The sequence below is a fragment of the Caretta caretta genome, chromosome 8 (genome assembly GCF_965140235.1).
Source record: "Caretta caretta isolate rCarCar2 chromosome 8, rCarCar1.hap1, whole genome shotgun sequence".
Taxonomy (NCBI): Eukaryota; Metazoa; Chordata; order Testudines; family Cheloniidae; genus Caretta; species Caretta caretta.
The window spans coordinates 44,244,363-44,366,258 of NC_134213.1; the positions used below are offsets into that span (position 1 = coordinate 44,244,363).

Genomic DNA, 121,896 nt, shown 5'->3' on the forward strand with positions numbered 1-121,896 from the left:
CCAGGGAAATAACTGAGCCAATGCCAGAATGCCAGCGGGGGTCAGCCTCAGCAACCTGCAGCCTTATCTTGTCTAGAGACCTTGGTTTAGCTAACATAGACATTATCAGGATAAAATGTCTATCTAGGCAGCCCTTAATCCAAATCAGAGGGTGGAGCTGGGTATAGGAGCATCAAGTCCAAACTCTCCCAGAGGTACTAGGAGAAGGTGACTCAGTTCCATGCAGCCCTTTGAAAATACAGGCTGGGCTGTTTGTTTTTGTTTAAGGAATGTTGTTAAGGAGGTGACGCAAAAACCAGGGAGGGCGGAGGCTTCAAACGATCCCCTCTGGGCTCATCCCATCCTGCAGAGGGACTGTGGAGCAATAATAATAATATAGTTGGCCTCTTTATAGCGCCTCTTATCCAAGCATGTTACAGCACTTCTCTAATAACTCCCCCTCCTCGCTCCCCTGAGGGCTGGAGGAATTGGAAGGTCTTCTGCCCTCTCTTCCCCCAAAACGTTTTCCCCATCTCTGCTCCTCTAACCTCTCGGAGTAGGGTTACAAAGGAGAGAGGTGCCTTTTCCTTGCCCCTAGGTTAGGAGCCCTCAAAGGAGGCTGCTAGATTTTGGTAAGCTATAATGGTGTGAGGTTGTGGAATTGCATCTGTTTACACTAGGGCTCAGCGTTTTGAAGCAGAGCCAGAGGACAAAGGGCAGGGGCTCATATACAGAATGCAGATTATTCTAATCTCCCTCTTAACCAGGTTAGTATCACTGCTGCAATTCAGGGTTATCGACAGAGCCATGCGTTTTCATGGGGCAGTGCAAAAATCAGCATGGATGGAGAGCCAGGAGCAGAAGGACACACCACAGGATGAGAATACCATTTCCCTGGACACAAGCCCTTCTCCCAAGGTTTCCATTGAAACAGACCCTACAGAGTGACACTGGTCAAGAGACAGCAGAGCTCCAAGATTCTCCAAATACTCAGACAGCTGCAGATTCTGCAGAATTCCTCTCCTCTTAGCCATAGTTCAGAAAAAGTTCAGTTTAAAAAAAACCCAACTGCGTTTACAGTTTGGCACATGATTTTAATTTGACAAGAAAGTTACAAAACAGCTCAGAAAAAGGAGCAGGGGAAGCCACCAGAGGTGTGATCTGATGGAAAGGCTGTCAATGAGACAGGCCATTCTTCTGACTACAAGACAGAACACCAGTGCCCTGGGATGTGGAACAGGGTAGTTCTAAGAGCAGACACAGGCAACTATTCATGTCAATCACAGAGATTTATACTCTGCTAATCCTATTCTAATCTGTACATGGAAACCACAGAATTAAGTAGACTGTAAAACCAAATCATCCCCTAAGGAAAAAGTCTGGGAAATGTCTTAAGAAAGATAAATGGGCAGCTAATGTTTTTGGGCAATGGGAAACAGAAAGTGATGATAAAGCTATTTTAGTAGGACTGCAAACCCACCTGTTCAGGCCATAAACCAGCTTCTATCTGACAGATGAGGAGGCAGGGGGTTGGTTAGCCAATAACTGTCCACTGCAGGGTTTTTTGCACTTTCCTCTGAAGCATCTGGTGACAGCTACTGGCAATAGCAGGATACTGGCATGGCTGGACAATTGATCTGAGGAGTATGGCCAGTCCCATGTTCTCTACGGAGCGTGATGAGTAGGACTGGGGACAGAGGGCCAGGTTTCACAAGGGACCTATCTCCATCTGATGCCAGAGTGCTCAACGATGCAAGCTGGGTCAGGCAACCAGCTTTCAAATCCGACAGCCTGAGCATGGACCACAGGCCTCTCGGCATGCATAATAAAGATCTTTTCCCTACAACTCTGCCCTCCTGTAGCATCACTTATTGCTAACAAAACATCCCACAGGACCCTGGGCTCCAGGTGCTGGGGGCAGCAGGACCCTCTCCAAGGCACTGCTGTTGCAAGGGTTGGCCACCTTTGCTGTGAACAGGAAGGAGGCTGACAAGACCGGGGGTGCCCCTACCCTGGCTGCCCAGAGAGGAGCAGCAGCAGCGGTGGCACCTGGGGAGGAGGGGTATGTCTGGCCACCCGAGGTGAAGTGGTGGTAGCCATGGCAGTGATTCCCAGGGCCACATACCTCCCTGCTGGCTCAAGTGGTCAAGCAAAGCTTTCCCAGCTGTGCTGCTCTGTCCAGCCAAGTCTCCTCATGTAACTAGCCCAGCTGGGGTGGGGCTTGGAGGATCAGTCCAGTGGGTTGGTGTGGGGGTGGGGAGAGCTGAGATGGGCCAGACAGTCCAATCTCCTCAGGACTGGGGAGAGCAGCAGCTCTTCCTCTCCCCGTTGTGGTTTCAGGTGGGGCCTGCTCCTTGTACCTTCCAGGCTGTGCCTGACGATGTTACACTAGTGATATCATGTCATGGGATCCCCAGTCTCCATAGATTCATAGATATTAAGGTCAGAAGGGACCATTATGATCATCTGGTCTGACCCCCTGCACAATGCAGGCCACAGAATCCTACGCACCCACCCACTCCTGCGATAAACCTCTCACCTATGTCTGAGCTATTGAAGTCCTCAAATCATGGTTTAAAGACGTCAAGGACTGAGGCTTATTGTCAGTGCTCCTTAACATGGCCCTACTCCTGGATGGCACCACTCCTGACTCTCCAAGGTAATCCAGCTCTCTTCAGTGGGCCTGCTTGGGTCAGTAAGAGCTACAGGATTGGGCTCTTATCTGGTATCACACTTCCTGCTATAGGATGAGCTAAGTGGTCCACCTAGTGTCATTCCATAAGGGGTAGGAAATGGATACTGGTGCAGTGGTCGCTCCCATACCATGGTGGAAACATTGAGGCAGGATTGATTAGGTAGAATAGGAGGATCAGGTAGGACAGTGAGGGGTGGGGCCTGTTAGAGAAGGATCAAAACCAGACAAGGGAGTAAACAGCAGTGAGCTGGCCTGGGAAAAAACGTGGCTGGCTGGCTGGCTCTAATTACAAAGGAAGCTGAGCTCCAGAAGAACAATCAAGTCTCATGATACACAAGGTTAAAGGGAGAGGTTTGTAACAATAACACATCCTAGGAGGGCTGTGGCAAGCATGTGGCATTGGCTGGCAGTGACTGATGTAGACGCAAGGCATGAGGAGGCCCATGGATCAGTACAGAAGTCAGATTAACTCCTGGCAGAAAGTCAGGTACAGGGGCCTGAGGGTGGAAAGTCTGCCCAGGCAGGTAGAGGGGATGTAGCAACTCCGGCACACATAACCCCTCTCTACTAGAGGGCTCAGCGCTGATCAGTGCTGTTCCAGAAGTGGACATCAGTGTCTGGATTGGGGGTATGACCAGGGCACCTGGACATATGTTGATTCAGTACTGCTCCCAGGCAGCCTCCTCCAGCAGGTCTCCTGTGAAGCCCCAGCTAAAGTCATTCTCCCTGGGGTCAGAGCAAACATCACTGCCTTCCTGTGGGCCACAGCTGCCCCTGCTAGGTTAGGGCTGTACTAACTTCACCCCTTGTGCAATGGGTGAAGGGTTGGTTTAGAGAAGTCTTGTAGCCCAGAACACTCCAGCGTCCAGGGCAGCTGGGAATCTCCCCTGGGGGTTCACATTGTGAAAAGCGAGTCAGATGAGTAAAAGCCACTGCAGAGTCCAGCAGTTTCACATTGTGCAAGGGAAATTTCCACTCAGACTGAGCATCTTCTAGTTGCCAGTAACAGAACCACACAAACTGGGGGCCAACGCTAGCTACTAGCTCATAGTCCCCAGCTACCTACCAATGCAGGGATGTGCTCCTGGGACACTTGGGGATTCAACCCAGACCAGCGTGGGCCTGTGTCACCACCTGCAACTCTAGATGCCTTAAATGCTATGCTGCTGCGGCTCACAGCCCTGACACCAACAGTCAGTGGGTCACACCTGCCTTCAACCACCTAGTCACTGTTTGCAGAGTGACCCCCCCACCTCTAATTCCTCCCCTCCAGTCCCAAACTTCCCCCAAATGGTCTCCCTGCAGAGCCCAGCCCTCTCCTGGGACACTCACTGAAGTAGTTACAGCTGCTGCCCCTTTAAGAGACAGAAAATGCAGCTTGGTATCTTGAATAGAGCAAACAATCACTTCAATCCAATCAAAGCCCTGGGCTGGTTTAGATACAAAGTCAAACAAGTTTACTTGATTAAAAAGTCATAGGCTTAAGTGATACCACATACAAGGAGTAAGGACAGAAAGGGTTACAAGCAAACCAAAGTAAGACTAAAACCATCTAAGACTAAAAGTTTACTTCAGCAAGTTACAATCTTTGCCTCAGCAGGTTTCTCACCTATATTCAGATACCAGAGACTTCACCCCCCTTGGCTGAAGGATCCTCTTTTCCTCTAGCCTCTTAGATCTCCCCAATAACGGATGCCAAAATGGCTTTCTGTCCTCATTGATATCTTCAGCAGGCAAGAAGCCCTCCTGAGGCCCGGCTTCATGGGCCCATGAGGGAGATTCATTTTGGCAATCTCACACACACACACACACTAGGTTGATGGCTTCGTTTATCCTTTACGTAACTGTGCCTTCATTGTCTCTGCCAGGCTGGTCAGACAAGCAACTGCACATTTCTTTGTCTAAGGCAGCCTAGGCTGTAAGAAGGTAACTCTAGCACATACTGATACCCACGCCATACAGTGGTTTTCAGGACCAGAATGTTAGTGTAACCCACACACCTCCTGGATGTGGTGTTTTGTCCCGTCTAGTGGCACCGAGACCATTTAAGAGAGAGATTAAGAAGTCTGCTCTACAGCCTTAGCTAACAGGCACATGGCTTTTAGCTCATGCAGTAGAGGCTCATGCACTAAGCTCCAGAGGCCCCAGGTTTGATCCTGCCCACCATGTTACATTAGCAGTTAATATATGATCCATGTCTAGTTGGCAGCCGGTATCAAGTGGAGTGCCCCAAGGGTCGGTCCTGGGGCCGGTTTTGTTCAATATCTTCATAAATGATCTGGAGGATGGTGTGGATTGCACTCTCAGCAAATTTGCGGATGATACTAAACTGGGAGGAGTGGTAGATACGCTGGAGGGGAGGGATAGGATACAGAAGGACCTAGACAAATTGGAGGATTGGGCCAAAAGAAATCTGATGAGGTTCAATAAGGATAAGTGCAGGGTCCTGCACTTAGGATGGAAGAACCCAATGCACCGCTACAGACTAGGGACCGAATGGCTAGGCAGCAGTTCTGCGGAAAAGGACCTAGGGGTGACAGTGGACGAGAAGCTGGATATGAGTCAGCAGTGTGCCCTTGTTGCCAAGAAGGCCAATGGCATTTTGGGATGTATAAGTAGGGGCATAGCGAGCAGATCGAGGGACGTGATCGTTCCCCTCTATTCGACATTGGTGAGGCCTCATCTGGAGTACTGTGTCCAGTTTTGGGCCCCACACTTCAAGAAGGATGTGGATAAATTGGAGAGAGTCCAGCGAAGGGCAACAAAAATGATTAGGGGTCTAGAACACATGACTTATGAGGAGAGGCTGAGGGAGCTGGGATTGTTTAGCCTGAAGAAGAGAAGAATGAGGGGGGATTTGATAGCTGCTTTCAACTACCTGAAAGGGGGTTCCAAAGAGGATGGCTCTAGACTGTTCTCAATGGTAGCAGATGACAGAACGAGGAGTAATGGTCTCAAGTTGCAGTGGGGGAGGTTTAGATTGGATATTAGGAAAAACTTTTTCACTAAGAGGGTGGTGAAACACTGGAATGCGTTACCTAGGGAGGTGGTAGAATCTCCTTCCTTAGAGGTTTTTAAGGTCAGGCTTGACAAAGCCCTGGCTGGGATGATTTAACTGGGAATTGGTCCTGCTTCGAGCAGGGGGTTGGACTAGATGACCTTCAGGGGTCCCTTCCAACCCTGATATTCTATGATTCTATGATCCCTTACAGAACCCTTTGAGACATGGATCATGACAACGGTGTCAGGTGCAGGGGGCACACCAGGCCTGACAAGAGGAGAGAGGAACAGAGGAAGACAAGAGTTGCCAACACAGAGAAGGGAACCTCTTTGTGACAGTTCCCCAAAAAGTGTTTTCTGGTCCTGTTAATGACATAAGCAATACAGCTTACCCAATGCCCACGGGGGAACAGGGGCATGACACAGTCTCATGTTTTCTTTTGCTGCCCTGTATGTGCTCCTAAACTAACCCTGTAACAGGGCATTGCTCTCAAACGCACCCCCTTGCGGCACAACGTGGCCCTGCAAGTTGCACTGATTTTCTCCCAGCCCAGAGGGCTGAGACCAGGATTCCCCCTTTGTGGGGCTGGTTTATTAACTCTGGTAGAAGTACAAATGCAGTAGCCCTTCAACTCCACCCTTCTTCTGGGAGCTGATCAAGGGAATCCTACATTCCAGAGTCCCACAGCCTCCCCCTGGGCCAGGGTAGTAATTCAGGTAGGCTTATGCTCCTTGCATTCCTGAGTAGCACAGCTCTCCTCCTAGGGCGGGCTGGTGAACAGCCAGGCTCTTCCTTGGACCAGGAGTCCCCAGCTCTCCTCCTCGAGCCGGTCTGTAGCTCAGGCCAGCTGCAGGCTTCAGCTAGCTTCTTCCCAGCTGGCTCCTTTTCCCTAGGCAATCCTCCCCCCTGCCATGCTTGGAGAGATTATCAGAGCCAGGTGCTTATTACTGACTTAGTTGCTCACCAGTCACCTAATTACTCACTTACACGGAGCTGAGATGGGCTCCTTCTCCTTACCCAAGTCTGTCTTGGAATAAACAGGACCCTGACTCCTCTTAAAGGGCCCCCTGACAAACCCACTCCCGCTTTGGTATTTACACCCCTTATCTTATCTTAGGGCCTGAGCCAAAGATCAATGAAGTCAAGGTGAGTCTTTCCATTGATTTCAGGGGATTTTGGATCCGGTTCTTAAGCCATCCCTGTGCCAAACTATATCTATTTCACTTTTTGAATAGTTTATCCTAAATCAAATCCTCCAACCCTTGAGTCATTTTGGCTCCTATTGACTGACTTTCCAGCACTGGGTCTGTATCTTTCTTGTACAGGTGCCCAGAACTGGATGCAGCATTTCAGCAGAGGTAGCACCAGAGCTGAACTGCAGGAATAATGGCCACACTGTTCTGTGCTTTGTCTAACAGGGCCAATATCAGCTTGGCAGTCTGCCATCACCCCTCTCCCGCGCTCCACATTACTGCTTCCAGCAAATGCCTTCCCATTGGGCAGATGTGATTAGATTATCTTTTCCACACACAAATTAGCTCATATTTGTCCAGGAGGAATCTCCTTTTGGTGTTTTCTGTCCACATGTCTAACCACTCCAAGTCCACGCAAGGTTTTCTGTCCTCTGAACAGGTGCTCCCCAGTCCAGTAGCATCTGTGAATGTCATTAATATGCTGTTTGCTCTCTGCTCCTGGTCATTAATGAAGATGTTAAGTGAAACCAGACCAAATCCCACTGCATATGCTATCTAGGCTTCCATTTGAACTTCTGCCCCCCTCCACTTCAGTTCCACCCCCTTGAGGCAGGCCAGAGCAGTCAGCTGTACCCAGGGCTCCATCAATCAATAGCCATGCCCCAGCCCTTTGAAGGGGGCTGCTATCCCCCAGGTGTATTGATTAACAGCCTGAGGTGAAGCAGAGTGTGGGAAATGTGCCACGGCACTGGTTATTTACATGGGCTGGGATGGCTCTGGGCCGGCTCTGGGCCACACCTTGCAGCAACGTTGCTCATGCATCATCCTCTGCAGTTCCCAGCAGAAACGCTGGCCAAGGCAGCACTGTTCATAGAATGATACAGTACCAGGCTTATGTTTCTCGTGGCATCTCCGTGTGTTGGCAGGGAGGGCCTTGGGGGTTGTGTGCACACACGCCCCATTCCCTCATCCACTGGAGCTATGAGTCCAGCAACAGAGAAAGGCAGAAACCAAGCGAGTCTGTGATTGAAGGGGCCTGAGGAGCTCAATGCTTCAGGGGAGGTAGAATACAAATCACCCCCACAAAACCCCAGGAGCTTAATACTCTGCAAGCCAGCGCATTTGGAGCAGGGGGTAGTTAGGAGACCCAGTGAAGAGGGCCCACCACAGGCAGGAAGAGAAGAGGCATGCTGCATGTACAATGATTACCTGGGAGACCCAGTGGGGGCGTGTATACGTATAGACAGGCCGTAGGGGAAGTGACTCAAGCCCTCAGGTGCATGCCTAGATCCCTAAGATTTAAAAGTCTGCTGTCAGGTCATGTCAGCTGGCTCTGTCTGATGCTTTCTAACACTACAGTCTGGACAAGGCAAGTTAGCCAGTTTAGCAGATGCTAAAGTACGAGTGAGCTCACACTTCACTTGGCCAGTTTAGCAGGGGTCAAGGTGTAATCTGCTGTGTCTACACAGAGTCCTATGTGTAGTCTAGGCAAAGCAAAGGAGCAGGGGTCAGGACAGGGTCAGATACCAACGACCTGCTAACCCTGCTCTCTTTCCTAGTGCAGACAAAGCCTTAGAAGGTGTTAGTTCAGCTGAGCCCTTAAATCCTGGTCAAGACAAGGGCAGCTTCACTGTGCTAGGGTCTGACTCGGGGACAGAGCAATTCAGGAATTAAACAGGCATCAGAGAGGCACAAGAAAGCAGCACAGCTCTCTTCAGCTCCTGGCACGGCACTCATGGAGCGCTGTCACGAGGGCACAGCCGCTCCCAGCACTGGAAGGAAAGAGCCAGTTTGTCCCTTTCTAGGGAATAATTAGGTTCCCGAGTGAAATGCTCCCCCAGCTCCCCCTGTTCTGGCCATGTGTGGGATAATACAGCCTCTTCCCTAGCCAAGCCCAGCTGCATGTTAGCTGGAGCTGGCAGGTCAATGAGCCCCAGCTGTATCTGCTCCCTGAGTCCCTTCCTGCCTGGTTCCAAGTCTCTGCCCAGGGCCACCCTTGCTCTAAGACAATGATCCTTGTGATGGGGCGTGCTACCCTCCAAACAGAGGACGAGGAGAGTGGTCATGCCTCCTGCCAAGGGCCCGGCAGGGAGCAGGCCACTGTCTGTAGCTATACATTGTGGAAACTGCATGTGTGTGTTGCTGTCTTGTATTCTCACGTGGATTCTAGCGGGGTGTGTGAACTGGAGTCTGGGTTGGAGGGTGCCCTAGGGCTGCACACATGGCTACACAAAAGACGTGGCTAGTTGTGCTCTCTCAGCATACTCCTTCGCTCCGATACAAGGTCAGGCAGCTTGTGCAGGGGACAAACCTGAACTGGGACTTATTAAGTGTTAGGGTTATTTAGATAGCTGGAGGCTGTTGTTTTGGCAAAGGCTAGGGCAGATTAGGATGACATGTAACAGAACTGCCACTTTGGGAGAAATACTGACATTGCAGCTGGGGTCCCAAGTATGAGAGACAGCTGCTACTGGATAATAATGACAATTATTTGGGGCTGTTTGCTTTAGATCACTGGTCATGGTGCATTTCCCTAGGCAATGTCAAATTCAAAACCTCTGCAGCTGGCACAGCGCATGAAGTGGTGCCTCACTTGTGAAACAGGCACTGAATAGGAGGGATTTCTGCCCTTCTCACTGCACCTTTGGACGACACTGGGACTTACTCCACTGAAAACCTTATACCCTTGGAAGTATTTAGGTGCCTAACTCCCATTGACTTCATTGGAAGCTCAGAGTCAAAATACCTCTGAGGATCTGGGTCTTAGTATCGTTCCCTCTTACCCAAATCCCTGTAGATGAGGTCCCCTGTCCCTCTGCAGCCCTCCCACCCCCCCCCCCCGCCCCGACCCACATGGCAACACTCAGGTTTTTCTAACTTAATAGGTTGCTAAAGCTTCCAGCTTCTCTTTGGCCTTTGGCACTGACCTGAAGGGTAACTGGTATTAGAGAGCCCTCGGGCAATGCAGTGTTCATGGGAAGCCCAATACAGCCCAGCCACCATTCATCCCAGTCTCACAGTATCACATTGATCCACTGACCTTTGGGTATCACTTGCTTTGCCTTTGTGGCCCATGTCACTACGTAAAGAGGCCATGACTCTCCTCGGCTTGAACCCTCCTTAAAAGGTACCCATATCTCAGAGCCAGGGCAATACAAATCGGTGATGTTTTTGAAGATAAATAAATTAATAAATCAGATTTTTTTTTTTTTTTAAGAAAATAATCATAAGTTTTTCTTCTTAAAAATAGCCCTGTTCAAATGCAAGCTGAATTTAATACAAAATATGTTAAGGCCTACTCTTATTATAAACTCTTACAACATTTAAATAAAAAATAAATACACTCAATCCATAAGCCTCATAAAAAACTTTAGTTAAAGGCTGCTTTTTATGTAAAGGAAATCGGGGGGGGGGGGGGGGAACATCTAACTTTGGAAGTCAAGCATTACAAATATGGCATGACAGGTCATGCACTGTATTAAGGACTTGATTCTGTGGGGACCCAGGAGCTGCGCTACTGGGTGCAAGAGACTGGCAATGTTGTCATGGGTATTGGGACCTGGCCTCTGACTCCAGGAGATACCATCATCCACTGAGCCCACCTGGGTGGTCTCATATTCCTATTTTAGAGCTTCTCCCTACCGGAGCTCTGATTGGCTCGGTTCTCAAATTATGAATATCTATAAATCCACCCATCATTCACCATTTTCTAACATACTAAAAATATACAATTAAAAGAAATCTGAAAATACTAAGCTATATAATTGCTTAAATATCATTATGCCATGCCCTCCTAGGAAGCAAAAACATGTACCAAATTGAGTGTCCAAGCTCCATTTAGTTCTAAATCAACATGGTTTCGTGTTTAGATCTACCACTGGGAATGCACCATTCTTTAGAAACTAATTGAAGTACAACTGGAAAAGTTGATTAAAATCCATGATTTAAATCGAGGCTTTCTACTTGGCATTTTAAATAATGATGTAAATCACTGCTTTAAATTGCTTTGATTTAACTCAATCTGCCTGCTCAGAACAACCCTGGCTACCGGAAGAAAACCTCCCCAGCCCTTTGAAATGTTGGCTGCAGTCCCTAGTGAGCATTGCACAGCCTCACCCCAGATGTGACTGTGGATGTGCACACACAGTCTAGCATCTTCCACCCTCGACCCTGCTCTTGGGAGGTGGCTGCCTCCATCTTGCTAACTCTGGACCCCTTCAGTCTTCAGGCAGGCACTGCTGCCCGGCTTCGGTTGAAGATTCCCAGTTTGAGCACATGGTGGTTTTCCAGGCCGGGCTGAAGGTGACTGTAGCATGGGGGGGGAAGGTGGCTCACTACTGAGAGACAGAGCCAGCTCCCGTCCTGGCCATGTCTCTGTTACAGAAACAGGATGGCAGCTGATTCCTGGCACCATCTGAGCATTGCACTAATTTGATCTAATTTTTGTTTTATAGTTTCCCCCTAATAAAACTGTCAAGGGAAGAAGTAAAAAAACCCAGTAACTGAAAGTCTCCACATGTGAGTAATCAGCCAGCCCAAGCCCAGGGAGGCTCCTTTTTCCATTTTCTTAAGTGCTGTTTAACTTTAACCAGAGCTGGCGTGGATATGTGCCAACTGGCTGCCGGGGCCACCGCCCAGCATGGCAAATAAACATTGACAGGAGCAGGGTTGAGTATGTTTTCGCTTCCCGGTCACCACGGCAACATAACACAAGAGTGCGGGCAAGGCGTGGCACTGCAGATGGCAGGAACAGAGCCTGCACTCCCAGGGCAGACCAAGAGGCCCAGCATGGGACCAATAGGGAGCCCACAGAAATTGGCTGAAGAGAGCACAAGATGCTTTCTGTGGAGCTTTGATCCTCGCTACAGAATGGCTCAGAACCCCAATGGACAGGCGACCATGCTCTGGTAGAAGCCTATAGGGCAGCCCTGCCAAGACTCCCACCTCGGGATGGGCTGTTTCAGGATTTGGGACTTTTCCTCTGCTCCCTGTAGCCACCTTAATCTCCTGCCACAAAGTGAACTCCCCCGGCTCCAGCGCTGCTCAAGCTCGCTCCACAGCCACAGCAAAGAGCCAGGCCCCGATGCAGGGCACGTGCCTTGCTCTGTGGAACAGCTGGGTGCCTGGCTCCCAGCTCCGAGAAGTCACGTCTGGGCTGCCTGAGGAAAGGGCTCTGTAGCTCTCCCCACTCTACCATCAGGCCTGGAGAGGTGGGGGAGGCTGGGAAGAGGGGGTGACAGGCTTAGAGATCAGAGAGGACCGAGAAGTAAAGGAGCCAAGGCCCCATAGCAATCCCCCTTAGGCATCTGACTGACCGCTTTGTATTTCATCTGGACTCCATCTTCCTCCTGCAGTGCCACTGGCCACGGTCCCTCTACACTGGGCCCCCTCCTCCTGCTGACTCTGAACTGGCCAGCTGTCCCTGCAGCCTGCCCCGACAGCGGACAACAGCAGGGATATCAGAGGAAGGTGAACATCACACACACACACAATACACCTAACTGCGCACTATTTGCCATGCAGAGGCACGTACTGTTGACCCCACCTGTGATCAGCTGAAGTCCTAAATGGTGGAGCTGGGAGCCCTTGTTATTTCACCCTAGCCTTGCAGGGCTCACCACTTGTGCAATAACAGAGAGCTGTTACCAGCACCATCTATTGGTGGAAAGGAAAATTGCAGCAACCACTGTACATTTCTGGGATTTTCATCCGATTTATTTGGGAGCTCAGTTTTGCACACATGGACACCCCCAGAGCAGCAGATGGGGGAAGGTTCACTCCTCATGCCTGCTTCCTCACACCAAGTATAGTGAATCCTGCCCCATTGAGTGCATGACTGCACCCTGGTCTCCTCCCACTGCCACTGGCCACGCCCCCATACTCCCTCCCTAGGTCCGGTCATGATGCACCTCTCTTCTGTTCTTTCCAGTATGGGGGTACAGGCTGGGAACAAGTAGCTATGAAGAAAAGCAAGTCACATCTCCCTTGCCCCACCCTTCCCTATCACCCCCAAATCCACTCTTCTCCCTGAGGAATTCTGGTGGATGAGCATTCTCCCGCACCCACAGTGCTGTTACAGTCCCTTGAAATGGCTGGCCAGGTCTTTCTTTTCAGAGGCTCCCAAATCCTCTCTAACTCCATTGACAAAGCCCTTTGCCCACACCCAGGTTGTCTCTTGCCCTGGCTGCAGTAGTGTTCTTTGCTCTCCCCACCAACTCTGTCCAGAACTCCCCTGAGAGAGTATCTGTTTCCCACCCCAAGGACTACTCCACTCGCACTGCGTCAAATCCAGCCATCAAATCCTCATTCACAAGGCCCTCCATAGCCTTGCCCTCACCTGCATCTCTCCTTACCCCACCTCCAGTCCCTCTGCTCTTCCTATTCCTTTCACTTCCCTCCTCTTCCCACGCTCAGCTTCATGGCTCCTCTACCATGGTTCCTCTACCCTGGGACTGGAACCCTCTCTTCTTCTCCTTCACCAACCTCCTTTTCCTCCTCTTTCAAATCATGCCTCAAAACTGTTACCATCACAGTGCACACACAGAGAAGCTGGAGTATTTTATGGCTTTATCCTTCGGGAAGGTTGCAATGTAACACGATTGTACTGCTTAGAATCCAGAACCCGAACACACAAGACCCAAAACCAGAACAGGACACAAAGCCAGCTGCTCCCTATGGCAGAGAGGCAGACCTCACCCCCACCCTGCGCTAGGCTAGCTCTTTGCAGAGTGACTGCTGAAGATGCAGATTGCACACTGCCCCACAGAGCCCCCAGCCTGCAAGCAGGACCAGGAAAACCCCTAAGAATTTACAATGGTGGCATAGCATTTTAACACAGTTTACAATAAACCCCAAAGCCTGTCTCGCCAAGCAGGACCTTCTCCCTCCTTCTCATCAGCTATACCCTGTCTGAAGTACCACCCTATGCCTCATGTTTGATTTGTAAGTTCTTATGGGCAGGGAACATACCTGATTTGGGTTTTGTGAAGCAGCGGCTCACAACCTTTCCAGACAACTGTATCCCTTTCAGGAATCTGATTTGTCTTGTGTACCCCCAAGTATCACCTCACTTAAAACTACTTGTTTACAAAATCAGACACAAAAATACAAAAGTGACACAGCACATTGTGACTGAAAAATTGCTTATGTTCTCATTTTACCATATAATTAAAAAATAAATCAATTAGAATATAAATATTGTACTTACATTTCTGTGTATAGTATATAAAGCAGCATAAACACATCATTGTCTGTATGAAATTTTAGTTTGTACTGACCTTGCTAGTGCTTTTTATGTAACCTGTTGTAAAACTGGGCAAATATCTAGATGAGTTGATGTACCCCCTGGAAGAGCTACGCATGCACCCTTTGTTGAAAACCACTACAGTAAAGCACAGGGTGACTTTACAGTGCTATGCAAATGTTAATAACCATTATACTTAATGACTAATTAGTATGGGATGTAGGTCACTTAACACTAGCCAATTGGCCAGTGCCCTGGCCCCCCTCACCTGGGAATTAGACCTAGCCTCATGTGTGTCTCTCAGGGCTGGTCTATGAATACTTCATTCACTGCAAGCTTGAGTGTAAATCTACTCCACCCTAGTGTGCCGGGGACCCTGCTGCTGCACTCTTAAAGCTCCATAGTGCACTTTGATCAACGCTGCTTTGAAAGGGGAGCAGATTAAAGCGCACTACAGAGATTATAGTGTGCAGTAGATGTATACCCCAGCATGCCAAGAACGTGTTCAGACAGACAAGCCCTCAGTCATTAACTTTTAGCTAAAGAATCAGTACAAGCAGGGTGCTGGGACACGACTGGGAATCTGAATGCAAGGAGAGATTCACTACAGGGGACCCTCCTGCGGACAGGTGCCTAATCCCCTTCCCTGACCCTGAGCAGTAGTCGGGACCCTGGCGCCTACTGGCTGCACAGATCAGCCACACACTGCACACCTGTGTGTCTTCACTCCACTCAAGCACGTGTAAAATACTTTGGTAAAACGATGTGCTTGGGCTAGGCCCACATTGTATTGTGCTGTGGCAGAAAACACACTGCTTTTCTGATGCAGTTCTCCTGTAGTACAGTGCTGTTCACACATATCATAAGTGCCACTCATAATAGTTACCCCTGCTCCCTTCAGTCATCAGAGCTGATCGGGGCCAATTTAGTTCTTTGCCTTTCTCATCTCAAGTTGTCCCTGCAGCCCCTTCATAATTTGTGTTGCTTTTCCCTGGCCCATCTTTGCGCTATGGGGCTGCCCAGGGCTGAGCTACATGGTCTCCCCAGAGCCATACAGAGAGAGGCTGTGACCACACATGCATGCACCCAGAAATGTGTGGTATACAGGAGCTCAGACAAGCTGATCTAATGGTTCCTTCTGGCTTTAACTTCTGAAGAATCACATCGGCTTCTTTAGAATCATAGAATCATAGAATATCAGGGTTGGAAGGGACCCCAGAAGGTCATCTAGTCCAACCCCCTGCTCGAAGCAGGACCAATTCCCAGTTAAATCATCCCAGCCAGGGCTTTGTCAAGCCTGACCTTAAAAACCTCTAAGGAAGGAGATTCTACCACCTCCCTAGGTAACGCATTCCAGTGTTTTACCACCCTCTTAGTGAAAAAGTTTTTCCTAATATCCAATCTAAACCTCCCCCACTGCAGCTTGAGACCATTACTCCTCGTTCTGTCATCTGATACCATTGAGAACAGTCTAGAGCCATCCTCTTTGGAACCCCCTTTCAGGTAGTTGAAAGCAGCTATCAAATCCCCCCTCATTCTTCTCTTCTGCAGGCTAAACAATCCCAGCTCCCTCAGCCTCTCCTCATAACTCATGTGTTCCAGACCCCTAATCATTTTTGTTGCCCTTCGCTGGACTCTCTCCAATTTATCCACATCCTTCTTGAAGTGTGGGGCCCAAAACTGGACACAGTACTCCAGATGAGGCCTCACCAATGTCGAATAGAGGGGAACGATCACGTCCCTCGATCTGCTCGCTATGCCCCTACTTATACATCCCAAAATGCCATTGGCCTTCTTGGCAACAAGGGCACACTGCTGACTCATATCCAGCTTCTCGTCCACTGTCACCCCTAGGTCCTTTTCCGCAGAACTGCTGCCTAGCCATTCGGTCCCTAGTCTGTAGCTGTGCATTGGGTTCTTCCGTCCTAAGTGCAGGACCCTGCACTTATCCTTATTGAACCTCATCAGATTTCTTTTGGCCCAATCCTCCAATTTGTCTAGGTCCTTCTGTATCCTATCCCTCCCCTCCAGCGTATCTACCACTCCTCCCAGTTTAGTATCATCCGCAAATTTGCTGAGAGTGCAATCCACACCATCCTCCAGATCATTTATGAAGATATTGAACAAAACCGGCCCCAGGACCGACCCTTGGGGCACTCCACTTGATACCGGCTGCCAACTAGACATGGAGCCATTGATAACTACCCGTTGAGCCCGACAATCTAGCCAGCTTTCTACCCATCTTATAGTGCATTCTTCCAGCCCATACTTCCTTAACTTGCTGACAAGAATACTGTGGGAGACCGTGTCAAAAGCTTTGCTAAAGTCAAGAAACAATACATCCACTGCTTTCCCTTCATCCACAGAACCAGTAATCTCATCATAAAAGGCGATTAGATTAGTCAGGCATGACCTTCCCTTGGTGAATCCATGCTGGCTGTTCCTGATCACTTTCCTCTCATGCAAGTGCTTCAGGATTGATTCTTTGAGGACCTGCTCCATGATTTTTCCAGGGACTGAGGTGAGGCTGACTGGCCTGTAGTTCCCAGGATCCTCCTTCTTCCCTTTTTTAAAGATTGGCACTACATTAGCCTTTTTCCAGTCATCCGGGACTTCCCCCGTTCGCCACGAGTTTTCAAAGATAATGGCCAATGGCTCTGCAATCACAGCCGCCAATTCCTTCAGCACTCTCGGATGCAACTCGTCCGGCCCCATGGACTTGTGCACGTCCAGCTTTTCTAAATAGTCCCTAACCACCTCTATCTCCACAGAGGGCTGGCCATCTCTTCCCCATTTTGCGATGCCCAGCGCAGCAGTCTGGGAGCTGACCTTGTTAGTGAAAACAGAGGCAAAAAAAGCATTGAGTACATTAGCTTTTTCCACATCCTCTGTCACTAGGTTGCCTCCCTCATTCAGTAAGGGGCCCACACTTTCCTTGGCTTTCTTCTTGTTGCCAACATACCTGAAGAAACCCTTCTTGTTACTCTTGACATCTCTGGCTAGCTGCAGCTCCAGGTGCGATTTGGCCCTCCTGATATCATTCCTACATGCCCGAGCAATATTTTTATACTCTTCCCTGGTCATATGTCCAACCTTCCACTTCTTGTAAGCTTCTTTTTTATGTTTAAGATCCGCTAGGATTTCACCATTAAGCCAAGCTGGTCGCCTGCCATATTTACTATTCTTTCGACTCATCGGGATGGTTTGTCCCTGTAACCTCAACAGGGATTCCTTGAAATACAGCCAGCTCTCCTGGACTCCTTTCCCCTTCAAGTTAGTCCCCCAGGGGATCCTGGCCATCCGTTCCCTGAGGGAGTCGAAGTCTGCTTTCCTGAAGTCCAGGGTTCGTATCCTGCTGCTTACCTTTCTTCCCTGCGTCAGGATCCTGAACTCATCCAACTCATGGTCACTGCCTCCCAGATTCCCATCCACTTTTGCTTCCCCCACTAATTCTACCCAGTTTGTGAGCAGCAGGTCAAGAAAAGCGCCTGTCTTACAGGCCAACCTGGGTCAGATAACGCACTCAGTGTCTGACTGAGCCTTGGATGAGAGATGGTTGAGGCTCACCCTGCATAAGATGGAATGGATGGAGGAAAGCAAACAGAAGGCATAGCAGAGAGTAGATTAGCCTCTTTGCTGACGCAGTGCCCATGCCTCGCTATTTAGCGCCAAGGAGCACAGTTCAGAGAGTGCCATAGGGGTTTGGCCACACATGTCACAGCTGTAGCCAAGACTGATCCTTTCGCTTTCCCTTGGCATGAGAAGGGAGCAATCTTTTCTGGTAGGTGCTGACCTCACCCCAATTAGCCACACCTCTGTCACCTCAAGACTTCGCAGCTGAGTGTGCTTCAGGTATTTCCCCACACACCCCTGCATTTCCCCAACACACCCCCCCGCAGTGGTCAACCAGTTACATGTAGTGTTGCCAATTTAGTTGTTGGTTGGAAATTAGAATTGAAATTGAAACGTTACTACACTTGTTAAAAGCATATACAGTATATAAGAAAATACTTGTACCTGAGAAAGCATAGTGGGTTTGAAAAGTATGAACAAAGACTAGCTTCCTCATACAGCTGTTATTTATGACAATGTCAGCACATCTGTTTTGGCTATATGTTTTGGCTATATTGGCCCAACTAACCATTTCAAATTATGATTTGAAAGCAAGGTCTGAATGAGCTCTCCCCGACAGCTAGTGATGAGCCAGGGGTGGGTGAAAAGGCTTCAGGACCAGACTGTATTTACATGAACACACCTAGTCTGCCAGCAGACAGAGCTGTGCTGCCCAAGTGATCAATTTTGGCTGGTGTTGGGTTACAAATCATTTTAGTACTGAATGTGGGGGTCATGAAATGTTGTTATCCTTATCGTGTAAGTAAAGGGCTGCAGAACTGTGCTTAGTCTGTCTGAATGAGAGGGTCTCCCTCAGTGCTTAATTTGTGCTAGGGCTTGCCAGGGCTGAGCCCCGGCACCTCTAGGTTTGGCTGTTCATAGCCCTGGGACCTCTGGGCTTGTCATGTCAGTTATGAAAGTAACAAACTTGCTTAAGCCCCAGCACCTCTTTCAGTACAAATTGAGTACTGGTTATCCTTACCTGAACTGCACTCGCTAAGCAGGAGGTTTGGATGCCAGATCCGAGCGAAGCGAGAGCAAGTGGGGCACAGGTGTTTTGCTTGGTGGTGTGGTCTCTGCCTAAGAGTCACAGGCACTATTTGACCTGCCCCTCTCTCCTATTTAGAGATAGAGGTGATTACGCACCATAGAGAGTCTTTTGGTTTGTTAAGTGACTACTAGAGCTGAAATCACTGATTATCAGGTCTAAGTGCTTAAACCTGCTATGGGACAGTGTTTCTGTGGAAGAGACAGCCCAGCCAGCACTAGCAGCAAGATTCCCCCACGGAGAGCTGAAATCACAGAGAGCTGAGTGGAACCTCAAGAGACCGACTTGCAAAGGTCACGCTGGCAGGTGGCAGCAGAAGGTGATTGTGCAGGGCCATTGGGGATGGAGCAGTGGAGTGACGGTGGCATGACGAACAGCGGCCAGAGAATTTGTTTGGTGGACTATGTTTTAGTGACTTCACTCCAGAATGCTAGATTTGTGACTGGGAAACTTATATAAATATACATTTCCTAGTAGGCCAAGATTTTTAAAATGCATTATTTGACAAGGTTGTTATCTCACATGATTGCTATCTCGAGATGTTTCTGTACTAAACTTTTTTATTATTTTAATTCATTTTTATGTAAGAATGGCCATATTGGGTCAGACCAATGGTCCATCTAGCCCAGTATGCTGTCTTCTGACAGTAGCCAATGCCAGGTGCTTCAAAGGGAATGAGCAGAACAGGGAATCATCAAATGATCCATCCCCTGTCGTCCACTCCCAGCTTCTGGCGAACAGAGGCTAGGACACTCGAGCATGGCGATGCATCCCTGCAAATCCTGGCTAAAAGCTGTTGATGGACCTAACCTTTATGAACTTATCTAGTGCTTTTTTGAATCCTGTTATAATTTTGGCCTTCACAACATCCCTGGCAAAAGGCTCCATAGGTGACTGTGCATTGTGTGAAAAGTACTTCCTTTTGTTTGTTTTAAACTTGCTGCCTATTAATTTCATTGGGTGACCCTTGGTCCTTGTGTTAAGCAAAGAGGTAAATAACACTTCCTTATTCATTTTCTCCACACCTGTCAAGATTTTATAGGCCGCTATCATATCCCCTCTCAGTTGTCTCTTTTCCAAGCTAAAAAGTCCCAGTCTTTTTAATGACAGGTTTCAGAGTAGCAGCCGTGTTAGTCTGTATCTGCAAAAAGAACAGAAGTACTTGTGGCACCTTAGAGACTAACAAATTTATTAGAGCATAAGCTTTCATGGGCTACAGCCCACTTCATCAGATGCATAGAAAGGAACATATAGTAAGAAGATATCGATATACATACAGAGAAGGTGGAAGTCGCCACACCAATTAATCTTAATTAATTAGCCTCTTACAGTTTATATGGCAACTTCCACCTTCTCTGTATGTATATAGATAGCTTCTTACTATATGTTCCATTCTATGCATCCGATGAAGTGGGCTGTAGCCCACGAAAGCTTATGCTCTAATAAATTTGTTAATCTCTAAGGTGCCACAAGTACTCCTAGTCTTTTTAATATCTTCTCATATGGAATCTGTTCCATACCCCCAATCATTTTTGTTGCCCTTCTCTGTACCTTTAACAAGTCCAATCTATCTTTTTTTTGAGATGGGGTGACCGGAACTGCACGCAGTATTCAAGCTGTGGGCATATAATGGATTTATATAGTAAGAGAGGAAGAGCTTGGTTTGCCAGACTGATCACATGGCTAATGAGTGCTCCAATGCAAAGAGGCATCAAGTATTAAGTCACTGTGTACGTTATCGTGATGTCCGTGGTAGGCCAGTAGATGCATTCTGGATGTTCAGGTTATAGAAGACACATCAGCTGCATCTGTGACTTCTTTGAAGAGTTAAATGCTTGTAAAGTGAACCCCAAACAGATGGCTGTTTGTGCATTTGATGGAGCTATAAACTTCTCTGGAAGACATAGCGGAGTACAAGCTTTGCTCAGAGAAAAGTGTCACCCTAATCTCTCCTATACACACTGCAGAGGCCATCTACTTCAGCTGGTGCTAGTACGAGCTGCAGAATCTTCAAAAGACATTTAAAAGCCATAAATTTAATGGCTTTGTTATACTCTTTTTAAAAACTCTGTGAGCACAAAAAAAAAAAACAGGTTTCAGAGTAACAGCCGTGTTAGTCTGTATTCGCAAAAAGAAAAGGAGTACTTGTGGCACCTTAGAGACTAACCAATTTATTTGAGCATGAGCTTTCGTGAGCTACAGCTCACTTCATCGGATGCATGCATCCGATGAAGTGAGCTGTAGCTCACGAAAGCTCATGCTCAAATAAATTGGTTAGTCTCTAAGGTGCCACAAGTACTCCTTTTCTTTTTGAGAAAAAAAAACAGTTACACCTGATGTAAAAATTGATAAGGCTAATGTTATAAAAGTTAAACTATGGAAGGAATGTGCATTTTCTCCAGAACATGTGCAATGTATAATATTGTAGAAGGGATAAAAGAAATGTGAAAACATTACAGACTTGGTCTGCTGTATAAAAAGGGGAAACTGAGACACAAACTCAAATATTAACAGAAAAAGTTTTGGCACTAATTCAAAAAATTGGGTTCAAAGTAGCCTTAGACAAGGCTCAGTTGGTGCTACCTCAGGTTACATACCTGGGCATAGTCGTTGAACAAGAAGGAAGACGGGTAAATCAGAGAAAGGTAAGGGCACTAGTAGAAAAGCCGGCCCCATACCGACGCCCGCTTAAGAGTACTGCTAGGAGAATTCAATTTTCTTAGACAATGCATTTATAAATATGCTAAAATAACTCACCCATTCTGGAAACTGCTAAAGAAAAAGACAAAATGGGGATGGGGAAAAGAGCAGGACTCTGCTTTAACCCTGCTAAAACAGAAGGCTCTCACAGCCCCCAGCCCTGCATTTCCCTGATGAGTCACAGCCTTTTGTTATTCGCTTGGCCGCTAATAACATGGCCTTGCTGCCACACTATTACAAAATATTTAAAAAGGGAACCGACATGAATGTCCAGAAGTCACTCTGGAGCAAAGAATTGCCTTGGTAGAGGCACTGGAATTCCCCCCCACTGGAAGAATTAGATACCGTGGGCCAAGAAAAGCACATCTGATTTACTGATGGGAGTGCAATGGTAGTAAAAGGAAAAAGATGTGCAAAATACGCTGCCATTAACTTAGAAGAGGAAGTCATTCAGGGACATTTAGACCATGGATCAGCTCAGCATGCCAAGCTCCATGCAATTATCGGGTTTTAAGGCAATATGAAAATTTCCCACGGCCCGTGTATATTTATGCTGACAGTAATTTTTGTGTGATGGGAATTCAGTTTTGGATATATGATTGGTATAGGAATGGGTAAAAAGTGGCAGATGGAAAGGATATTGCATATTCAGAGAAATGGAAATAAATTTACCAGTGGGTAACAAAGAACCCTGAACAGTTAAAGGTGTGACATGTAAGAGCACACAGTAAAGGAACGTGTATAAAAACCACCTAAAATAATCAGGTAGATGCAATAGCCTGACAGCATAACATAGCAGTTGTAACCAGAAGTCAGAAAAAGAATGTCTGTGCTGACACATCTGAGCTAACAGATGGCACTACAAATCGCCCTAACCAAGTTCCAAAAAAAATAGAAAAACAAAAGTTACTTAATGTAGCCCATCAGTTTATGCATAAAGGAGTGGAAGCGACTTTAAAAAGGCTAAAGCAAGTAGCAGAATGGGAGTGTATTAAAGATAATGTTAAAACTTGGGTGTGAAATTGTGTGCGGTACGCTCAGGACAAGGCTCGTCCTCCACACTGGCAACCCATGATGCACCAACGAAGCCTTGGGCCATGGCACAGGGTTCAAATTGATTTTATTAATACATTGCCAAGGAGTAAAGAAGGATTCCAGTATTTACTGGTAATAATTGATTCCTTTTCAGAATGGGTGGAGGCATTATTACCTACTAAAAATAATAGCATCAGGGTAGTGGCCAAAAAGTTTTTTAATGAGGTGGTATGTAAATATGGCACCCCTGAAATAAAAGGTTCTGACAATGGGGGAGTATTGTAAAAGAAATCTTTACAACAATCATACAAGCCTTGGAAATTAAACAAAAGCTCCATGTACCACACTGGCCTCAGTCCTCAGGCCAAATAGAGCGCACGAATCGCACTATTAAGGAAGCGCTCCAGAATGTAGTAAATCACACAGGAAAAGATTGGCCGGATAAATTGCCTCTGATTTTGGCTGCCATCCACAGCAGTAATAAACTAAGAACAAAAATTCAACCCTTCCAAATTTTGTTTGGACATCCAATGCACCTATTAATTGATCCTAGTTACTTGGTACAGGGTCAAGAAGAAAGAGCTCTAATATAACCCAGTATGATTATTTTCAATGGCTCAAACAGTTACAAAAAAATAAAACCATCCTCCAGTATAGGGTTAATCAGGCCATCAAACGCATGAGCAACAAAATTCAGAAACAAAGGCCCACAAAGGCAGCCTTGTAGGAAACGTGACTAAGTCATGTACCTTAAAATGGGAAAAAGGGTCACTCACTGAAATCAAAATGAATAGGCCCTTACTCCATAGTGGACCGCCTTAGCCCATTGGTATACCGCATTGAAAAAAATGGAAAACTAAAATGGGTACATGTTTCACAAATTAAACTGTTTACATAAATAATGATGTTTGAATTCTTTGCAGAAAAGGGCATCCTGGAACCTGAGCACGAAGCACTGCTTAACCACCACAATTTTAATCCACAAAAAATGAGACTCCAGTGTAAGGTCTGGTTTTACCTGTTTCTGGGAACTTTTAGTGCCCAGATAATTAGAGCAATCATGGAAAAAAATGCCGCCCTCCTTATAAGCCAATATTTAAGGAATAATTCACTTCCCGCCAACCAATCATAGAATCATAGAATATCAGGGTTGGAAGGGACCTCAGGAGGTCATCTAGTCCAACCCCCTGCTCAAAGCAGGACCAATCCCCAACTAAATCATCCCAGCCAGGGCTTTGTCAAGCCTGACTTAAAAACTTCTAAGGAAGGAGATTCTACCACCTCCCTGGGTAGCGCATTCCAGTGAATATTTATTCATTCTGCAAATAACTATTAATATTAAGCATTGTTCCAGGCCAAGATCCTGGCACAGTCTGCTCCGGCTTTGTTAGTTTTGAGCTGGAATTTAAGCTGTTGGTTTTGACTTACAAAGGCCTAAACAGTTTGGCATTTGGCTACCCATGGACCAGCTCTCTCCTTGGGATATGGCTGCAGCTGTGGTCAGTGGAGGCAAGCAAACAGCCCCTTGGTTTAAAAGGGAGGGGGCTGATGGCTGAGCATCACCATTCTAAGTGGGAAGGAAGTTCCTTCCTAAACCCAGCCAGTTACTAGTTGGCATAACCAGCATGGAAGCAAGCAGGTTTATCCCCTTTCTTAATAGTTACTCCAACTAATGTAACTGCAGAAAATACTAGACTGCCAAATCCTTTTGTGAATCTGTAGCAAGGCTTAGCACATGGGTGGGCAAACTACGGCCCACGGGCTAAATCCTGCCCTCCAGACATTTTAATCCAGCCCTTTAGCTCCCATTAGGAGGGCAAGCCCCTTTCCGGTACTTCAGCCGGGGAGCAGGATTGGGGGCTGCTCCACATGGCTCCCGGAAGCGGCAGCATGGCCCCCCTCCTATGCATAGGGGCAATCAAGGGGCTCTGCTTTGCATGCTGCCCCTGTCCCAAGTGCCACCCTTGCAGCTCCCATTGGCTGGGAACCACAGCCAATGGGAGCTGCAGGGGCACTGCCTGCGGTCAGGGCAGCATGCAGCAGAGCTGCCTGGCTGCGCCTCCATGTAGGAGCTGGAGAGGGGACATGCTGCTGCTTCCGGGAGCCATTTGAGGTAAGCGCCGCCCAGAGCCTGCACCCTGACCTTCCCTCTGTGCCCCCACCCCCTGTTCCAGCCTGAATCCCATCCTCCAAACCTCTTGATCCCAGCTTGGAGCACCCTCCCACACCCCAAACCTCTCATCCCCAGCCCCACCCCAGAGCCTGCACTCCCAGCTGGAGCCCTCACCCCCCTGGTGCCCCGACTCTCTGCCCCAGCCCTGATCTCCCTCCCCCTTCCGCTAGCCTGTGAAATTCACTGCCGTCCTGGGTCCTCAAAGACTCCTGCTGAAATATGGGCAGGGTTTTCTAAGTTAACTGTTGTAAATAAAGTTTGTAGTAAGGGTAGTCACAGCTTACATCTCAGGGCATCAGCTAATCAGTACAGGCAAGATCAGGAAGAAATTCAGCCCCCTCTCTCCTCCTCTCCATGCACAGCACTGCACAACAGGCCAGCTGCACCAATGCGAGTTCTCGACTCCCCCAAGCTTTTGCAGAATCAGGGCTTTGCAACTAGAACTGCTGCTAAATGGAGCATTGATCTGACCCAGTTCATCCTCCTCTCTGTATCCCTCTTCCCCCTCAGAGCACAGTTCCGGATCATTCACTACAGTACATTCTCCATGTCTGTGTCCACGCAGTGTGGATGACACATACACACTAGGATGTCCCCACTTCCCTGGGAGCCCATGACATGTATAGCGTAGCTCTTGATGTGGGGATATTTGCCTCAGTTTCATTTCATCCCCTTGCTCCTACAGTCATTACTGGTGCTACACCCTGGGGGTTTGCACCCTTCAGCTACTCACAGCCCTTGCTCAAGTCCCCTCCTAGCCATCATGCACACTAGCTGTGCACATTCAGAACCTTCAATCATACCGCCACCACCTGCTCATTCTAGCTGCTTGTCCTCCACGGGCCCAATCCCATTCCCATTGCTGTCAACGGCAAATCTCCCACTGCTTTCCGTTACAGCAGTGGGAGATTGCAGTGATCATTGCAGTGAGCATCTGAAGCCTGGCCCTGGGCTGTTGTCTTCACCACGTCAGTCACAGAGCAGGATTCCACTGCATATAGCAAGGGGAAGCCACTCAAGGCTGCTACAGACTAAGATACACTAATACCATGCTGAGCTGTTTGGGAGGTGATCATTATCATGCTATCAGAGCCAGGAGTAAGTTAAGAGCCTTGAGCTGCTGGCTTCTGGCACCATAAGGGCTCAAACAACAGCCAGGGATCAGCGCACCATAGGGGCACCCCTGCCATTTCTTGCAGCCTGCCCCTGCAGTGAACCTCCCATGGCACAGGGGTCCTTGGGGACCTCTTTGCACTGGGACACTGAGTGATCATCCCAGTACCAGTTCTTCTGGGTTTATGGCCAGGATCCACCAGTAGCGTGGCACAGCACAAACAAGGACCGGCACGCGGGAGCAACTGGCTCATCATTTTCTGGCACCACTGGGTGATCTATGCAGCAGCTGGGCTGTTCTGACCCACTTTCAAAATACCCGCAGTCTGGCTGACCCCAGGCAGCTTTGCACTGTTAGAGAGCTTATTCTTTCACTCTCCCACTTCCCCGGTCCTTCTCGCGTGAACAAACAGCAACAATACCCAAAGTCCGAAGGTGCAAACAATTCCATGTTTATTGGGGTGAACTTCCAGCAAGCTTAAATCCAAGTTCCTTATTTTCGAATCCCAACTTACTTCCTGTTTGCCCCTAATTTATATAGTAATATTCTTAACTATACCTTAACCAATCATTCTACTGAAATTTACCTGACCAATCCTAACATATTGTAACATGATTAGCTAACCAATTATGTCCCACCACCTTAATTAGTTTACACCCAGCAAAATTAATTATACAACAGACAGAAACAATCACAGAACCAGACAGAGACCATGCAAATAAACAATAGTAAAGGGGGAACTATAATGATAAAACAATACAGAAGTGAGGATTTCACAACTACATCTATAAAGACATAAGGGTTTCCCAGCTGTGTCTATTGAAAAGTGAGTTCTTATCAAACAGAAAACTATCAAACTAAATTTTCTTTTACAACTTCTAGGCCAGTGGTCTCCAAAGTGGGGTGCGTGCATCCCAGGGGGTGGGCAAGATTATGCCTGGGGGTGCATGGCAGGAGGAACGCTGCCAGCATGCCTGCGGCAGCTCCTCTGCATAGCAGCTCTTCCCTTTTTTTTTCTTCTTTGGCGGCACGCCTGTCGCAGCTCTTCCCTTTTTTTCTTCAGTGGCACGCCTGCGGCAAAAAAATTTTTTTCCCTGGGGGTGCGCGATCAAAAAAGTTTGGAGACCACCGTTCTAGGCTCTTCCCTTTATCTAGAGGTGATAGATCAGATCCCCTTTCTAACAGCCCCAGATTGCCTTATTTCAATATGACTAGTTTGGGATGTGAGGATGTGACCGGTCGCTTCCCAGCTTATGGCTGCCTCTGCTGCTTGGCCAAAGGCACTGGCCTAAGAACAGAGCCTCAGACTGTCACAGGGAGAGAAGGCACTTACACAAATTCTTTCTTTTATACTTCTATAACTAGCTAAAAGATAAACATATACCTACATTCTTAAAGTATAGGCCTTTACAGACAGGCCTGAATATCTATATCCTAACACTCCCCCCCTTTTTTTCTTTTGGGATCCTCCTGCCCAGGTATCCCTGGAAAAGCATAGGACATATGGCAACACGCTTCCTAATAGGGCCAGGCATCATGGTGGAAGGAGTTGATGCTCCATCTGTCCCACTGCCCCTTGTGTAGTACAATGCCCTGCACCTTCTCTCGTACGGGCATACCACACCTATTCCAATTAGTGTTCCAGATTTCCCATTATAGTGGTCCCGAGAAGGTTGGGTCCAGGTTGTCTAGTACACTGGGGGGAGGGCTTACTACATTACTTATAGGTTATAATTAGTGGCTGTTTGCTAGGGGGTTGTGCCCCCGTTGATCGTTTCCATATGCAACATAACACAAATACAGTTAACAATACACCAGCTGCTATGATAATCCACAGCAACACTGAGAGTCCTGACCACTGCAGTATGGTCCAACATCCTGGCCACCATCAAAAACACTGCTTCTCCTCCTTTGATAGGGTTAAAATTTTGTCAGCGCCATCCTGTAGTGTGTATTGTAAGTGTGTCCAACTGTTGGCGCTTGCAGCAAGTTGCTCTTGTAATCTTTGTGTACTTTTGTCCATATTGTGTGTCCATTGAATATCCACAGTAAAATTTGGTATTGTCCAAACCAATTCAGCTGCTTGGTACAGCATGGAGTACTAGGTGCTGGTTCGATTGTTTACAATGATTAAGTCCACTGATCCATTGGTGCTCCATAGTCCAAGTGGCAGTGCATAGAAGTTCATAATTTGGTCATATACTGGAAGGATTTTGCCTTCAAGTGTTATATTGCTGGATTGCATACATTCCCAACAGAATACATCGTACCCCATATACATTACCCCTAAATGCCCCCCCTTTGCAATAGGCCATTGATCCCGCTCCTCCATAGTCATAGGAGAGGGGCATATCCATATTCCTCCTCTGGATATACAACTGCTTAACACGTACAGCCACATGCACACAGCTTTAGGGCATCCAATACGTGTGCACAAGAGACAATGACCAAAACATTGCATCGTCACAAAGACTAGGCACGTGACAGGAGAGGCCTGCTGCTGCAAATTCAGCCCAGGGTGAGCCAGCTGGTAGAGGAGGATAATTTAATAGGGAGGATGACCCTAGAGCCCCAGTCTTGAGCTCTGAAGCATTGGTAACAGAGTGGCTAGTGGCTGTGACATGAGTATGGAAGGGGCGTGCAGAGAAAGCTTGTATGCCTGCTGCTGTGGGTAGCAAAGGTCTACAAAGGTCTACAAAGCAATTAGCCACCCACTGCTGGCCCATGCCAGCCAACTTGGGCACACAGGGCTGGGGCTGCGGGGCTGTTTCTTTGCTGTGAAGGCTTCCAGGTTTGGACCTGAGCCCAGGTTCTGGGACCTTGTGTGGTGGGAGGGTCCCAGAGCTCAGGCTGCAGCCAAAGACTCAACCACAAATAAACAGCCCCACAGCCCAAACTTTGTGAGCCCAAGTCTGCAATGGGTGTCTACTTGCTGTGCAGACATACCCCAAATAGGAAACACAGGATGGAACCCAGAACTTGTTTGATTTCCCCTCTCATTCTCACAGTACGTACAAGAAGGGAGCGTGTCTGGGCTGCGTTTGTGCAGTGATGGGATTTTGTCTCAGCATCATGGTAATGCTTTCCTCTTTGGTCCATCACAGCATCGGCCCAGGTGTGGCTCTGATTAGCTTTAGAAGAAAGACCCTCCAGCTCTCCTCATTCCATACTCCAGCTATCATTCACTCTGACCAGCTCCCCGTTGCCCTGGGAAGAATGAAAGTGCCTGGGCCAGGCTCAAGGCATTGCAGTCAGGAGACAAGTAGCGGGGTTGGGGTGTGCTGGGTCAGGATACCAGCAAAGCAGAGGCAGGCAGGCAGGAGGCAAGTAGCAGAGTCGGGGACAAACCAGGGTCAGAAGCCAGACTCGAGGGTCCCCAGCAGGGCAAGTTCTGAAGCAGCAGCAGGCAGGCTACATCAGTGTGCAGACAGCTCCCTAGAATGGCTTCCTGGTTTACACACTGGCATGAGCCAATCACACGGCTGCAGGGAGCCACCACTCAGGATCTGCTGGGCAGTATTTTTTGCAGCATCTAGTTTCACAGGGCCCTCCAGCCTAAGCTTCCGGGGTGATGCAGAAGCATCAGTAGCCCCAAACTGCCCATTGTCCCAAGTTCCAGTCCTGCAGTCTCTTACAGAAACAGAGGCAGGGTGTGAGAAGCCGCAGCATGACAGCCAGTGTGTCTAAATCCCAGAGGATTAGATTGGAGTCCAGGGTCAATGACTCACTAGACTGGGCATGAAAGATCCTGACTGACAGCATCCCATTGTCTGACTCTTCGCTGGGGAAAACAATTATCTCACTCAGCTCTGCGCTCAGTGAGAGCCTTTGCCGGGATGTTGTGTGGCCAGCACTGAGGCGTCTCACAAGCTTTACAGGAAAATACTGGTATCCCAGCATGCAGCCACTCAGCTTGCTTTGCTCCTTTGCAGAGTCCCATGAAAGGAGAGCTCAGAAGAATCACACGAGAGAGACAATCTCACGGGGGATGCTGCCACGATTTTCAAAAGTGACTGGTGAGGTTAAGTGCCCAACTTGACATACCTTCGCAGGTCTGGATAGCCAGCACAGGGGGTGCCTGGTGCTGTCTGGCAAATTGTAAGTTGAGCACCCAAAAACGAAGGTGCCCGAGTCACTAGTCACTTCTGAAACTCCTGGCCATGGGACTTCAAAGGGTGTCATTTGATAACGAGGTGTGCAGGGGGGAGGGAGGTCTATGCACTGGAGCAATGTCAGCCATTTTGTTAAATTAACATGTTCACCCATAATGCACTGCCCTTTTTAGCACTAGTATCCCAGAATCCACCTCTCTGAGCACTGGATGCTGCTGGCCATGTCCCTGACAATTCTCGTTCAAGCAAGCTGCACTGGAAAAACTGCTCTCTTTTCTGGGTTTTCCATAGCAGTGGTGCCCACAGACCCATTGTGCCAGTGGGGATCATTGCCCGTGTGCCATGCTAAGCATGACAGGGCCACAGCTTTGCAGGAACTCATGAGGAAACTTGCACAGCTCCTTGCTCTTGGGAACCCACCAGCCTCACCTAAGTGATGCTTTTAGAAGCAATTCCAGTAACCTGCTGAATCAGCATGTCAGAGATTAATGCAAAGCAGCGCATTGTTCTGCTAATGCCTGGAGCTGCTAGTTCTGGCAGGCCATTAATTCAGAGAACCCTCAGATGACTCATAATGTCAACGATGTCTACACGACTTCACTGACTCTGGCTGTGGGGCTCTGACCACCCGCAGGAAATGTCTATACAGTCCCCTGTACAGCTTTGCAACTGACTTGGACTTGTTGAGTGAGACGTTAGGGGAAAATTTCCTGAGAGCGAAGCAAAATTGGTGCTGCTGTAAGAGTCCAACAAAAAGCAGGATTCAAGTAGAGATTAGAGCCAGCCTTCAGAAGGCCACTAGTCACCCAAAGTCCTTGCTAACCATCAGCTTAGATTTCGCATGTGCTTTCACCACGTTGTGGCAAGTCATCATTACACGTGCCTAGCCCAGTCACGGGCTGGAGCCACAGCCCTGTCATCTGTGCTCACCCTTCTTTCTAAAGGGCGTTCCCGGGGCTAGACCAGGGGTGGGCAAACATTTTGGCCCGAGGGCCACATCGAGGTTGTGAAACTGTATGGAGGGCCAGATAGGGAAGGCTGTGCCTCCCCAAACAGCCTGGCGCCCGCCCCCTATCTGCCCCCTCCCACTTCCTGCCCCCGACTGTCCCCCTCAGAACCCCCAACCCATCCAACCCCCCCCTCCTCCTTGTCCCCTGACTGCCCCCTCCCAGGACCCCCCCATCCCTAACTGCTCCCCAGGACCCCACCCCCTATCCAACCCCCTCTGCTCCCTGCCCCCTGACTGCCCCGACCCCTATCCACTACCCCCCCACCCTCCAACAGGCCCCCCCCAGACTGCCACGCCTATCCAACCCCCCGTTTCCCATCCCATGACCACACCCCCCAGAGCCTCCACCCCATCCAACCCCCCCTGCTCCTTGTCCCCTGACTGCCCCCTCTTGAGACCCCCCCCACCGCTAACTGCCCCCCATCACCCCACCCCCCTATCCAAACCCCCCTGCTTCCTATCCCCTGACTGCCCTGACCCCTATCCAGTCCGCTGCCCCCCGACAGGCTCCCAGGACTCCCATGCCTATCCAACCCCATCCTGCTCCCTGTCCCCTGACTGCCTCCCAGGACCCCCTGCCCCTTATCCAGCCCCCCCTCCTTACCATGCCGCTCAGAGCAGCAGGAGCTCGCAGCCCAGCTGGAGCCAGCCACACCGCTGCGCAGAGCACTGGCAGCACGGCGAGCTGAGGCTGCGGGGGAGGGGGGACAGCGGGGGAGGGGCCGGGGGGCCGAGCCTCCCCGGCTGGGAGCTCAAGGGCCAGGCCGGACAGTCCCGCAGGCCAGATATGGCCCTTGGGCCATAATTTGCCTGCCTCTGGGCTAGACTGAGGCCTAGCGAAGAGCAAGTCTGTTAAAAGAGGTGAATATTATATGCCTGGTCATAAATTAACAACAGGATATTACGGCTACAGACCCAGCTTCTCCATAAAGCCAGAGCGCCTCGTGCCACTGAAGTCACTCTGGATTAACCGTTGTGGTGGCACTGAGTGCAGACTTGGGGTGGAGAAATGAAGAAAGACGTAACAACTGTGTCTCCAAACTGCAGCGGGCATTACTACTCAGGGGGATGTTCTTAATACACAGCAGTGGCTTTATTGAAAGCAAACACAATGTGCCCTGGGGAGCTGTATGTGACAGCATGGCATTTCGGTTTCTCCCGGTCTATTATAGCCCGCAACCTGCCACAGTTTATGCTCCCTGCAGGTGGTTTAGCAAGGTCACACCTCCTCCTCCCAGGATGGAGACTGCCATGTTGGCTCCTCCAACATCAATCTCTGCTGAGACAGCCTGAGAGTCAGGAAAGGTCCCGGAGACTGTGCTTGCTGAAGCAGTTGTGTTTGCGACACATACAAACGAACACCCCCATCACTGGGTGCTAGTCTCCATGGAGACGCCTTTGAAACATAAACACACCCATCAGCTTTCCCCTGGCAAAAGAAATGGCTTTTTGATGAGATTTCATAGGGTCTGGGAAGTTGGCCCTGACTCAGGAAATCTGTTTGTTATTTCAATCCCTCCAACTAGCTGCTGGGAAAAAACAGCTTTTGTGACTTGTTTTGTCACTGAATTCCTCCTAGTTCCCTTTATGTCCATTACATATCGCTTGAACCCTGCAGATTTAGATTTCACGGCTGTGGACTTCGTTGCAAATGCAACAGCTTGAGCTCCGCACTCCAGCATGTTCTTTCCATTAAGAAATGACTTCTGAATGTCCTCTTTGAGAAAAAAAAAAGCCTTAGAAAGGAGAGGCAAGTGGAAGCAGGGCAGAGCTGATCAAGAAAGGAAACGCCACTTTCACAACAAGTTTCAAAATTGTTTCCAGTGTGCAGGTTGGAAAATGGATAATTGGAGCAGATTGCAAAATGGCGCTTCCCCCCTGTGGAAAATGTTGTGGTGGCAGCAATAAAATAAATAAATAAATAGATTAAATAAAAGAAAGTATTTTGGCCAATAGCAGAAAATATATTGATCTGGAAATTCTGCTTCAGTGCCTCACGATCCCATTTTCTTTATGGGAGAGACTTGCTGGTTTGACTACATCTCCCATGATGCATCATGATCAGCCTTCTTGCAGGGTGTATTGTGGCAGTCGCTGTGTTGCAGTGCATCATGGGAGGTGTAGTCTAGGAAGCACAAACCATACAGGAGAGGGGGAGCACACCCCAGTCCAGTCCAAATGCAACAAGGAAACTCAGAGGTGGTGAGCATCAGCTAAAGCCTAGGAAGAGCTGAGGAAGGGAATTGGGCCACTGAAGAAGGCAGATCAAGTGGAAAGGGTGCTAGGCTAGGACTTGAGACAGCCAGCTTCAAAAGATGGTGACAGGCTCTGAAACTATGTAATGGTGGATCTAAGTACCTTACAGAGATGGAGATATCTAGAGACATCGAGATAGATGTATGTGTAGTGCTGGAGAGGAGCTGGTGGTCACAAAACTGGGTAATTGGGCAACAAAATGGCAGATGAAATTCAGAGTTGACAAATGCAAAGTAATGCACATTGGCAAACATAATCCCAACTATATGTATAAAATGATGGGGTCTAAATTAGTTGTTACTACTCAAAAAAGAGATCTTGGAGTCATTGTGGATAGTTCTCTGAAAACATCCACTCAATGTGCAGTGGCAGTCAAAAAAAGCAAACAGAATGTTGGGAATCATTAAGGAAGGGATAGATAAGACAGAAAATATCATAAATCCATGGTACACCCCCATTGTGAATACTCTGTGCAGATGTGGTCGCCCCATCTCAAAAAAGATATATTGGAATTGGAAAAGATTCAGAAAAGGGCAACAAAAATGATTAGGGGTATGGAACAGCTTCCATATGAGGAGTGATGAATAAGACTGGGACTTTTCAGCTTGGAAAAGAGATGACTAAGGAGAGATATGATAGAGCTCTATAAAATCATGACTGGTGTGGAGAAAGTAAATAAGAAAGTGTTGTTTACTCCTTCTCATAACACAAGAACGAGGGGTCACTAAATGAAATTAATAGGCAGCAGGTTTAAAACAAACAAAAGGAAGTATTTCTTCACACAACGCACAGTCAACCTGTGGAACTTCTTGCCAGAGGATGTTGTGAAGGAAAGACTATAACAGGGTTCAAAAAAGAACTAGATAAATTCATGGAGGATAGGTCCATCAATGACTATTAGCCAGGATGGGCAGGGATGGTGCCTCTAGCCTCTGTTTGCCAGAAGCTGGGAATGGGTGACAGGGGATGGATCACTTGATTACCTATTTTATTCATTCCCTCTCTGACACCTGGTATTGGCCACTGTCAGAAGGCTAAATGGACCTTTGGTCTGACCCAGTATGGCCGCTCTTAAGTTCTTATGAGGCTGGGGAAGAGGGACCTCATGCTGCTGGGAGGCCCAGAGCGGTGGAGCCTTTGTCCCTCCCTCCCAATTGACAATATCTACTGGGGTCCCACCCATCCTGTTGTTGCTGGGGAGAGGTGTGCATGTATGGGTGTGTCTACAGAGACTAAACCCTTCCAAGTCAGGCCCTGGTGGGTTAGGATTAAACTCATCCCAAGGCCCTGACCAGTGTGTGGGTATCACCCTGCACGGGTTAGGTAGGTCCAACAGAGATAAGATGAGACAACTCACCGGCTTCTTGATGCCCATAGAGGGTAGAGGTGGCCTTCAGCGCTGGTAAATGCTAAGCAAAGGCCTGCCATACAGAGGATGTAACAATGACTGGTGCTTTAGCAGGTCCAGAGGTTCTCCCTGGCCGAGGTGAGCTCCTTCCAGTCTAAGCCACACCATGCCCAACTCTCTCCTGCTGTGCTGCTTGGGCAGCCGTTTGCCCCTGGGCAAAGTGCTGTGGCACCCTGCCACACCACAATGGCAGAGATTCACACCCGCTTGGCACTGGGACAGGCAACAAACATACTGCAGGGCAGGGACACAGGGGGCCATTCCTGAACGTGGCACTATGGGGCCCTAGCGTGGGCTGAAGATGAAGTGGCAGCAGCTTGCTGCAGTCTGTCGGGCCAAGTCTCCTCATCGCACCATTTGACACTGCTGTAAAGCCATTGATCACAGTGACTGCTGGTGGCCCCGGTGTACAGGCACGGCAAATATCAGGTGCTAGGTGTGTGGTACAGCCGCAGAGTCCTCCGCTGCATGCCCAGTCCACTACACCTCTTTGGATCTCTCCATAGTGTGGATAGATAAGGTACGATTGGTGGTACCGACACACGCTCACTTTGCTGAACCCCCTGGGCCAATCCAAGCATGAGCACAGTCTCTTCCAAGAAGCAGCAGGCGCGACTGACCCTCGCAGAAGTTCCCATAGTCACTGCTCGGCTTGGCAGCATTAGAGTGCTAATTAGCAGCACCACATAGTTCCCAGAGCCCAAGCTCCTCTGGGGAATAGTGTTGATGTCTGAAGCTGGGTGTTGGCAGTAGCTGTTGTATCTCAGCAGTAAAAATGCAGCTGCCAGGGGTGAGCAGCTGGCCAGCAAGCCCTGCTCCTGCTGCATTTCACTCTAGCGCTGCTGTGTCCAGTCTCCAATTTCATGCCAGACTCTAGAACAGCAGTTTTGGTTTGCTCTGGCTGTGCAACAGTCCTCTGAGGAGGACTTGTTTTTGTGTTGCTGCTAAAAGAACAGAATAAAGTGGGAATACATGAATTTGCTGTACATGTGGTAGGGCCTCACCATCCCGGCGTCCCATGGCCAGTGAGCGGGCTGCTGCTGGTGGAGCACCTGAGCCATCACGCTACCACATTCACTAAGCAGTGGCGCTTACTAACGTGGTGCCACCCACATGCACAGAAGGTCAGTGTCCCGCAGGGAACGGCCACAGCACTCCAAGCCTTGCTCAGGAGACCGATGTAGTAGTGGGAATCTGTGCCTTTAAGGGCTGAGCTGCCCCACCAGAGCGGCTGGATGAGCCAGTGTTAAAGCCCTTGTTGAGCACAACCAAACACAGAGCAAAACAAAGCTCTGGCAAGCACGGTAAGCAAGGCGTGAGCTCTGAACACCACAGCCCAGACCGTGCTGGTGAAGGGAGTGGCACTGAGCTGGCACTGGCCTGGGAACTTCACAGAGCAGAGTGGCTGAGCCAGGAACCCCCATTGCCTGCCTGGCCCCAGTCACACTAAAGAGATGGCGCCAGGGAGAGGAGCAATGGAGCGAAAACTCAGATCTGAGAGGGTACGACGAAGAGGTGCAGCCACCAGGATCTTGTCCCAACAGCAGCAGAGACTTTTAGCTGAAGCAAAGCGATGGCCCCTGCCCCCGCAGCCCCTTCCCACTGAAAGGCCCTTCCCAGCAGTGGCCACCAGCCACTCTCCTTTTATTGTATTTGTTTAAGTTGCACCCAGCTCACAATTCCCACTCAGTGAAGCCTCCCCCTCCCAGCCTGCATTCCCCCTCATCCCCCCCCCCGACTGAAGGCAAAGAAAGTGGAGCTCAGTAAATACTCCTTGTGCACCACAAAAGCCCTTCAGCTAAGAATTCAGCCAGGAATGGCCCTGTGGTGCCCTTGGCCATTCCTGTCCCTCCCGAGGAGGCCCAGGCTGCTGTAACGTTGGGCTCATCCTTGCGGCAGCTCCAAGGGAAGGCTGTACCCCAGCAGAGCCAGCCGTGCCCTCTTAGCTTTGCCCCAGCTCATGTCCCAGTTCCTAGGCATCCAGCAGAGGTGCCCACACAGCCAGCTCTGCAGCTTCATGGTGGGCTACACCAAAGCCAGACTATCTTCATCCACACCCATGCGGGCTGGTGGAAACAGCAGCAATGAAAGGCAGATGCAGGGCATCCAGAGAAACTGGAGCCACCCCTGAGCCAAACGCTGAGACCTGTCCTGTTGCAGGAACCCACCCATCACACACCATTTGGCTGCAGTAAGCTGGTTCCCAGCGCAGTCACAGCCAGAAGCAGCGACCGAGATGCAGTAGAGCTGTACATGGCAAGAACACGATTGCCACGAGCTACAGGTACAGTATATCCCAGAGCGTGCCCAAGCAGGCATGTAGCCATTGCCGTAACACAGACACAGCCAGTGCCAAAGGGCTCTCCCCTGACATCCATCAGGCAGCAGCACTGCCCTCGGCGCTCACCACCCACCACCACGAGTCCATTGAGCCCTAGAGAGTGCCCTTCCATTCCGGCCCCAGCTTCTCTAATACAGCAATGCCATCCAGCTGTGTCATACCCTGATGTCCTGGCTGGCTGCCTGGCCAATAGCATGAAGAGAGCTACAGGGGCAGAGAAGGGCTATGAGGATGACTGGAGGCATGGAGAACCTATCTTATGAGAGGGGACTCAAAGCATTGCTAATCAAACGAAGGCTGAGGGGAGATAGGATTGCACTCTATAACTACAGCAGAGGGATAAATAACTCCTCTCCAAGAACAGGTGGCTATAACCTGGTCCTCAAGAAGTGTTGGCTCAAAATTAGATGACAGTTTCCAACCATCAGAGGAGTAAAGTTCTGGAATAGCCTCCTAAGGGGAGTAGTGGGGGCAAAACTAACTTGTTTTAAGACTAAGCTTGATAAGTTTATGGAGGGGATGGTGTGATGAGATTGCCAACAATGGCATGTGGCCCAGCCATGTCGGCTAAAGGCAACTATCTCTAGTGGCTGGTGAGGGACACTAGATGGAGAGGGCTCTGAGCTACTACACAGAATTCCAGTGTCTGGCTGGTCAGTCTCGCCCACATGCTCAGGGTCTAACTGATCACTATATTTGGGGTCAGGAAGGAATTTTCCCAAGGTCGGACTGGCAGACTTCCTCTGCAGCATGGGGCACTTAGAATCATAGAATATCAGGGTTGGAAGGGACCTCAGGAGGTCATCAAGTCCAACCCCCTGCTCAAAGCAGGACCAATCCCCAGTTTTTGCCCCCGATCCTTAAATGGCCCCCTCAAGGATTGAACTCACAACCCTGGGTTTAGCAGGCCAATGCTCAAACCACTGAGCTATCCCTCTGCCCAAAAATCAAAGAATGAAACACCTGATCCTGGCATGATTTGAACATACAACTTTCTACTCTGGAGTCAGACACACTACCATTGCGCCACAAGATCACTTGCTGATTTGAGCTCAAGTAAATGATTGAATGTCTGTAACTTGAAATCTTTAAATCAAAATTTGAGGCCATCACTAACTCAGCCAGAGACTCGGGGTCTATTACAGGAGGGGGTGGGTGAGGTTGTGCGGCCTGCAACATGCAGGTCAAACTAGATGACCATGATGGTCCCTTCTAGCTTATAAGCCATTGGTGCTGGGCGACTGCTGGTTCATGTTCAAGGAGCCGTCTTCAGGCCTGCACACCAACAGCAAAACCTTGGGCTGTGCGTCAGGACCCCTGCTTGCTCCGCCAATGCTACTTAGTGCCCATTTCCACACACGTTCTGTGGCTGGGCATTCCCTTTGGGGGAAGGAGGGGAAGGTTTTGGCTCAGCCCACATGGCCCTTTCAGCAGTGAGCTGACTGAGTGGCCTGGGATGGCGAGGCTGAGAAACAGGGGAAGCTCTAGGCCAGCTAGCTAGAGTCTGGCCCATACAGCACTTTTCCATTAACCCCTGCACCTTTCAGCTCCCTCCAAGGGTTTGACTGTCCAGAGCAGTGCAGGGACAGAGAGGCGAGCAAGAAGCTCTCTCGCCCTGGCTGCACAAGGGTTGCTAGCCAAGTTCCTACCTGCACCTGCCTTTCTCCAGAAATCCTGGCTCCATAGAGTGAGGGAGCGGCTGGGCCATGTGCAAAGCATGTCCCACCCTCTGTACCATGCACAAGGAGCAATGCTGGGAACTGCTAGGCTGGGCCACTTCACATCACCCCCACCTGCAGGACTGAGGCTTAGCCACCATACTCCAGCCCCAAGCCCCAGCCGGGCTATTCGGGCTGGAGGGTTAACGTTGGGGTGCGGCTGGGTTCTGGGTCCAATTTCCTTTACAAAGCCACGAGGCCAATAACGTTAGGTGAGCGGCCTCTGAAGCAGGGGGCCGCTTGCCCTTAGCTAGATCTGCTCATACTCCCTGGAGCCAATTCTCAGCACTTGGGGTTTCCTTTTTCCACTCACGCTGGGCCCTATGCACCTTACGCCGACCAGCTTACAGCAAGCTGGGGAAGTTCTTCTCAGCAAGAGATGGCTTGCGTTGCAGAGCCACCACCCCCATCCCCACAAAGCCCCCCATCGCTGCCCTCTCTGTGTACTGCTGGGGCCCAACTCCCTAATACATTCTGGCTGCTTCAGGAGCACAGCGGTGGCTCTTTGCCAGAGCACAATGCCATAGAGAGAGCACCTTATGGGGCTGCTTCGCTGCATCCATGGCAAACAAAGGAAGGACAGAGCTGACATAGTGAGACCTGGAGGGGTTTGCTACAGGCTTGGAAACAGACAAGGCCCCCCCGCCCCGCAGACCCTGGAGAGAAGAGCATGTTTGTGTAAGCTTAGGAGCCTCAGCTTGCCAGACCCACCCAGGGGAATGAATTTCAAAGGGCCTCCATAGAGGGTTTGGGATGCCCCTTTGGAGAGCTCAGGAAATAAGGGAAGGCAACTTAGCAGAATGTGGACAGGGGGTTTGCTCCAGGGATCCTCTCCCTGGCCAGGATACAGAAGGGGGAAATGCCCATAGCCAGGCACTGAGCACTCAAGCAGGGGGGGTTTCAGACCTCACTGCTTGGCAGTACTGCACCTGGCACTGCTCTGCTCCAGGTATCAGTCACACTGCATCCCTTCCCTAGCATCTCCCAGGATCCTTCTTTGATCTGAAGCATCATGCACCCTACTGGGGCAGCATCTGAGTAGACAGTAAAGCCCCACAGCAACAGAAACGTGGGGGTTGGAGGTAGACGACAGGCCAGCATGAGAGTGATTTTAAGACCGTTTCCCATGTACTGAGCTGAAATGGTGCAGAGAATGAGAAGCAGTTAAGAGACAATTCTTGCATATTCCACCTCCAGCAGAAACCCCACTGTACAACACAAGTCCTTCATGTCTCACCCCATCCAGACAGCAGTGTGCTAAGACAGTCGGCTCCATTGAGCTTCTACTAGTCCTCAGGGCCAGATACCAGGGAGAGCAGGATCTGTGAAGGGGGCAGAAGCCCAGGACTCCTGGATTAAAATATCACCCCCCGACCTGTGTGATGCCAGAAACTCTCCAGAACCCAGGGTAGAGCAGGCCGGGATCTCTCACATAACTTGTCAGGCCTCCTTTGCATTATGCTAGCATCACGAGTCCAACTGACATCAACAACCCACTGTGCTAGGCGCTGCAAAGATAGTGTGCGACAGTCCCTGTCCTCAAGAGCGTTTCTAAACAGACGTGAGAAAGGGTGGGAAGGGGAAACTGAGGCACGGAGCGGGAAAGAGTCTTACACAAGGTCACCCAGCTGGAAAGCGGCAGAGCCAGGAATAAACCCCCAGTCGGAGATGCTGCCTCTCCATCACAAAGCAGCTGAGACAGGTAGAGTGCCACTACGTGTCTGCTTTTCCAGGTTGCCCTAGGGGAGCAAAGGATCCTGACTCATCAGTGCTTGATGTGTGTTAAACCCGGGTGACAGACATCAAGGACACATCCCCCACACAGTCAGACCACGCCACTTGTTGTTCAAAACTTTTATTGTCAGCAATAACAGGAAATCAGTTTTACTGGCTTGCTTCAGGTGCATTCTGGTTGGCCTGTACCTGGTGGGAGCACAGCAGCTGGCCCTGCAGGTCATGTTAGCCTAGGGTGATGGGCCAGGCTAGAGGCAGAGTGCAAGCTCCGTAGGTTTGCTCTCAATTCCCACTTAGGGGGTCAGTGCGAATGGCCAGTGCAGTGATCTGGGGGGTGACCTGGGGAGTGCACACCATTCACCGAAGCAGAAAGCACATTTCTATCCACTTATAAATAGACTAAAAAACAAACACACACCATGAACAGTCTCCTCCGCGTGGGCGAAGGTGGGAACCCTGCACACTTCACACCACTCAGCCAACTTCCAGCCATTGTTCCAACACCCCCTGACTCTCCCACCAGCCCCTCCCAGCCCATTCCCTCACCAGGGCCATAGTGTGCTGTATGGCACAGACAAAGGGACCTGCGCTCCCTCCTCCAACACGGGGTAGGGCCATGGACTCAGACCCTAACATTTATCTCCCTCCCCTGCAGGGCCCATGTCACAGGGACCCTCCCATGGTCTTGGATACAGCGCACTGCGAAGTTCAGTGTCACTGGCGGTGCAGGCTGGGGTACATGTGCTCCCACAGCAGCACCCTCAGCTCCCAGGCCAAACTCAGCACCCCAGCTAACACATTTGGGATCACACAGATTGACCACCCCTTGCAGCAAAGTGCGGAGAAGCAGCTGTTTAGGCAGTCCCGAGGGTGCACTAAGTTGCTCGCAGCTGTTGGGAATGGGCATGCAGTGTACATACTAGGGGCTGGCATCACACATGTACATCCCAGCTGTTCCCAGAGTCCGAGCTCCCAATTCTGCCACCTGCTGCAGAGAACAAGGCAGGCGGGTGGGATTCAGGGCCAAGGAGGCACTAGCCCTGAGCAACACGGCAGAGAGCACAGATACCAGAAACAGGACGCCCATGCTCATCAGCACAAGGCCGGCGTGGTCACCTACAGTAGGACTGAAAGGAATATAGGCCATATGGCCTCATAACCCACCAGTAGCTAGGATGCTGTGCCCTGGCTCTGCCCATGGCTCCAGGCAAGGACGTGAGCAGGAGGGCAGCTACATGGTGTGTGCACAGAGCTCGCAGACTGAGGGCACAATGGAGCCCAAAGCCATTTAACTGGGCTTGAAGAGAACGCCTGCCTATGGAACGACTCCCGCACTTAACACAACTGTTTCTGAGGTGCAAGACTGCCATCCTACACAGCCAATGGGCCATTTGTTCCTGACTGGCCTCCCCAGAATGCCAGCAGCCATTGGGCCTAGGGCAGACCCAGCTGGAGGGCTGGCAGGCCATGGGACCATTTGCTCAAGGCTGGGCGACTCATGGGAGGGACACAAAGTGGGGAACCGTGACCTCCCCACGTGACTCCTCCCCGCCCCCTCCCCATACCATGTTACCAGGGGTGGGGGGCAGAAAGAGGAGAGGGGCTCTGTCCTCCTGCTGCAACAGGAACCGCAGTGGTGAAAGGAGCTGCTGTTAGATATGGATGAGCTGGGACTGAGCTTGCCCCAGCCTGCAGTGCAGCATGCGCCTGCACTGGCTGCACATCATCCAGGGCTTGCCAACGGGCTCACTTGGAGGGGGCTACCATGAACTGCGATGCCAGGTGCATACCAGTCATGCCCAGGAAGCCTCCATCCCATGGCTGGCAGAGGGCCTGGGGGATAAGGAACCCCACGGGAGAGCTCAGGAGAGTCAGGCACATTGGGAGCGACCAGAGACACTTTCTACTTCTGTCTTTAACATCAAAGCTTATATTATATTATAAAATCCAGAGGGCAGGGCCGCCCCACCCAGAATATAAACAGCAGGGAGCACAGCTCTGTAGCCAGCCAGGCTCAGGGCTGCTCCAGCGCATGGCTTGGCCATCCTGGAACTAAGCTACTTCTACAGAGGGGAGCGGAGGAAAGAGGGAGCAGTGTGAGTGGCCTGTGGCAGGCGGGCAGGAGAGAGGCAGAGAGCTCCTTAGGGCTGGTCCTTTGCATCAGGGTCTTTATCGTAGATGTAACTTCCAACAGCTCCAGTGTTCACTCCTGCAACAGAGAAAGAGCCCCACGTAAGGGCAGGGCCAGGAGAGCCAGGCAGGGTGCTGAGCACAGATACCTCTCCTTAGCCTGGGGGCTGCACAGAGCCCCAGCCAATACGGCTGTGGAGAAACGGAAGGGGAAGGTCAGAAAAGGGACGGAGGGTGAGTGGAAGGCCAAGAGCCTGGCCATCCCTGCCTGGGATCTAGTAACGTGAGCAGCTTGCCCTCCCACATTAGGGAACTATGCCCCATAGCCGAGGACTCACCGCTCCATGAGCTGGGAGCGTAGGGAACCCAAGTGGGGAGCAGTTAGTCAGAAAGGGCCAATGGAAAAGTGGGGGGCTGAGCAGTAGGGGAAATATTTGCATAAGGGCCCTCGCCAAGGAGTCAGAGGATCCTCGCCCAGCTGAGCCCCGTGCACCCCCTGGCCCCTAGAGGGAGCTAGGGGACTGTGCTCAATCTGTGTTCTGCTGGCCTGGTTCCAAAATGCAGCAAGCCTCCCGTTTCATCCATGGGCCCCACAACACTTCCCCTGTCCTGGGCAAAGGCTGTAGCACAGTTAGCAAGGGACTGCCCTCCCTCTTGGAGCCTCTGGGTGTACTGGGGCACCTGGCGTACCCCCCTGGGCTATCTGCTCCGGGGCCCTACAAACCAATAGATGGCACGGCCAGCTGGGGGGAGGGTGCGCGGGTCTTACAAATGGAAGAATATCCTGCAGAGGCAGCAGGCCCAGTCACTGCTGCCCCATGGCTCCCTCCCCCTCCCTACACTCCAACCTACCTCTCCCTCCCACGCCCCCATTCTGGCCTCTGGACACTTCCCGCCCACCTCCAGTTCTGTGCAGCACACTCACCCTTTGGCCCAAAGAGGATCCCGTAGCAGGGCTTGTGGCAGTACGGCTGCCCATCGTGCTGCGAGGGGTCAAAGCAAGACACACATCAGTGCCATCCCAACCCAAGAGATGCAGGAGAACATGATGCAGATGGCCGCTCACCCATGCCTCTCCCCGGGGCACAGCCTTGCCATGGCAGCACAGTGGGGGTGGGCTCCCCAGCATCCCACCCCAACTGCACAGGACTCCTGGAGAGACATGGTTTGATTTCCATTGCCCTGAAGCTCCCAACGTGGCTGGTTTGCTACTACAGCCCTGGCCTCCCGACAGCGCCGCCAATGGCCCCAGGCCTGGGCTGCTGTCTCCCTGCTAGCTCAGCACTTGCTCTGCCCGTCTGCCCCTGGAACCTGCCCTCCGTGGCATAGACAGTCCCGCACGCATGGAGCACAGACTCCATCTCACTGATGTCCTGCATCACTTGGATCCACAGAGCCCTTTGTGCTGCGAGCGGCCCAGCAGCGCTGAGCAATGGGAACCTCCCCGAGGTGTCTGCACTCGCCTTCCAGCAGCCAGGGCTGCCCCCAGCCAACAGCCCCAGCTTTTCATTTAAGTCCAGTCTGTCCTCTGGTGGGCATGCCTGGGATCACTGGAGCACGTGATGGCAGGAGAGGTGCTCAGCTCACAAATGTGGGGAGTGCTCCCCAGCCCTGGGATGAGATTACGGGGTGCAGCTATTCCCATGAGACCTTCACTGGGGGGGGGGGGGGTCAGAACGTCATGGGATCAGAACATCACAGGGCTCTGTCCTGCCCCTGCTGCAGCCATTGCTACATGGCCATGTAGGCCACGAGCATTTTCCACCCACTGCACACAGGTGTCCGTCCAGCACAGGCCAGGCCCTTTGTGCAGCCCTCCCCTACAGTGTTGCAGGGCCAGAAATGCTGCCTGACTGCAGCATCCTCCCAGGAGAGAGGCCAAGGCCTCAGACCTGTCGGAGCAGGAGCAGTCGGGGGCAGAAGGGGCCTGCAGTCGTGGCTGGAGTCTGAATGCAGGCAGTGATGGGAGTCTGAAGCTCCAGCAACAATGGCGAGGCATAGAGATAAAACAGCGCTAGAGGCCCAGGACTGCTCCCAGCAGCCCCACACTCCACTCTCACTGCACCTAGCGCACGGGAGACGCCACGACAGATCAGCTCTGGGGGAACGGAACTGCTACAGTACATCTTTTTTCCCTTTACACTGCACGAGCCCAGGCCTGGCTGTTGGCATGCAGGATTTTGGGTACTGGCCTGGGTCTGCACCTGGACTCCTCAAACCACCAGACAATTAGCCAGCCAGGGTATGCTCAGATGACTGACTCTGCCTCAGGGGTCCCTGGTGATCCCCAGGCGCAGGTAACAAGCACCAAGGACCGGGGAGAGATCACAGGCGGAAAAGCCATTGGCCAAGCTGGGCGAGAAGCAGGGGGCTGTGCCCAGCTGAGCAGCAGGGGTGTGAAATGAGGTGGGAGGGTCAGATGGGATGCTAGCCAGGGGTGCAAGGACGCTCTCTGCTCCAGAGCTGAGGCCAGCTCCCCCAACATATCCCTTCCTCTTGTCTGGGTGGGTCACACCAGGCTTCCTGGGATCACAGCTGGGTGCAGCCCAACTCCAGACACTGCCCCCCCAGGGCACGGGCCATCACTGCTGTAAAGGCAGCAATCGGGAGAGGGGCAGGGGAACGAAACATCCAGTCCAGGGGTCGTACCCCATCCCTCGCTAGGCCCAACGTGCACATGCACCAGTGTGAGGGGAAGGAGGTGGTGGCAAAAGCCTGCACCAGAGCACACATGGGGCAATCAGATCACAGCATGTGCTCAGTCCTTACCTCCGCGTGGCCGCCAGGGGTCAGAGTCTTGCTGCAGCGCTCGCAGCGCAGGCAGGGGCGGTGCCAGTCCTTCCCCAGTGAAGTCACCTTCTCGGCTGGAGCAGAGACAAGAAGGGACATATTCCAGTGGGAGCTCTTCGTTCCCTGCCTTGGCTTGACCACGTCCAAGCGGGGGTTCCACAGCGTCAGCTCACCCCCTGGCAGCAATCCACACAGCTACAGGCAGGCTGAGACCACCCCGCTGGGGCAGCCCAAGGGATTGTGGGTAATCTCGCAGATGTCCCAGTTGGCCACACTAGGGGAGCCTTTGCCTGAGAACTGCCCCTTCCTAGCCATGGGGCAAGAGAGCCTCAGCGCTCACACACCGCTCCCACAGCTGCCAGGCTCCTAGCCCCTTAGCCCTGCTGCCCAAAGAGCCAGTGTCTGGGTCAAGCCAAGAGGGAAACCTGCTGGCAGCAGTGCGACAGCTGAGCCAGCCTGCTCTTGAATCAGGCCTCCAGCAGCGAGAGGCTGCACAACACCCTCTCCACAGGCAGGCTTTGCTCTTGGAGAGCTGACGTGTTACTTGCATCCCATAAAACCTTTGCAAAGAGCTGCTTAGACCTTTACTGAAGGGTCTTTTCCTTCTCCCTTGAGGGAGTCAGCTGCACCCATATCCTGACATGCTGCTGAGCATGTTACTGAGCCTTAATGAAAGCTGTCTCCTACCCAACCACAGCAGCAGCAAAGAGGTAAAATCAGCTCTCGGAAGTGACAGCTCCAGCGCCTCCCGGGGACCATGTAAATATTAATCTAGGTAACAAAAGAGCCAAATTCCCTGCTGGCAGAATGTCACTGACTTCAGAGAATGTAGCCCAAACCTTTGTAACATTAGTGGGAGTCATGAGATGGCGCTCTCACAAACAGCCTTACAAATTCTGCGTGGGTGACCGGATGAGCATGTGTGTGTTGGAGACATGCCTATTGTTAGTTGTGGTGCAATTCCACTTAGAAGGTAAACATGTTACTACCTGTACAATCTGTTCCTCTACCTACAGTGTTGCATCAATTTAGGTAAAAATGTGATTTTAGACTCGCCCAGACCTAGCCTCCCAGATACCTCCTCCCCAAAGGCCCCACAACCCCCTCCGCTGAAGCAGTCACATCCTCCAGGCCCCCCATTTAAGAAGCTGAAACCCTCCTGCAGAGGAAGGACTGCCTTGTGGCTAAGGCTCCCAAGTCTCAGTCCAGTGACCTGGGTTCCACTGCTGGAAGTGCCAAAGATGCTCCATGTGACCTTGGGCAGGTCATATATCCTCTCTGGGCTTCCCAGCAGTAAAACAGGGCTAGTAATCCTTTGTCGGCCATTTCCACTTAGCCGAAGTGCTGCGGGGCAAGGCCTCTCTCTTCCTATGTGTATGTGCAGCACCTAGCCCTGATCTCTGTCAGGAACTTCCCACAGTGCAAACAAGTGACCCTGGGGCATAAGCAGGAAACACTAAGGAAGCCGGCCTGCCCTGGTCCTTACCGAAGTAGACTCTTTTGCCACAGCGCGGGCAGATGTTGGGTTCCCCGGTGAAGGTGGTGACACTGGAGGCTGAAAGACAGGAGAAGAGTTTCTTTAACGCCCTAAAGAAATCAGCTACATGGATCCCACACACACACCAGTGCTACTGCAGCACCCAAGGGACCTCTCTCCAGGTAAATTCAGAGCTCACCATCTCCAGCTGGCAACCAACAATGAACCGTGCCCTTGGAAGGGGGCTTTTGTTCGCTGCAGAAACAACAGGCTAAAGCTACCATTAAAGATCAGAGTCAGGCCAGGTCTACGCTATAAACTTACATCGGTATAACTCTGTCGCTCAGGGTTGTGAAAAATCGATGTAGACAGTGCTATGTCGGCTGCAGAGCTTCTCCCGTTGACAGAGCTATTGCCTCTCATGGAGGTAGATTAACTAAGCTGATGGGAGACGTGCTCCCATTAGTGTAGTAGCATCTTCACCGCAGCGTTTCAAGTGTAGATCTATCCCCAGTTTCTTTAATGAGCATAGGGCCTGCATTAAACAGCGCCCTCCCTTCTGCCCTGAATCCTCCACCAGACGAGATCTCAGCCCATTGGTACACGTCATTATTTGCTTTTGAAAGTGGCGTGGGGGAGGTAGCTCATCGGTGACTGAGTGATGGCTCTGGTGCAAAGAAAATAGCATACAGTCATGGTCATTTCTGCTAAGCAGATTAGGTTGGGTGGAACATGAACATGGAGATAACACTCCCAGAGCTAACAAGCCGGGGGGGGGGGGGTTGCAACATGGGAGATGCACAGCTAGGGATGGCAGGGAGAGAGACAGAGCAGTGTGCAAGGGGAGAAAGGCCTAGGGCTGGTGAAAGATGTGGAGGGGCAGACGCACAACAAGGGGAAGGGGAGCACCCCAAGGGCAGAGGGTGAGAAAGTTCAGACAGGAGCTCCTCACAATGCTCTTTAATCCCCGAGGGTATGTCTTCACTGCAGTTAGACTGAGCAAGAAACAACACTCGAGCAACACACAGCATCAGGTTAGCAGATGATGAGCTGTGCTAATGCAAGCGGCAGCCTGTACCCCCAAGAGGCCAGCCACTTGAACTCTAGTTCAAGCCCCACTACACTCAGGTTAAGGGTTTGTGCATGTGGACGAAGCTTGAGTTACGGGCAACACTCGAGTGAACTTTGCAGTGAAGACATAGGCCTTCAAGGGCACCTGGGAGAATTCTGCGGGAGCAAACCCAGTGACGCACTTTAGCTTTCAGAGCTGGCAGGCAGGCCAAGGGTGGGTGAATCTACACTGGGGACATGCACTGGCAACAGCCAGGCTACCCCCATGCGACGACTCTGCTTTATAAGCATCTCAGCAGCAGCCAGAGCAGACGAGCTCTCAGCAGGTCTATGAGCCAGCTCACTCTAAGGGGTTTCACTCTGGAACTGGTTTGGTGCCAGTCTGGATGTGGACAAGCTGATATAGTTCTGACAGTCCTACTGTTACTATCCCATAGTGCCTTCTGAGCTATCCCCGGAACACACTGCTTCTGGGAGCTGTGCCAGGAACTGTGGGGTAAGTACCCAAAGGGCACCGCATCAGAAACAGCTTCAACCAGGGCTACCACAGGGCAATCCTGCAAGGGCTCTTTCAGCAGCTCAGCAAGGACACACATGCTCCGTGGGCTCAAACCTGCTCAACCCCCTGCTATAGCACCCACTCAGCCCTCAGGGGTTGTGTCAGTGGGGACATATGGCCTAGTCCCTGCAAAGACCCCCACCAGAGCGTAATCAGGTCCACTGTACCATCATCCAGGCCATGGTGTGGACCCACATGCACCTGAATGCAGGCTGCAGCAGCTCCTGTCTGGAGTGACACGGTCCTTCTGGAGAGTCCCACAGCAACACGTGCACCGTGTGCTATGGGTGCCCCCTAGTGGTCATTCCAATCAGCGCATGCAAAGCAAGAGGGAGCACCCAGAATCGCTTCAGTGCCCTCATTCCACTCACAGTGGAGCTTCACTGTCGCTGCGCTAAGTCCCTGGCCACGCAGCAGCTAGTGGCACATGTGCAGGTCTGAACCAGGGCCATGAAGTCTTAGCTGCCGTCCCCACCCAGCCCTCCCTTGCCTCATCTTCCCCCTTGCCGGAGCTCCCCGGTCAGCTGGTGAGGTTCTCACAGCAGAGTGCAGTTCCATGCTGGCTTTCCAGCCTATTTCCCACTTCGGCACTCACCTCTGCTGGGCCCCTTCGGTGGGCCACTGACTTTCTTCTCTTCTACCTTCGGAACATGCTCAATGGGCCCAGAAGCCGGCTGCTCTTCCATCTGAGGCTTCTCATAGATATAGGAGCCAGCTCCACCGATATTCACACCTGCAATGGGAGTATCAGCATTTGAGGCTGTTGGATCCAAGATGCCCTTCTGGTCTTTCCACCTCTCCCACAGGGCCATTACGAAAGGCAAGCCTTGGCCAGTCTGCACTCCCAGCTCCGGCTGGAGCTGCCAGTCTCTCCAGCACTCCTGCTCTGCCGGCCCAGGGACATGCCCTGCCAGATGTGCTCTCACCGTACCTTTCCCGAGATGTACAGCTGGGAAGGGGGCATGTCTGCAGCCTCCTACAAATGGCCTCCTGTCCACAAGCTGGAGGTAGTCACCACCACAGCTCTACCCCACATGGCTCTCTCCTGGGACTGTTTTACCTCCTGGGAGGCAAAGCTGTCTGAGCGACCAGCCCTCCCTGTGGTTTGCAGGGGAGCTGTCATGACTTCTCCCCTGAAACATCTAACCTCCAGCTCTGTGAAGAGCAAGTTCCACTGAACTCACTGCCGATCTGGAGCCACTCAGTGTGGGGTTTGGGGCTGTGAAGTGCTAAGATGGTGGCTCTTTGGATTCCCCTGGAGGAATCCCTCACACAGCTTTGGCCTGTGCTGTCCTGAGTCTGGGGCAGTTGTCAGGGCCCTAAACTCTTCTGTTAAAACCTAGGATAGGATAAATGCTCTGAATAGCTGCATGAATCACTGCAGCCCTGAAAATGGGCAGCATTCATCTTTCTGCCTCTGGACGTCCATTTCTCATACCAAGGGGAGGCTGGTCAGGAGGCAGACTTACCTTTTGGACCAAACAATGTTGCATAACATGGCTTGTGGCAGAAGGGCTTCCCGTCATGCTGAGGGAGAGAGAGAGAAGGGGCGTTAGGAATAGAGGTTAGCAGGGGCTTTTCCCCTGGCATCTCTAGTGACAGACACCAAATCCCTGGGACACACTAGCTGCAATACCAGGCATTACTGAGGGGCAGGAGCTTACGTTCATTAAGTGTCTGTAAAATATACATGAAGAGACAAAAAGGGAATGAATTTGTAAACCAACATTGAGGGAGTCCTGTTACACATACTAGTCAAACAGTTTACACAGACAGGCAGAGCATTCTGGGAAAGAGGAGGGAACGTCACAGCAAGATGTACTGCACTCTACCTCTTACGTACAGCGTTCCTCACAAAAGACCTCCAGCCCTGCCCAAGAACACCTCCCATAGCCCACCATTAGCTTCATCTAGAGCAGGGGTGGGCAATCTACGGCCTGCAGGCCGTATCTAGCCTGCCAGTTGATTTAATCCATCCCTCAAGCTCCTGCTGGGGAGCAGGGTCTGGGGCTTGTCCCACTCCCACGCTCCAGCTGGGGAGCGGGGTCAGCAGCTGGCTCCACGCGCGCCTGCCACAGCTCCGCACAGTTCCTGGAAGCGGCGGCATGTCCCCTCTCCGGCTTCTATGTTTAGGGGCAGCCAGGGCGCTCCACCCGCTGCCCCCACCCAAAGCACTGCCCCCGCAGCTCCCATTGGCCGGGAACTGTGGCCAATGGGAGCTGCAGGGGTGGCACCGGTGGACAGGACAGAGCGCTGAGCCACCTGGCTGCACCTCCATGTAGGACCCGGAGGGGGGACATGCCGCTGCTTCCGGGAGCTGCTTGAGGTAAGCGCTGCCGGAGCCTGCACCCCTGAGACCCTCCCATGCCCCAACCCCAGCCCTGATCCCCCTGCCACCCTCCGAACCCCTCGATCCCAGCCCAGAGCACCCTTCCACACCCCAAACCCATCAGCCCCAGCCCCACCCCAGAGCCTGCACCTCCAGCCAGAGCCCTCACCCTCCCCACCCTAACCCCCTGCCCCAGCCCGGAGCCCCCTCCTGCGCCCTGAACTCATTTCTGGCTCACCCCAGAGCCCGCACCACCAACCAGAGAACCTCACTCCCTCCTGCACCCCAACCCCAATTTCGTGAGTATTCATGGCCCGCCATACAATTTCCATACCCAGATGTGGCCCTCGGGCCAAAAAGTTTGCCCACCCCTGATCTACAGTAATATCAATAGCCCACCGGCTTTCCGTTCTGATAGCCCAGCAGTTACAGCACTATCCTGGGACCTGAGACACCCAGGTTCAATTCCTGCCCTGCCCCAGACTCCCTGCATGACCTTGGGCTAGTCACTTTTTGCCTTAGTTTCTCATCTGTTCAATGGGAAAACAGCACTGCCCTGCCTCACCGGGTAGTTGTGAGGAAAAAAGCATTGAAGACTGAGGTGCTCAGATACTGTGGTGACAGAGGGGACCTTGCAAGGCTCTAGATAGATTTCTCAGGTTTACATCCCCCTGTCTGCGGTGAGCATATGACGGTCACCACACTGGAGGACTGAACCACAGAAATCCAGAGCTGGAAGCATGAACGGGTACAGCTTGAGCTCAAGAACCAAGCCCCTGTCGCTGAGGGCTGTTACAGAGTAATATCCTGTGTAGATCAACACTGAGAGGGATCCATAACACAAACTCACCACTGGTAACACGTACAGACCCAGAGATGGCTCGCCCCGCCCCCCGTGCTGGAATTGTGGAGCCCCACTCCAGTGAATCAGGGGCCTACCACAAAGCACTAACTGAACCAAATGTAACTCAGCTGTCACTAGCACCTTGTGCCCTCCTTCAGGTATCTCAGGGCTACACACAGCTGAATCCAGAGCCGAGCACAGCATCCATTTCAATAACTAACACTCTAAATACACAGCCCCGGGCGTTCACTTCTGTGAATATTCTGGGGGTTTCATGTTTATGTATCTCCCAAAGGAATTCAATTATCCCATAAAATAACCACATGAGAGAGAGGGCACATCAGAACTCACGGGCAGTTCAGCTCAGCGGGCTCTCAGAGCTGAAACTCTGAAACATGACACAAGGATCCGGTAACATACGATTTTGCTTTTTAACGTATTCTGCGGATTGGACTTCCCTTGTTTATATGCTTATTTTGGGGGATTATTTAATGTCTTGGGAGCCACACATCCTGGCGAGACCAGACCATTTATTTTAAGTGATTTCCATCTACTGTGAAGTTCAGATTGCATTATTACTATAATACTTTTAGACTTGGACATGGGCAGTTTGTATATATAAACAGAGGTCAGATTTTCAAGCTTTGGTGCTTAAAAGTGACACCCCTAAATCCATACATAGACCCCTAACTAATTGGTCCAATTATCAGCAGTCAGAATGTCCATAGCTCCAGCTCTCTGTTTTGAATTTGGTCACCCTTTGTTGTGCAGCCCGTGGAGCTGCAACATAGCTTCATTTTTCGGTGCTCATCTGTCTTAATTGATTTTGGGGTATTTTAATTTCCAACTGGTCAGTTTCGTCACACCAGGGGATATTTCCAAATGCATTTCTTTTGAAACAAACACAAAGAAAACCAATGAACGATTCAGCTGAAAACGTCAAAGGTTAAAAAAAAAAGTCCTGTTTGAAAACGTATGGAATGAAAACCCCTCCCAAAATCTCTGAAATTCCCAGTGATCGTTACCATGAGCTGGAAGCATGAACGGGTACAGCTTGAGCTCAAGAACCAAGCCCCTGTCGCTGAGGGCTGTTACGAAGGCTCAGATGGAGCAGAGGGGGCCAGTCCATTTAAAACAAACAAACAAAACCTCCTTTCTAAATAGCTTTTCTGCAACATGGCGGCACGTGCAGGGGGAAGGACTGGATAAGGTATTATCAGCCTGCATTTGACACCATGAATAACTCACTCGTGCATAACGCATCCATCCCGAATCATATCAATAAACCCCTTTATACATGCCATTCTCCTGCTGCTGCCCTCATTCCCCCCATCTCCACTCTGCACCCCAGTCTCACTAGCAAGACAAAGGGAGAACATCTCCAGGAAGCCATAATACCATTCCCTCCTCGGGTCCCTCCCCAGGCATGGTTGCTATGGTGCTTGCCTCATCAGAGCCATTATCTGCTCACATTATCGAACAGGGGCGGATTGCTTAGAGGAAAAGCAGTTTTCTCTCTGGACAGAGTGATAAGGAGCAAGAGTTTTCCCCCCTTATGTCATGCCCTTATCACGAGGACTGGAGCATGTGCACTGCCATTGATTGGAGGGGCAGGGTGGGACAGGGGCTGGGACAGCCAGCAGGCAGGAGAGAATGTTATTCCAGCTCCCAGCAGCAGTTTCCCACCAACCAGTGGGAAGTGAGTCAAAGAAAAGAGAGAGTATTTGTGGGCTCTGGCAGCTGGTCTCTGCGAGGGCTGGGATGCTGAGCACACACCGCTCCGCAAAAAGCCAAAAAGGAAGTCAACTGGCCATGTGTCTGTCTCCTTGGTAAATGTGGAATGCATCCCCAGGGGCTGAATTTGCTGCCTCCCATGCAGTACACTGGAAGGCCTGGGCCCATCCAGATGGGACTCTGGAGAACCAAAGCACATGCCTCTGGGGTGAGTCACCAACAGAAGCGTTCTCCTCCTGCTAGGCACTGGGCACTCTCAGCCTTCCTGGAAGGGGGAGAGCTGCAAGACACTTTGCGTGCCATGTTGCTTTGCTGGTTTAAACGTACCAAGATTTTCCACACATTTCACACCCCAAAAATTGTTCTATTTGCTGCAGCATATCCTGAAACGGAGTAACGAACAAGTCTGACTAGGAGTCAGTGTAGCACGCCAGCTCTGCCAGCAGTGCTCCACACTCCCAACACACCTGTCTTTGACCTGCTGCACCTCCTGCTGTTCCATTCTGCTCCTTACCATCCCCCTGTACTTCACTATTCCATTTCTAAGCCCGTCCCCCCACAGCTTCTCACCAACACGTCTCATGCTGAACTGCATCACCCTCTGCCATTCCAGACTTGGGACCCACTAAGAGCTCTGCCAGTCATCCTCAAGCCTCAGCTACCATACCCTCTCCTGCAGTGGTGCAAGGAGCTGAGATTGACCCCACCCAGCCCCAGGTGGCAGTCACAGAAATGGGCAGGGTCTACACTAGGGAATCCTAAATCGGAGGGGGATGAAGAGCTTGTCTGGACTGGAGCACTCTTCCTCTGATCCCAGACCCGAGACTGAGATACAGATCAAGGACTCCGCAGTAGCCCCGAGCTTTGGTCATGGTGTATATAAAGTAACATAAAAAGACAGCCACAAACATCCCCTGGGCTCTCTGTACCCCAAGCGCTCCCCACCACCAGCCCCATGTCATTGCTGACAAGACCCTCTCCCCCATCTTCCCATTTCAGTGTTCGGATCAAACTCCAAACAGCCAGGAACTTCTCCCAGAAGCCAGTATTCCTAGGTCAGCCCGAGAGCAGGAGCGGCTGCTCTTGGGTCCCTCACTACCTGGAGACTGTTATTCATTGGGCTCAGGTTGTCCTGCTTGAGATCTGGCAGGTTCCTAGGTTTCTAAACAGAGGAGCAGTCAAGAACGAAAGCAAGTGACCAAGAGGTGCGCAGGAAGAACCTGTGCCAGTTTGCCACGCTTTGGGACAATGCAAACCATGCACAGGTACCAGCACGCCATGCATTACTAAGCCCTGCGGGCAGGCCACACTGCATTCTGGGCACTGCACCCCTGACATTGGGAGAGGGGAAAAGCCCGAGCCTTTCCCTCATGGTGCTGAGCCCAGGATCCTCCCTGATGTTGAGGGCATCCAACGATTACACCTCAGATCACATCAAAGCCCTGCCCAGCCTCCCCGCGGGAGCCCCGGCCCATGACAGCCCTGCCCATCCTCCCCATGCGAAGCCCAGCCCACAGCTGGGATCAAGAACTCTCCTCTATGGAGCCTGCCCAGACAGCCCCACCTGTTGCTCCTCATTTCTATTCCACAGTGTTATCACAGATGGGATCCCCTCGCCCTCGAGCGTAGGCAGGTGTGCCTGGGAGCCGCCTTCTCCAGCGCTCCAGGATTGGAGCGGAGTGAAAGACACTCCCATTTGGGTGACCAGATGTCCCTATTTTATAGGGACAGTCCCGATTTTGGGGTCTTTTTCTTATATAGGCTCCTATTACCCCCCACCCCATCCTGATTTTTCACATTTGCTGTCTGGTCGCCCTAACTCCTGTGTCACCCATAATCACTCGCTTCCGGCTTCACTCTCTTGGCTGGGCAGGATGGGCCAGTTGCCAGAGAGCATCTTTCAGTTCAGAGCCCTTGAGGCCAGTGGCCTGTTCTGTCTGTTCCCGCGCCACCTGGATTGAGTGGGGGGACACAGAGCTTCGCACCTCCTCCCCACCTTGCAGGAGCCACAGCCACCCCAGCGTTTGTCTTGACAAGAGGGGCAGAGCATTTCCATGGTGCTCAGACCTGAAGACCCAGCAGGCTACGCGGCAGCTGTCATGTGCCAGGTTTTAGGACCCCCTTCCCCAGTGCCTCCTGCCCTGCACCACCAGGAAGAGACAGTTTCCCCATGGATGCTCCCCCTGTCTAGGGTGACCATACATCCTGTTTTAAGCCCTGTCCTGGCCATCCCGACTTTTTTGACAAACATGGGCATTTGTCCCATTTGCTCTTGCCAACTTGATAAAGAAAAATGGTGTCAAAAAGTGGGGTCCGGAGGAACATGCGGGGTGGCAAGCAGCGATGCCAGCCCTGCGCAGGATCCAGGGAGGCAGAGCTCAGGCAGGCAAGCAGGGCTCGAGTGAGCAGCGACACCAGCCCAGCGTGGGGAGGGAGGCTCAGGTGAGCGGCGCAAGCCAGCCTTGTGCAGGTGGAGGGACAGGCTCAGGTTAGCCCCACGCAGTGTCCCATTTTCCTTTTGGGAAATATGGTCACCCTATCCCCATCTGCAGCCTGGGGAAGCAATGCCACACAGCAGCGGACTTTGTGCACATGGGACTATGCTAGCTCTCTGCTGCCCGGGGGGCCTGGGCAGCACCCCCCTAGTCTAAGGAATATTAACTATGGAGTTATTGCACCTTCCTCTGTGGCATCTTGTGCTGGTCTCTGCCAGAGACAGGAGCCTGGGTTGGGTTGATCTCGAGTCTGTCCCAGTCTGGCCATTCCTATTGTTCCTATAGCCTGCCCCACCCCAGGGCTCGCGGACAAGTGGGCCTGCCAGGCCTCAGGATGGGCCAACGCAGCTTGCCAGCCTACCATCATTGGCACTATCTTGGCTGACCAGCAAGCCCTTTAGGTGGCTCATCAGCTGCAGTGTACATAGCCCAGGACAGGACACCGTTTGCAGTAACACCAAGAGGGACAGCCATGAGAGCAGAGACCAGCCCAGCTTCCAGGGACACAGATCCCCAATTTATACAAAACAGAGACTGAGTGACAGCAGTGGTGATTGTGGGACAGCTAGCTTCCTCTGAGCAGGTGTTTGGCTTAGGCTGAGCCTATTCCCATGCATACCACACCTGGATTCTCAGTGTTCCAGTAAAGTCCTGGCAGATTCGTCCCTGGATCAGGGACACCTGCAGCTCAGACCCTGTGTGCTTTGGCCAGACTTCACTGACTGCGTAAGCCCAAGCACAAAGCTATACCTGGCCTTGGAGAGAGAAAGACCTGCCACCTTTGAGCAAGATGGCATAAACTCTTCCTTTTCCCAGTGCCCTCCAGTCTTCACCTGGAGGGGAGGAAAGGGAAGCCCTCCTGTTCCAGGCATGCCATCTCTGCCACTGCCTCGGGCTGAGGCTGCAGTTTGCCATTCATGGAAGCAGCTAAAGCTGCCTCCTTCCATTTTTATTGTGACACTGGCTTTAGATGGATTGAGCAGAGACATTTGAGAAGGCTGCTTTCTGCTAAGCTCTGCCAGGTCCCCATCAGGGACCCCCAGGCTTCCATGTGCACCTCTGGACACAGACACAGCACACTCAGTTCCCAGCAGCTCCCCCCCCCGCCACCAGCTTTCCAAGATGGGAACACAGGCCAAGAGGAACCATTTTCCGACACAGGCTCTGTTACTCAAGCAGCAGAGCATGGAATCAGACAGATCTTAAAACTGCTACAAACAGGTAAAGTGTCCTGTGAATTCAGTCTTAATATAAAACAGAGTGCCATAAATCTGTCTCCAAGACACAGAACAGCTTGACATAGACCCACGTGCCACTGTTCTCACATCTGCCTGCAGTAGTTGCCACTGCAACATAAGGACTGTAATGACAGCAGATGCTGAAGCACAGAGGAGGAAGCAATAATCACAGTATAGCTCTGTTGGCCTGGGTTCTGTTAGAAACACAAGGAAGAAGCCAATGAGCCAAACCCACTGAGACAGAAATGGGATTGTCAGCCGTCGGGGAGGGGCTCCCAGGCTGCGAGAAGGGAAAACTGAGCGGAAAGACACAAGCTTTGCAACGAACCACTGGCCCTTTATCCTAGTACAAGCTCACAGCAAGACAGAGGGGAAAACCGGCACCATCCGAACTCAGAGACTTCTCTTAGATAGTTCTTCATTGCAGAACCTCTCTGTGCTGTTTGATTCCACAGGAACAAACAAATGGGACCAGCTGGGAAAGCATGCAAGCAGAACAGTGGGAGCAAGGGTAATCCTGACAACGAACAGCTCCCAGTGGCAAAGCTCAGCATAGTATCTGTTACCCAGAGGTCCAGCTCCTCGAGGGCAGAAGGCTACGAGGGCAGTGTCTAGCACCAGCTATGTGCACTGCATGGTGAATTTTCAAAAGTGCCTCAGTGACTTGCAATGGGGCTCACGCTGCTAAGTCAGTTCTGAAGGTCCTCCCATACACCCGCATCTCCTGTGACAAGCAGGGGCAAGATCAAGCAAACCTTGCCTAAAAATGAGGAGGCGACTTTGGGTCCATGAGCAGGGAGAGGACATAATGCAGCAGAAAAGGCCTGGCAGAACCACTGAGCCTCACATGGGTTCCTTTCCCTAACCAGCTGCTGCCCCCAACGGAAACCACATAGCACACGCTAAAAGGGCACTAGGACTGCAGGAGCTTAAGGGAACACCAGGCTCATGTCCAGGGGGCTGACTGGGAGCAGACTGCTGCAAAGGCTGGTGTGTGATAAACTTTAGTGTGCTTTGTATTAGCAAATTGGAGAGCAGAGTAAGCATTCAGCTATTTCCCTGGGCCACCTTTATTGCCCTGAATAGAGGAACAGATTTCTGAGAAGGTAACGGAGGCCCAATTCTACTCCCACTGCAATCACTGGGAGTTTGGCCATTTACTCTGTGGAAGTAGCACCAAAGGACAAACCAAAGGCTGAGGATCTGGCCCAAGGGTCATTGCACAGATGGACAGTTTTCTATTCCAGTTGTCTTGTTAAATGTGTAACTTATTACTATTTAAATTGTTAAATACATACCAGAGATACACAGGAAGTGAAAGTGGCCCAGCCAATGCTACCATGACAACCTTTATTCTTTTAATTGCCTGCTTTTTGGCAATTTTAAAAAAAGGGAAACTGGTTTTAATTTCCCTTTTGTTTTTGCTTTTTAAAAAAGACCCAAACAGAAATTGCCTCTGCTTAGTAGCTTCAGTTCAGATGGGATTGTCTATGCTCTTAGAATTTGTTTAGTTTTAAGTCCCCCCTCAATTTTAGGAAAGATGCCAAGCCTCAGGACAATGTGTGACGAGCTTCAACTCTTCACTGTTTAAGTTATCTGTTTAAATACCTAGTGGTCAGGCTAACAGAGACCAGACTTCAGGGGTGCTGGAACAATTTGTATAGAGGGGTGCCGAGAGCCATTGAACCAAACTGTAAACCACTTTAAGCCAAAGACTGCAGCAGCACCCCCAGCATCCCTAGTTCCAGCTCCTATGCCAGATTTATCACTCTATTATAGCAACTGCAATGGCTGACTGAACTATGCTCCCGTTTCCCAATGGAGTTCTCCTTTCAGCTGAGATCAAGCATGGGAAGGAGGGGAAAATGGGGGTTACAACAGAAATGGTTCTGTTCTGCAACTTTGACTGGCGTGTTCACTACCGTATCAGCAGCATCAAGGTCCAGAAGCCTCACAACGGAGCCCACTTTTACCAGACATCCAGCCCAGTTTCCAGAACCAAGAGATTCAGAAAAGCAGTACAAAACCACCAAGCCTTCTGGGGAGTGTCATCTCCAGCTACACAGCACAGGTTTACATGGAGGCTGTATGTCCTTAGAGGGGAGAATCTGCAGTGTGGCATATAGAAAACCGTCTGCTCCTCTAGGGCCTCCAGTCGACCCCTCCCCATTATACGTCATGACCATGGGTAACCATCCACTCACAGCCCCATTTACCCAACATCTCTATTCAGACCTTCATTCCCCAACAGCCCTCAGAACCCTATTCCATAAATTCCCCTGCTCACTGGTTCCTAAAGGGCTTCTGAAGGGAGTGGAGTCCAAGTGAGAGTTAAACAAGATGATCCTGGCACTGCGCAAGGTCATTCCCCAAAGTTCAGCAGGGCCTTGGTTCTTATCTTTCTCCAAATATTTACATTTGAAAATGAATTCAGATTTTCTTATCCATTAATAGCTGTATGAAGAATGCAAATTGGAAAGCTTCGCATCTCCAACTCCTGCCTCGCCTGCACCCATCTCTGAGAGCTTGGGTAACCCACTCCTTTTCATTTTAACTGGGTGGGGACTCTGCAGACAGGGTTTTCTTTCTATTGCTTTACCATGGCTGGGTGGAGTGCTTTGGAAAGGCTGTGTTTGAACCTGTCTAGCTCAGAGCCAGCACTGCTTGTCTTGGATTTGCCCAGGGCATCTTCCCAAATGCTGATTTGAGTTTGGTGATTGTGCTATCTTCCATTCCTTCCCCAGCAGCTCTCTCACCTTACACACATGGCAGAACGGGCAACATTTAGCCTAGTGAAAACACCTGGGATGATAACTCAGGTAGCATTAGGAGCACTCTGTGCAATGGGAAAGTAAAGGGCTACAAGAGCTTCCCGCTTTCCCAAACGTCCGAAGATCCAGGACCCTCTGAATTAGCAGAGCACAGTGAGGCCTTTACACTCAACTCAATGGCATTCCTCCGTCTGTTTGCAACACAATAACTTTTGAAAATCTCATCCAGGCTGTTCCAAAATTTCAGGGAATGTTTGAGGTACCAATGGGCAGAATCCTACTGGTTTTGGTGAATATCATAAAACCGGAAGAGCCTGTTTTCCACCAACCTAACTTATGATTCTACAAGTTGAGATACAGGGGCGAGGCAGCGACCTCCAGGTCAGGGCACCAGAGAGCCATCACCGCCCGCAGCACCACACAGGCACTTTGTGGGCCTGGTTTGAGTGGAGATCAGGCTGCTACAGGCCCCTCACTCCCTACCCCCCACCCCCAAACCAGGCCTCCCAGCTGGGCAGTGCATCCACATGGGGGGGGGGGGTGAGGAGGTGGCTGAGTGTCCAGCTCTGCCTATGTAAGCAATGAAGCGTGCAACCCTCTAGTATATTATTACAGCCAGTTCTTATCCCCTGAAATGAGACCCGGTTATTGGGGTAATAGCCCTACCCTGTGGGCTTCCTAGCCATCCCAGCAGAAGCAACAGCATCTTCTGACTCTCCATCATCTCAAACTTGAGACCCACTCACATGCTGCTGGGACGTTTTCCCCAACCCAAGGTGGGGCAAATGCATAACTGATGCTCTAATGTTGCTCTTACCTCAGCATGGCCCCCGGGGGTCAGGGTCTTGTTGCAGCGCTCACACTTCAAACAGAACTTGTGCCAGTCCTTGCCTAAAGAGGTCACTTTCTCGGCTGCATGAAAGACAAGAGAAAGAGCAGGGTTAGCCAGCTTGGCTGGAGAGAGAAGGCAAAAAGCAAACATCTGCAGAACAGGGCCCAGCAGTCTCACTCCAAGCTAGAGGGGCAGGATTCAGGTCTGTTGGAGTCTGCATCTAATGCCAATTACTGCTCTTAGCAAACATTACTAAACATACTGACTTTGTCTGCAGCATGAATTAATCACCTTGCTTCTCTTCTCTCCTGTATTATGACCTATTAGGGAAGCCTGACTTATCAGGGAAAGTTAAAGGACAGGACAGGGGAGGAAAAATTCATTGTCTGACTTTCACTCCAAAAGACCCCACAGCTCTCTACCAACTAGACAGAGGCACAGGAATCACTTGGCTCACTAACAAAATGCAGTTAAATTGCTCAGAGTGACACTTCACCATATTGTAAGGTCAGGAAGTGCAGAAGAATCCCTTGTTTGATGGAAGTTTTATTCTGCAAGTATAAATGGTGCTTTACAAAAAACACACAAAAACAAAAGCTCTGCAGGATGAAGTCTACACTCTAGGCAGACTACAATTCCCTGGAGCTAGATTTTAGCCAAGACTCTGGAGTTAACGGCTGATGCTTGTGAAAAGCATCATGGGATCATCAATAACCACAAATGGTCAAGACTTTGGATTTTACGTCTCATCTGTCAGCCTGCTCTTCCTGCATCACAGCCCCCCAGCACCATGGTATGTCCTGGTGAAAGGAGCATCTCCTTACTGAATTGCTGACTCCTGATACATTTCAGTGTAGCTCAGCGCTCCCACCACAACACTGAGCAGACCTGAGCTTATGAGCGAAGATGGGAATTTGCCCCTTTTCCTCCCATCAGCCCAATTCCCAGAGGGACATTCTCTCTGGTGAGAACCTTATATGCATAACTGACAGAGACCTGTGAACAAAGCCCTTTGAGACAGCTGGAGTGAGGAGGGTCTGAGGGCACTGCCAGAGGGCACTGCCTCACAAGTCAGGGGTGGGCCCAGTGTCTCCCCCCCCCCCCACCTCTCTGCAGCACTGAGAGACTGGAGGGAGCTCAGGATCTCCCCATACAAAGGGTAGGTTTGGGGATCAGTCCCGATTGCCTGCTAGTCCCAGAGGATTTTTAAGATGTCTCCAGGAATGCAGCTTCCTGGGAGTCTCCAACTGTTCCAGATTTTCAAGAGAGCTCAGCAATCCATGTTAAAATCGGGTGTCCCAGCAGGAGCTGCTGGGGGCAGAGCACTGCTGAAGGTCTGGCAATTCTGTAGTTGTTTAAATGGAGCTGGGCTCTTTGGAAAAAAATGGCCCCAGCTGTGGGAGGGAGTCCCTTGAGAATCTGGGCGTTGGCGACTATTCCAACCATTTCATAATCTCACTGGCAGGAAGATACAGGCTAAATATCAGAGATGTTCCCTTTTATTTATTGATTCTCTTTATACCTCTTTGTACCGCCCTAAAGATCCCGCTGTTATTCAAATGTTTGTAGTCCATTAGCACTTCCACTCCAACTCAGCCCCTTTTGTCTACACTACACAGCTTTTAGCGACACAGCCATGTCACTAATAAGGGTATATCTACACTGCGAAGTTGTCAATAAAACTTTTGTACTTTCACGGGTACCCCCCCGCCATGAAAGACAGAAGTTTTGCCGACAAGTGGCAACGTGAACGCGGTTTTGTTGGCAGGAGCACTCTCCTGACGACAAAACTAACGGCGCTTGCGAGGCTGGAAGTATTTTGTAGGCAAAAGTGCCGACAAAGAGCGTTTACACACAACTGACTTTTAGCAACAAGGCTGTGTCCAATCCATCCCTAAAGGCCCTGGGTTGTCAGCATTCTTGGAGAAGGAGCTCAGAAAGGAACACAGTCACCTAGGTGTGGTCACATCAGAGCCATATATAGTAAGGGACGATATTAACCACACACTTTGGAAAGCATCTGTGTATTCAGCCTAAAAAAAAAAAAAAAAAAAAAATCACAGTTGCTTGTGCAGTACAGTCACATTACAAGTTCATCTCTCTGACCCTAGGTCGGTCTCTCTATCGCTGCTCCCCAGACTTCTCCCACCTACTGAACAGGAATGGCTTTGATTGTTTATCCCAGATGCACTCGCTTAACCGGGCCAAGTGAAATCTCGTTTTGTGTTTCCTGCCCATACATCTAGTATCTCTCCTCTCCCACTCAGCACACTAAACAAAGATGTTATGTGAGACCAGATCCAGCAGCAACACCGATCTTATCTAGGCTTTGCAAGGTCACCCTTTGCTGTGCCTTCCACAAAGATTAAACATTTCAAACTCTCTCCCCCCAGCCCTGCTGGCTAGAAGGAGCAGAGCTTACTAGAATTTTTCATTATGTGAAGCAAGGATGCCTCTGTGCCTCTGGGCCTCATGAGGGGAAAGCCATGCAGAAGAGGTAGGTTCTGCATTTAGTTTGCATGTGGTAAGGGTGCTGGTCTCTTATGTTGAAAGGCAGCACATTCAAGAGCCTGAGTCCAGGTTCTGGGAAAGTTCTGTGTCTTGTGGAAACGGGGCTCCTCCTGCTTGTTGACTACTTTTCCCCCAAGGGAGCAAGCTGTTGTGCAAGCTCATCACCGCACGGAAGAGTTGGAATTCATATATCCCAAGTCCAGAAGGGACTGTTGTGATCAGCTAATCTGACCTCCTGTAAAATCCAGGCCAGAGACCTGCCCCCAAATCATTTCTAGAGCAGATCTTTTAGAAAAACATCCCGTCTTGACTTTAAAATTGCCATGATAGAGAAAATTATCCCAATGGTTTGTAACCTTCACTATTCAAATTTACAGCCTATTTCCAATCTGAATTTGTCTAGCTTCAACTTCCAGCCACTGGATCGTGCTAGACCTTTTCTCTGCTACACTGAAGAGCCCAATATTAAATATCTGTTCCCCATGTCAGTCCCCCCTTAACCTTCTCTTTGTTAAGCTAAATAGACCAACCTCCTTGAGTCTCTTGCTACAAGGCATGGTTTCTATCCCTTAACTCATTCCCGTTGTTCTTGTCTGAACGAACCCCCTCCAATTTATCAACACCTTCTGAGGCCGCTACTATGCCAGGCTTCGAAAGCCAGAGCAGCAACCTTGAACTGGACTCTGGTTTCAATGGGAAGCCCACGCAGTGACTGGTGATCACACCAATCCATGTTAGTGAGCAGCCACGTTGCTGCGTTCTGGGCCACAGATAGCTTCCCCAGAGCCCAAGGCTCCATTCCCAGGTGTAAGAGATGGCAGGAGCTGAGTCTTAAGGCTACAGTGTGTATCAGGTTGATGTTTAAAAGGACCAGGGTCATCCCCTGGCCAGGCACAGAAGGAAGGGGGTGTTTGTCACACTGTGGCTATCTGTGTGTTCAGGCACAGGACAGAGCCAAGGAGCCCCCATGGCTGCGGACAGATCCAACAGGTGCCGTCTGTGGCAAGGTCCCTCCTCCTCCACCATCACCTCAGATGCATCAGGGCTTAGTCCCAACAGCTGCAATCCCTCCTTTGGACTGTGCTGTGAATGTGTGCTGTCCAGGTACTCCTGGCACTGCTGCCCAGGTTCTGTGCTGGCTCTCCCTACAGCTCCAAGAATATTGGACAGGAGGGGGAAAAGGACTGAACCTTGGAACACCAGCCAGTGAGGGCCCAGGGGGCTGAAGAATAATTGCCCATAATGACTCTTGCTGTACCCTGCTCCAGACCTACCTCCTGCCATCCCTACGCTGTATGTTGCTATTTAGTATTACCCCCAGCATCCTTGGGCAGCTAGCAGGCCATGTCACTGCACTCACACCTACTCTGAGAAAGATCCCAGGCCCCAAATGCCTTCCCTAGAAGACCATCTTCTGCCCTCCAGTCAGCCATTAGCCTTCTAAATTCACCGTGTTTGCCTGGGAGGTTTAGCGATCCGATTCCCCCTTCCCTTATACCAGGTTAACAGAACTGGAACCAGCGCATTATACCAGCACACAACTGGAGCAATGCAGTAGGCAGGCTGGCTGTGTGCGCCAGGCCCACTTCTCACTCGGGATTCTAGCATCCTCTTGCCGCTTAGATCTCTCCCCGATGTTTGTCCACTTCCTTCAGCAGAAACCCAAGCTAGAGTTACCAGATAGAAACGGGTTAGGCCATGCTGCCTTTCTTTAGGACTGGTGTCTCATCGGCTTCCTTCAAACGCTTAACTATCTCTTTCAGAGTAACAGCCGTGTTAGTCTGTATTCGCAAAAAGAAAAGGAGGACTTGTGGACATGCATCCGATGAAGTGAGCTGTAGCTCACAAAAGCTTATGTTCAAATAAATTGGTTAGTCTCTAAGGTGCCACAAGTACTCCTTTTCTTTTTACTATCTCTTGGTTCTCTCCTTAGAATGCGATGGATCATTGTCAGTGGCTCTGTAAACCCATAAATCAGTTCCTACAGCATTATAAAATTGGGCACACGTCACCCACACCTGCAGACACATACACAACATTCTCCCACGCCCTCCATCAGGGTTACTTCATGCGGGTTTTTATCAACAGCTACCAGCATATTGACAAAACCTTCCTTATTCCCTCTTTGCCCAGGCATCTGTGCTTTATATTATTAAAAAGGAATCTAAATAAGCACAGTATCTCTGCTGTTTCTGAATCAGTTCCATCCCACTCCACCCTCCATCTCTCTTTTCCGCCCAAGATATTTATATGAAAGTCCTTTTTGTTCTACCCCAAACCCCTTCTGGCAGCATTAATTCATTTTGCTACCCTTATCTTTTCTTTGCATGCCTAACCAAGTATATTTGTTACGCTGCCTCCCACCTCTTTCCCATTTCCTCTTCAGGGCTGGGATCCGTCTTTGTTCTTCACACCCACTAATTCCCCATTTTTGTTTTTTCTCTCTCTCTCTCTGACACATACAGACGTGGGTGCACACACTCTGGGCACTGCACAACAGCTGGAATACGGTAAAATTCAATTAAAGTTGCCATAAAATGAAGTCATAAAAAGCCAAATGAAATATTTAACAGGCAAATAAAGCAGCAGGATTGAAGTGCACTTCTACTCTAAATGCGACTGAAAATGGCATTATGGGTTTGTTTATGTATTCTCATTGGCTTCATTGTGGGGGGAGGAATGTCAAATTTGTTTTGTTTACATGTTGTTATACTGGAACATGAGAAAAACCACACTGGAGGTGGTGTGTGTAACAGCTGCCTTCCATTCAGACTAAATGAGGGAACAATTAAATGCCCCTCTTGTCTAGGGATAGCCAGAACAACAGGAGCCACCCTCCAAAACAACAGGCGGCTTAGGGGTCTGAACTATGTGGGCGGAGGGGTTTCTCTGTGGGGTGAATGTAAATACCGGGATAGGGAATGATTTTGATTCCAGCTGTGCATGTGGGAGAGAAGGGGCATAGAGAAGGCACCCCAAACACAGTGAGACTAAAGAAGCCCTGGTAGCATGACCCTAAGAAAAAGCTAAGAAAGGGTTTTTGGGCAAAGTGCTGGCTGGAAAGAAGCTTGGAACTGGAAGCAAAGAAACTACCTCCTGCTGTTTAATCCCTACTGTGTTCAGGACTTTATGCAACTTCTTTGTAAACAAACAGAACTGCCTCCAAGAAATACCTGAATCCATCACCAATTTCTCCTCCTAATGGAAACAAACTGGTAGTCTCTGAACTTTGGTAAACGCCTTGGGTCAAAAGGGGGCAAGACAAGAGGTTTTTTCTACCTGTCATACCTGCACTATCTGGGATCTGAAAGCTGAGCTGGGTCCTTTCTGGTTCACTCAAAGTCCCCAGTAACAAGGACTTTGCAGACCACATTCTGCTCTCCATTATACTTGCACATCTTCATTGACTCCAGTGGAGCTGCACAGGTGAAGCATAAGAATTTGGCCCAGCAGCTAGAACAGTGGTTCCCAAACTTTTCAGGATTGCATCCCCCTTACTCCTGTCCACGCCTCCCCCCGGAGCCAGCAACTCAGATGAGGCCAGGCATCCCAACAGGCCTTGGCCATTGGCCCTCAGAGACACAACCAGGCGGTGCAATCTACAGGGCAGTAAGGCTCCCACAGGTCAGGCTTGCCCTGAGACTCTGGACTGGGGAGAGTCACCAATCCAATATGGATTGCACATGCACCCAGGGACTCCCTGGCTCTGCTGAGTGGGGGCTGCCCAGCTGCATCAGGCATTCCCCCTCGCCTCTCTGTTAGGAACCGGACCATGGGTGGTCTCACCTCATGGTTAGGGCGTGAGCCGGAGCTGAGAGCCAGGAATCAGGACTTGAGGGTCAGAGGGAACATCTACACTATAATAAAAACCCACAGCATCAAGTCTCAGAGTCCACGTCAATTGACTCAGGCTCACAGGGCTAAAAACTGCAGTATAGACATTTGGGTTCAGGTTTAGGCTGGAGCCTGGGTTCTGAACAGACATGCCAAACCCATGAAAAAAAAAATCATGGAAATTGGTCTTGTTTTGTCTTAATTGGCTTGTGAGATGATTATTGGCTAGGTTTCAGAGGTGTAGCCATGTTAGTCTGTATCAGTAAAAACAATAAGGAATCCTTGTGGCACCTTAGAGACTAACAAATGTATTTGGGCATAAGCTTTCATGGGCTATAACCCACTTCATCAGATGCATGGAGTGGAAAATACTGTGAGTAGGTATAAATATACAGCATATGAAAAGATGGGAGTTGCCTTACCAAGTGGGGGGGTCAGTGCTAACGAGGCCAATTCAATTAGGGTGGATGTGGGCCATTCCCAACAGTTGACAAGAAGGTATGAGTATCAACAGAGGGAAAATTATTTTTTGTAGTGACCCAGCCACTCCCAGTCTCATTCAGGCCTAATTTGATGGTGTCAAGTTTACAAATTAATTCCAGTTCTGCAGTTTCTTGCTGAAGTCTCTTTCTGAAGTTTTTTTTTGTTGAAGAATGGCCACTTTTAAGTCTGTTATTGAGTGTCCAGGGAGACAATTCTTGATGTCTCTATGCAAAAGAATAAATGTACACAAATCAGACATCAAGAATTGTAACATTCAAAAACCAGTAGAGCACTTCAATCTCCCTGGACATTCAATAACAGACTTAAAAGTGGCCATTCTTCAACAAAAACACTTCAAAAAGAGACTTAAACGAGAAACTGCAGAAACTGTTTTTGCTTGTTTTCTAGTTTTTGGCTTGTAGCTTGTTGGACTTGTTGCAGGTTGTTGCTTCTTTTTTTTTGATCGGCTCCCGGCAAGCAGAGGCAAGGGGGGACAAGAAGGGGCAAGGGGGAATAGAGAGTGAGGGGTGCACAGCAGCCCCACAACAGTCCCAGACTGCACGCCAGAGGAATCTAGTCACTTAGAGTGTTGGGATTCTTAGGGATTGGCTTGTTTTGGCCTTGTTTTGAAATGGGATTAGCTTGATTTTTGGCTTATTGTGAAAGTCAGGGTGCTTATTTACCATGTGAAAGTTGGCAACTGTGGTTCTGAGGCCCCATTTTCAGGGAGGGTTTCAGATCCCAGGCTCCACCCTGAACCCAAATGTCTACATAGCATTTAACCCCACAGCCCAACGCCTGTGAGCCCGAGTCAGCTGACTTGGGCCAGCCACGGCTATGCTGCAGGTCTTTTACTGCAGTGTGGACGTTCCCAGTGCTGTGGTTAGACACTAAATACCATGTCTAGGCAGAGAGATGAATCTGAGGGTCAGAACCTGAGTATCAGCCGGACCAGGGGGTAGCAGCCAGCGGGAGGAAACCAGGAGCAGGAGCCAGGAACAAGGAGTGAGGGCCAGGAGCAGGAAGCAGGACCAGAACACAGATGTGGGCATGGACCACTACTGAGCGACCAGAGACCCAGGGTGGCTGCAGGGTTTAAGAATGGCTGAAGACACGAACAGACACAATAAGGATGCCAGGTTCATTGGCTGAACCAGCTGAAGGCAATGAACTGGGTCTGGGTTCAGATGTGGGTCCCTAACGCTTCCTGTCACCGCAAAAGCCCACTGCCCCTGACCCATATAATCCAGGGCAGGGAGCCAGCCCCCACCCCAACACAACATCAGCGAACCCAGGGAAATGACGTGTAGCCATTCCCTGCTCCTGAGGAGCAAGCTACAAGGGCGCAGCACTACAGCGGCACCGCACATCACAGCCCAGCATGCAACAAGGGCCTGTGCTGATCAGGGCTCAGAGCATGTCCTCCCCCCCAGCTCCCAGTTGCCTCGGCAGATGGAGCCTGCGGTGCCTGTAGACAACCAAAGCTACGTCACAAATAAACCATTCTTAGCCTTAAACAGCTTCATGTCTCTCCAAGCACTTTCCAAAGGCAAGCATGGCTCCTAAGCACCTGCTTCCCTCTGCCCTGGGTCACAGCTGGAGGCACTTTGCCACCCCACAGGCAGGCACACAGGGCCTGCCTGGCATTACCGGGCCCCCCACAGACCTCCTGGCAGGGGAAATGGAGCGTGAAAGCTGTAAGCTGAGCCTGGTGTCAGAGCACAAACGGCGTGAGCAGCATTGTCATGGTGGAGAGAAGGTCAGGCTAACCCCTGGATTGAATTTCAGCAGCATCAATCAGGAACTCTCCTCTCCCCACTGCTCTGAGCATCAACAATAGCCATCACCCTCTTACAGCAATGAACTGCAGCAGGAAATGGCCAGAGATCACGACAAAGAGGCTGTCTCCATTACAGCCCTGCCACCGGCCAAGTGCGTTTCCACCCCCACGCCCAAGACTCTCTGTGAGTCTGGCAGCATTGGACGGCTGCTTTTTAATATTTCAGGCTGGTTGTTCACAAGGCGGAGCAGGCACGACTCAGCTACTGGCCGTGGCCACACTGTAACCAGATCCTTAGGGAAGGAATCTGGACTGTGAAGGGTCTCCAAAGCCCATGCTCACAAAGATGGTGGGCTAACACCACAGAGGTGGGACGCTTGGCACCCTCTGACACAGGAAGGCCTGGGACTCAGGTGGGTGAACACTTTGTCTCACTCTGCAGCGACCCCTGAGGGTCCAGCAGGAGCCACATCCAGAGCACCTCAGCACCAGGCAATTCTCCATGAAGCCAGGCCTGGCGGTGGGAGGTGAAGTGGAAAACATGGGGGGTGGAGGGAGAGGAGAGCTTTAAAGCTCAGAAACCCACCCCCCCACACCACAAAAATAGCAGAGCCCGGAAGGAAATCTCCTGAGATCATAACCTGCCATACACTCAGGCTGCTCACGGGCTAAGAACTCCTCCTCGGCACCAGGGAGTGGAAGAGACTCCAACAGGACCTCGCAACCCCTGTTAAGGGGGTCACTGGGGAGTAGGAGACCTGCTAAGACATCATCCCCCTCAAGTTAAAGGAGTAACTCTGACATCAGTGAGACCGTACACCTCAACATGATGGGGGTAGGGCATTCCGCCCAGCCCAGATCCCTCCATTGGAGAACAAAGCTCTCAACCAGACATCCTGCTGGGCCACAGTGCAGTCAAGCCCAGCTGAGCTCTCTGATTCCATGTGGCAGATGTTTACAGAAAGTTATCTTGCTCTGAACAATGGGCCTACGCTTCCCAAGGGAGCGCAAACAAGCCACCGCTTAGCCAGGCCGTCAGCCAGTGGATTAGCAAGGGAGTATTCCAGGCTGCATTGTTTACTCCCAACAGAGGAAATAGCTTGGAGACACCCAACCTACTTCCAGGGCACTGACATCCCATTTGTGTTCAAAGTCCTATAAATCACCACTCAGAGAGAGAAAAAAAAAAAAAGAGTTCCAATTTCCTGCCGCTTCGCCATATCTGCTCTATAAATACACAATCGCCGTCCCCTTCCAGGGTACAGCTTCAGGCACAGCACAGAGTTGAGACTGCAGCCCACTCACCATGACCCTCCTGGGACCAAGCAACATGCTGAGATTTCAGCCAGCTCAATATTTGCAGTGAGTCTCTTCAAGAATGGTCTTGGGCAAATCAGATCCCAAATCCAGCCAGTCCTCTGTGGGGACAGCAACAGTGCAGGCTTCGCATAAGTTAATCAAGGATTGGATGTGCAGTGAGATACCCATCCACCCAACACAATGTACACTCATCCACATTCACATCCACTGTTTCTGCCACCAGGGGCTCCTCTACAGCTGTATGCCTGAAACGATGGGGCTAGTCTACCATGCTGTCCGCTTTGGTCCTTTTGCTATTGCACCATGGCACATGTGCTCCGTTCTGCCTCCCTTCCTCAGTTTCCAGGCCGAGGAGCTCAGCCTGCAGCAAGGCCCCTGGTTCCCCTGCAGCGTTACATACATGGAAAACAGCACCAGAGAGACTTATGGCCATTAGAAGTGAGAAAATCAGTAAGACATCAGGTATGTTACTACAGCAGAGAAATAGCAAGGTATTAGGTTTGAGAAATAGCAGGCCATTTGTCATTTAAACTCTGCATCATAATGTGACCTCCCATGGGGCAGAGTTATGGTTACACAGGAACATGAAATTTGGTATTTCCTGACTCAAGCACTTCACTCTACGTCCTCACAATCCCCCCAACATAGTTCTTTGTATGGGACCTTCCATTGCAGGGAAGATACACACTACTCTGAAACAGATCCTCAGTCAACTTAGCCCTCCTTTAGCCTCTCTGTGCATCTGTCCCCTGTACAATGAGTCCCCTTGGACAGCTGCCTAGAGCACCTGCTTTCACACCTGGGAGGGCAGGCACCCTGCCCAACATCCTCTCCACTTGTGAGCTTGTTCCTTGTTACTTACGGTGGGATTGTCATCTCAGAGTCAGCTCAGCAATCACCAGGGTCCTGGCTCCTACGACATGCACTTGGCTATGGATCATCTTGGCCAGGGCACAAAGCGAGGATGGAACTGGATCAACAGCAATGCTCCCATCACAGGGGATGGGGGGGAAATGATCCCAAAGCTCTTGAAAGCCATGGCTGCATGGGTCCCATGCCAGCCCAATGCTGCAACAGACACATGGAATTGGAGATGATGCAGGAGGGAGATCAAGGGCCTGCAGTGCAGAGGAGTTAGCAAGAAGCAGCTCCGTCAGAGACCCTCTTTATGCCAGTCGGGGTCAGTACTAACCAGAGCACATACCGAAGTCCCCAGCACGCTGTTCATTACACTGACATGCTGCCCTTGGAAGAGTTACTTTGCCATCAGGACAGAGAAAGGAGGGGCTGCCTGATAAAGATACAGCATTGCTACCCAGCTGTACCCTGGTCCACTGGTTTCCTCTGCGTTCCACCTGCATTTCCTGAAGATCCAACAGGACTTCACTCGCTCCCGTCCACACACAGCAACCATCTCCTCCCCTCTATCAGCAAGAGCAGAGATGCGCTGGAGCGAGTGCTCGTGTTACCAAGACTTCAGCACTGCTCCCAGTCACACTCAAGAGTGCTCACAAGCAGGCTAAGGATGGTCATGAATAATTAAACCCAACTGCGATGGGTAAGACGAACAACTGCAGGAATCTCTGAGACACTAGCCCTGCTCCAGGATTGTGTTGGTTCTTGGAATCCAATTTTGTTACTAATTTGAATGGGTCTCCCATCATTAGGGCCATTTAACAGGGCTCTGCTCAGTCTACCTGACAACCAGCCCCAGCCTTTTGCTTCTTTCCAACTCCTGGCCCTCCCACCATTGGATCCCAATGGTAAGCAATGTGATGTCACAGCACGTTGCCATGGAAGTGCATACGGCGTGGCTGCAGCATAGCACAGCAAGTTCACAGATGACACTAAGATGCGGAGGGGAGAGGTAGATACAATGGAGGTTAGGGATAGGGTACAGAGTGACTTAGACAAATTGGAGGATTGGGCCAAAAGAAATCTGATGAGGTTCAACAAGGACAAGTGCAGAGTCCTGCACTTAGGACGGAAGAATCCCATGCACTGCTACAGGCTGGGGACCGACTGGCTAAGCAGCAGTTCTTCAGAAAAGGACCTAGGGATTACAGTGGATGAGAAGCTGGATATGAGTCAGCAGTGTGCCATTGTTGCCAAGAAGGCTAACGGCATATTGGGCTGCATTAGTAGGAGCACTGCCAGCAGATCTAGGGAAGTGATTATTCTCCTCTATTCGGCACCGGTGAGGCCACATCTGGAGTATTGCGTCCAGTTTTGGGCCCCCCCACTACAGAAAGGATGTCACAAATTGGAGAGAGTCCAGTGGAGGGCAACGAAAATGGTCAAGGGGCTGGGACACATGACTTACGAGGAGAGGCTGAGGGGACTGGGCTTGTTTAGTCTGCAGAAGAGAAGAGCGAGGGGGGATTTGATAGCAGCCTTCAATTACCTGAAGGGGGGTTCCAAAGAGGATGGAGCTAGGCTGTTCTCAGTGGTGACAGATGATAGAACAAGGAGCTGTGGTCTCAAGTTGCAGTGGGGGAGGTCTAGGTTGGATATTAGGAAACACTATTTCACTAGGAGGGTGGTGAAGCACTGCAATGGGTTACCTAGGGAGGTGGTGGAATCTCCATCCTTAGAGGTTTTAAGGCGCGGCTTGACAAAGCCCTGGCTGGGATGATTTATTGGTGTTGCTTTGAGCAGGGGGTTGGACTAGATGACCTCCTGAGGTCTCTTCCAACCCTAATCTTCTATGATTCTATGACTGGGGTGAAGGCTAAAAATGTCCCTTACCTTCAGGGGAGACATTTGCTTGTTTCCTTTCCAGCCCCATTTGCTTTCTCCACACTGGTTGAGAATCACATGCCCAGGTGCTCCAACAGCCCTAGAACAATCACGGATTAACCCAGGAGCACAGCTCCAGCCCCGGCCAGCTTCACACACCCACCCAGCGCCTGTTCTACTCGCAGCTGGACATTTCAGATGGCTGTTTCTGAACACCCCTCCCAGAAGGGGCGACTCAGGACTGGCAGTGGGGTGATGCTCTGATGGCATACCTAGGAATACCACCAGCACCAGAGTCAACATCCAGGATGGCAACAGTCATGCTGCTGACTCAGAGGGAATGTATCTGAGCACACACCCACACGCATCTCAGAAGCACCTGCCAGACTCATGGCTCTTGGAAAACTCAAGACCTCAGAGGCACCTGCTGCAGGAAAGAGACTCGACCCACAGCACCCAAGAGTCTGAGACTTAGGGGCTCCCATGCCAGGCCATACTGGTTTGTCCCGTTGCAAATCATAACTGATTTAATAGCCAGGCTGCAAAGACCAAGGGATAAAATAGCCTGGGGAGTTGCACAGCAATGACTTGCATGGCACAGCAGAGACAGATTTACTAACCTGCTGCAGGTTGAGCATAACTTCTGCAGTTCTGTCCTCTTCGCTGGCCCCCTATGTTTTGGGTGATGGGGATTTGACATCTGAAATCAGCCAACCACCCACTTAACTCTTGTCCTGCTTCCCATCTTTAACAGATCGGCACATTGTAATTCTATTGCTTAGAATGCATTAAATTCCTAAAGCCAGATCCCGGCCCCAGGGGCTGCTCTCAGCTATAACGGCCCCAGAGGGGATCACCAGAGCGCAGCATAGCCTGGCCACAGTCTTTTCCCTCCATGGCACATCCCTTTTGCTGGGCTGCTGAGGAGCCAGAACCAGGTAAAGAATCAGGGAGGGCAGCTGAAGCCAGCTTCTGTCCCCTTTGCACCACTGATGGAGCAAAATGTAAAACTTAGCCCTTGAATCTTACTTCTTCCTTTAGATTTTCCATGGCTGATTCAGACATGGCCCCTGCTACAGCTATAGCTGCTTTCAGAGTCTGGTAAAGAGATGGCCTTTGTACAGACATTGCTGCAGCTACAGGTTAGCAGGGAATTCAACCCATTCTGAATGCTACTGGCAGGGAACAAGGCTGTATACAGCACTGAGTGGCCTCTGCATCCAGGAGGTCAGACCAAATCAGGGGTGGCCAACCAGTGGTTCTGGAGCCACATGCGGATCGTCAGAAGTTAATATGCGGCTCGTTGTATAGGCACCGAATCCGGGGCTGGAGCCACAGGGGCCAACTTTCCAATGTGCCGGGGGTGCTCACTGCTCAAGCCCTGGCTCAGCCCCAGGCCCTGCCCCCACTCCAGCCCTTCCTGCCCCCGCCCCTGAGCCTGCAGTATCCTGGCTTCTCCCCCCTCCCCTGCAGAGCCTCCTGCATACCACAAAACCGCTGACCGGGAGGGAGGGGATGGTGCTGATCAGTGGGGCTGCCAGTGGGTGGGAGGTGCTCGGAGCGGGGTGAGGGAGCTGGTGAGGGGCTGCTGACGTATTACTGTAGCTCTTTGGCAATCTACATTGTTAAATTCTGGCTCCTTCTCAGGCTCAGGTTGGCCACCCCTGGACTAGATGATCAAGCGCTCCCTTCTGGCCTTCAGCTCCATGGCTCAGGGCTAGGGAACATCCGGGGGGGAGTGTTTTCCAGGTATATTACTCACTCACTCAGAGTAGGAGAGACAGCCGTCTCAGCTCACAGCTGCCCAGCAGGAGCTGTCTGTACTCCAGGGCCCACCCCAACCAGCAGACATAAGACCTTTTCTGCACTAGCCCCCTCTCATCAGCCTGCGAAAAGTGACCAATGAAAGAACGGAAAGTGGGCTTTGTGCCCTTTGTTGTGATTTCTTCTCGCTGATGCAAAGATTCTGGCAAATAAGTAGGTGCCCATTTGGAAGTGGTCTATATGGCAACAGATCTACACACACCTTAAGCTGGGCTGAAGTGGTGCTGAGGCCTTGGGCTGACCCCTTGTGCCAGGTACCTGTTACCCCACCTGAAACACACTCCAGGCTGCCTGTGCAGGTGGGAATTGGATCCGCTGCCCCTCAGGTTCAGAGAGGTGAGTCAGCAAGGGGTCCCCAGGTCTCCACCAAGGAGATCTGCTAGACTCCAGCAGTATTCAGGAGCAGGTTTTGTTGCATCTGGGGCTGTGTAACTTGCACAAGAACCTCCCTCCAGCATCCAAACGCCTGGAGAAGAGGAAGAATTTTAAAAAACCAAATTCCAAACCAGAGTTCTGTATTTAGCAGCCAGATTTCCAGCGCAGGATGCGGCAATGATGTAATGTTCCACTTCCAGAATCCAGCAACGCTCTGCCAGCTGCCTGCACAGAAGCTCAGTGTTCCCTCCAAAAGGGGAAATGAAGACACTCAGAAAACACTACAATGTGTTTTTTATTGCACAGAGTGCAGCAGTAAAGAACTCCATGTTCCCTCCCCTTAGCCAGACTCATAATCACCAGCACAGACAAGATATATAAGAGACAGCTGCTAGAATTGGCAACAGCAATACCTGCCCAAGGTGCAATGAAACTCACAAAAGGTAAACCTTGCGATCCATGTAAACTCTCTGATTGGCAATGGTGGGCAAAGAGGAGGGAAGCGCCTTACTCCCTGCAGTCTGCACTTGAAATGCCCTTGGATATCACATGTTGCAATCAATCAACAGGTAAAGGCTGTGGCTCCGGGATGGACATGCTCAACTTCCAAACTAACCTTCTGCAACATCTGATTGCTCATCTTTCAAACACCACAGTCTTCAGAGAAAGGTGGCCAACTGCCTTTGGCCACAGATCCCCTGGCTGTGAAATTAATCCTGGGGCCTCAGCTGAATCACACATATAGGTGCCTGATGAGCAGAGCTGGTGTGGCCAGCTCCCTGTCAGGCAGGATACTGCCCCTCACTCAGCAGAGAGGGCAGCCTTGGGCACGACATCTCTCCTGATAGAACCTTCCTGGGATAGAACCATGGCAGCCTCTAACAACATCTCTGCTCAGCACAGCCCCTGCAGGTCAGTGAGGAGCCCATTTTAGGGGGTGATGCATAGGGAACGGAAGAGCTGGACATCACAGCAGCCAAACCTCGACCTAAGAGGCTGCACTTCAGGCCTGGTGGAGAGAGGGTTTCTTTCAGTAATCTCCTGAAGTGATACCTGAACCCCCTTCATCTACAACATTTCTCACTGAGCCCCACCAGCATGGGGAGGCTGCCTGCTTTCCTGGGTCCAATTCCCCAGCAAACTCTTGTGGCAGCTGCTCTGTTCAGAGCTAAGGAATCCCTAGAGCCACACAACAACTAGCCTGGTGATGGAAAAGGGAAAGTCATCCAAACCCCAACTCCCCTACCAATGATCTGTTACAACATGATCAGAAAGGGAGGGACCTGGGGTATCCGTCCCCATGCCAAGCCAGGGGTAGTGACAGCAAGGGCAGATCAACAACATACATAGTACCAGCTCCTCTGTAAGGGAGGCATTATGCCTATTTTATCTATGGGGAAACTGAGGCACAGAGCAAGGGAACAACTTGCCCACTGTCAGAGAGCTGGGGCAGAAAGTCTATATCTCCTGACTCTTAGCTCCTTCCTGTAAACTCCAGCATACTCCCTGAGAGAAGTAATGGCTCCAAGCCCCCTGCTCTGGTCGCTGACATGTTCCCAGCTGGCACAGGCTGTAGTAGCCCTTCTCCAGCCCCACTACCAAGCCCTGCTCCATTCCAGACAGAGATGTATTCCCCAAGGCCTCTCTGCCCTGCCAAGGCCATGGAGGAGTGGTCACAGAATGACAGACAGCTTCACCCAGCTGAATGAATCAGGCCTTTGTCTGGAGTCTTGGTTCCCTGGAAGCTCAGCTCCCTGCGTCACTGCTCCCTCTCCTCCAACAGCGGGTGGATCCCTACCAGGAGAGCTATGGCTGCCCTGCTGAAGGAGGGGGTGGGGGACACAGGGCAGCACTAGCATTTCTGCACTTCCAAGGGAGAGCCAGGAAAACCCTGTGGGGCTGCCCCAGAACTGAGACCCAGTCCACAACTCATGGCACAGGCTGGACTGACGAGCAGGCAAAGCACTGCCTCTGCTGGGCTCAGAGACCAGTGAGTATGCTCTGGATGGCAGCCTGGCACCCCCACATGCCAGCTTTCGACACTTCAGCTTAGAGAGCACAGGACAGCAGATGGGGTGCTTTCACCTCCCTCCCAGCCCAGCCTGGATCAGTCCCCACTCGTCATACTCGACAGTGGCCCCATCCCTCCCTTGGCCTCACATTAGGGAGACCATATTTTCCCAAAGGGAAAACAGGGCACCCCATGGGTCGGCCAGAAGCCCACCTGGCCCCTTACCTGTGCGCGGGGCTAGCCTGAGCCCTCCCTGCCTCTTGCCTGGGGCTGGCTTGAGGTCCCCCTACTCCTACCAGTGTAGGGCCAGCCCGAGGCCCCCCACTGCCCACCAGCACACAGGGCCCCCCTCTCCCTAGCTCTCCCTGCCTCCCACCTGCACGGGGCCAGCCCAAGGTCCCCATCCCTCCCAGTACATGGGGCCAACCCAAGGCCCTCTACTGCCTGCCCACAGTCCCTCTCCCCATGGTGGCCTCCCACCCCCCACCCACGTGGGCCCGGTCCCAGACCCCTGCTGCCTGCCCATGTGCAGGGCCAGCTGGCCCAAGCCGCTCTCCCTAGCCTCCCCTCCAGCACAGGGCTGACATTGCTGCTTGCCCCCATCTCACATGTTCCTCCGTGCCCCACCAGAGGTCACACCCCACTTTTTTGGCAAAACTGGGCATTTGCCCTGTTTACTCTTGCCAACTGATCATCAGGATAGTTCAGCTGTTTGAGCATTGGCCTGCTAAACCCAGGGTTGTGAGTTCAATCATTGAGAGAGCCATTTAAGGATCGGGGGCAAAAACTGGGGATTGGTCCTGCTTTGAGCAGGGGGTTGGACTTGATGACCTCCTGAGGTCCCTTCCAACCCTAATATTCTATGATTCTATGACACTCCCTGGGACAAAGACCCTGCCAGTGGCAGTCCACTGAGGCCAACAGGCACACGCCAGGCCCAAGAGCTTTAGAATCCTTTTGATCTCATTAAAAATGGGGTTTACAGGCAGCTGAGAAACCACTGCAGCCTGGCACCCAAGCTCTCTCCCCTGGGGGGCTATAGGGCCTCTGCCTGTTTCTGATCCAAAAGGGAATGATCTGGAAATGGTGTCCACCCTTCCTCCCCCAGCCTCAGAGACCCACACTGCTGCTGCTCTACAAATCAGCCCGTAGGGCTAGTGCCTCCCAGCCTCTCCAAGCCTCATATCAAGAGTTGTGGGTATGAGCCACCCAGAGAGCCCCTCTGCAGGGGCACAAGCAGTTGCCTGCCTCCCAGCAACCTGGCATGTCGGAGTCTTAGCCCACGCACTTTGGTCTCTCAGCTCACCCAGTCCATGCCACACCTAAGTGTGCACCATGCACGGGGAGCACCGTCAAGTCTCTGCCTCTGGGAGCGTGCCTATGGCCAGGACAGGGGAGGCTCTGCACACAAGCTGTTCAGCGCCTCAGCTCTCAAGAGCTCCCTACCACTCCTGTTGGGTGGCTCCCACGTGTGCTACCCAGCAGGGATCGAGGGAGCAGCCTGGCCCAGTGAACACACACAGGAGATCAGACTGCATTTCCCTCTCTGCCCCAGGAACGGCACCTCCCGGAGGTGCCCATGACAGCAGAGGCAATCCGCGCACTGCTCAGTCCTGCACTTTGCCTGAATGTGCTGCTTGTGGTGGCTGCATTGAGAGCACCTCGCCTGCTGCAGGCTTCACTCCCACCTCTTCCAGGTGTCTCTCCGCTCCAACAACCTGGCTTCAAGCACTGACTGTGGACTAGAGTCAGGGCAAAAACATGGGAGCGGCTGCCAAAACCTCCTGCAAACCATCTCAGAAAAAAGACATAAAAGCCGACAGCCCCTCTGGGGTCACGCTGCAATGCTCAGGGCAGCAGGGTGAAGTCCCTCTCCCAGCTTCTTCACTGGGAGGCTCCTTCTGCCCAAATGGGAATGCTGCGTATGCAGGGCATGTTTCCCATGTCCCCCTCTGTCCTGGACACTGGCAAAGAGAGCACAGCTGTGTGGCCAAGAGCTACTTGCTCATCTGAGCATCACGCAAGGAGGATCTGCTTGGATTGGCTCCTGCTCTAATGAGCAGGCCAGGTCAGCCAGTGAGGGACAAGAAACACAACAAAAACCAGGCCATCTGTCTGTAAAGACCCTCCTGCTGACACTGCCTGCCCCCATCTTCTTGCTGCTGAGAAACAGTAGCACATCTGTGCCTGGCTGCAGCTGTGGGAAGCAGCTGGTACGGATCAGACACACTCCCGCTGAGCATGAGCCTCCAGGACCACCACGGGAACTATTTCAAAGAGCAACACACACAGTTTGCAACCATTCTGAGTGCATCCCTCTGCAGCACTGCGCTTGGAAGACACCATCTCCCATAGCTAGCAATGTCATTACCAGGCCACAGGTCTGTGAGCAGCAATTGACCGAGTAGCTGTCCAACCAGCAGAACACAGAGCAGAGAAAACCGCAGGAAGAGCTACACCGAATAGGTCTGAAGCTACACTGAGAGGAGCAGGTAGCAGGTGATTACTCACAACACCTGCAAGCGCGGTCTGGTCCATCGCTACCAGTCCTCCCCTCGCTCAAGGATGGGGGCATGTATCTGGGGCAGGGCCTGCGGAGCACAGCATGGCGCTGTGCATAGGACAAGCAGTCCTCAGCCACACACAGCATGCAGCATGGCAGGGCTGCAGTAGACCATCCCAAGTAACACACAAAGGACAAGGATAATGGAGGAACAGGGATCGAACCCACCAGCATGGCGCAGTTCTCTGCCGTTCAGAAGCAGAGTGGCTGGCAATGCAGCACCTCATGGACACTCAGTTAAGAGGCAGTGTCTAGTTTCCTGCGAGGCGCCAGGTATTAATCCGATTTTCCAGCTGGTTTCACAGAGGTGCTAAGAGGTAGTAGGCCTTGCCTGGGAAGGGGAGAGGAGGGCTACACTCAGCCACCGCCCTGCATTATGCCAGTCACTAGATACACACATCCCACGGATTGCTAGCGGAGGAGCTGGGTTTCCTTGTGATCAGCTGGCAGGGCACATAGAGGCACTGTCTGACTGGACACACACACACGGATGCTCATACAACTCCCCTGCCTTTGCTCAGCAGGGCTCTCATAGTTTCACCGATGGGGAGCCCATCCAATCCGCCCCCTCAAGGGCATACCAGGGAACATATCATCCTGCGGCTCCTGAGAAAGCCTTTTGTTTCAGCATGCACACACCCCATCCCAGCCAACGGCTGCATCCAGTGCCCTCTGGCATATGCTAGCCCAGCTAGGAGTAAGCCACACACATCTGTGCTGCACAAGTGCTCAGACAGCTATACTCCACAGCCCTCCCTGGTGAGGAGAAGCAGGAGGTGCCTGGCAGAATATCACAGACCTCTTCCAGACACTCAAACTCATGCTACACATGGGCCTGTCTTGGCTCCAGCCAGCACCCAGTCTGACCCTATCAGTTAGCCAAGCAGAAGGCTTGGGAGCCCCTTCTTTTCTCCAGTTTTGTCTCCCATAGCTTAGTTCAGCTACATCACTTCTCCCACGTCCACACTACGGACGGTTCCACCTTCAGCGTGCGGCCAGGTCTCCTCTCCACCACCTCACCGTCCTCTCAAGTGCTCGGGTCCCGCCCGGCTCTCCACTCAACTGCGCCTCTTGGCCAGTCCTTTCCTGGCCCTCCCCCCACAGCCGTTTGTGCCCCAACCCCTGGAATGCTATTGTGACCCACAGCTCAGCTGCCATCTTTCACAAGGACCAGCTACAGAAAGTAACTCAGGCCACAGCCAGCAATGGGGAAATTCTGAAAAACTGGGCAAAGGCAACCAATTTAAATTGGGAGGGGGGGAATGGAGGTTTTCCCCAGCAAATTCTGCCATGCCACAGAAGGTTTCAAAGGCTCTTTTGCCTCCATCACCGCCTCACACAGGCTTTCTCCCTCTCCAGGCAGGCTCCCACACACAGAGTCAAACCCCACCCTCTTTACTCCCATGAGTAAGATGGGCAACAAGTCAGTTACCTTATGGGGCCAGGTTCCTAGCTGCCATTCAAAAGCAAGTCATGCAAAGGCACAGCGAGGAGTTGGCATGTGAATTTGAGTCCAAGCTGGGGTGTGACAGGTGTGACTCTAAGTGAGGAGTTTCAGAGGGGTAGCCGTGTTAGTCTTTATCAGCAAAAACAACGAGGAGTCCTTGTGGCACCTTAGAGACTAACAAATTTATTTGGCCATAAGCTTTCGTGGGCTATACAGTAGGGAGGAAAATACAGTAGGGAGGTATAAATACACAGCATATGAAAAGATGGGAGTTGCCTTACCAAGTGTGGGGAGGTCAGTGCTAATGAGCCAATTCAATTAAGGTGGAAGTGGGCTATTCTCAACAGTTGACAATAAGGGGTAGAGGAGTGTTACCCATCATGAACCGCACTTCAGGAAGCAGTGTGCCATGCAGGGATATTTATGGCTGAGGACTGCTAAGAGGAAAAACGCAGACTACAGGATTGTCAGATGAAATTCAAGTTAGTGAAGGAAACCTGTCTGCCGAGAGATTGTTCCAAGAACCCCACCCCGAGAGACGAAGAGACTCATTCCTTCATTATCCTGCCAGCCCTCAGGCCAGGCAGCCACCCTTCGCATAAGGCACAAGAGCAGGAGTCTAGAGAGGATGGGCCAGAAAAGGAGGGTAGTGTCAGGGCATGCAGCTCCTCAGGATGGGAAGTGGAAGGGATTAGTTAGTCCTCCCAGCTTCACCACAGAGAGGCAGCCATCTTAACCTGGGTCCGTGGAAAGCTTGATTTCCTCTGTGCATTTCCACCACTGGACTCTACTCTGTGCTAAATAACGCTCTTGGTGAACTACTGAAGGGGACTGTCGCCTTGAGGGGGTTTTCATTGGAGACTGGAGTTGGTCCTCACTAAGGAAAAGACACTTAAGTGTATGTGCCCGTCTTCTTACGATCACAGAACCAGAGGGTTAAAAGGAATCGCAAGGGTCAGCTAGTCTAATCCCCTACCAAGATGCAGGATTTGTTTTGTCTAAATCATCCAAGACAGGTGACTATCCAGCCCTGTTTTGAAATCCTCCAGTGAAGAAGCTTCCACAACCTGTCTGAGATTCAATGGATTCATTTTGTCTGTCCAGTCTGAAGACTAAAAAGAATATCCTCCAATCCATGCCCGTCACCTTGCCATGGCTCAAATGTGGGAAGCAACAGGTGAGACCCAATACAAGGGCCACACAAAAATTAGCCATTGCCAGAACTGGACAGAGCTGTGGGATTCCTTCCTTTAGTGTAAAGGACTCTGTCTGTAACCTTGGGCCCACGCCTCTCCATTCCTGATGTAAACAGCAGTGTTCAACTGTAGAAAGGGAAAGGGAGATCAGATCCGCATGACACATAAGGACGAAGATGAGCAACACCCCTGAAAGAGAGGGAAGCCTTTGAAGTGTGTCTAGCAGTAATTCAAAGAGTTCTAGGCCTAGAGGAAATGGAGATAACAGTGGAAAATGGGACCCAGTAACAGGCTACATTGAAAACAAAGCCAACAGAAACACCAGGCAGCTGAGAACATTAGCTGCTACTTCCATTCACAGCAGAACATCCAACAAAGCCACTGCACATGCAAAATTACAAGCCCCTAGTTTTCTTCCATTGCCAATACCTGTGTCCCATTGGTCAGAGCCTCCAGCATGATCTATGGACTCATGCCTTCTTCAATACTTTGTTGGGAAATTCAAAGCATCCCCACATTTGTAGGTCTCCTGACCCACCCTCTGGTGTCTCAGGATGGCTGGGCTTTCCTCCCCTTCTCCTTTTGGAAATCAGAAATGGGAGATGGAAGAGACTTATTAGGTCAAGTTGTCCCTCTCCTGTGTGCAGGGGGCACCGTCCTACAGAATATCCTCCAGGGCTCCAGTATTAGGTGAACTACACTACTGGCCTCCATCCCGTGGCCTAACAGACCCTCAGTAGGAAATCTTTTCTGACGTTTAGCTGCATTACACTCTCACCCCTACTTCCTCGGACTTTTCTAAAAAGAAAAGGAGGACTTGTGGCACCTTAGAGACTAACCAATTTATTTGAGCATAAGCATAATGCTCAAATAAACTGGTTAGTCTCTAAGGTGCCACAAGTCCTCCTTTTCTTTTTGCGAATACAGACTAACATGGCTGTTACTCTGAAACCGGACTTTTCTAAACAATTCTTCTCCCTCCTTCTCATCTCCAGCCTTCACATATTTGTTGGCTGTTATGTCCCCACTTCTTTGTGCAGCCAAGACATACATAGTTCGTTCTTTACCAGTAATTCAATCCCTCCGGCCCCAGAGTCACTGTTGTTGCTCTCTCTCTGAAGTCCCTCCAAGACTTGCACAAAGCATTCTCGCAGTGTAGTCTCACCCACGGAGAGGAGAACTATCACCTCTGTGGGGATCAACCAGGAATGGCTCCAAGCAAGTTCTCCCAGCCTACCAGAACACCACTGTGAGTGGGATCAGAATCAGGATCTCACTACGCAGCCTAAAATTGCTCTGACCTTTTTTGGCAGCCACGCTGCTTGTCTGATTTGTGCTCCATTATTACCCCAGTGTCTCTACATCGTTGCGTTCCAGATTTCCCACTCCTACTGAATAGCTGTCTTCCAGATTATTTTGCCCCAGATGCTTTCGCTAGCATTTCATTTTATTTCCTGTCCAATAACACTAGAACTCTGCATTAATGCATTCTGCTTTTTTGCTACCCTTGTCTATTCCCTTCAATCCTTAATTAACTTTGTGCACTCTTCTTCCAGCTCATCTGGGAATTCTTCACCCATTTTCCTCCTGTCCTGGGGAGTCTGTTGCAGTTGCCCACTGCAATTTCTCTATTATTTGACATTTGGCTGCCATACCCTCCTTATTAAATTGTATCAGACTGGTTCTGAAACGTGGACACTTCTTGTTCTAATGTGTTGTGTGGCACCGCTGTGAGCTGTTAAGCATTTGACTCACTCGACCCCAGAAGTAGGTGCATTTCAGTAATGGATTCACTTGACAGCTATGGCTACTGTGCTGTAAATTCTGTGATGTGCTGTGAGATTCTTTTGGATCATGCAACACCTTTCACCCCAAAGTATGCTACTCCGTTTAATGTTGAAGGCTAGTGATATTCAGCACCAGCCTTCTCCTACTGCAGCCACATACGCTAGCATTCCAGTTCAAATAACTAGCCCAGCAGGTTTCGGCTATGTGCACTAGGACAAACTCCATCCGCTACAAACACTTCCAGATACTACAGGGGCAAACTGCTGCCAGTTCCTCTGGGGTAGATGTAGAGCATCTTCCACCTGCAGCATGATTTGCAGGCGGGAGGCCCATGCCAGGCTTTGAGCCTCAGAGAGGAAGCTCCAGCTTTACACCCTTCCAATCAACGTCACACACTGCCAAGTCTAAGCCCAAGAGATCCACTGCCTTCCTGCTTTAGGGCAGACCATGTGATGCAATGAGCTGCCCTCCATCATGACAGCCCAAACAAGGAGCAGTCACTGTAACAGTATGAAAAACAAAGTCCTTTCCCAATGAGGCCATTTCCTTTTTCCCTCCAGCTGGGAAGAGAAAGGGGCATTCAAACAGCTTGGAGCCTCTCAGCAGCACACCAGGAGAGCGCCTGATAAAAGCCTGATGGGAGACTCACAGACTGCTGCACCAGGCAGCAGATATACAGAGCCTGGTACTTTAGTTTGCTACTGTGGACTGTGTTCACAGACACCGACTTGGAGGGGGACCCCGCCAGACACCCAGTTCCTGAGCCTCCACAAACCCACTCCCTGGCAGGGCCCCCCCAAGGACTTCTGAGAACTGAGGGGGGCAGAATCTTTTGTAGATTTCTGTCTTCTTTGCAGTGGCTTTGGGTGGGGCAGTTGCACTGATCAGATCTTAGAAGCAGGCTGCATGTCACCCACACGTCTGTCTGAGGCAATTCCAGTGTGCCCGTCACCACTGTATCTAGGCACCATCCCATGTCATCTGTGGTGAATCGAACTGACTTCACTGAGTGGAAGTTTTCTATTGGGACTTCAATGGGAGTTTTCTGCTGGCTTCAATGAGAGCAGAATCTGGACCTCAGCTTGTGCCTCTTTATTTTAAAAGCTTTTTGTATAAGAAGTCTAACACCTCCTCCCCCCAGTTCTACAAACTCTCATGCATGCAGATCGAGTGCCTCACATGTGTAAGCATTTGCCAGGTCAGGCATAATATGAATGCAAATACACTGCGCCAGGACAGTGCAACTAATGTAGGAATCCATATGTAAGAATGAAGAATGCTGTCACAAGATGCTATCTATGTTTATCTAAAGTGCTAGTCAGAACTGTATGATATTGTTTTGTATTACAGAAGGAGCATGGGACCACGTAATTAAAGAGACATCATGAATCTGAAACTTACTCTACTCCAAAGAAGTTTAAGCTTGTGTTGGTACCACACCAGCCTTGTGTCCCCTGCCAGCCTCTGTAGCTTTATCATCACATTTTCCTTTGTGGCTTTATCACCATATTTTCCTTTTTCTAAAGGAAGCTTCTCCCCCTCCAGCTGCTGCATGAGACCCACACAAACAGAGGGAAAATCTAATCGCTCTGGTCCTGAGCCTGAACTCACAGGACTCCCTGCAGTACAAGGGCAGCACCACTTTTCAGGATTGGGGCCTAATACCACACCGGGGAAACAGCAGAACTGAGCACACAGAGTGCTGTCAATCACACAAAGAAGAAAACAATAGAGGAAAATGTTTTCCCCACCTACTCCCTTGCAGTGACAGTCATCTCAGGAGCCTCAACAAAATACAAGCAAGAAAAGTTCACACTGAGATGTGATTCTTTTAAATTGCCACAGCACCTGTATCTAAGTGTCTACACACAAGGGGAGGGCTACAGAGGTGCGGCCATTCTGAACCTGGGCGTTTGCTGATGCCCGGGGCCTTGGCAGTGCAGCATTAGCATTCGGTCCATGGCACTTTCTTTGTTTCTTAGTGTATTTCCCAGCACTCAGGGAATGGTGAAAGGTTCACCATTCTGCCCACAAGCTCAGGACCCGTTCTGTCATATTTAATCATTTGTGCGAGTGTCCAAACAAGAACATCCCAACCCCAGGCACAGCTCCTCTCCCCCTCTTGCTGCTGACAGGACCCAGATTAGCAGAGTTAAAAATACACAAAACTAGTTCAGAGGAAACGATGACAGGCAAAGGCGGAGAGCTCAGAGTCAGGCTGTGACCCGGCCTTTCCTAACGGTATGTCTGGACTAGGATGAGAGGAGTAGGATTTTAGATCATGTTGCTTGCACCTTCTAACACAACTTCAAGTCTAACCCAGGCTCATCCCACAGGTCAGCTCAACCAGCTAGCGCGTGTGGGGATACAACTTGCCTTGTTTACCTTCATGTGTTAGAATGTGGTTGCTAACATGCTCTAGAAATCTACCTTTCCCCTTCGCCAGGAAAAGCCCTAAATCTCTCACTCTCTCAGGGACTTCCTTCCTGCAGGCAACAGCCCACCCTTCAAAAGGGAAGCCAGCCATGTTCCTCCTGCTCAGCAGCGGATGCCAAAATTATCAACCTGCATTCTGTTTAACCACCTGAATCTTCAATTCCCCGTCCTTGGTGGGGGCCCAATCTCAAATCCGGGGAGTCCATGGAGAGCTTCCCACAGACATCCGTGAGAGCTGAATCAAGCCCTCCAGGAGACAGTGGCTTCTTCAGGCAGTTGGGGCCCAATTCTCCATTGCCCTGGCACTGTTTTGCACTGGGATGAATGTCAAATGCAAAAAGAAAAGGAGTACTTGTGGCACCTTAGAGACTAACCAATTTATTTGAGCATGAGCTTTCGTGAGCTACAGCTCACTTCATCGGATGCTGTAGCTCACGAAAGCTTATGCTCAAATAAATTGGTTAGTCTCCGAGGTGCCACAAGTAGTCTGTATTCGCAAAAGGAAAAGGAATAACACAGCTGTTACTCTGAAAAATGTAAATAGTTACCACTCCAACTGAGTAACATTTTGCACCTGCTGTGTACCTGCCTTCAGCTCAGCGTCCGAGGGTCTGGCAACATCAGTTACTTTTAAACTAATCAGTTTCTTTTAAATATAACAGGTCATGCTGGTAGCCTGAAAAATGGCAGAGAAGGACAGCTGAGCGATGAACCTCCATGCTTGCTAACTACTAGGGCCTGAAGCTGAGGCTCTGCATTGCTCTCTGCTAGCCAGGAGATTTCCTCTAATACGCGACACTGGAAAACAGAGCAGCTCCCTGTAACAGCAGCAAGACTTGCAGGAAAAACACACAGCCCTGAAAGGTAATGGAAGAAGGAAATCATTCTGACTAGCTGGGTTATACACATTTGTAACCCACCCGCTGAGAATCATTTAGGCTGTCCCCTCTGTCCCCACCCTGATGTATATCCATCCACTGCCATTCACATTTTTAATCTTTTCTCCAATTCGGAGCCCAGGCACTGCCCATAGGATCACTATCATTGTCAAGCCCTCTCCACCACAAGCCTGCCGAAGCTGCAAACCAAAGTCAGTCAGTCAGTCTTCTGGCTGATGTTCTCTGTGCACCAGACACACTGCGGGGCCACAGGGATGGGATCATAGCTGCTGCTGACATCTTGTTGCCATGGCTTGTTTTATTTTTAAAAAAAAAAAAGCACTAAAGCATCTGCCTGCCAACACGGGTCCATAGAAAGTTACATAGATTTTGTGACCAAACATAGTAAAAGAAACACGGCTGGTCCAGTCAGTGACCCCCTCCAATCCAGCATGCATGTCTTTAATTGGCTAATTTGTCCTGTGCTCTCCTCAGGTTTGGGAGAAACCACACTGGTCTTTATAGCATCCCGTTCCATGGCAGGGAACACAAGGCTCTAGACTGATAACGCTCATGGCTAGGGCCAAGCTCTCTCTGAAACCTGCCCTGATTTGCTCATGACCGGGGCCTGCTTTCTGGAGCCCGTTGGTTTGGTGAGGCAGAGAGGTGCTTCATCTCCTCATCACCTTCCAAGCCCCAGAAGGAAGTTCTACACTCTTCATTCTTGCCCTCTCCCATGGAAACACACCAGGTTTTCAGTATGCCCCATAGTTTCCAGGAACTCTACAGAGACAAGGACCAACACCCATTTTTAAGGGAGGAAACAGGAGCAGAGTGGGGTCTGGAGGCACAATCTGACTGGCTGGCCTGTGCCGATGAGAGCCCAGCACCACACAGGACACCAGGAATCCACTGGCCAAAGTTTTAATACAAACATGGAGTCCACATGGCATCACACACTGCGTGTACTCCTCATCTGCTGGAGGCCCTCCACAGCCTTGGACCTGTTGCTTCACGATGTATCCGAGCCTTGAAAACTGCACATACTGGCTGCCCTTCCACTCATGTATTCCCACAAACCTATAGTGCAGGGTTCTGGAGAGCTTCAAGCTACCCACAGATAACTCCACGCATTCGCTCAGGGAACAAAAGATCTGCTAATTACCCTTCACCACCCTATGGATGGGTGGAAGTAACTGAATGACGGGGCCTGCTGGTGCAAAGTCACCTGCCAACACAGTGTGCAGCGCAGCCAGGTTTCCTGCTGAAACAGGCAGACAAAAGGTCTCCTTCCTTCCAGGGCTAGGAAGGGACCCGTGCCACAATGCATTGCAGGCACTCTCCTTTTTCTGCAGGATGTCAACCGCTCTTCAAAATTATCCATGCTAAAATTAATCAAAGGAAGCCCACTGGACCAAAGAGTCAGGTGTCAAATGCCATGTGGGCTCAAGTGCTAGGAAGGGAAGCCAGAGACATTTTCAACTCCCCTCCTGCACCACTCTTTCAATAGCTTCCCAGCCCAGAAAGGCATTGTCCCCTCTCAGGCCTGCATGGAAAGGTGAGGGTGAACAGGGTGGATGATGCAACAGCCTGGAAACTCACGTGGACAAATTTAACCAAACCCACTTGGCCTGTCAGCGGGGTTTGAACCCAAGCCATTCAGTGCTATAAGCCTTTACCGCTGGAGAACAAAGTCCATTAGTGGACTCAAACTTTGCAGAAGAACCAGTCACTAGAGGGGGACAAAGAACCCCCTCTCCTTACATGGGTTGCACAAGCACAGAAAAGATCACCATGAAGCGATGTGCCCAGGGACATCTGTAGGGTGTCCAATGTAATTTCCTGCATTTTACAAGATTTAAGACATTTTATTTTTTAATCTACCTGCCTCCATCCTGGTAGAAAGCCAACAAAACTCCATTCTGACCCAGCGGCCTTTGGGTCTTGTCTGGTATAACCCATCAGGCACACACAAAACCAGGAAGAAAGCCATGCAGAAAGCCAACACTAATATTAGAGGGGAAAGCAAAATCAGAGCAGGTTCTCTACTGACCCGCACTGTGCACCTGGGACCCAGCTCCCATTCTCAGCAAGGTCTCCTAACCCTTGTCCTCAGTACTGCTTATACAGCACCTTCAGCATGCATAGTGCTGGAGTAAGAGCAGGATGGCTTTTAGTCTAAAGGCAACAGAGGTAATATATATTAGGTACTAGGCACAGATCTGACCCTGCATACGTAAAGTCAGACCTACGTGTGATGTAACAGAAGCTATTCATTCTTTGTGTTTTACTGTAACATTTTCTTAATAACTGTATGGAAAATTTGTTTTGCCTCATTATTTTTGTTTCTCTCCCCGCCACCCCATTTTATCTGCCTCTTTTCAAGTTGTGCCTCTAACTTTTCTTCCCCCTCCATTCAATTTCCTTTCCCCCTCTCTCAATTTCCCCTTTCCTATTTTCTCTCCCCCTCCCTATGCTCTGGACAGTGATCAATAAATGAAGCTCCCTTCTAACTGCTTGCTTGCAGCCTAAAAACTAAGCTCCTGTTCCTGAAGACACTTGCACAGCACACGGGAGCGTTCCCTGGATCAGGGCCTAGGCTCTCGCCACACCTGCTGTCAATCAGCAGTTCAGTGAGAAATGGAAGCACCACTCACTCCCTGCTGACCTAATGAGCAGTATGGAAAAACTAGATACTAGTTGGCTTGCAGGGGAGTCTCCTGCCAGTCCCAGGCACACCCAATCTGTCCCTCAGCTGGGGAGTCTCCTGCCAGTCCCAGGCACACCCAATCTGTCCCTCAGCTGCTCTGCAAGGAGAAGCTGTGAACTGGCTCCCAATGAACAGCAGAGGAGGAGGGGAGCCACTGAGAACTGCAAGGATGAAACACAGCAGCATATTAGGTGCTCTCACCTCCTGCAGGGGTTTCTGCAAGGCTGGGTCTATGCTAATTGTGGGATGGAACACAGGTAGGAACAAGTATCCGGGAGTAGCCGTGTTAGTCTGTATCCACAAAAACAACAAGGAGTCTGGTGGCACCTTAAAGACTAACAGATTTATTTGAGCATAAGCTTTTGTGGGTAAAAACCCCACTCTTCAGATGCATCAAGTGATAGGAACAAGTGGTTAATTAACCAGGCATGTTAATTAACCTGTCCAGATCTGCTCTAGGAATCATTTCAGGGAAGTTCTCTGGCCTGGGTTACACAGGACCCAGACTAGACGATTACAGTCATCCCTTCGGGCCTTGGAATCTATGAAACACAGTTAACAACTGGCATCTTGTCTTTCAGACCACAAGCTCTTTGGGAGCAGAGCTTGCATTTACATCTGCACCGCACTGAGCACAGTGGGGCCACAGGCGCCGACTTCCCCCCTTTCCCGTGGGTGCTCAACCCCCCTCTGGCCTCAGCTCCGCCACCACTCCACCCCTTCCCTGAGGACCTGCCCCTTCCCACCCCTGCACCGCCCCCATTCCAACCCCTTCCCCAAAGTCCCCGCCCAACTCTGCCCCCTCCCTGCTGCTATTCCAGCTCCTTCCCCAAATCCCCACCCCAGCTTCCCCTCCTCCCCCTCCCTCCCGGAGCGAGCTAACACTGCCAAACAGCTGTTTGGCGGCAGCTGAGCGGGAAACCTTGGGAGGCAGGCAGGCAGAGGATGGGGACGCAGCACGCTCAGGGGAGGAGGAGGTGGTGATGGTGGGGCGGGGATTGAGGGGAGCTTGGCTGCCAGTTGGTGCAAAGCACCCACTAATTTTTCCCCATGGGTCCTCCAGCTCCGGAGCACTCACGGGGTCGGCACCTATGAGTGGGCACACCCTGATGTGACCCTTAGCCATTACTGCTATAGAAATGTTTGCTAATAAGCTGCAGACATACCCCCAGTGAAGAGGCAGGAAGGAAGGTTAGGGGCTGCTACTACAGGAAGGCCTTTGTGATTTTCTGTCATTTGTAGTATTTGTCCAAGTACACTACAACTGTGCTAGTCACCCCACTCTGCAGCTTTGGGCAATTTCCTGCTCTCTAGGACTTTCACAGCTAAATCCCCGTCAGCTGCTTGTATTCTGATACCGGAGTCAGGCGGCAACTTGCTAGAAACCCTGTCTCCTTAGATGGACACACCCAGAGAGCAGCCTCTCAGACATCAGAATAGGAGATTATATAAGAGCCAGCTTCCAGGCCACCAGCATTATCCCTGGCAATAAAGCAGCTGTGCTTAAGTCACCCATATGGTCTCTGCCATGCAGGCTGTGCTGAAGAGAAGGCTGGAGTTTTCTCAATATTTTAAGCAAACCTATAATACACGCACAGACAAAATCCTCACACTCAGCCATGCAGAGCCGGCCTGGGCTGGAGATTTTCAGGCCATGGGCACTGGAAAACAGCAAGCATCTATTTCCAAGGACAGTGGTTACTTATTAATAGCAGAGCTGGTTCTGCTCTTCTAGCTTGAATTTCTCCAGAGCAAACAAGCCTGCACAGAGCTCTGCAAAGCACAGAAGGAAGCAGTACTGGCCAGAACATCGTATTCCTAAATACAGCGGCAGGAGAAGCTGATACACAGGTGACCGGTGTAGCAATGATGGGCATTGGGCACTTTGACACCAGCCAATGGGCCCGTTACTGAGCTCAGACCCAGCTGCAGTGACCATGGATCAAGGGGTCTGCTCACCTCTTGCTAACACTTGTTCCCCTTTCCTGTGACGCTGGGCTGCTGCTTACCAAGGATTCCCCTGTGGGAAGCTTGGACTGCTCCCCCAGGGTATCAGTGAGAGGCAGCTTGCCTCCATTCTTCTCCTATGGTGCTGGTTACTGCTGGCCCAAGCTACAGAGGCTGATGCTGGGCTGTGAGCCTTATACCCTCCACCCCCCGCCGCCCAACTCAGAAGCACTCTCCAACCTCAGACGCTGGCCAATACTGGCAATCAAATGATCCCAAGCTAAAAGCCTCTCTCCCTGCTGCCTCCAGACAACAGGCTCCTCATTCCACACATACAAAATTTCCCCCCAATACCTCAGCACTCACTGCTGCTGCCAGTTGCACAAAAATGCTAAATTCTGGGGCTATTTGGCCACTTCTTCCTCTGGCATGGGCTGGCATGTACCCATAGGCATTTCTTTGGACAAAGAAAAGCCACCCCCTTGCAGCAAAGCTCCCTGACTCTGTAATTGCATGCGCGTTCACACACCCACCGCCAGACGAGGTCCTTTAGAACAATGCAATCAAGAACAAAAAATGCCTGTTTGTTATCTGCCTGCCTGGGTTCCAGCAGATGGACAATAAATCGCATGTACTTGTTACATATTTTGTCTTTTTAACTTTGTATTCAAGCTCAGAATTCTGTGATAAACATTGCACAGAGAAGCAGCAAGACGCCAGCTGATGCAGTTTTCTCTCTGCAGTGCACTAGTCTGAAAACAAAGGCTGGTAGAGAGGGGCAATTCAGAATTTTCCCCCAGGCACAGGCCACAAAGGCAGTGACCCTGCAAAACTCACTTGGAGGCCTCTCTTTTGTATTGGTAGCTTAGGAAATACTCAGTTGTTTTGCTTCAGGGTGACTGTGACCACCAACTCTTCCTGGTGGAAGAGACCAAAACATGGGCTATTTGCAGTTAGGGGTCTAGGAGTCAGCTACGGAGAATTAGCATCAAGCAGTTACTTTTTCACTTAAATAGTCCCAACAAGTATTCACTGGATCTTTCAAATCACATCGTAAAAAAAAGGTAGACTAACCAATGGCCCAGCTGCTACTGGGAAAAACATCCCAGGCCACAATGTGCTTTTTCAAAACAAAAACAAAAAAAATCTATTTTTATGTTTTCCTGCACTTTAACCTCATTCTGTACTTCAGGAAACACCCACATCCCTCTCATTACAGAGGCAGGATCTGCCAGATTTTTCCGTGGAGTAAAAGGCAACAGGAAGACTGAAAGTTAATTTTCCATAAATAAAATTACCGTTATTTCTGGACAGCTGCCCATTTCAGTACATGAGCATCTCAACAAAGTCAGGCAGAGGGAAGAGAAAAATAATTTGGTTACATTTTCCTGAGATTCAGAATCACAACTCCTGTCATCTAAAATAATTATAACCAAGGGTCATTCATCACAAGGAAGTAACACTTCCAAACAAGCAGGACTTTATTAATCAGTCTCCCTTAATTTAAGAGGCAATAAAGGAATTCATGCACACACGCAACCTGTGGTAGATACTTCCACTATTGCTTTCCTACTAGGTTATGTGATTTATTGGTCAATTGCAGTGGAAGTTCAAAATAAAAACTGGCCTTGGAAACAAGAAGCAGGAAAACACCTCTTCTTCTGCCACTTTCCTGATATGTTTGGACTAGATCTGGTCAGGAAGTGATTTCCCCAACTTGCAGAAAAAGTGTTTGATTTGTTTTCATACCAAGAGAAATGAACATGTTTTGATATTTGGGTTTTGGGGGGGGGGGTATTATATGCAAGATATTTCAACAAAAGCATACTGTTTTTGCAACATTTTCCATCAAAAAAGTGTTTCAACAGAAAATTTTGGACCACCTCGGACTCTGATTGCTCTCGCCACTCTTGAATACAGACCACCTTGGCTGGCATAGAACCAGCATTGGCTCTGTGGCACAGTCTCCCCTATACCCCTTTCCTCAGACCCCTCAGAAGCCCTCTCCCACAAATAAAGCCAGGTCTCCATGGGATGTCAGGCAGCGGAGGCTGAGCTGGGGCTGGGAGGAGCAAGGGAGCAGTCACAGCCCATGGCATGCAAAGATGGCTTCTATCCAAGCGGATTTCTGCATGTTGTTGCTGCAAAGTAGGGAGCATAGGGTGTCTCTTCTCTCTAGGTTATTACCTGCTCCATGCATCTAGGCAGCTCATTTATGTAGCTGTGGGTGGATGACACCTGCATAAACCCATCTTCCCTGGGACCGTGGGGCAAGAGGGCGGGGAAAGTAAAAGAGCCTAGAGCTTCTGCAGGACTGACGCTTCCACTCATCACAAATCCTGGGAATGCTGACCTGATTCCTCCCTAAACGGGGAAGATTGGAAGTGAACTCTGCAAGATCATGGTTCCTCTGGCTCACTCCCATGGGTACTTCTGCTTGGGCAAAATATGGCCCCATCTCCCTGACTGTAGCTGGGGCAGTCAGGAGAGGACAGTCTTCTCCACTACCAACAGCAACCAGTGATTCCACAAGAACAGAGTCACCCAGAGAGCAGGGAGAAAGAAACTAACATCAGACTGGGGCCTCCAGGAAAACAGACACGGTATTTTCAGCTTAAAAGGGAAAGATTCACACACAAGGGAAGAAATCCAACAGGCTGAGTTATTCCCGCCCCCACAAAAAGACTTAGAAGGGGAGAAAAAGCAAATTCCTATTTCTCAATGTTTACTTGGAGATGGCTGCAGCGGAATGAAAGTGCACAACCCTTCCCAAAGCTTTGAACGCTCAGATGCTATCATAACCCCATGGTATTTCTCTACCAAAATAAACAACCAGGAGCAGCAAGGACTGGGGAAGATGGATGCTTGAGCAGTCACACACTTTGCTACATGGCAGTAGATCATAGGAGGGAGATGGGAACTATTCTCCAGGGTGGGAATAACCTGCAAGCAGCACTAGCCAAAACTAAGCCGGAATGCAAAGCTAACTAATTCAATCAGAAAGTGATCTGGGTAATGGAGATTAATTCCCCATGCCTTTAAAATTATCCTAATCTTCAACAGTAATTCCGAGGACTCTTAAGACCATGACAGGTTGGAGAAGGGAGCAAGTCAAAGCTAGGTTCTAGTTGGTGCCAAGCCACGGTCTGGACCATGTACTTTTCACGTAATAAAAGCGGTATTGGAAGAGGTAAGTTGTCAAATGGTGGCAAGGCACAGCAAGGAGTCAGGAGACCTGGGCTCTAGTCCCAGATTGGCCACGACCAGCTCTGTAAACTGGGGAAAGTCACTAAAATCAGGATGCTCCACCAGAGACGCCCAGGGTCTGACTTTTACAGGTGCAGAACAGCCATCTCTTCAACTGCAGTCAGCAGGAACTGTGGGTACTCGGTGCTTCTGAGAATGGGGTCCAAGGTGCCTCAGGCTGGGCACCCCAAGAATGGATATCCCCAAATTCAGAAGGCACTTTTTAAAATATAATTAAGTGTCTTTGTGCCTCAGTTTCCCCATCTGTAAAATGAAACTAATACTGCTTTACCCACCTTTGTAAAGTGCTGTGAGCTCCATTAGTGAAAAGTGCGCTATAAGAGTATTTTACATAAATTTACAGTAAAGGAGAACAAAGCAATTCAGAGATTTTGGAAATGGTTTGGATGAGAAATGCTCTGTACTTCAACATGCAGAATTGAGGGGTGGGGGGGGCACATGTAGTTAACCTTTGCATTCTAGCTCTTTGCTGTCTGTAGATGCTGCTGGAACTCATTTCTGACTTTTACCTCCCATTCTTCCCACTACTGCCAAGTTCTCCTGTCTTTCCAAAAACAACTTTGCCCATCCTCTGGAAAGTCAATGTGTCCTAACTCAGGCGGGCCTCCTGGCACCGCCATCCTGGCAATACTGGTCAGATCAAAGCTACTCAGCACCCACAATCAGTGTGAGATTTGCAGATGATTACAGACCAGTCAGCCTAACTTCGTTCTCTGGAAAGTTACTGGAACAAGTTATTAAACAATCAATTAGTAAGCACCTAGAGGATAATAGGGTTACAAGGAATAGCCAGTATGGATTTGTCACAAACAAATCATGCCAAACCAAAATAATTTCCTTTTTTGACAGGGTTACTGGCCTGATGGATGGGGGAGAAGCAGTAGATGTGATACACCTCGATTTTAGTAAGGCTTTTGACACAGTGCCAGATGACATTTTCATAAGCAAACTAGGGAAATGTGGTTTAGATGAAATTACTGTAAGGTCAGTGCACAACTGGTTGAAAGACTGTAGTCAAAGAGTAGTTATCAAAGGGCTGCTGTCAAACTAGGAGAGTAAATCCAGTGGGGTCCCACAAGGGTCAGTCCCAGGTCTGGTATTCATCAATATTTTCATTAATGATTTGGACAATGGGGTGGAGAGTATGCTTATATAATTTCTGGGAGACACCAAGCTGGGAGGGGTTGCAAGCACTCTGGAGGACAGGATTAAAATTCAAAACAACTTTGACATATTGGAGAATTGGTCTCAATTTATCAAGATGAAATTTAATAAAGACAAGCTCAAAGTACATCACTTAGGAAGGAAAAACTGCATGTACAACTACAAAATGGGGAATAACTGGCTAGGCAGTTGTACTGCTGAAAAGGATCTGGGGTTTATAGTGGATCACAAATTGCATCTGAATCAACAATGTGATGCAAAAAAGGGTAATATCCTGGGGTGTATTAACAGAAGTGTTGTATGTAAGACATAGAAGGTAATTGTCCTGCTCTACTGGCACTGCTGAGACCCCAGTTGTGGACACCACACTTTAGGAGAGATGTGGATAAACTGGAGGGAGTCCAGAGAAAAGCAACAAAAATGATAAAAAGGTTTAGAAAATCTGACCTGTGAGGAAAGGTTAAAAAACCTGGGCATGTTCAGTTTGGAGAAAAGACGACGGGGGGGGGGACCTGATAGTCTTCAAATATGCTAACAGCTGTTATAAAGAGGATAGGGATCATTTGTTCTCCATGGTCACTGGAGACAGGACAAGAAGTAATGGGATAAATCTGCAGCAAGGGAGATTTAGGTTAGACATTAGGAAAAAGTTTCCAACTATAAGAGTAGTTAAGCTCTGGAATAGGCTTCAAAGGGAGGTTGTAGAATCCCTGCCACTGGAGATTTTTAAGAACAGGTTGGACAGATACCTGCCAGGGATGGTCTAGGTTTATTTGGCCCTGCACAACCCAGGGGGTTGGCCTTGATAGCTTCTCAAGGTCTCTTCCAGCCCTACCTTTCTGTGAGTCTATGATCTCAACACACTGGGTGTGGGACAGACGCGAGCTGTTTTGAAAAATCTGGTCCGAGCTGCAGAACCGAGCACTTGAGAGACTGGCCCAGCCACGCACACCCATCTGGGCAGGGGATCAGACAACACAGCAGAGATCCCAATCACCCTGTCCAGTAAGCGCACACAGGGACTCTCCCAGGGAGCCGGTACCAGAGGACCAGATCAGGTGGAGCCCTCACAACTTTACAAATACAAACAACACAGGTGTTTCCCCCTAACCAACCAAAGCAGCAGAGGTTTAGCTCTAACCCTTTCCCTGCCACGCCCTATCCATATAGCCTCTACTCATCATGTTAAATCCAAGCAGAGAGCCACAGACCAAGGTCTAACATGCTCAGCTGCCCTCTGTTCCCAGAGAGGGGGAGCCTGCAAACTGGAAAGGGGGTGCACCCAGGTTGGGGATGGGCTCAGCCCCCTTATTCCCAGGTAGGGGTGCACAGAGGGTGGGGAAGGGAGACACCAGCTGCCCGCCCCGCCCCCGGGAAGAACGCACGGACTGGGGATGGGCTCAGCTCTCGGGAGGGGGGGTAAAAGGGGGGGGAATACAGGGCGGGGGGGGTCGCAGCCCCTACTGCCGGGTTGGGGCTGCACCCAGGATGGAGGGAGAGTAGCCTTCCCTTTTCCCAGGCTGCGGGGAGTGTGTGAAAGGGAGGTACTAGTCCCTCCGAGGAGTGGGGATGGGGGGAAGAGCTGCGGCTAGGCTGGGGAGCGCAAGGGGGTAGCCCCTGTTCCCGGGCGGGAGTGCCCCAGGCTGGGGAGCGAGGGCGGGGGGCACCGGTCCGTGCCCGGGGGATGCCCCGGGCTGGGGAGGCAGGGGGCACCGGGCACTCACCGAAGTAGACGGTCTTGGTGCACCGGGGGCACTTGGCTGCCATGCCGCGGGTCGCGCAGCCGGGGAGACGCGCTGCTGTGTGCGGGCTCCCTGCTCCGCCCGGCCCAAGCTCCGCTCCGCGCCGCCCACAGCCCGGCTCGCCCGCCCATTGGCCGCGCTGGCGAGCTGGGGGCGACTCCGTCCCCGCCTCGCCTTCCCTCCCTCCCCGCGCTGCGCCGCTGCTGAGACCGACGCGGGGGCCGGGCGCGCCAGCAGGTGCAGGGAGCAGCCCCCGCCGCCCAGCTGCACGAGGCGCCCCCTCATCACACGGGGCTGCGCTGTCTGCACCCCCCGAGCGCGGGGCCGGAACCGGGGCCGGCTGGAGACAGCTGCTGGGCACCAGCGGGGGGTTGCCCCTGCTGCCGCGCATCACTAGTCCCTGCTGAGCGCAGAGCCAGGGCGGGAGGCTGGGAGCCACAGGGCTCCTCGGACCCTGGCCCAGAGCGAGCTGCACCCTGCCCGGGGCTGTGTCCGGTCCCAAACACCTGGGCAGAGCAGGACAGGGCCCCCCCAGGTGTCCCCTTCGCACCCTCCCCGCAGCCCAGCCACGCTGGCCCCACCTGAACAGGGAAGGCAAGTTCCCCTGGATGTGTAGAAACGCCAGCCTCCAAGGCTGCAGGGAGTGACAGGCGCAAAACTGATAGCAAATTAAGAGGCCCAAGCCCAGGAGAAAGGCATGTGCGATGGGAAGGCACTGACAGTGAGTCAGGGGGCACAGCGCTCCTAGCCAGCTGCGGAGGTGATGGTTCCCACCAGCCCTGGGTGGCAGGTGGCAGTGAAAGGGCAAAGAGGAGGATGGGGATAGGGGAGACGAGCAGGATTGGGTCCATACCTCTTTTTGAAATCAAAGGAAGCAGGATTGTGCTCAAAATTACCTACAACAAAACTCTTTGATCAATTTGCTTAATTGCAACCTCTTTCCTTCCAGCAGAGCCCGGGCATGAGAGCTGAAGGCGATCTAACTACAGGGAACGTTCCAAAGGGAACTAACCGTCCATTTTCAAATCAGGAGGAGGAGACAAGAGACAAGTGGGATTTTTCTTGCTCCCATTCACATAAATGGGAGTTGAATACCCATGGAGAGCAGGATCAGGCTCTGGGTGTGTGTGCACATATTGCTCATAAGGGTTCTGCAATAGCCAATGCCTAAACCAGATCCATTCTACATAGGTTCTTATGCCATGTTCAGCACTATAGTAGCTGAGTGCCTTCCTGTAGTGCACCTGACTAGCATCTGTCATGGGTTTGTTCTCTCATCCTTGCCCCGTAGGGAGAAGGGTGTGCAGGGGAGTGTTTTGTTTTGGAAAAAAAATTAATACACACACACATATGTGGCTCTATGTGTCCATTAGTGAAGGCATGTCAAAGAAACATGCCTTGCTCTTGGAGCTGACGGTGGTGAGGTTTAGGGTGATCCTTAGTTTCTGCGGGAATTCATTCCACAATCTGGGACCAGCCCCCACAAAAGGTTTGGCGTCTGCAAAGACAAGCCTTCCCCTTGGGCTAGAGAATTCCACTGTGGCAGAGGAGTGAAGTTCTCAGCCATGGACCTCAGCCTGGGCTTTAGGCCCTTTCATGTACCTTGAGTCCAGGCCATGGAGCTCCTTGAAGGACCAAGACCTTGAACCTGACTTGATAAATATGGGAACCCAGTGTAGGGAGTGGAGGGCAGGTTTGATGTGCAGGTGGTTACTGAGCCCGCATTGTTGAGGAGACGCACTGCAGCATTCTGTACTAGTTGGAATGTCTCAAAGGCTGAAGGCTTCATGCCCAGCTGTATCACACTGGTGTCATCCAGACAAGAGGTGACAAAGGCAAGAAGAACTCAGACCACGTCTCCATCCGCCAGAATGGCGTGGAGGCTCCGAGCCAAAGATGGTAGAAAGCGTTACTCACAGACGCATTCCTACACTAGGGACGTTTTTCTGAACATATTGATTTGTCTGAGTAAGGAGGCCTGTTAAAGACTTATAGGTAAATGGCGCCATTTGATAGCGTTTACAAAGCGTCTAATGCTTATACCATATGAGATACAGGTAGGTTTGAACACTGCCTCCAGCTAGAGGCAGTTTTCAACAGCAAGAATAGCAAAGGGTTTCGGAAACAGTCCTTCTTTGAAAACTAGACAATGAAGCTGAGACACACAAAAAGTGGCATTGATGGGTAATGTCTTTGTTGTTAGCCTGCACCTTTTCAAAGGTCAAGGCAAACCTCATAACTGCTGGAGTCGGTCCTTCCCATCAGTTCCCACTTGGCCTAGGATGAAAAGGCCCAGATCCTCAAAAGTTGTTAGGCTCCTAACTTCAACAGAAATCAATGGGAGTTTGGTGCTTAAATACCTTTGAGAGTCTGAGCAAAAAAACCCAGTTCTGTTTTCCAGAGGGGATAACAGAAGGCCTGATTGTCCCCGACGATGATCCTCGTGCAGTTATTTCTACCCGAGCACAGTCATATCCAGTCCAAATGATGGCATTTTACTCAGATGTAGGTTACAAGGCGGCAGTCACACAGACTGCCTAGAAGATTTAAGCAATTTGCAAAGGTTACATAGAAAGCCTATGGCAGAATTGGGGAAAGAACACTGAACTAGGAAGTGATGGGCTCACATCTGAGCCACTGGGTCACAGTGCCTCTGATGCAAACAGCTTAATGCCTCTGTACTTACTTAGGCTACCTGTAAAAATAAGGCTTTTTGACCTCTACAAGGGGGTAAAAGCACTGTGTATGTGCAATGTATTATTATTAGCCACTTTTCACAGATATAGGATAATTTAAAAAACCCCAAAGATTAAGTAGCCTGGACACGAGGCCTGGTATCACAGTGGGTAAGGCATTGGCTGTGGAAACGTGAGCACATAGATGGGTGTGCCATCACATTGACTAGCCGGTATTGAAGGTGCTGCTCACTCTGCAGGGCTAGATTAGCTCTGTAATGGTGTCAGGTGTACAATGAAGGATATAGTGCTCCACAGGAGCCATTTGCTCCTTGTCCAGTGAATGCCACTCCTTAACCTAGCACTCTGGTGACTCTTCTAGCTGATTTATTTAACATTTAGTTAAGGTGGTTGTGATGACATGGGTTTTTTAACTGCCCGCAGTACGAGTGTGTTTCTCACGGGGCAGTGTGGGATTGATAATGTCTTTAATGAGACGTTCCCTGACTTTGAAGCAGGTGAGTTTAGTATTTGCTGGAAGAGCTGGAATTCTGTGAAGCTCAGAAGTGTTGGTTGTCACACAGTTAGCTTGCCCCAAAGTAACCAGGCCACCTCCACCTCCACCACCAAGCCAGCAGCTCTCTCCAGCAGTCAGCACAGCCCCACCCTCCGGGGTGTATGATGCAGCAGGGCCTAGTCACAAATGAGCTCCCCCTGCCATGACCTTTCAGGCCCTTTCCTGCCTGCTTCTGACTCCTGCCAACAAACCCAGGAAAGGGAGGAATTCCTGCATCTCTTGAACCCCAGATGGGTAGCAAACTCTGTCACACTCATTGCTCAACTGTGGGTCCTCAGTCACATCCCATATGGGGACTGCTGGGAGATGTACGACCCCCAGAAGCTCCAGGCCGCCATGTCTTGTGGAGATCTGGGGAATACAGCTGCTTCACCACCCTTTGTTTCCAAGGGTGAAGGATCTGCCCCCATGCCCCTCCTCACCCCTGTGTGCCCAGACTCTGCACAGAGCTGGGAGGTACAGAGATATGCCCTCTTTCCCTTCCAGGCCCACAGAAGCCTGAGCAGCATCAAGCCCTTGCAAAAATAAATTAAAAGGATTCCTCATTTATTGCCAGATCATCAAACAGCTAGCAGTGCCCAGGGACTTGCAGCAGAGTTTTGCTTGGTTACCATGGCAACTGCAGCATCAAAATTCCTTCAGCTATTTATTAAACAGAGAGAAGACTCAAGATGAAACCCTGGAGATCTGACAGAGACATGGTTCTTTGTTCAGAAGGGTCTGGCTAGGGTTTTTAGCAAAGGTATTGGGCAGACGGCTCCTTGCTGATATTAAAAGGGACAGCGGAGGAGAGACAGGTTAGGCTGGATACTGGATTTCAGTCCAACAGTTCATCTGGCTGATTTATTTTAGCAAATAGTAAATTTTAAGATAAATGCATTTTTCAGGGCATCAAAACTATTTGTGAATTTGAGTCTAATTCAGTGAACAGTTTCAGTCAAAAAACCCTGAAAACCAAAATTCCATCTATGTTGAAATAGATTCCTAGATTCTAAGGCCAGAATGGACCATTGTGGACATCTAGTCTGACCTCCTGCATAGCACAGACCAGAGACCTGCCCCCAAATAATTCCTAGAGCAGAACTTTCAGAAAAACATCCAATCTTGATGTAAAAATTGTCAGTGATGGAGAATCCATCACAATCCTTGGTAAGTTGTTCCAATGGTTAATTACGCTCACTGTTAAAAACGTATGCCTTATTTCTAGTCTGAATTTGTCTAGCTTCAACTTCCAGCCATTGGCCCATGCAATACCTTTCTCTGCTAGATTGAAGAACCCATTATTAAATGTGTTCCCCATGTAGGTACTTGCAGACTGGGATCAAGCCACCCATTAACCTTCACTTTGTTAAACTAAATAGATTGAGTTCTTTGCGGTTATCACTGTAAGGCCTTTTTTTCTAATCCTTTAACCATTCTTGTGTCTCTTCTCTGAACCCGCTCCATTTTATCACCATCCTTCTTGAATTGTGGGCACCAGAACTGGAAACAATATTCCAGTAATGGTCGCACCAGTGCCAAATATAGAGGTAAAATAACCTCTCTACTCCTACACAAGATTCCCATTTACATGTCCCAGGATCGCATTAGCTCTTTTTGCCACGATGCCACCCTGGGAGCTCATGTTCAGCTGATTGTCCACCAAGACGCCCAAATCTTTTTCAGAGTCGCTGCTTCCAAGGCTAGAGTCCCCCATCCTGTAAGTATGGCTACATTCATTGTTCCTAGATGTATACATTTATATTTAGCAGTATTAAAACACCTGTTGTGTGCTTGCACCTAGTTTACCAAGTGATCTAGATCACTCTGAATCAGCGACCTGTCCTCTTCATTATTTACCACTCCACCAATTTGTGTGTCATCTGCAAACTTTATCAGTGATGATTTTGTTTTCTTCCAGGTCATCAATAAAACTGTTAAATAGTGGAGGGCCAAGAATTGATCCCTGCGGGACCCCCAGGAAATGCACCCACTCAAGGACAATTCCCTGTTTAGTTACATTTTGAGACCTATCAGTTAGCCAGTTTTTAATCCATTTAATGTGTACCTGTCATGAACCTGTGGTAGGGCACCATCTTTAGGCTATATGGGGAGTGCATGCACATGAGTCCAATTACTCCAGCCCCACCCCAGCGGATGCTGTGGGGCATCTTTCTAGCTGTCTGGCACTCAGCTTCGGTCCGGGACCTCTCGACTGTCTCCTCCCCACTCTGTGTCCCTGGCAATGCCACCAAACAGCCTGTATTCAGCAAAAGGGGTTACACCAACAGAACGGAAAAGAAAAACCTGTAGGCAGCTTCCTCAGGGCTATGGGCCCCTCTGATTTCAGAAGCAATGTCATTGTCCACATCAGAGGTCACTGGGCTCCAGTACAAGTCTCAGCTCTTTTCCTCTTCAGCTCAGGGGATCTGCACCTCCTTCTGCAAGGGCAGGGGCTCTGCAAGCTGTCAGCCCTCTCTCCAGAGCCAGAGAACCTCAGCCTTTTCCCTTCCTAGAGCAGCCCCCATCTGCATGGACGTCCCTCTTTTTAACACCTCCTCCAGTCCTGGAGTGATTTGCAGGTGCAGCTCAAAGCAGCTCCTTAACCCCTTCCATGCCACTGCAGGGTTTATGTATCCCATTGTAATGCCGTGTTAATTTTATATCATTCCATTTTTTTAATCAAAATCTTGTGCGGTACCAAGCCAAACGCCTTACAAAAGTCTCGGTATATTATAGCAACACTATTACTTTTATCAACAAACTTGTAATCCCATCCAAAAAAAGCAATCAAGTCAGTCTGACAATCAGTTTTTCCATAAACCCATGCTCATTGGCATTAATTACATTACCCCCCTTTACAAAACAAAACGTCTCCTCTTGAAAATGTCACCACAAAGCATTTCGGCAGTTTGTTTCAAATCCATGTTTTTGACCCAAACCAAATGGTTTCAGCTTTTCGCTTTGGTGAGACTAAACGGTGAAAAAAATCAGTATGGGTTCAAAACAAACCAATTTTTTTTTTCTTTTTTGGTTTAGCCACTGAACGGAAAAAATCAATTATTCGCTCAGCTCTACTCAACAGTTGTCATCAGTTAATCCTGCTCCTAAAACAGAGATTCACATATGCAGGAAGATGTGGCTGTCAGTCCGAGGAGGTCCCAGGAAGCTATATATGCAAAACATCCCCAAACAGATGTAGCTCTACGCCCATCTCCCCAGTCCGGGCTGACATCTGGCTGGTCTCTGGCCTATCCCTTTGCACACTTGGACAGGGCTGGTAGGGTGGCTCATCCTGCCATGGTGGGCTGTGTGGTTCAGAGCTAACTGGACAAGCTGTGGAGGATAAAGAGGGCATACGCAGGAGAGGATGACAGCAGGAATCAAACCTTTCATCCCACAGGCACTCCAGCAAGGGGGGCGCAATGTCTTCAGCGAGAGCCAAGACCCTTCATGCCTCTTTGCTCCAGGTATGAAAGCGGTCAGGCAGGAGTGCTGCAGGAGCAGTAGCTGGGGCTGAGATGCCCACACAGTTTTATAGTAAGCCAGAGGTGAAAGTAAGCCGGTCTGGTATGGCCTATCGGCGAGAGCTGATACACCGTGCCAGACCAGACCGGCTTCCCTAGGCTGTTGATTTAAAAGGGCCAGGGCTCCCTGCAGTGGCAGGAGCCCCAGGTCCTTTAAAGTGCCATCTGAGCCCTGCTGCTGCTACCCTGGGGCTCAGGCAGCCGGGCTTGGGCAGTGATTTAAAGGACCCGGAGCTCCGCTGTGGTAGCGGTGGCTGGAGCCCCGGGTCCTTTAAATCACCCCTGATCCGCGGGGTTCCCAGCCGCCTCTGCAGCTGGGAGTTCCGAGGGTGATTTAAAGGCCCCAGGGCTCCCAGCCACAGCTGGAGCCCTGGGGCCCTTAAATCTTTGAAGTCCCCGCCTTTTCCAGTTGAGGCCACGCCCCTGCTCAGGACTCCAGCATACTGGTAAATCCTTTAAGTTACTTTCACCCCTGTAGTAAGCGTTAGTCCTGGCTAAATTATTATTTGTATTACAAAAGCATGGTTAGGGCCCAGGGCCCCATTGTGCCAGGCAGTGTGCAGACGTGTCAACAGAGAAACTCCCTGCCCCCAAAAGCTTACAATCTAGATAGACAAAACAGACCCAGGGCGGTACCTCTGCCAGGGAGGGTACTAACCTGAAAGCTGCTGCAGGCCTGGTTAGTCACCTGCTCTGGCCAGAAGGCTCCTGGTTTAGCTGCTCTGCATTATGCTTAGAGCCCTCCAGGAGTCTAACCACACAGAGCACCAGCCGGAGGATTCTGACCAGAGAGCTGTAAGCCTAGTGCCTTCCAATCCACCCATGGCCATAGGCTTGGAACGACAGCTAGGGTGAACTGTAGCCAAAGATTCCTCACCTTCTCACCCCAGCCAGGGAGCAAATGGACACCCAGCCACAATATCCCTCAGCTGATCCCTGGAGCTGCCAGATCACCTTTCCAGCCCAGGGCAATCACACAGCAACAGCCCTCCCCACCCCAGGAGCTGCCAGAGTTACTTGGGCACAATGCACAGTGTTCCACCCAGCAGCTTGGTAACCAGGACATTGGTCATTTATGTTTGTTAAGAACGTACTTGCATATTCAGCTGTCGCCCATATTAGTCCATTTTTATATAAGCTCTGGATTTCTGAACCAGCAGCTCTGGCAAAGCAACTGGCCTCAGGTCACACAGCAGGTGGAGCTGGGAAGAGCAGCCAGGTCAGCAGGGCCTCAGGCTAGTGCCACATCTATTGGAACAAACTACTACCTGATACTGTGAATGAAACATATGGTATGGAGTTAGTATTTTAGGAACACTTGATATTTTCTTCTGAGGCCTGGTCAAAAGATCTGGCACAAGCATGGTCACTAAAGGGTCCGTGGGTGACTGTGAGACTTCCGTGTGGATGAAGAATGTTGCAGTGGATGGGGCTGCTGGTTGAACCTAGCTAAGGAGGGCTGTTGTGTTGCAGGGCAGTTGGATGCAGGGCGTTAACAGCCAGACCCAGATGGACTAGCCAGTTCAACAGTGAGAATGAGTGAGTCCATGTGCTCAGGGAGAGTCTGTTAAACTTACTTCTGCCTTGTTGCCTACAGAGCAGCCCTGTGGCACTGGCTAGGCAGGTGCTGCACCAAGACCCCCTACTCATTGTATTACGCCTTGTTCTCTTTACTGTTACCTTCTTCCCCCACCACACACCCTGCTTGTCCAGCTCCCCCAGCTGTTGCTTCTTGTCACAACATAGATAAGCTGACCCCCAAAGAGACTGCAAACTTTCTATTGCATGCCCGCCCCCCAGCACCCTACATGTTGGCACTGCGATCCCTGACTGGTGCCGCTAGCCACAAATGCCACTGCTGCTGCTTGTGGCTTTGTGGCCTGGAAACCTCCATCCAGCCCAGTTTTAGCAGCTGGAATACTGGAAGCAGCACAGAGTCAGAGGGAGAAGTTGCTGGTAAGAGATGTTGAGAACCGTGTGCATTAGCTGGCTTTCTCGAGGGGAACTGTCTTACAATCATTTTTGCCATCTTTGTTCCAGGTGACCAGGATTTAGGTCCACATGGTAATTAAGAGAAAAGTGTCTCAAGTCTGTGTCAGTGATTTCTCTTCCAACAAGGAACTGCTCACTCTAAAATGACCCTCTACCTAGCAGCAATATTTAGTACTTCCGTGGTGCATTAGGATAGGCCTGTATAAACATCACGCTCATAATGACACTTTGAGGCACAATAAAAGCTCCCCTGCACAGGATCTATCATTCTGAATTACCTGCGATGTACTAAGCACTCCATAAATCATAATTACCCTGATTATACAAATGAGGCAGCTTAGACAGGGAAGTTAAGAGATGTGCCAAAGGCCACACAGCAGGCTCCATAGCAAATGAGACTAGAACTCCTGAGTTTCTCACTGACAGCCCATGCACAGTCCATTCAACCATGCTGCCTGCCAACAGTAGCCTGATCTTACATAATATATTAAAGGATTTTGGGGAGGCTCCAGGTATTCATTGAGCTACTGGATTTGAAATTTACCACCTCCATTAGTTCAGCTCCAAGACTCCAGGCATCACTCACCCGAGACCTTGAGGTCCCCTTGCAGTTTCCGGAATGCCTGCAATGCATTTAAAAACCTTCAAGTGGCAATAGATAGAAACCACACAGCAACCTCAGCAGCTCCTGGAACACTACCTGTTTCAATACTACAGCACAGCAATTATGTTTGGAACCATGACATTCCTGCTGCATTTGTGTTTTGATTTAATTTGGCTATTCTAGTATGCCTGGGAGTGCATGTTGTAGTCAAGCTTCTATCTGGCTGTTGATCTGTGGTATTTCTATTGTTGCAAAACGGTTTTTTTTCTCATCATGGCCTGCACAGTCATATGAAGGGAATACATTCAGAGAGGAATTTAAAGATGAATTTTGATGTCATCAAACAATCTCTTTGGCTTGTGTAATTTCTCAGGGCTAATATCAGTCTCCCTGATCTTGCTGGGATACATTAACATTAGAATTCTTCCTTCCCTAACCTACTCACAGTTTCTTGGAGTTATAGGCTGGCTCTTTAAAGGCGGCCTGAGGGAGCTGGGCACTGATGACTTTCAGTGTGAGCTAGGTAGCTAAAGCCATTAGGCGGTGTTGCAAATCCCAGCAATAATCAGACAAGTGAGAAGGGAAAATGTTTTTTCTGAAATCTAACAAGAATGAAACTGGATGAGTTTTCAGTGCAGTTTCCCGGTGTGAATATGGATGGAGCAGGAGATCAAACCCTGCTGGCAACCCATGCTGGAGCTCATAGCTTATACAGAGTGGATTTTCTTCTTCCCCATTAAAAAAAAAAGATTTTAATGTACAGAGTGAGAAAGAGTACCTGTGAGAAAGAGGTTTCATAGTGAAGCAGTTACATTATGGCCATCCCCCAAACTTCAAAAACTCCAAACTCAGGCTCCCCCCAGCAAAATCACAGGGTTTTTTTAAATATTATATTGTCCATCTTTAGTCTGTCTTTTGATTTGATTCCCTACCCCACCTCACTGTGTGTGTGAGTGTACGCCTGTCTCAGTGTGCGCATCCATCTCAGTGTGTGCATGCAGGTGCTTGCCTCAGTATGTGTGTGTGTGAGACAGACAATTGGTGTCACCCCAGGTATTGAGCAAGGTGATTCTGGCTCTGCTGCAGCAGCTCACGCTGTGGCCTGACAGAGCTTTCAGCTTCTCCCCAATCCCAGCATTCTCCTGGGTGTCCCCCCACATCTGCCCAGCCCCCAGATCCCACATGAGTTCCTCCTGGAGCCCTAGGGGCTCTTCACCCCCCATCCTAGGCCTTGGAGGCAGCTGCAGCAGGGTCCTGTGAGAGATTTCAGGCTTCAAACCTGAGCCCGAGTGGCCCCAGGCAGTGTTCAGGTGACAGCCATCACCCAGCGACTCACCTCAATGACTGGAGAAGGGGGCTGGCGGGGCCGCAAATGTCTAGGTCACAAAGGACCCGGCCCGTGAAACTCCTGATTGGAGAAGACATCCAGCCTCACCGATTGGTTAGGAAGCTGTACTTAAGCCAGAAAGAGGCACAGGAAGTTGTCCAGCCAACTAGAGGACTCTGGCTGGCTGCTTCAGTGGGCCCTATGTTCCTGCCTGATGCCTGAGCCCTGCCTTCCTACCTGTTCCTGACTCCCAGCCTGTTCCTGGTTCATGCCCTCCTTCTCTCAGACACTCTTCTAGTCCCAGTTCCTGCTCTCCTTCCTCACTCCAGGTCCCTGGTCTTATGTCCTACCCCTGATACTGACTCCAGCTTTAACCTCTAGCTTGACTCCTGACTCCATCTCTGGCTCTGACCTTTGGTTTGGTACCCGACTCTGACCCTGGCTTTGTTCCAAGCTCCTGACTCTATAACCATTAGGCCTGAACACCCATGCTCTGGTCCAGGGATTTCCCTACATGCCCCCTATGGGCGTGTTTACCCCCCGAATTTCCCCAACACCCCCGCCCCCCAGTTTTGTGAACTAGTTACATGCAGTGTTGCCAATTTAGTGATTGTTTGGAAATTTGAATTGAAATCGAAACATTAATACACACTTTAGAAGCATATAATGTGTATCATAAAATACGTGTATCTGAAAAAGTATAATAGATTTGAAAAGTATGTACAGTTTCCTTATACAGCTGTTGTTTTTTATGACCATGTCAGTGCATTCATTTCAGTGATGTTGACCAACCTAATAATTTCAAATTATGATTTGTAAGCAAAGTCTAAATGAGGTCTCCCTGACAGCTAGTGATGAGCTGGGGGCGGCGGGGAAAGGCTTCAGGACCAGATTGGATTTACATTCACACCTAATCTACCTAGGTATCTAGCAAATACAGCTGTGTTGCCCAAGTGATAGATTTTGGTTGGGGTTGGGTTACAAATCACTGGAATCCTTGCTGATCTTAAACACAAAAAAGAAGCTTACAAGAAGTGGAAGATTGGACAAATGACCAGGGAGGAGCAGGGCCGGTGCAACCACTAGGCGAACTAGATGGTCGCCTAGGGCGCCAAGTGGTTGGGGCCAGCCAAAAGCGCGCTCTGGGGAGGCGGTGGAGCGGAGGTGAGCTGGGGCAGGGGGGCGCGGGGCAGGCCACCTCCAGCAAGTATGAGGGGGGCAGTGCGCAGGGGAACCACTCCCCGCCCCAGCTCACCTCTGTTCCGCCTCCTCCCTTGAGCATGCTGCCCCGCTCTGCTTCTCTCCCTCCCAGGCTTGCACGCCAAACAGCTGATTGGCACCACAAATCTGGGAGGTGGAAGAAGCGGCAGCGGCGTGCTTGGGGAGGAGGTGGACCAGAGGTGAGCTGGGGCAGGGAGCTGCTGTACTGCAGGGAGTTGCCGCACACAGCTCCCCGGGCCAAGGGGAGCTGCCGCGGGGGGGTGCCTCAGGGCGGGGTGGGGTGCTGCTGCGGGGGCAGCCTTGGGGGGGGAAGCTGCCAAAGGACTCCCGGGGGGGCGGGTGCAAGGTGGACGTTTCGCCTCGGGTGCGAAACAACCTTGCACCGGCCCTGGGGAGGAGTATAAAAATATTGCTCAGGCATGCAGGAGTGAAATCAGGAAGGCCAAATCACAACTGGAGTTTCAGCTAGCAAGAGATGTTAAGAGTAACAAGAACGGTTTCTTCAGGTATGTTAGCAACAAGAAGAAAGTCAAGGAAAGTGTGGGCCCCTTACTGAATGAGGGAGGCAACCTAGTGACAGAGGATGTGGAAAAAGCTAATGTACTCAATGCTTTTTTTGCCTCTGCCTTCACAAACAAGGTCAGCTCCCAGACTGCTGCACTGGGCAGCACAGCATGGGAAGAAGGTGACCAGCCCTCTGTGGAGAAAGAAGTGGTTCGGGACTATTTAGAAAAGCTGGACGAGCACAAGTCCATGGGCTGGATGGCCTGCATCCGAGAGTGCTAAAGCAGTTGGCGGATGTGATTGCAGAGCCATTTGCCATTATCTTTGAAAACTCATGGCGATCGGGGAAGGTCCTGGACGACTGGAAAAAGGCTAATGTAGTGCCCATCTTTAAAAAAGGGAAGGAGAAGGATCCAGGGAACTACAGGCCAGTCAGCCTCACCTCAGTCCCTGGAAAAATCATGCAGTAGGTCCTCAAGGAATCAATTCTGAAGCACTTAGAGGAGAGGAAAGTGATCAGGAACAGTCAGCATGGATTCACCAAGGGCAAGTCATGCCTGACTAATTTAATTGCCTTCTATGATGAGATAACTGGCTTTGTGGATGAGGGAAAAGCAGTGGACATGTTATTCCTTGACTTTAGCAAAGTTTTTGACACAGTCTTCCACAGTATTCTTACCAGCAAGTTAAAGAAGTATGGGCTGGATGAATGGACTATAAGGTAGATAGAAAGCTGGCTAGATCATCGGGCTCAGTGAGTAGTGATCAATGGCTCCATGTCTAGTTGGCAGCTGGTATCAAGTGGAGTGCCCCAAGGGTCGGTCCTGGGGCCAGTTTTGTTCAGTATCTTCATTAATGATCTGGAGGATGGCATGGATCACACCCTCAGCAAGTTTGCAGATGACACTAAACTGCGAGGAGAGGTAGATACGCTGGAGGGTAGGGATAGGATACAGAGGGTGGGAGGAATAATGAAATGTTGTTATTCTTATTGTCTGAGTAAAGGGAAGTAGAACTGTACTTAGCCTTTGCTGATTGAGGGCATCAAAAGAGAGGGTGGGGACAGGTGTTTTCTTGATGGTCTGCCTGAGTCACAAGTACTATTTGACCTGCCCCTCTCCACTGTTTAAAGACAGAGCTGATTAGGCTCCATAGATAGTCTTTTGTTCTGTTAAGTGACCACTACAGCTGAAATCACTGATAATCAGATCTAAGTGCTTAGACCTGCTGTGGGACAGTGTTTCTGTGGAAGTGACTGCCCAGTCTGCACTAGCAGCGAGGTTTCCCCACTGAGAGCGCAGCTGAAATCACTGAGAGGTGGGTGGAACCTCAAGAGACCAACTCACAGAGGTCACAGTGGCAAGTGGCAGGAGAAGGTGACAGTGCAGGGCCATTGGCAACAGATTGATGGAGTGAACGGTGGCACAGCGAACAACAGTGGCCAGAGCGAACAGTGAGCAACTGGAGAAACGAGCAAGGTGCCTTCTTGCCCCCACCTGGGAGGAGAACTCATGAGAAAGCACTTCTGAACTCTGAGTTTCCACTGACCAAGGACAACACCGGTGAATGTTAATGAGGCTGTTAAGAATGCTGGAGACACAACACAGTTCACGCGAACAAACATGGCCGTGGCATCATACTTTCTATTTAAGCAAGAGATACCACACACTACAAACTAGAGGCCAATGTTAAGTGCATTGTCACTTGTTCATCCTGAAGTTGAACACTGGTTCCGAACAAGACCAGCAAATGCTCACTATCTTTCTGCAAGAAACTCAACTGACTGGCTAGACACATGTGGTGCAACAGTGAAAGACTCAACAGTTGGAAAAGTGAAGAACTCTCTCACCACATTCAAAAATTTGCATACATGGCTGATGAATGCACCAATGCAAATGGTCATCAAGTATTAAGTCACTGTGTATGTTATCTTGATGTCAGTGGTAGGCCAGTAGATGCATTTCTAGATGTTCAAGTTATAGAAGACAGATTGGCTGCATCTGTGACAACCCACATCTTAGAAGAGTTAAATGCTTGACAACGGGACCCTAAACAGATAGCTGCTTGTGCTTTTGATGGAGCTGCAAACATCTTTGGAAGACACGGTGGAGCATAAGCTTTGCTCAGAGAAAAGTGTAACCCTAATCTCTCCTATACGCACTGCAGAGGCCATCTACTCCAACTAGCGCTAGTACGAGCTGCAGACTCTTCAAAAGACATTTAAAAAGCTATACATTTAATGTCTTCATTATATTCTTTTTACAGCAAGAGTGCAAAAAGACTGAATTTCTTGGAAAATATAGAAGATTACACTGGGACTGAAGTTCAAATTAGTCCAACCTGGGAAAACCCTCTGGCTTTCTCATGAGCGATCCTTGGCTATTGTCTTAAAATTACTCCAGCCATTATTACTGGATTTGGAAAGTATCTACCAAGATGGGATATATCTAAGTAGTGAGGCTGGAGGATTACTTTTGCTTCTATGTTCAGAGAAGACTATTGCCATTCTCTCTCTTGTAACTCTGCTGTTGAAACCACTTGGGTCATTAAACAATGCCATACAGGCAGGGCCGGATTAAGCCCTTTAGAGGCCCTAAGCACTGAAAAGATTATGGTGCCCCCACCATGTAATTCAAAATAAAAACAATACTATACCATAAAATAAAATTTTATTTTTTGAAATGACACAAAACTTACATGTATGCTGAAATTAAAATAGCTTCTTTCTAGATTTTCTGATTGCAAAATTCTGGATACGTTCATCAAAGCTGACTCGACGAAGCATGTCTGCTTCCATACACAATAGGGAAAGTGATTCAAGTCTGTCCTGACACATTGTTGTTCTCTGAGGGTATTTTACTCTTCTCAGCTGAGAAAAAGAGCGTTCTGTGGAGCAGTTAATAATCATCAATGTTAGAAAAATACATAGTGCGAGCTCTACATTTGGAAACACACATTGTATTCTGTCTTTCAATATTGTGTCATGAAGATCAATGTGACTGAATTTCATTTTTCCTGTTTCATTAAACTTTGCACGCATATAACAGTGGAACTGCCTTACTTCTCCACAGAGATTCATGTTCAAGTCAACAGAGTATGAAGCTTTTGGGAACCTTGTGACTATTGTTCGTCAGATAAGTCCGTGTCGTTTAGAAAAGAAAATCTACTTGATACTTCTTTGTACACTTCACCTCTCATCTTCATATGAGCTCCAAGTGTATCAATTATAGCATAGTAAGTAGATACACGAAATTTGACACTAGGATTCAATGCTGTTTCTGTTGCACTGCTATCATTTGCTTGTTTTTTCCTGATTCACTTGCAGGACTGGGCTTCTTTGTAGTTAATATCAACCAAGATATCTTTTGATATGTCTTCAGATCTTTCAAAATCATTCCTCAAGGTGTGTAAGTGGTCTGCTAATGGTTGACAGAGGTCTGCACATGTTTTCAAATCCAGTTCTTTTTCTTGGAGAGCTTGACTTGTGTGGTAAAAGTGTTGTAAAATTTCATTCCACATGGTCAACATGAATACAACCTCTAGTTCTTGCATCTTGTTTGCAATGTTTTCTGCCTCATGTATAGTTTCTCCCTTTTGTGATTGGTCTTCAGCTATACTTTCTAATGCATCCACAATCTTTGAGTAGGACTCCAGAATTGGACTTGTTGCCACTGTATGTGCCTCCCAGCGAGTATTAGAAAGAGATTTCAACACATGATCATTGCCCAAATCTGTTTTAAGAACTGCCCATCGGTGTGTTGAGGCAGAGAAAAATGTGTAAAGTAACTGGACTGTTGAGAAAAAACTTACTGCCACCGGACAACAATCAACAGTACTGCGGCCAACAAGACTGAGAGAGTGTGCAGCGCATGGTATCAATATGGCATATTTGTTCCTTTCTAAAAGCTTCTTCTGCATTCCTTGATAACTCCCTGACATGTTGGCAGCATTGTCATAAGATTGACCTCTGCACTTTGAGAAATCTATTTTGCAAACTTGGCACAGAAAATGCAGTACCTGATTTGCCATTTCTTCACCAGTGTGGCTTTTCAAATTGAGGAATGTTATAAATCGTTGAACTGGTTTTACATCTGTGGGAGACACATATCTTAGTACAATACTCAACTGATCAATATGTGGAAGATCAGGTGTAAAGTCGACAGATAAACTGGAGTACCCAGCAGTACTTGTTTCATCCACAATAGCTGAACGAACTTTGTCATTCATTAGACCAATGAGTTCATCACATATTGTCTTGGATAAGTATGATGGGTTACCTTTGCCAGCATTCCCATATTTTGAGATATGGCCTGCTAAAAAAATCTCATTTTTTTTGGTGCCTCCTGCTTTGCTGGTGCCCTAAGCACATGCTTAATCTGCCTATTGGGTAATCCAGCCCTGCATCCAGGCATCTGCTACAACAGTAGTAGATCTTTGTCCAGCAATAGAAGCTACATTTGGATCAATCAGAGAGCTATCCATTGAAAAAGTACTGGAAGAAGCAAAGATTTCTGTCCAGAAGTTGACTAATGAAGGCATTTGTATTGAACCCTTAAGTGAAGAGGACAAGAAGTGTTTGTTACGACAACTGAAGAAGTACACAGACTTGATTTTAAAAAATCTACAACAGTGACTTCTAGATTCTACTCAACCTCTACATAGCTTTTACAGATCCCTGTCTTATAAAACACCGACAGTTGAGTGGAGTGAGGCACTACCAGCAATGGGGCTGCCATGTGCTCAGGACAGAATAGAGAATTTTAACACAGAGTGGAATATCATATGACAAATGAAGGAAGATTGGACTTCAACTTCTTTTTTATCATCACTAGTGGTTCGACCCAATCTTTATGCTATGTTTCCTGGTCTGAAAGAAGTAGGAATTCATCTCTTGCTACTCCCAGTCACAACAGCTACAGTTGAGCGTTCTTTTTCATAATTCAATAGAATTTTGTGTTTTGAAAGAAGTCACCTACTGCCTGGTCATGTGAATGAATTAATGAGCATATCAATTGAAGGAATGGAAGTACCGGACACACGAGAAGCCACCAAGGATGAATGCATTGCATTCAAGAAGTTCGTTAACAGAGCTGTGCAAAATTATAACAAGAAACCAAGAAGGATGTAGATGCAGTGCTTCATAGAAGGCTTGAGTAGCCAACTTTAATTTTTGTGATGATTTTAAAATCTAATAAAATGGTCATGAAACATTTTTCAGCTTTTACTTTGGTGCCATACAGCCCACCTTCACCCTCACGGTCTCACCCCTCATCGGCCCTGACTCCCCCCACCCATAATTTTGAACACCCCCCTGAATTTCAGTTCCTGGGAAAAACATTGCCCTGGTCCCTACAGCTTGCTCAGACCACTGTCAACTTCTTTGAGTGGGCTCAGCCAAGGATGGACCCAGAGGAGTTCCCCATACCAGAAGGGGCATCTGCACTGCATGAGCAGGTGATCTGCCTCCAGGCAGACAATCAAGCATTGCGGAAGCAGAACACGCAGCTGGCCACTGAGAATCAGGCACTGCAGGAGCAAATCCATCAACTCCACACAGAAAATGCTGTGCTCTGGGCCCATCCAGCTGTGCTGTCACCTCAGCTGGGACTTGCTATCCCTCTGCCTGAGTGCTTCGATGGGAGCACCTCCAAATTCCAAGGCTTCATGAATCAGTGTCACCTCTTCTTCTGCCTTCAACTCCAGATACAGGCTTCCAACCATACGAAGCTAGGCCTGGCAGTCAGCCTGCTGACAAGGGAGGCATTGATTGGACTGGGCCTCTCCTGTGCTGGAAGCCAACCGTTCAGTTCTGTCCAAATGGGCTGCCTTCCAGCGAGCAATATTGACCATCTTTGACAACCCCAACGACATCCGCTCCACTGAGGTTGCCCTGCGACAACTCCAACAAGGGTCGGGCATGGCCACTTCCTATAGGTCACTTCCACGGTCTCATATCAGACACAGAACTGAACGAGGTGGCCCAGTTAGGCCAGCTGTGATGGGGCTTGCGCAGGGCTGGATTACCCAATAGGCAGACTAAGCACATGCTTAGGGCACCAGCAAAGCAGGGGGCACCCAAAAAAAATGAGATTGGAAACAATTTGTTATTTGATATTTCAAAAAAAGCATCAAAGTAGTCATCATGGGAAAAATCAGAACTTTTTTAGACTTCCTTACACTCCACTACCCACTCTTCCTCCATTTTTCTGTTCCCTTTTATTACTTATCCCCACCTAAACCAGGGGGGCGTCCTGTTAACGTAGATCGAAATAATGCGAGGAAATCAGATCCTGTCATGTATTGCAATAAATTTATGTTTCATTATTGATATATTCTTCTGAGTTATATGTACTTGATTCATTTTTTTTCTTTCTTATATATATATTACATATATTGTGACAAAGTTCCTCCTCAAAAAGGTGGGTTTTGCGCTTATTGGTGGATTTGCTCGCCTTGGAGCTTCACAGCAGTCCTCAGTTTGGCCGTTTTCATGAACCCACAGTCCAGGTCAACTCCTCCTGTTTTTGACCAGGAGTTGAAGGTTTGGGGGGAACCCGGACCCGCCCTCTACTCTGGGTTCCAGCCCAGGGCCCTGTGGAATGCAGCTGTCTAGAGTGCCTCCTGGAACAGCTGTGTGACAGCTACAACTCCCTGGGCTACTTCCCCATGGCCTCCTCCCAATACCTTCTTTATCCTCACCATAGGACCTTCCTCCTGGTGTCTGATAATGCTTGTACTCCTCAGTCCTCCAACAGTATGCGTTCTCACTCTCAGCTCCTAGCGCCTCTTGCTCCCAGCTCCTCACACAAGCACCACAAACTGATGTGAGCTCCTGATTAGCCTGCCTTAATTGATTCTAGCAGCTTCTTGATTGGCTGCAGGTGTTCTAATTAGCCTGCTTGTCTTAATTGTCTCCAGAAGGTTCCAGATTGTTCTGGAACCTTCCCTGTTACCTTACCCAGGGAAAAGGGATCTACTTAACCTGGGGCTAATATATCTGCCTTCTATTACTCTCCTGTACCATCTGGCCCAACCCTGTCACAATATACATACATAAAAATAGTGTACATTGTGTAATTTTTTTTAAGCTCAGATAACTGAGATGAGGGGCAGGATGAAATGTAACCAACTGAGTGGAGCACAGAATCATAAACTAGTGGAAGAAAAGAAACAAAAAACTAGTGAAATTTTCCAAAATCTTCCAAAGCTGACATCCTTTTTCAAAGCAAATCAATCAGAAGCAACATCTTCTCTCAGTAGCACAGACATTGTTCCAAAACCTATAGCTGTTTCAGAGACTGACCCTTCTTCTATTGGTGAAACAAACACCATTCCAGAACCTGTGGATGTGACAGAGACTGTAGTTGATCACCCTACTCCTGGTGGTAAAACAGACATTGTTCTAGAAGGTGTGCATGTGTCAGAAACCTAACCTGCTCATGCTGTAAATAATAGGAGAAAAGATCCTGGTATTTAGGTTGATTTCAGTACCGATGACGTAGCTTACTGGATAGATCATGGACCAAATGACTGTCAACACCACACTTGGCCATTTGAGAAATCACGTTGGACTTTTACCAATGGCAAACAAACAAGTTATTGTCTACAAAAAAATATTTTTTGGCATGAAAGCGAATGGTGAGAAATATACTTGAGAATGGCTACTGTATTCACCATCAACAGGGTCTGTGTACTGTTTTGTTTGCAAACTTTTTGCATATAAAGCTTTAACATCCCGGTTTGCTGCAGATGGATGTAGTGACTGGTGGAATACTGTTTTAATTGAACAACATGAAAATAGCACTACTCACAGAGATTCAATGTTGACATATTTAAATCAAAGACAGGGCTTTGGATTGACACAAAAATTGAAAGAACATATTAAAAGGGAGCGTGAATACTGGCAACATGTCTTGCAGCGTGTTGTAGCTGTTCTTCAAACATTAGCTGAACGTGGTCTGGGGATCAGATGACACATTTGGATCATTGCAGAATGGAAATTTATTGGGATTGTTGGAGCTTGTGGCTCAGTTTGACTCATTTTTAGCAGGCCATATCTCAAAATATGGGAATGCTGGCAAAGGTAACCCATCATATTTATCCAAGACAATATATGATGAACTCATTGTTTCTAATGAGTGACAAAGTTCGTTCAGCTATTGTGAATGAAATAAGTACTGCTGGGTATTTCAGTTTATCTGTCAACTCTACACCTGATCTTTCACATATTGATCAATTGAGTATTGTACTAAGATATGTGTCTCCCACAGATGTAAAACCAGTTAAACGATTTATAACATTCCTCAATCTGAAAAGCCACAGTGGTGAAGAAATGATTGATTGTTGTCTGGTGGCAGTAAGTTTTTTTTTCCTCAACAGTCCAGTTACTTTATACATTTTTCTCTGCCACAACACACCGATGGGCAGTTCTTAAAACAGATTTGGGCAATGATCGTGTGTTGAAATCTCTTTCTAATACTCGCTGGGAGGCACATACAGTGGCAACAAGTCCAATTCTGGAGTCCTACTCAAAGATTGTGGATGCATTAGAAAGTATAGCTGAAGACCAATCACAAAAGGGAGAAACTATACATGAGGCAGAAAACATTGCAAACAAGATGCAAGAACTAGAGGTTGTATTCATGTTGACCATGTGGAATGAAATTTTACAACACTTTTACCACACAAGTCAAGCTCTCCAAGAAAAAGAACTGGATTTGAAAACATGTGCAGACCTCTGTCAACCATTAGCAGACCACTTACACACCTTGAGGAATGATTTTGAAAGATCTGAAGACATATCAAAAGATATCTTGGTTGATATTAACTACAAAGAAGCCCAGTCCTGCAAGTGAATCAGGAAAAAACAAGCAAATGATAGCAGTGCAACAGAAACAGCATTGAATCCTAGTGTCAAATTTCATGTATCTACTTACTATGCTATAATTGATACACTTGAAGCGGAGAGGTGAAGTGTACAAAGAAGTATCAAGTAGATTTTCTTTTCTAAACGACATGGACTTATCTGATGAACAATAGTCACAAGGTTCCCAAAAGCTAGTTGACTCATACCCTGTTGACTTGAACATGAATCTCTGTGGAGAAGTAAGGCAGTTCCACTGTTATATGCGTGCAAAGTTTAATGAAACAGGAAAAATGAAATTCAGTCACATTGATCTTCATGACACAATATTGAAAGACAGAATACAATGTGTGTTTCCAAATGTAGAGCTCGCACTACATATTTTTCTATCATTGATGATTATTAACTGCTCCACAGAACACTCTTTTTCTCAGCTGAGAAGAGTAAAAAATCCTCAGAGAACAACAATGTGTCAGGACAGACTTGAATCACTTTCCCTATTGTGTATGGAAGCGGACATGCTTCGATGAACGTATCCAGAATTTTGCAATCAGAAAATCTAGAAAGAAGTTATTCTAATTTCAACATACATGTAAGTTTTGTGTCATTTCAAAAAATAAAATTTTATTTTATGGTATAGTATTGTTTTTATTTTGAATTACATATGGGGGACCACCATAATCTTTTCAGTGCTTAGGGCCTCTAAAGGTCTTAATCTGGCTCCGGGCTTGTGGGACAATTTTAAGGACAAACTGGCAAGTCAAGACCCCAATAGGTCTGGACATTTCATAGATCTTGTATCTGTACTGAAAAGTGCCTGTGAGAGTGACTGGAAGAAAGAAGAGGAGCATCACAACTGCACCCCCCCACTATCGGATTCTGCCCCACCAATTGAACCAATGCAGATAGACCTGAGCCACCAGCAACTCCCCTCTGAAGAGAATGCCCCAGTGACACCTGAACCTGTGTTATCATTGTGGTGAGGTTGGCCAGGCTACCCCCAATTGCCCCACGAGGAACCCAGTCCAAAGGAATCCAGAAAATGAGCCAGCCCAGATTCAGTGAAAGGGGCTAGCCTGAGTGTCTTGAAAAAATGCCCCCTGGAACCTGACCTGAGCTTCTGACAGGAACATACACCATCTCCCGTCAAGTGGCACCACATCTACAAGTACAAATCCTGGGTCATCCCCAACCAATTCCTCCACCACAAGCCTTTATCAGCTCAGGCACAGCAGACAACTTTATCAATTCAGAGGCAGCTCAGCCACTACAGATTCCCCTGTGGCCCAAGCCAGATCTCTCTGGATCTGATAGAGATGATCAACAGTTCCCTCTTATCCTCTGGCTCCGTAGCCACAGAAACCATTCCTCTCAAAGTCACTATCCAAGGACATCCAAGGCTCATCCGTTCCCCACATTTCCCTCTGATCCTGGAGTTGAACTTCTCTCAGAATTCTGCCAGCAGCACTGCTTGACCCCAGGAAGTGGGCAGTGGGCAGTAGTTCCCCAGGGGTCGCATGCCAGGGTAGCTGGCTCTGCAAAGCTGCCTGCTGACTCTGGTCTTTGACCTCCATCCAAATACAGCGACTACAAAGATGTTTTCTAAAAAACAGAAAGTAGACACCTTGCTGCCACCCAAGGCTGTGATTGGCCAATCAAGCTACACCCAGGGGCAGACATTCTGGCCAGGTGTATATATGCCATGTCAGAGCCCGAATACTAGCCACACTGCGCACATACCTTCAGGAGGACCTAACCAAGGGCTTTATAAGTAAATCCACTTTGCCTGTGGGAGCATCAGTCCTCTTTGTTTAAAAAAAGATGGAAGCTTCTGATTACGTGTGGACTATCAGGACCCAAGTCATGTCACAATTAGAAACCGATATCCGTTACCACTAATCCCTGAGCTAATGGACCATGTGAGCACTGCCCTGCTATACACAAAGCTAGCCCTCCGAGGTCATACAACCT

At 49.9% G+C, this 121,896-nt stretch overlaps 1 protein-coding gene across 1 annotated transcript; it reads right to left on the reverse strand.

The window, feature by feature from the left end:
- Positions 1-40,476: 40,476 nt before the first annotated feature.
- On the reverse strand, positions 40,477-98,956 carry CRIP2 (cysteine rich protein 2). The gene is given in 9 exon segments (XM_048862432.2): positions 40,477-42,580; positions 43,427-43,484; positions 45,271-45,365; positions 46,778-46,846; positions 48,994-49,131; positions 49,868-49,925; positions 60,627-60,721; positions 98,639-98,731; positions 98,734-98,956. Coding segments are annotated over 9 exon segments (882 nt in total). The 5' UTR covers positions 98,942-98,956; the 3' UTR covers positions 40,477-42,512.
- Positions 98,957-121,896: the final 22,940 nt, after the last annotated feature.